Below are 144,179 nucleotides of genomic sequence, written 5' to 3' on the forward strand. Positions count from 1 at the left end.
GTGGCAATTAACTATGTATAAGGGAGGGAACTCGCACAACAACAACAAAAAACAACTACCAGTGATATGATATACACAACTCACTACACAAACCAAAAACATTTCCGTGTGTAGATATAGTGTTGATATGTGTAGTGTACTGCACAGTGGACACAGCCTTATTATCTCAGACACTGGGAAATATTTCGGTCATGTAGCTGTGTTGCCCCCTCCCTCAAAGCAGAAGCGGAGTGGGCTGGTTCAACATACGCAACTCCAGCGTAAGAGTATAAATATTTAGGCTACCCCTTGGGTGTGGTTCACTTGTGCGAATACAAAAGACTCTGCCACAGCGAAGTACCTCACCCTGCCACGTTGATGCCGCCATGAACACGTGCCTCCTCAATACAGGCCCATTGCGAACTCAGCACCACAGCACTGTAGACTTATGTCTGTATCGACTACTGTCTTCGATCTACACTGTGGACAGCAGGGTTCACAACTTGAATTCAGATTTGGATCTACACTACAGACAACATTGAATTAATCCTTTCTTTTTTAATGCAGAGACAATTGTACTATACGTCTTCAGATTTTGTTAAAGGATGTGACAAAAAGCATTCTTCAATGTCTGTACTGACTACTGCCTTCGATCTACATTCTGAGGGCTCACGATTCAGGTGGAATGGCGATTGCACATGATGCATTTCAGTAAGCAAGAGACAGTGTACCAGTGCGACCATCCTGAGCCACGAAACATCGCAGGGTACGCACACACTGAGTTTTTCAGGTACCACTAACTCACTGCACCACAAGTCATCTTCACTTGGCCTTATTAAGGCAGAATTCACAAGGCAAAAAACATTGCTACCAGTGCGGCCCCCCGGACCACGCTTCATCACAGGATACGTACAACCTCAGTGTCAAAGGTACTACTAACTCAGGGCACCTTAAGTCATCGCCACATGGCCATATTAAGGCAGAATTCAACAGAAAAAAGACATTGGTCCGAATGTGGCCCCCCTGGACCATGCATTATTGAAGGGTATGTGCAAGCTCTGCGCCAAAGATACTACTAAGTCAGTGCACCATAAATCATCGCAAAGAAGAGTGAACAATTTTATGTCAGCAATGAGGCATACTATCACTTTTAAATAAGTATGGGCGGAAAATTCGTTCAGCTCGCGGAATTTACAAATTTTTTGCAATTTCGCGATCCGTGAATCGCGTGAAATTGCCCAAAAATCCGCAATTTGGGAGTTGGTGGATTTTTTTTCTTGTTCGTTCTTCAAAAATACAATCTTGCGTGTGCGGCATTGACTTACCATAATTCTGCGTTCGCTGATAATTTTTCCTCCCTGTTCACATGCGCTGTGAGATTTTGGTAGTTGGCCGAGCGACGCCGCGATCGCAAACATGTCATTGCGACCCGAAACAGGAAATTGTGAACGCGAACGCGCCATTGCGACCCGAAACAGGAAATTGCGAGCATGAACACGTCATTGCGACCCGAAACAGGAAAAGGCATTGCAAGCAGGCTGGTTAAGTGGAAACAACATGTTTGCGACCGTTGCGACCGCATGCGCTTGTTCTCGTTCCCGAACTGGTAAAAAAAATCTCGCAAACTCGCAAAAAAAAATTTGCAAGCTCTCTGAATTTGGCGGATTTTTGCGAATCGCGATAACAAATTCTCGCAAATTCGCAAATTCCGCCTATGCTTACTTTTAAATCGAATTGATGCATAATTCAATATACAAAAGACATTAGTTCAATTACTGTGCCCCCCCCGACCATGCATCATCACAGGGTATGTACACGCTAAACGCCAAATGTACTACTAACTCAGTGCACCATAAATCATCACCACTTAGCCTTATTAAGGCAAAATTCAGTAGGCAAAAGACATTGCTAGCAGTGCGGCTTGGCCGAAGAACGCATCATTGCAGGCTCTAAAGAACATTGACGCTTCAGGTGCCACTAATTCAGTGCACCACTTATCATCACTGGTTGCCGACAAGCTAACTTACCAATATTAAGCAGCTCTACTCAACACCAGCTGGCCGTGGGCTCTTTCTAACCGCTGCATCCTGCCTACACTACGGTCATCAGAGCTCACAAATAAATAGACTCTTGATTCATTGTTAGCAGATTGCAGTACCAAGCTAAGTATAACCTCCCTCAACCCTACACAATATTCTTTAGTAGCCTTCCTTCAAGAACTTCTTTTATATCAGTTCTAGGTTTAGGTAAATAACAAAATTCACCCTGCAAGTGCAGAGGAACACTGAATGGCAGTCTACACTGCGGACAGCACTGGTCTCAATTTGAACTATAATGTCCCTGAAACCTACATATTTCAACAACATATTCCATATCTGTTTCGTGTTTTATTTGAATCATGATTACAAATGATACAGTCCAGTAGGCAACAGACAATGCCTCCAGTGCAGCCGGTTCGGACCACGCATCATTGCAGGGTGAGCACACACTGAGCACCAGACGTATCACTAACTTAGTAAACCATAAGGGGCCTTATTAGGACAAAATTCAGTAGTCATAAGACATTCTTACCAGGGCCATCTGCCTGGACCACGCATCATCACAGGCTCCACACAAACCGCCCCTACCTCAGTGCACCACAACTCATGAACCCTTTAGAATCTTCTGTGTATTATTTCACATGTAGTTCTCATACCTTTGTAAAGTAGAAGTCATAAACCATTTGTGATGGTATATCTGTGTATGAGATGATGATTACTATTGTACTTGTTACCAACAGCAACGTAATAAAATGTAGTCGAGCACATGGGCCCGTACCCACTTCAACTATCTATCTGTGTCTGTGTATTCATTATGTTTGTAAAATGCTGCCCCTGGGCCCTACCACAATATATTGTGCTGTATACAGTGTATGCAACCATCTTACCTCTGGCAGTAACAAAAACTTTGGTTATATAACTCTTTCTTTCTCATTCTACAAATACGAACGTAGAAACTGGATCATTACAATACTGCAAGCAAAGTGTATAGTAAATTTATAAGTGTGTGCAATTGCTCGAGTTTTTTTTATTGTAGCATATTTATATAGCGCAATGTCAACCCAAAACTATGTCAGCGATTTCCATGAGCACAGTATTTACAATACATTTTCAAGCACGCCTAGATTATGTGATTTGTCTACAATAACAGGATGTGGACGCGACTCAGAGGCTCGAACACTGATTTCCAGCACCAAGTTCAACAGTATACCCGAATGACCACATATGTATATATATTCGCTTCGCTTCATGTGCCAAAAACTGCAACCTAAAACTTTCATAGCCCTGTATCACTAAAGCTACAACACTCCACTGAATGTACAACACAAATTCATATTCGCAGAACTGCGTCATGTCCACCATCTTTTATGTGTGGAACCATGAATGAATGTAGGTTCAGTGATTCCCCGTACCTTCCATGGTGGCCTTGTTGTGGGACTTCATAGACATAATGACACATTTGCGTTCAAGACCCAGGTGACAGCAGCACTACAACACAGACACCTGAATCAGTTGATTTCTGATATAGCTCACGACGGAGCCACACCCATAGCTCCGGAGTGATTGTTCACAGCCTCGCACAGCACTGGCATATGTAAAGCCATCCCACTCCGCTTACGCTTACAGGTAAACATAACAAAGTTACATGTCCCAGATTTTAATTGTAGTGATTTGCTAGTTCCAGGTCTAGTTGTCAGAACAGCACACACACACTCCCTTATGGCTGGTATACACCCACACCACACCCATCCAGCATAGGCATCACAACAAAAGTGACCCTACCAATAAAAAAGACTGGTGCACGTGCTTTACGCCATTTTAGAATTGCTCCCATCGCAACCGCTGTGATGGCCCTTCCTGGTGGTTCAGACGCAAAAAATGTGAGACTTCTTGGTGGCAGAGCACGACTGCATGATGTAGAAGGTGCTCTGTATGCAAAAAGGTGAGCAGGGAGGCCTGGGTGCGCACCGGAGGAAGTAGATGCTATACAGCGGACTGGAAGGAAAAGAAGCAACGCAGCGATTTAGGCTTATGCAGTCCTACATACCCTATCTTATTGCATTTGTGTATTTTTTTTCCAATAGCAGGAACGTTTTTATAGTTGGTCAAATGTCCGTGGCTCCCACATGCGTAGCGAAGTAGATGAGTATTTATTTTTTTATACCATGTACAGTTAAACTTACCATCTTATTTTGACAACTTTTCCTTTCTCAATTCATTTAGCACTCGCACCTCAATTGCTGTGCGCAATACAGCTTGTGCCTTCGTTGGAGTGCACTACAAAAGGGGGTGGTGATGGACGGAGCATCTGAATCAATCAAACACTCACACCCAGTCAAAAGATCTGGGTTTAATCCATCACCGTTCTTTAGCCCACTCTGCCACCCCAGTTCATTCAGGGCTATATGCAAATCAGTCTGACCCTGTGCCTCATGGGAACAGTCCAAGTCGAACTGCCAAGCCATGTCTTCCCTAGACCAAGCTTCCGAGGACCGGTTTCTGGCATTCCAGCCGTCTTCAGCCCGGCTTGCTTGAATCCAGTGGCAAAGTGAGCAAAGCACTCACGTTTGAGCATACCCTGCCACACTTATGGCTGCCAAAAGCAGTACAAAAGGGGGTGGTGATCGACAGAGCATCTGAATCAATCCAACACTCACACCCAGTCAAAAAATCTGGTTTCGTTGGAGTGCACGGCACTTCTCACGCAGCACAAGACATTTTCTTTCTGAAAAATTGGGGATATGAACCTAACCTACGAATCGCACAAGCTTGTGCGTGTTTGTTTCCTTCCGTGCTTAACCATTGCCTGCGTCTTATTTTAAAATACTGCACGCAATTGGTCAGAGGCGTGCGCATTGCTCAGTCCATGGCCTATTGATATCTATTACGCGCTTGCTGCGTGTAATAGACTCTTATAGCACATGAGGTTTCAATTATCGTACCCAAAAACAGGCGTGACGATTGAAACCATGTGTATGGCTGCGCACCACTTGTTTTCTATAACCGGATGGAAAACATTACTACTCTACTAATTGTTCATAAATCAAAGCCCAATAAACAAGTTAGAACTGTACAAATCGTTGTATTTTTAATGGGGGAGGGCAGGTGTGTGAAAGGGCGATGTTATTCTACTCCACATTAAGATAGTGACATTTACCAATCATAACATCTTTCTTTTTCTATCTTTTAGATGTGGAGCTTCAGGGTGGACTATGACCCGGCACATGGTGAAAGACACACTGGTGACAGAAAGGTGAGCTGCGAATATTCTTTTCAGAGTCACTCTCTCACTTCCTCTCTCCTTTGTTGAACAAATGACGCACAATCTTATCATCCTTTTTATCTAATAGTTGTGTTTCACAAATTGGCGTCCCCCTAACACCTCCAAAGCTCAACGTTTGAAGAATCTGTGATGATGCGTGGCCATCAAAAAAACGAGTTAGAAGGTTGCTTCGACACGTGGTGGAGCTTTTTTGAAACACGCCAATGGCACAAGGTGAGCAGAGAAACTTGTTTCAGAAGCAACAAGAAGTCACCTGTAGGTGGAGAGACTGGATAGTGTGCAGCAACTTGAGTGCATAGGCAGTGGAAGTGGATAGGTTGCAACTTTCTGGGTGCACAGGAAAGGGCACTCACCTCCGGACACTGGGAGTGGATGGGGTGCAGCAGTCTGGGTGCGCAGTAATGAGAACTCACTGCTATGCAGTGGGAATGCATGGGGTATAGCACCCTGGGAGGAAAAGAGCGCACAGACACCTCCTTGCAGTGGGAGTTGATGTAATACAGTAGCCTGGGTGTGCAAAGGCGTAACACAGAAATATACATGTGCAGTTGTATGTACTCTGCAATTACTAATTGTGTACTATCTTTCAGATCACTAAACTTGAGGGTGCACTATAACCCGGCACGCGGTTGGACACACACCGGTGGCAAAAAGGTGAGCTGTGAAGATTTTCTCCAGTATCAACATTACCTCTCCTGCTTCATCTATCACTTTCTCTCTCTCACACTTTCAATGTCTTTCTTTCTCTCTCTCTTTCTCTCTCTCTCTCTCCCTCTCTCTCACACTGTTTCTCTTTCTCTTATCAAGTTATGAACCCTGCTGCCGCACTGCAGATAAATAAATCAAGGCTGAAATTAACACTGTCGGCAGTATAGATCCAAACCATAATTCAAGTCGTAACCTCTGCTAGATGTAGTGTTTGCAAAAGGAAAGCAGAGCGACCTAGGTGCACAAGGCCTCCAATTAAATGCGGTGCGAACAAACAATATTGTCCTGCATAATGACGTGATCTCTCACCTCATTCTGTCTCATCTCTGAATCATTTTAAAGATCTACTCGACCATACTGTACATCTGAGCCAGCAGACACTTGTCTGTCTCATTTAAATACCATCTATACCATAAGATAGGCCTAAGCCTACGACCAGCGCTGCCCTACAGTCTCCTGTTGAGGGTGATTCTGCGGTAGGGGTGGGGTGCACTACCCTGAGTGTGCATGTGAGACAAAACGATCATGCCTTCTGTCATGATGTAATCTCTCACCTCATTCATTGATCTAATTTTAAGGACTTATGTTTCATTTTTGTTTTACAGGTGACCTCCGCTGCTACCACTGGAGTCCATCTCACGCTTAGTTTATTATACCATTATGTTAAAGTTACGTTTCTATTTCTTTATTTCTGTTTTAATAAAGCATAATTTAAAAAATAATAATACCTGAGTGTATATGTCTTCTTTTTTTGACAACATTTGACTAATATTTAGTGTGATAATCATCTGCTTAGAGAAGATTGTAAAATCAAAACTATTTAACATTACAGTGCACCTAAAAAAAAAAATGTAAGTAACTCTTAGGCACATAAATCCTGAGTAATTATACAACTTCAAGGGTTCTATGAGTGTATCACTTTATAACAGCATAAGTACTGTCTGTCTGATTACAAAACAAATAATGCACTGCCTAGCACAACCGAGGCTTCTGAGACTGCCGAGGCACACCCTGCATATTAAAATAAAGATCCGCGTTGGGCAAGCTGGATTACCGGACTTGCCCTGCCTATTTGGAATCATGTGCCTCAGAGGTTGGTGCAGTCAGGGGATCCAAGGAGGCACCAGAGCTCGGGTGACACGCAAAATACTGGTGTGGGGAGCAACGTGGTGTCCATCAGCCCGCACAAACAACGAGTTTCCCCGCTCTACTCACCGTTATCCAACAGCATTCTGGGACCTGTAGTTTCTACGCATCAGGTGTTCATCAGCAGGTGAGCCAAGGTATTGGCTTTGGGGGCGGAGATAATGACAACCTATCGGTGTGCGGCAGGAAATGTATTTAAACTACGAGCGTGCCCACACCTCCTGAAACACACCAGGCGCTGAAGAAGGCTAAAAAGCTATAGTGTTCCCCATCAAGAAAAAACCTAACCTGAGCCAGGATATATTGGAGAATCTACGTCCAAATTCTCTACTCCCTTACCTCGCTAAATTAGCTGAGAAAGTAGCTAATGCCCAACTTATGATCCATCTTGAAACCCAAAAAACCTTTCACCCCTCACAATCGGGCTTCAGATCAGGCTTCTCCACAGAGACAGCACTTCTAAGAGCAACTGAAACTCTGCGGGAGGGAGCCGACAAAGGCAAAACCATGGCCTTGATCATGCTGGACCTCAGTGCCGCGTTTGACACTGTAGCTCACTCCATACTGCTACAGTGTCTAAACAGAGCGGAAGTCACAAAAGAGGCTCTAGGTTGGCTGAAAGCTTTCTTAACCAACAGAAGCTTTCAGGTCCAAAGAGGGACCTATCTCTCGGACAGCTTGACCTTAGAACAGGGGGTACCTCAGGGCTCTGCCCTGAGCCCCACCCTGTTCAACTTATATATGACACCTTTGGCAGAGGTGGTCCAATCGTTCGGCGTAGAGCTTGTCTCTTACGCCGACGATACTCAACTCCTGATCTCCCTGTCTCAATCCCCCTCCTCTGAGGCCGATAATTTTAAATCCTGTATGTGCAAGCTGGCTATATGGATGAATGAGCACTGCCTCAAATTAAACGGAACAAAAACAGAGGTGCTCATTATAGGGGGGAACAACACCAAATGGACCAAAGATTGGTGGCCCACATGTCTGGGACCAATACCTACCCCTAGTCAGGAGGCCAAGAATCTGGGTGTCTGGATTGACAACAAACTCTCCTATGACAGTCATGTCAAAAAAACAGTTGGAAAGTGCTTTGGAGTGATGAAGACGCTTAGCCGCACCTTGGATCTACTTCCATTGAGTTCCAGGCGCACCATGACGCAGGCTCTTATCACTTCCCGTATTGACTATGGGAATGTGCTACTGCTGGGCACCTCTGAAAAAAACATTAGAAAATTACAAGTCCTGCAAAATTCAGCGGCACGCCTCGTGCTAAGACTCCCGCGCAGAGCTCCATCTAAACCTTCTTTGGATACTCTGCATTGGCTGCCCATTAGAAAGAGGATAGTATTCAAGGCACTTCTCTGGTGCCATAGGATCATTCATCAAAGAGCCCCCTCCTATTTGACTGACTTAGCCTCACTCTATGAACCCTTCAGATCCCTACGCTCTAAGGGAACAGGTTTGCTTAAAACAACGCGCCCAAAAAAAGCCAGACTTGGAGGCAGGTCCTTTCGCACTCTCGCAGCCAAGGAGTGGAACACCCTCCCCATGAATATCAGACAGGAAAAAAGCGAAACATCCTTTAGGAAACATCTAAAAACATATCTTTTTACTATCTAATTACTGTCTGATGCCTCTCCACCCAAGCAACACTCTCTCCTTAGCGCGGGGACACGCCGGGAGGCGTCACCAGGCGCTTTATAAACTCCTATAATATAATATAATAATAATAAACTCATGGTGAAATTCATTCGCCAAAAGTGTATTTTGCTGAATAAAGATGCCTCCCTGATATCCCCTAATTAGGCCTCTGCTCTTTCTTTGGAGGAGTGTGGTGATATATATATATATATATATATATATATATATATATATATATATATATATATACAGCCAAAACACGTAGAGTGTTTGCCTAAAAACTGTCAGATTAAAGGCTGTTGGGAGATCCAAGTGTTCGTGTGGCTTTTTTCGGAAAATGCATTGAAAAAGCATCTGACCGTATATATATATATCGCCAGTAGGTATATATAGTTAGGATTTTTTTGAATAGGGATTTCTGCAAATTCTATGTTGAATAACTTTGGCGTTGATGGACGGAATTGGCTGAAATTTTCAGGAAAATGGCACATTTTGTTTCTGAGCGTCCCCTGAAAGTTTGGGGGGTTTCGTCAAACGGGGGCCGAGAAAAAAGGGGGTCCCAAAATGTGTTTTTAACATTGAGTTTTCCATAGGGCGGTTGGACTCACTATTAGCTCGAACGGCTGAATGGATTTACATGAAACTTGGCAAAATTGTAGATTTGGTTTGCCCGACGTGCCTTTGCTATGTCTCAATATATGTGCTCCAGTGGATTTTGAGAAATTAACGTTTTAAAAAACAGATATATCTGTGACAGCGTCCGGTTAGCGCCCCGGTTCGGGTACCTGACGCGGAACTTCGCGAGGAGAAGCGGATTGGCTTCCGGTGACTGTCAACATTCTAAACAGTCCGGAGCGGCCGCCATCTTGTGTCTCGGTAGGATCGAGATACAAGAGGTAGAAAAAACAAAGTGGGAAATGAGCATAAGGGGCAGAGTACATCCTCCCTGACCCCCTAGGTTTGATGAGGGGGCTTTAAAAGGGTCCCGCGGGTCAAAAAAATAAAAAATATTATCGTTTTTTTTCGGGGGGAGCGCTCGGTATGCGCACCGGGAAGCGGTCCGGGAAGCGTAATATTGGGAAAATGGGATGAAAGAATGTTCAAATATTGCATGTTTATTGACTGTTCTTTTTTTTATTTTTTATTTTTCTATTTAAGTACCAAGATGTAGGTACCAATGCAGAGTCTAAAAATAAAAATACACTGTTTTCTTTGTAAATATGTTGCATGTTGTTTCTGAAGCTATTGTGGTATATGGAATTCATACCATAGTCTGTCAGGAAAGCAGAAACACCATGGAGGCAGGAGATGATAAAGAGATGTTAAATACACTTTGGAGATAATATAGTGGAAGAAAGTAAATATGAGCAAAGTTACTATGTAACACAAAAAAGTAGCACAGTATATTTAAAGTATGATTTTACATTATAATCAATTTGCTACTAGTTTACAAAATACATATAAAAATGAATAATGTCTCAAACAATTTTTGAATTAAATAAAAATTTATTTTTCTGATTCTTTTTCAAAATTAAAAAGAACTTCTAATAATTCATTGTCAGTTTTTTTTTTTTCATTTTCAAGTAGGAAATCTACAGATTCCACACATTGCAGAAGTTCAAAGTCCCGTGAATCATCATAGAATTCAGAGTCAATTTGTGTATCTGTGTTGCTTCCTGCAACAATTTCCAAGTTAGTTTTGTTCTCTCCTTCCATTTTTGTGCTGTAAAACGAATTTTTTTAAAATATATCAGTACAGGTAGGGCACTGTTGGGTTTAAGTACAGACAGGTAGTTTGTTTTTTAAACAGTGATTTTATCTTTGGGCAGTGTATGGTATCAGACTGGAAGTAGAAATATAAAAAAAATGAATGTGATAAAGCCTAAGTTAATTCTTTACAAGACAAGCCTAAGTCCATCCATAACTAAAACAGAGAAGTCTATCTATTCTATAACTATTACAGAGGGATAGTATATAACTATCAGAAAATGTTTTACTAATTAACTTAAAGTGCAGAACATACTTCAGTTTTTAAAATATCATCTTACCAATCAAAAAGAAGTTTAAGTTCTCAGTTGAAATGCACTTGATATGTACTTCAGGAAGTAGTAGTCAAAATGGCTGTGTTTCTCTCTCTTTCTTTAGATATATTCAGGTACATAACCAATCAAATGTCATGAAATAATAGAAGATATTGAAAGTAGCATTTTGATTGGTTGTCAATTCTAACACTTCATAAGTGTTTTTGTTAGGTAATTTACCTCAGGATATTTAGTCAGGCTTACAGCATAATTTTCTCAATGGAATTCCATCAAATTTGGGTAAATGGTAGGGACTGCTATGTAGTAGGCCCTTTTCTCTATTTGATGAAAGTGTCTGTAGTAGTTTTTCTGTAAATTACTTTCCCACCTTTTTTTACCGAGCGCTCACCGGTGCGCTCCCCGGTACGCGAACCGGCAGCGTTACGGGAGTCCTCCATTTTGTGTATCAGTAGAATTGATATGTAAGATGGAGGACAAACAATGTACGGAATGGGTAGAAGAGGGCACGGTAGACACTTTGTGACCCTCTAGGTTTTTTGAGGGGGGATTAGGACGCTGATATATGGAAAAATACAAAAATTACATTTTTGAAAATTTTGCGGGGGGAGCCCATTACGCACACTGGTAAGCGAACCGGGGAGCGTACTTTGGTGAAGAAAAAAAAATTAGAAAAAGATAAACGTTTTGAATGATCGGAGGTAGGGTAGCTCTGAAAAGAGCTATTGGGTTCTGTGGCTAATTTAGGTACCTACAAGTAGGTTCCAATGCACACTTTTAAATAAAGGACGAATATTCTATTCCCTTCATCGGAGAAGTGCACACCATCTCTTCTGTAGATGTGTTGAATGATGGAACGGAAGTTATTGTTGTATATTAAACCCATTCCATAGTCTCTCATGTAAGCAGAAACAGATTTATTCACATGTTTCTGTGCTTTCTCAAATTGTGGAAAAAATTGATTGGACCACTTACATTTTTGTCTTTGACATATATTGGAATATACCAAGGCGGCTGGGGTGGCGGAACCGCTGCTGGCAGGGGGGCGGAGCCAAGATGGCGGGCTGAGCACCGCCGAGTGAAGACGTGCATGTGTTGGTCTGCTTTGGTAATGCACTACGCTTGCCTTGATGAATAGAAATTTACACTTTTTGCCTAAAGTATGAAGGAAAGGAAAGTTTAAGGCACCCGTGCACTCGTGCGCTGACTGTGAAATCGGCAGGCGGCTGGCTGGAGTTTGGTGCTTTTCGGCGGGGGCTGAGGCGCTCGGCGCTTGGGAAAGGGAGAAATTGAAAGAAAACGAAGCGCCTGCATACCCGAACTTACCTAACGAGAGGAATGGCTGGAGTCCGGCGGAAGACCGGGTCTTGACGGGGGCCGATGCTCTGGAGACTGCTGCAGCAGGGAGGCAGGAAATTGCTTCGCTCCTGGACTAACGTAGCGAGCTTCACTCGCTTGCCACTGCTCTCTTTCCTCACAGTCGGCTGGGCGTTCCCAGCCTCGATACAGCAAAGAGCACACCTGAGGTCTTCCCTGGTCACACGGCCAAAGCAGCTGAAACGGATAGAAACAGTGGAAACGACTACGGCATATGAACTAATCTCGATGCGCCAGACCAGATCCAGGAAGACTGCTTCGACAGTAAAGAAAGCACTCCCAGGTACTATGACTGCAGTGACTGCAGGGGTAACGGTGGTGGGGGATAAAAATGAGATTAATAACACTGCTAAATTCAAACAACATTCAGAACATTTAAAACCTGCGGATATAAAGGGAGGTGCCAGTGCCAGTAGTGAAATAAATGTGGATTCAGACATAACAGAAATACAATTAACAGACAACCAAAAGAGGTGTGGCAACGACAAAGGGGAAAAAAACGGGGATAATTCCAATGGGATATTGGTAGATAAAGAACTCGCTGTACCTTTTGTGCCCACAGTGCCATGTAAAAACGGAGAGACGCTGCCAGGAAAAACTATTCCACAGGCAATTAAAGATAATGGGCTTGCTACAGAGACACGTGGAGGCAAGAAAGGGTCAGATAAACTTCCCATGGATAAAGTGCCTGCATGTTCAACATTGAAAGAAGTCAGTGAGATAAAATTGGTTAAGACAAACGAAATTGGTAAAAAAGTGGAGGCTGCAGCAGAGAGAGACTTGATAAATAGCCCACTGCACACAGTACAAGATCAAGCAGGAGGTTCGGTACACCTTAAGGTTAATAACACGGCTAATAACACGGTATCTGCACTGACTGATAAGATCAATTCAAAGGAGAAAGAGACTAAATCAGATGAGGATTCAAATGCTGACTACGAGGAGTTATCGGAACCTGATGAAGAGGGGCTTAATGAAGCCTCCAAAGCAATAGTTAACAAAAAACTGCTATCGAAGAAAGTTAAGAAAAAGGTTAAGACTAAGCAAAAAATCCTTCTACTAAAAACAACAGGGAAGGAAATGGCCGAAAGCAAAAAAACTCGGTTAATAGACGACAGCCCTCTGAGAAGATGGATAGAGGCTAAAGGTGGGGTTAAGAACATGGCCCTAAGACTTTCAGGGGCAAGCCCTGATGAGCTGCAAGGTCAACTTAGTAAAATACAAGAAGATAACCTAAGTAATGACTTAAGTTTAAAACTGAACAAGCCTATGGATCTATTAACCGACCCTAGCTCGAGCGCACTTCCCCTGAACCAAGAGGTAATTGGCAACATGGTTATGATCTCGGAGGAAGGAAATGGGGACTTAAGTACTGAGATCTTCTCAGGGATGTCTAGAGCTTCACCTAACGCTATTTCAGATACCTCGCTGTCTCATACCATACTAAGCGATGCTGAGAAACCCAGCGAGGAGCAAGATCTTGAACTCTCAACTCTTAACTCTGAAGCGATTAATGAAACTATAGTATCCAGCTTGAGGAAAACTCCAACGCAGTTAGAACATAACTTTAGTGCTAAATCAAGAGAAAATGTGGAACACGATTCTTTGGATGTTGTGTCCGATGCGTCAAATTTTGGAGAAACAGTACCTGATCCATCTACTACACAAATTAGTGAATCTGCGCTACAGAGCGCTTCTGACACCTCAGATCCTATACCTCCGAAAGATATTTCAATGGAGGCAATTATGCAGATTCTGATAGAACAGAGAGTAGAGATACAACAACAATACTCTCAACTAAGAGAAGACAATACAAAAATACAAGGAACTATGATGGAGATATGTCAGAATCTAGGAGGAGTAACAAAAGAAATAGAAGACATCAAATCACGAATAGTAGATGTGGAGGAAGATGTGAGCCAAACCGCATCAACTGTCAGACAAAATACTTCAAGAGTGTCCCTTCTGGAAGCCAAAGTGGAAGATTTGGAAAATAGGGCCCGGAGACAAAACCTTAGACTTTTCGGAATACCTGAAGGAATTGAGGGGTCAGATCCGAGAGCCTTTATGGTTAAACTTTTTCAAAGGGCCTTTCTGGACCTCGCGGACTGGGACTGGGACTCCCAACTCCAGAGAGTACATAGACTTCCACTAGTCCAAAGAAACACTAATAGTAAATTTCCGAGACCCTTTTTGATTTATTTTGGTAACTTTCTTTTGAGACAAGCAGTAGCATTAAAAGCAAAACCTAATAACCCTGTTACTGTTGATAACTTCACCTTTTTTGTGAAGTCAGACCTAACTAAGGCTACTATGGATAAACGGTGGGAACTTCGGAAGCTGATAGATGCCTTTAAAAATTTAGGATGTTTGGCCTATCTTCAAGAGCCTGCTCGCCTCAAGGTTATTCGTGATGGGCAAGTGGTCTTTTTCACTGACCCTCTATCTGCGGAACAATGTTTGGAAAAATTTTCACGGGACAATGACAAAAGAAACCAAAAAGAAAAAGAAAATTAGGGTTGTATTTTCTTGTAAAAATTCTAAAAGGGACAGGCTTATATACATTGATATGCTTATATATGTCTATTCTTTTTTTTTTCTTTTTCTCTTTTTCTTCTTGTTTTAGGCGGATTTTTCTTTTTGGGTTTGAATTGAATATAGACACAATAAGACACAATTAGGCATGAATTAAATATGGTTAGTGCAGCCACTCATGCATGTTTCTTCACTGCGCTGCCACGCTAGCGGCAGCTACGCTAGAGGGGAGCTCCCCCCCAAGAAACAGGGAGCTGCAAGGGAGGGGGTGGGGTTGCCACAAGGGCAGGGGTGGCAACGGGTGCCGTGGGTGGGGGGTGGTGAAAAATGTAAAAAATATGATTGCAAGATTTGTTGATATATTTTTGCTTAGTAAACGCAGAAACGAAAAGGTAACGAAGGTAAAACATATCGAGGAAAAGGAGTACAACATATTTATGATCTATATCAAATAAATGCTTAAGTTAAGAATCCTATGTTGGAATGTAGACGGCCTAAACAGTAAAAGCAAAAGAAAATTAGTACAGGAAGAGATTAAATTGTATAACCCTAATATAGTGCTGCTGACGGAAACTCATATAAAATATCAAGACAGAAAGGTGTTAACCCAACTAGGCTATGAATTGGTTATTTGTACCTCTTTAAATGAGACTATAAGGGGGGTTGCTATTTTAAAACAAAAAATGCTCCCATTAGAGATAATTAAAACGGCCTCTGATAATAGAGGTAGATGGGTAATAGCACAGATGCAAGGAGTGAAGGTTAAGCTGGTACTTTGTGTGGTATATGGCCCAAATATTGATAAGCCTAAAATCTATGAAGATCTAAGCTTAGAACTATTAGAGTGGGAAGGGGAAACTATGATTGCTGGAGATTTTAACTGTGTTATGAACTATAAAATAGATTCTACGGGGCCAATGAACTTTAAAAGAATGTATAAAGTAAGAGCTGCAATTTTAGAGCTTGCAAGATTAAACAACATTAGAGATTTATGGCGGTTCAAACATCCTAGGGTGCCCGGCTTTACTTACTATGCTGCCCCACACAGGTCATGCTCTAGGATTGACATGGTATGGGCCTCGCAACAAATCTTGGAAAATTGTGTGATTGAAATCTGTCCCAAAGTCACATCGGATCATAACCCTCTCCTTTTGGATGTTAATATTGAAAATCAGAATGTAAAACCACGAAAGTTCACTTTTCCTAGACATTTGCTAGTTGACCAAACATTCATTTCACTAATTAAAAAACACATACAAGAGTTTATTGAGTTAAATGTTGATACAGCTAGTATCAATACGGTATGGGATGCTTGTAAGTGTAGCATTAGAGGGTGTGTCCAGCAATATGTATACAGGCTCAATGCAGAAAATTATAATAAAAATAAAGATATGACATCTAAATTGTTGGACCTGGAAACACAATTGGCTGAAGCGACTCTGCAATCAAAAAGTGATATTGAGGGGCTTAGAGCACAATTGGTGGAACTGCAAGCAGGACTCAGAAAAGAGCTGAGAGAAAGATATGCAGTTAAACTACATAAATACAAGTTAGATCAATATGAAGGTGGTGACTGTATAGGAAAAGTATTGGCTTTTAAAACGGCAGATAGAAAAGCAAAAACTAGAATAAAGGAAATAATTGGATCAGATTTAGTGATTTATGGACAAGAGGATCAAATATTAAATCAATTTGTTAAATTTTATCAACATTTATATACCCCAGAGGAGCCATCGAACGAAGCAGAAGTTGTAAAATATCTAGATCAATACCTAAGACCATCGCGAGCATTAAATCACGAAGTAATTCAACAATTAAATTCTGATATTACTACTGAGGAGATTAAATTGGCTATCGACCATTTACCATTAGGTAAGGCGGTAGGGGAAGATTGCATACCAGGGGAACTTTATAAATTGTGCTATCAAGAGCTGGCTCCACTACTACAAAAAGTTATTAATTCAATGATTGTCTCTAAACAATCACCATCTTCATGGAAACTTGCTAAAATCATATTTTTTCTGAAGAAGGGAAAACCGGAAAAAGAGTGCGGCTCATATCGGCCCATATCTCTACTCAACTCTGATGTGAAAATTTTTTCAAAAATTTTAGCTAATCGGCTAGCACCCCATATGCCGGATATTGTTAATCCCCAACAACATGGTTTTGTGATTGGTAGAGATACTACATTGCATGTTAATACTTCCATAACTGCTTTGGATGTAGCTGAAACTACTAACACCCCACTCGGTATGATAATGTTAGATGCCGAAAAAGCATTTGACCGAGTGGGGTGGGAATATCTGTGGACAGTACTAATTAAAATGGGCATAAATGGTTCTTATTTAGATTGGGTTAAATCTCTCTATGATGATCCACGGGCCGTGATCAGCTATGGAGGTATAGATTCTGACAACTTTAAGATTGCAAGAGGTACAAGACAGGGATGCCCTCTGTCCCCATTATAATTTGCTTTGTCTCTAGAACCTTTTTTAAATGCTTTAAATGATCAAATCAATATAACTCCAGCTCAACATGGGGATATAACTCTTAAATTAACTGCCTTTGCGGATGATATCGCAATATATACATCGGATGTTTGTAAAGCTATGCCCGCAATTATAGAAGAAGCACATAAGTATGGGAAAATCTCCGGGTATAAATTAAATGTTAACAAAACACAAATTATACTTAACTATACTCCGGTTACATGTAGCTACAAAACCTGTAATGAAGCTGTATACTTAGGTATTAAGCTTACTGCTAAAGTGGAGAAAATTGTAGAAATAAACTATGGGTCATTCCTTAAAGATACGGCTGCGAGTCTTAAAAAATGGCACAAGATACCTTTGAGTTTGTTAGGGAGATTAAACCTGATAAAGATGAAAATTCTACCTAAGTTCCTGTATCTGAGCAGAGCCATACCGCTTCAACCAAACAAGCTTTTTTTTAGAAAATTGGATGGCATCTGCAGTAGCTTTATCTGGGGGTATAAAAAAGCACGAAGGGCGGTAACATTTTTGACACTTCCAATCTCTAAAGGGGGTCTAACCTTACCGGATTTTAATCGTTATTTTTTAGCTACTTTTCTTTTACGCACCAGGAGCCTATTAAAAAATACTCCCTCTTTATTTTTTCATCAATACATGTTGGGGGCAGATGCTAATCAATTTCTACTACGGGTCCATGATCCAAATTATTTCAAAAGAGTAAAGTTTAAGACTGCAAAACATGCCATACGAATTTGGGATAAAATTCTGTACACTAGTAATAGTTCATTTTACAACACTGAACTTAGATTATGGAACAATCCGGGCCTTCCTGACATATTTTCGGACGGTTTGGGTAATCGATGGATTAGACAGGATATAACCACATTAGGAGATCTTTATTGTACAACTGGGTTGAGGGACTTCGAGAATCTAAAAATTACTAATGGGCTTACGGATGACATGCATTTTAAATATAGACAACTAAGAGATTTTTTCTGTAATAAACTGAAAATAACGCAAGTTAAACAATCTGATATTATTGAAGGTATTTACTCAGAAAAAACTAAATCAATAATCAGGTTGGGATATCAATGGCTTATTAAGGAGAAGGGCGAAAACACAACTCAAATCGCAGCCAAATGGTCTCGGAGATTAAATCAAAATATAAATTCTGCACAGATTGGCAATGCCCTAACTCATTTAAGTGAAATAGTCCACTCCTCTAAGTTGAAAATGCAGCTATATAGGACAATTACGGAATTGTATTATACGCCGCAAAGAATATCCAGTTGGGCACATGGTAACTCGCTGACAGAGAAATCTAGGTGTGCTAAATGTAACACTGATGCGGCTGGAATTGAACACATGTTATTCTCATGCCCTGTGCTCTCCAATTTCTGGAATCGCATATCCTACCATCTCCAATTCAACCAGATAAATTCATCGGAACTTACGGTACAAATGGTTTTATTAGACATCCAAGAAAAGAACTATCCCCATAAGGATCTCTTAACGATTTTGTTAGCATGCGCTAGATTAACAATAGCTAGGGTTTGGATTTCTAAAGAGCCCCCTAATGTTGCGGATTGGTTAGCTTTGGTTTACGAAATTAGAACTATGGAATTTGCTTTAGCTAAACTTAGGGGTCCTAAAGCTCTTCTGAGAAAAGAAAGGATATGGATGCACTTTTTTGAAGGCCAAGATGCATGATTTAGTTTGGTTTTGTCTATCTGCTCTAGTAGTTTATTACTGTAATAGTAGAGCTAATGTGAAATATTGGTTTAATAATTAATTATACGTTGTTGGCATTCCTCAGTTTTTGCTGTTGCTCATATTAATTGTATATGTATGTTAAGTATCGAATTGAATTGTTATGAATCATATCATTTCTTGCAATCAATAAAAATGTTTTAAAAAAAAAAAAAGGAATATACCAAGGCAGTTTTGGGAAAAAGTGTCATTTAAAAGAAGAATACATTTTACAGCTTTTGATATTTGCTATTAAAAAACCATTGAAATTCACAAAAAAAACCATAGGTTATAGACCATATATAGTTAGGAATTAGCATTTACAAAACCTTGAAAATTCACTGAAAAAACCATAGGTTATAGACCATATATAGTTAGGGATTAGCATTTACAAAACCTTATTTTACTCGCACAAAACCATTGAAATTCCCATATATAGTTAGTTGCACTAACTATATATCGCGCACCCGCAATCCACTGCTGATGAAGTCACATATTACATCATTCATGACATGGTCAGTGACATCACTGATGACATCTCAAATTACATCACTGATGACATCACTGATGACATCATCCAGTGACTGTATGTTTCTGTAAAGTTAAATTATGTCTTACATATTGAAGAATGAGTGGATGTATAAGTGTCTGGATGAAGGATTTAGTAGGTGCATGACTGACTGTATGAGAGAATGATTAAATGTGTCTCACTGAGTGCATGGGTTAGTGACTAAACTGTCTTAATTTGTGCATCATTATGTCTGTTGTTCTGTAAACTGCTGCATGTGTTAATCAGTAGCTATATGAGTAACTATATGGGTTATTAATTTGTTGCCCAAGTATTTGTATGGGAGACTGAGTATGTGTGTGGGTGGCTGGGAGGTGTATGACTCTGTGCATAGATGTGTGAGCAGTTGATTCACTAGATGTATGGGTTCAAAAGTGCAGGTGGAAACAGCTGTATGGGCAGTTGACTGTGTGCATGAGTGTTTTGGTGAGTGAATGGATATCTCAGTGCTACATGTCAAACTAAGTACATATGTAAACACAGTACATGTGAGAGTTGACATATATAAATAACTGTGCATAAGAGCCAGTGAATGTGTGAGTGGCTGTATGGATCATTGTAAACTTGTATCAGTGATTGTCTAAGAGAGTAAATATGTGTTAGAATATCTTTGAATAAGTAAGGTGTGTATAACTGTATAGTTGAGGAAATGGAGGTGTGATTGATTCTTTGCATGACTGACTAGGTGTGTGAGTAACTCCATGGATGAGTGACAGTCTGTGAGTGTCTGTTTACACTGAGTGTATGTAAGGTTATATTAGAGTCTGAAGAGGTTCAACGTATTATCACATGAATGATATAATCAGTGATGTAATCAGTAATGTCAAATGAGATGTCATCAGTGATGTCATCAGTGATGTCATTTGAGATGTCATCAGTGATGTCATCAGTGATGTCACTGACCATGTCATGAATGATGTAATATGTGACATCATCAGCAGTGGATTGCGGGTGCGCGATATATAGTTAGTGCAACTAACTATATAAGGGAATTTCAATGGTTTTGTGTGAGTAAAATAAGGTTTTGTAAATGCTAATCCCTAACTATATATGGTCTATAACCTATGGTTTTTTTCAGTGAATATATATATATATATATATATGAAACAGAAATCCTGACAGGAAGCAAGTTGCGCTTAATCAGATACAGACCACAACGTAGGTTCAAAGTGCAGAGTGCTTTATTCTTCCTTCATGGGAGCATGACGCGTTTCGACCAGGAAACCCGGTCTTGATCACATGACATGCTGAAAAAGACAGCGAGTGTAAATGCCCAATTGTTGGATAATGCTCCCCCCACAAATCGCAATGACATCGACAAAATACTTCCAGCTATTAACAACAGTAATCCAAGGAGTTCAACATATAATAGCTAATAATGAATACAAAATGCAAAGACATGACATAATATACAAGTATAAATATATAATTATAATAAATAACAAAGTATACGTAATGTGCAAAGGCGAGGGAAAAAAAAGTCAATCAAGGGCAAGTGCCCATAATAAACCTTATAACCCCCCAAACGGAACCGAAATTATAATGAAAGTGAGTTTGCCAGTCCATATTTCAACTAATGTGGATTCCCAACAATGGCATTACAAGGAGTGCAAAAAATGAAAAGTGAATCACCTATTCAAGTATAGGAAATTCATTCTAAATACATAAAAAGCGGAAGTATAAATAACGTTAAAGTGCAAATGCATAGTACTACCATACCATTAGAGTACAAATCATCTTGTAGTGCACTAAAAATACTGAATCAAAAAATATACGAGCTAGTCTAATTATGTTCCTAGAAAAGAAACATCAAAGTTTCTGTACAGCCAATAGAGTGATACACGTAAAGAGCAGTATATAAAAAAATCCTCAGAAGGGAAAAATTACATCAAATCAACCAAATATTCATAAACATCAAAGCCTGAAGTTTTCATTGAGTCAAAGAGTAATGAATGGTTAAATACTTAAAGTGCCAATGTTAAGTTCTGCCCAATAAACAGCCATCCAAACTCAGTGTCCCATCTCCACCAGATCAAAACCAGTAAAACTAGGAAACCTAGTAAAAACTAGTTAAAATCTTATAAAAACAGCTATAAATAGAATTTAGATAAAATTCACTAATACAAAACCACAAAAACACACTTTAAAAATCATGTTATGAATAGCAGCAGTAGAGGTATGCTAAAATGGAATACAAAACCTAACAAGATTATGATCTCATGATAGGGTGCTAGTCTGGGACAAGCCTGCCACCAACTAGATAAAAAACAGAAATTCATACAACCAATAAATGCTCATTAGAGATGTCCTAAAAGTTATAGAAAGTTGTATAAATCATCCCCAGTATTGAGACCATTTGGAATCTTGGTGTCCAAAAGTAAAATGTAATGGTTCTCCAACTGTCTTAATTTCCTCTCTCTATCCCCACCCCTGTTGAGATACGGTACTGCGTCAATGACAAAATAACTAAAATCCTTGAGATTGTTGTGGTGTACTAATTTGAAATGATGCGGCACGGTGTAGCTGGGATCGGAGTTAACAATAGCACAGAGACATATATATATTCACTAATAAACCATAGGTTTCAGGGACGTTATAGTTAGTTGGATATTTGAGTCATAAAACCAGAGAAATTTGCCCGTTATAGTATGGCTGAGATACCCGCCACCCCCTCTCAACACAATCCCCAAGAATTGGGAAACCGGAAACAGTTCTGAACTTTTGGAAGGCGGGAGGGAGTTACCCTCCCGGCCGTATTTATTAAAATATGAAACAAAATTAAAAACATTAAAATAACAGTTTCATATCATGTACAATTTCATATCCACATTACGATGTTTTGGCTAACCTTAACACATTTCTAATACAAAGGTTCTCCTAGCCGATACTAACATCTTTACAAATGCATTTCAAATTGAAATTGTACATCCTAACGTTAAGGGCCAACGGCAAGGTCGTAACCGGTGTCAGATCCCTAAACCAGAACTCCCCCCTCACTTGTGAGGGGCGGCCGCACAGAGGACTGCACCTCATGTGCCATACCAATTTCCCTTGTCTTGACGGGGGCCCCTGTTAACTCGACGCCATCTACGTGGTCGTCCGAGGGCTCGTGTGAGGTGTCTAGAAGGTAGCGTAGACCCCCCTCCCCACCCCACACAACTTACCACATCTGCCGTCGCAGATGTCCTGGCCCCGGGAAATTACCAGGAGGGGCCCGTAGCCCCTCCTATCCAGGGAGGGGCCTTGACCGCCTTCCCTTTCCTTTAGGCGTCCCGTCCTTTAGAAGGGACCTCCTCCCCGTTGAGGGGCCAATGGCCACCTCCCCCCGGGCGCTCCCATCCGTAATGGGTGACGCCCCCCCCTAGGGATCTTCCAATGACTGCTCACCGATCATGACCTTACCGCCCGACCAAACAATAAATACGACAAGATTAATTATTAAAGAAAGAAAGGACATTTATACCTTAAGCAGATCACGTATAAACTCTCTAAAAACATTACTGATCACTCTGATGCAAGTCTTTAATAAAGCATACTGCGAAGAATTATCCACTTTATTGCAACCGAATCACAAACTTTATTCAGAACAACCTGTAAGAAAACAACTACTACGTCAGATGACTTTATTCCAAAACAACTTGCTGTCTTCAGGGGCTGGTGGGTGGGACAAAATTGGATCTTCGTTCCGTCTCGAGCTCACGTGCAGCGAGGAGGTGCAGCTTCAGAGCACAGGAACAAGAGGATGCTTCCTTGGACTATCGCTCCTTTTATTCTTCTTTGGGCGGGCGTAAACCCGCCTCCTCCTGCCTCCGGGGGCGTGGCTGACGGCTTCAGTGTCTAGGACAACCCACTCTTGGGCGGGAAAAAGCGCGCCCCGGCTACGCCGCTTTGGGCATACCAGCCGAGACGCGCCTCCCGCCCAAAATGGCTTCCCGGGGGGATCGGGGTACTCCACCATACGTTCGGGGGGACCGAGTGGTCGCCCCTTTCCATATGGCTGAGATACCCGCCACCCCCTCTCAACACAATCCCCAAGAATTGGGAAACCGGAAACAGTTCTGAACTTTTGGAAGGCGGGAGGGAGTTACCCTCCCGGCCGTATTTATTAAAATATGAAACAAAATTAAAAACATTAAAATAACAGTTTCATATCATGTACAATTTCATATCCACATTACGATGTTTTGGCTAACCTCAACACATTTCTAATACAAAGGTTCTCCTAGCCGATACTAACATCTTTACAAATGCATTTCAAATTGAAATTGTACATCCTAACGTTAAGGGCCAACGGCAAGGTCGTAACCGGTGTCAGATCCCTAAACCAGAACTCCCCCCTCACTTGTGAGGGGCGGCCGCACAGAGGACTGCACCTCATGTGCCATACCAATTTCCCTTGTCTTGACGGGGGCCCCTGTTAACTCGACGCCATCTACGTGGTCGTCCGAGGACTCGTGTGAGGTGTCTAGAAGGTAGCGTAGACCCCCCTCCCCACCCCACACAACTTACCACATCTGCCGTCGCAGATGTCCTGGCCCCGGGAAATTCCCAGGAGGGGCCCGTAGCCCCTCCTATCCAGGGAGGGGCCTTGACTGCCTTCCCTTTCCTTTAGGCTTCCCGTCCTTTAGAAGGGACCGCCTCCCCGTTGAGGGGCCAATGGCCACCTCCCCCCGGGCGCTCCCATCCGTAATGGGTGACGCCCCCCCCTAGGGATCTTCCAGTGACTGCTCACCGATCATGACCTTACCGCCACAGGCCGGATAGTTGACCGGCTATCCGGACCCCCCCACAAAACTCCTACCTAAAGGTCATGCTGTAAACTCCTTAACCAGGCTACGAGGTCTCCTATGAGTAAAGAATTCCCCACCCGGGACAAATGGACCCCATCCTCTAGATACATATTGTCCCCCCTGATACAACCATGAGGAATCGAATGCAATGTACTGGTACGGAACAGTCTACCAAGCTTGTTATTCACCTTTTTCACAGTATGATTTATAGCAGACACTGAATTAGCCCCCGCCATACCTTTCGTGGAATCATATGGGACCATGCAATCGTGCACCCTGGAACCCTTCTCGCCAACCAACTTACTGTGGATAGTATCGCCTCGAGAAGTAGTCGTCTACCAGTGGTCACCAAATCATTGCCCCCAAGATGTACTATGATTATAGATGGCGGTGACCTTGTCCGCCCTAACAAACCCTCAAGAAAAGGTTGAAACTGGTCAATACAGAGCCCGCCCCTTCCGTAGAAGGTCACCCTGTACCCGTATTCCCCAGCCGTGTGAATCATGTCACCTGCCTTGAATACGTCCGCGGCACGCCTCACGTATGAGTGGCCCACGACCCACACCACTCTTTCATCAGCCGGTAATCTCTGACCGCTGGTTCCCAGGTGTCGGGTCGACTGCACAGTCCGCCCCGCCTCGTAGGTTTGCGAAACTGTAACCAAACAAAGACAAGAAGCGTGAGTACATGATATCAGCTTCACAACATGTGCAACCGCACATACCTTTTGTAACAATTCGAGGACCAACGCCCCAACTGTTTCACTTTTTCCACACTCAGACCCCTGGCTGTAGCCTCTGTAGCAGCCCCTATCCGGAAGGAATGGGTCCCAAACTCGCCCGGGTTCAAGCCCGCGGCCGAAATTGCCATTGCAAGCACCCGCTGGAACTGAAACCTCGTCAGTGGGGTGGCATCTGCGTGCCTCAGCAAGGTCCCCCCCATGATGCCGCCCTCTGCGCCAAATACTCCTCAACGCATGCAACCGGGCACATGGGAGATCCGGGAATCCGCTGGACTACTACACTGTCCCCGATCGCCCCCTGATCGGTCTTGGACCTGACAAACGAGACAATCATCGTCTCCCCCTTTACTTGAATGTGCTCTCGGCACAGTCCACCCCCCGTATCCTGCTTGTTTTTTGCCACCAGTTCGCTTACCCGCATAGCCCCATGGAATGCTAATGCAAAAGCGGCCCGGAATAACACTGTTTCCGACTGGGGTGAACATGTCGCAGGGAGTACGGACAGTAACAGGGCCAACCTATCCAGACCTATCGGGTGCCTTTCATCTACTCTGCGACCCTCAAGGCGTTGCCACCCACGCAGCGCTTTCTGTACTACGAAAGACGCTGTAGGGTCCTGGATACCATGAGCCCGCGCCATGAAGGAAATGGCGGCCCGATGCCTCTGGGCCGTGGCCACCGATTTGCCTGCCCTGCGTAATGACAGTAAAAACTTTATGACAAATTCTTCCTGGCCCCAAAGCTCCCCCCTAGCAGAACCCAAAAAGGACCAATAGGAACAGAACGCCCCTTCATATGCCTTCCTTGTCCTGGGTGCTAAACTCTCTCCCACGAGGTTTTGTAGTTCGGGGCACCGAGAGACCAGAGAGCTTCGGGAAATGGTGCCGCCACCGGGTCCGCTGTGGGCAGAAAACCCCAGAAGGCCTGCATACGGAAACGAGAAAGCGCATCAGCAGCCTGATTCAGCACCCCTGGCACATGCCTCGCCCTAAAGAGTACGTTCAATTGCATACATAGTACAACAATTTCTTTGAGCAACCTCAGAATCCATTTGCATCGTGCTGCCTGACTATTGATACACTCAACCACGGTCATGTTATCAGATCAGAACACCACAGAGTGATCCCTAAACCCCTCAGGCCATGTTTTCAAAGCCACCAGAATAGGGAACAGTTCGAGAAAAGCAATGTTACTTGTAAGTCCACACTCGTGCCACCATGACGGCCACGTTTGAGCCGACCAGTGATTGCCAAATATGGCGCCAAAGCCTATACTCCCCGCCGAATCTGTCCACAGCCCCAACTCCTCGGAAGACACCGCCGGCTTGGTCCAGACAACCCGACCATTGAAATCCGCCAGGAATGCCAACCAAATGCGCATGTCCTGGCGAATCTCTGCCGAGAGCCTCGTGCGGTGATGCCCCTCTTTAAGACCGACCATGGCTTGTGCAATCGAGCGGGAAAAAGGGCGGGCCATTGGCATTATTCTAAGGGCAAAATTCAACTGACCCACAGTCTGCTGCAATTGATGCAAGTTCACCTTAGTCTCCCTAATGCATGCCTCAAGCGAGGCCCTGAATTTCCGCACTTTTTCTTCGGGCAACCCGAAGCAACCTTCTTCGGAATCGAGCTCTATTCCAAGAAACTCAAGCGAAGTTGATGGCCCCACAGTCTTACCTGGCGCCAATGGCACACCAAACTGACTCATCAGACCACAAAATTCTTTTAAAGCCTGTGCACATTCTGTATCCCCGGCTGCCCCCAGGAACAGAAAATCGTCAAGATAATGCATAACATGCTGAAACCCCGTCACTCTCGTGAATGCCCATTGCAGGAAACAACTGAATTTCTCAAAATAAGCACAAGATATGGAACAGCCCATCGGCATACATTTATCCATGTAATAGCGCCCCTGAAACATAAAACCCAGGAGACGCTGATCGTCTGGGTGTACCGGGAGCAACCGGAACGCTGACTCGATGTCTGACTTGGCCATCAGCGCCTCGGGCCCCAGGCGATTCAACATGGCGACGGCATCATCGAATGATGCGTACCGCACCAAACACACCTCCGGGTCTATCGCATCATTCACTGACAGACCTCTCGGAGCTGACAAGTTATGTATCAGTCTAAACTCACCCGGGTCCTTCTTGGGGACCACTCCCAAGGGCGAACAAACAAAATTAGGAACTGGTGGCATGTCGAATGGTCCGGCAACCCGACCCCGGGTCACCTCTCTCCCAATCTTCGCTTGCACCACCGCCGTATTCTGCAGGACTGATAGTTGGTTCCTACAATGCGCTTTACCCTGAAAATTCCCCACCGGGATGCGGAAACCATGCGAAAAAACCGTCTCGCAACACCCCAGCGGAGACATGATCCGGGTAGTCACTGAGCCAAGGAATCATTGCCATGGTATCAACTGGTGTAGGTAAAGGCGCCCCTCGGACTATGTCAGACCTGTTTGGCACTTCCCCTACTTCCGTTATCACCTGTTTTGGCTCTGCACATGGTCTCGGGATGCGAGGACTGTCCACACCCCCCACAGTCGTGCCTAAACTTGCATGACCCCTGGGGCCTCGTACACTTTCCCTTGTTAAAATTCCAGCATACCCCTTTCTTACCTGTATTGCCATTCGACCTTGGGTGATGCTCATTACTTGCCCCCGCCCGAAAGGGCACCCCAGATGAATGGCGGGAAAACTCACCCCCGTTCCCCCCAACAATGGCGCCTTTAACATGCCTGAATTCTCCATTTTTTGCCAAGAAATGGAGTCGTAACAATCCCACGTCAGGCACGTGTCGAACTCCTTGGCCTTGCGAAAAATATTATCATAGCAAAACCACTCATTGCCCGCATATGTCTGAGAAAACTCCATAATACGTGTCTGGTACACGGGTAACTCGGCCAACAGTTCAGGCCTCCGTTCCCCCATAATTGAAGTGAATATGCCAAATGCTCTGCCCCAATTACCTATCGTCTCATCGACTCTAAAAGCGGCCATTTTGGCGCGCCAAACACTCGGGTGCATAAGCTCTTTCTGAACTTTCACATGCTCATTCTCGTAATGATCAGTTAGCAAGGAAAACATATTTACATATTTCTCAGCCCATATCCGTTCTTTGATTTCCATTGGGATATGCTGAGCCAATTTCTCCCTTCTCGAGGGTACAGACCCCTTCCCCGCAATCGGCATTAGCTGCTTACCTGAGCTAGAAGCTGTAACCGCAGTTGCTGCCGAACTCGTGCCCGCTGCAGGTTGACCTACTGGAGCCTGCGGGGAAACAAAAGGACAAGGTGGTTTTGCGGCCTCCCGTGACTGCCGCAGCTGCCTCATTAATTGTTTGGCCTCCTCGGCCGTGTCCCCCGGAGCCACGGAACCCCCGCTGCTATTACCCAACCATGCCGCCAACTGGGCGGCCAACTCCGTGGGCATGTCCCCCTCGTTCACTGGGGTAACCACCACGGGGATCCGCTGGCCCTCGACGGGAGCCGGCGCGGGAGTCTCCGCTGGTCTGGGAGGGCTCGCCGGGGAGCCTCCGGAACTGGGACCTCGTCCTCATTTGCCCAATTCCTGGCCCTCTTCCTTCTCACGGCCGGGACCTCCACCGGGCTGGATCTTTTTGGCCTTCCCGCACCGTCCCTGGCCGCCATTTTCCTCTTCATCTCTGCCATGTCTTTCATCAATATCCGGAGCATTTGGTCGGTGCTGACCTTCTTTGCGACTCTTTTGCCCGGCATTTTCCCCACGTAGGTGGAAGGTCCTGGACTAGATTTGTAGTGCTAGAAGAGAAAAAAGAGAAATTACAAATTTCAAAATTGGCTCTTCGTTCCGTCTCGAGCTCACGTGCAGCGAGGAGGTGCAGCTTCAGAGCACAGGAACAAGAGGATGCTTCCTTGGACTATCGCTCCTTTTATTCTTCTTTGGGCGGGCGTAAACCCGCCTCCTCCTGCCTCCGGGGGCGTGGCTGACGGCTTCAGTGTCTAGGACAACCCACTCTTGGGCGGGAAAAAGCGCGCCCCGGCTACGCCGCTTTGGGCATACCAGCCGAGACGCACCTCCCACCCAAAATGGCTTCCCGGGGGGATCGGGGTACTCCACCATACGTTCGGGGGGACCGAGTGGTCGCCCCTTTCCATTAGTTGAGCTAACCATAACTTGAGTGCCCGCAATGCACTGCTGATGACATCCCATATTACATCACTCATGGCATGGTCCGTGACATCACTGATGGCACCACTGATGACAGTGGTATACAGAGCACTCCACGGTGCTGGGCCTCAGGATGGGCGCTGTGTGCCTGTGTCGCGGTAGCCAGCGTTGATGTCAGGAGCCTTCCGTTTTCGCAGACCTCAGCACAGGAGCATCCGCAAGCACGTGGTGGGACCTCATTCACATACGGCAGTGTCGAAAGGTGAATTGTGCGGCAAATATGCATTGCAGCGACAATGATGGTTTCTGAGTACTAGCAGGCTGAGAGCATCATTCAGCATCATTCGCTCACGGCATCAACCTCGTGGCGGTCTAAGCTGCGCAGACCTGGCAGAGACGTTCGCCATTCCAGAATAGAATCACACCCAGAGAAACGTGTCTTTTATTCATACCCCTACACTAGCCTTGCAAACGCCGAGCCAGCCCACAAGCTAAACATTTATGGGGGAGGGGGGACCTACACGCTATGTTTTCGTAATCTTCCCTACTGACTGTACTATCATGGTTGTGTCCACTGTCCACTTCACTCAATAGACCATCAGTGTATGTTGGAAATTACCTGACTTAATTACCCCTAGGGGTATTTTTGTATTTAGTACGAAGGAATGTACTATTTTACGGGAAGTACAAATGCCATGTTTTTAATATGATCTTGTTCAAGTTTTAACAGTAATTTTATGTATAGGGTATACTTTTAAGGTTGTAATTAACCAAATAAAGTTTTCTTACTGACTGACTGACTGTATGTTGGCATCTCTACTCAAGTTTGTCTGGCACATCCCCTCATCACTTTGCATTGTGTACTTTTATAATCGAGAATCACTTGCCACCTTTGCACATACTTTGCTCCCATCTCTCCCCGCATTCTGCATTCTGCATTGTGTGATAGAGGTGCCATGCCATGTTTGGTTTGTGTACATGGCTAGCCATTGTTCCCACAGCAGTAGTGGCCTTGTGTCTGCTAGGTATATATGTTGTTTGTGATGTTGTATGTTATTATATATTATATATCCCCCACTTACATATCGCTGTCTTAAAGAGGATTCATTACTATGCAAGAAAGTCCAACTTCACGACTCTTCTAAGCGTACAGCCCCCATTATTGCGTGTTTTCTTAAAAGCGCGCCAACTCCCACAATCAGACCAACATGCACTCAGCTTTCTAACTGCAGTTATCTGCTTCTTAATAACATGCACTCTTACGGAATGTGAGCTGGCATACCGTATGTCCTTACTATTTCAAACGGAGTAATTGCCTGTGGCAATGTCAATTCCCACCCACACAAAGCAACTCCCAAACTTCAACTTGGCCTTCAATACCTACTTTGAAAACAGATTTCATTAAACTGAGCAAACTGAAAGCACTTTTGTTCAGAACAGAGTGTCCCTCACTTCTGCAAAAGAAATGTATCACCTGCACAAACTTCAAGTAAAATACAGTCCCTTTTAAATACGAACCTCCCATGACACTTTGTGAAATGTTACACAATTTTCAACTCATCTCACACTCAAGGCCTGGCACATTTTTTAACACAGTCTCCTCTGGCCTAGTCACAGGCTTTCAAACAGTTTTTGGTATAATACCAGACTTCAGTCATTCGATCATCTCTGGAATAACAGGAACAGTGCCCATAATTCTCGCTCTCTTTGCGGCCATCCTACTTCTATTTTTGCTTGTAAAAAATGGCTACGCTCCCTGTGGTAACAAGAATATCTGACAGAATATGCCTCTACACGATGCTACATCAATACAGCGAAAAAATGGAACAACTTTTGGCCTGCCTGCCTCTATCTATTGTCGGGTCCTGCTACGACATGATATTTATTTACTCATATGCAATCTGAGTGCAACCATATTTTTTATTGCAAAACTTGCCCATTCGACTGGCGAATGAATCTATACCTTGCCAACATCCCAACAATCGCTCCCGATATCCAGCAGGTAATGGAGTTTCTTGAAAACCATGAACTTGATTGTTTGGGCATTGGAGCAATGGTGAATGCAATGCAAAATGGTATCATGGCAGAATGGGATTTCTGCACAGCTGTGAAAGAGCTCCTGCCAAGCGCTCTCTGTGGTAACAAGCATGTCTGACAGCATACGCCTCTACACAAGGCTACATCAATACCGTGAAAAAATGGAAAAACTTTTGGGCTGCCTCCTCTATCTATTGTCGGAGCCAGCTACAACATGATATTTATTTACACATATGCAATCTGCGTGCAACCATATTTTTATTGCAAAACTTTCCCATTTGACTGGAGAATGGATCTATGCCTTGCCAACATCCCAACAATCGCTCCCGATATCCAGCAGGTAATGGAGTATCTTGAAAACCATGCACCTGATTGTTCGGGCACTGGAGAAATGACAGATGCAATGCAAAAAGGTATCATGGCAGAATGGGATTCATGAGCAGCCGCGAAAGATCTCCTGCCAAGTGCGACTTTTGACATCATCGCAGATTGCCTGCCAATTCAAATTGCCGCTCCAACATTCGAGGAACATTACTGTCCCTTCGAGGATATGAATTGGATCGCTTCGCTTTTCTCACAAGATGGCAACAATGACCTCTTGGAATATTATGCATTTCAATCTGCTGAAGAACTTCCGGACTGCAATCTCCAAGACTTGTAAGAAACTCACTTTATTCTTGGATTGATTTTTTCCAACTTTTTTTACTTTTTCCTAAACATTTTTTAATACACTTCTATTGAACTATTTTCATATAACAACTTTCTAAGTATGCTCGGGCATTTGAACTCTGTTTTCATTATTGCCCATAACGTCTCCAGCCTAAACAGGGATGGGTGATGTATGGCCTATGCAAATACGCTATTTACTTGATAAATTAGCCTAAACCCGACATCCATTTTGAAACCATGTCTATTCTTTGTGCACACGTCTCTCTGCCTGCCTGTTATCCACGAAGCCCTTTCATAATAATTAACTCATACTCGGACTATGCTCACAAGCTGGCGATCAAGATCAAAAAACATTACATTGTTTAGGAACTGGTTGGCACAGTGTGGTAATCGTATCCTACCTTTATTGTCAATATAGAATTTAGTCATTCATGTCTAATAGCTATTGTTTATGTCACATGGAACTGTAACATGTAATGTGGAATTTACTGATGCAGAAGCTTCGGTTTGAATACAGCAGACGCGTTTGGAGTTTGCCTCTGCTCAATGCCTTAGCTCTCTGCACAATTACGTTTTTTTGAAAGAGCTGAAGACAATAATGTATGGTTTGATGAGAAGGGTACTGAATGTGCGTCTGACAAGAACAATGTTTGTATTCCTCCTTAAAGTTCCGATGTGGGTAGAACTATTACCAATTCTAACATGCACCAGATTGAATCTACTGTTGAAGAGATTGCTGACTGTTCTACTGTTGATAATTTAGTGTTACCAAAAAGGAGTACCAGGGTACCTAAGAAGTTTGCTGATGTACATTTTGCAATATTCTTTTTTTGTTTTTTTTTATTTCTTAAAGGATACATGTGGTAATCGTATCCTACCTTTATTTTCATTATAGAATTTACAGTAATTCAAGTCTAATAGGTAATTGTTTATGTCACATGGAACTGTAACATGTAATGTGGAATTCACTGATGCAGGAGAATACATTTGAATACAGCAGAAGCAGCTGGAGTTTGCCTCAGCTGGATGCCTTAGCTCTTACACAAGTGGGTCCATTTATGGCACTTAAATAAAGACACCTTTTATATAACTTGCAGACTCCATCGCTTTATTACACACAGCCACTTTCTTAGACACACCTCATTTCACCATTTCTCTTCTGTGGGATTGCAACATTCTGCATTATATTCTTCATGATTGTTTCTTTATTCCTGCTTCCTAAAACACTGCATTTGAGTCTTCAGACCGGTAGGGGTGACCGGTAGGGGTGAGTAGTTCACTTCCCACTCCCTGTATAGTATAAACGCATACTAACACTACTTACACAGGTAAGCTACAGCGGCCAGTATCCTATAGCGCCCACAGCGCATCACTTTACAACAATCAGCTCACGGCTTAGGCTCACTGTTTCACCCCTGAGTCTTCAAACCGGTAGCAGTGAGTAGTTTGCTTCCCACTCCCGCTATAGTCTAAATGCATACTAACACCCCCTGCACAGCCATGCTACAGTGGCCTGTATGCTACAGCTCTCAGAGCACATCAGTTTACAGCATTCAGCTCACGGTTTAGGCGCACGATTTTATCCCCGAGTTTACCAGCACCTCCCCTCAGCACCATCTCACTCTGGGTAAAACAGCACTTTCACACTGGTAGGGGTAAATACTTTGGTTCACACTCCCTGTATAACCACCCCACAGAGCTCACAGTGCTCCTACCCTCCTCTTTCTACTTTCTTTGCCCTTTTTTCCCCTTACTCGCTTCAACGGAAACACAAAATGGCTGCCAACACTTCCTAGTTGCAACAGTTTGCAGCCAATAACCAGCAAGCTCGTGCTCATAACGCCTCAGCCAATCAGATGGCAGCATTCCCAAATATCGATAGCTGTAAATTTTGATATTTCCCCAAAACTACTGAATGGATTTACACCAAACAAACAAAAGCGTGCTTTCAAGACCAAGACACTTCTCCCTGCCAAATTTAGGGTAATTCAGTTGATCCGTTCGACCTATAGGGTTCATGAGTGCCTGTGTTAGGGGCTGTAAGGGTGAGTGAGTGTATGTATAGCTGTGATGGTGAGTTGAATGGATACCTCAGTGGTGTATTTGTAAGTAACTACATATGTGAAAGGCAGTATATGTGAGTGTTGGAGTATATAAGTGACTAAGTGTGATAGTGAGTGATTGTGACAGTGGCTGCATGGATAAGTGTGTGCTTATGTCATTGATTGTAGAAGAGAGAAAGTATATGGTACTATCTGTATGAATACGTGAGGTGGTGTGTTTGTATAACTGTATAGGTGAATAAATGGCAGTGTGATTGATTCTTATGGGTGACTGACTAGGTGTTTGAGTAACTCTTTGGTTGAGTGGCAGTGTGTGAGTGTCTGTATGGGTATATGAGTGGATATATCAGTGGCTGTATTGATGAATGACTGTGTGTACAAGAGACTATATAGGTTAGTGAGTGGATGTGTATGTAGACTTATGAATCAGCGAGCGGGTATATACTAACTGGTATTGGTCTGAGGAGGGTTTCGAGATTGTTAGTCTGTATTTTAGAGTGGGTGTATCAAAGGTTATATTAGGGTGTTAGGAGGTGCATCAGATGATCACATGAATTATGCCATCAGTAATGTCATTTGAGATGTCATTAGTGTTGTAAATGACCATGTCATGAGTGATGTAATATGTCTGTGACATCATCAGTAGTGAATTGCGGGGGCACGAATTATCGTTAGCTCAGCTAACTCTATTGGCCGAATTTCTCTGGTTTTGTACAAGTGAAATGTCTGACTAACTATAACATCCCTGAAATTTATGTTTTTTTCAAAGAATTTCTAAGGTTTTTAAAGTACTAATCCCTACCTATAACGTCCCTGAAGCCTGTGGATTTTTCTGAGAATTTCTAAATGCTAATCCCTAACTATAACGTCCCTGAAACCTGTGGTTTTTTAATTGAATTCCTAAGGTTTTTTGTCTACATAGGTAGGACATGTGCAGAAAAAGGCAGAAAGGTGGAGAAAGAAGCACGATAAGTGCAGAAAGAGGCAAGAGAGGGGCAGAAAGAGGAAGAAAGATACAAAAATAAGCAAGAGAAATGCAGAAAGAGGCAACAGAAGTCCAGAAAGAGGAAGGAAGGTGCATAAAGAAGCAAGATATGTACAGAAAGAACCAACATAGGGCTACTTTGACTGTACCCTCCAACAAACTCATACAAGGTACCCTAATCGCTAATCCTTCTCCGAAGATGTCTTAAACCTCACTTTTCTCTTGAAGGTTCACTATTGATCGCATGCTCAGAATGTTAGGCCTGCGAAATGTAAAACATCAATCCTAAGCATATCACTGTTGTAAGTATGACCATGTCTGTGAAGGTATGCGTGCATGTCTATGCTTTTACCTAGTGACTTTTTTTTGTTTGAATATATTTATTGAAAAAAAAGAAATGTTCCCTTTTTTTGCAGGGCACAGTATACAATATACAAGAAAAAACAATTGAACAACTTGCAATATATACAAAGGGTGACACTGAATCACTATAAACCTGTGTGGGCACAGGAGTTAATGTTCCAGAAATAATATATCTACCTAGAATATGACCATAAAGAAAAAAGGAGAAATGAGGGAGCTGTAAAAGCATGAAGTAACCTACATAAATACTTGTTTCCTACCTTTCCTTCCAGTTATTAAAGGGTTCCCATATTCAAAGCCCTAATCCTCTTCCCCTTTTACCCTTCCTTGCATATATCCCCTTCTCAAAGTTATAGGGAGAAAGAAATCTAGCCTGCCACCTAGTGACATTTTAAATGAAAATAAACATACAAACACTTGAATACCTGTGTTTCAAACAGCATCCTTTGTATATGTGTGTAAGAAAGGTGAATGCATTTATTTCTGCTCAAAATACAGGGCACAAGGGTATTCAAGAGTATATTTGAGGGGCTCTATAACACATATATAAAAAAGAAGCGTCTGCCTAAGCAACAGAATGACAGAGCAGAACTGAGAAGATTTGGCCACCTAGAGCAGAAGTTACCCGCTTTTGAAGCTACCATCTTCAGATGCATAATACATCTAAGAATACGTATACAAGTAGGCATAATTCTCAGTCACAAGAGCATGCAGACCTTTACATTTGATGGCTTGCACTTCCCATTTGAGTATAGAAAGAGGAGAGAGGAGTTCAGAAAGAAGCAAGAGAATTGCAGAAAGAGGTACAGACAGAGGGAACAGGGGTGCAGGCAGAGGCAAGAGAGGTACAGAAATAAGGAAGAAGGATGCAGAAAGAGGCAAGAGGTGTGCAGAAATTTGCAAGAGGTGAAGAAAGAAGCAAGAGCAGTACAGAAAGAACCGACAGAGGTAGATAAGAAGGCATGAAAGATATATAAATAGGCAAGAAAAGTACAGAAATAAACAACAGAGGTGTAGAAGGAGACAAGAGAACTACAGAGAGAGGCAAGAGAGTTGTAGAAACAGTCATGAGAGGTACAGAAAGAGGGAACAGGGGTGCAGAAAGAGGAAAGAGAGGCGCAGAAAGAGGGATAAGGGTACAGAAAGAGGCAAGAGGAGTACAGAAAAAAGCAACAGAAGTGCAGAAAGAAGCAACAGAGGCACAGAAAGAGGCACGAAGGGTGCAGAAAGTGGCAAGAGAAGTGCAGAAAGAAGCAAGATAAGTGCAGAAAGAGGGAAGAGCGTTTCAGAAAGTTGGAAGAGGGGTACAGAAAGAAGCAAGAGAGGTATAGAAAGAAGCAAGAAAAGTGCAGCAAAAAGCAACAGAGGTAAGGAAAGAGGCAAGAGGGGTGCAGAGAAAGGCAAGAGACGTGCAGAAAGAAGAAACAGAGGTGAAGAAGGAGGCAAGAGAAGTACAGAAAGAGGCAAGAGAAGTGCAGAAAGGGGCAAGAGACATGCAGAAACAAGCAAGAGAGGTACAGAAAGAAGCAAAGCAGAGTTTGCTATGACAGGATCCCCCCCTGTCATGGCAAAGTACAATGTCCAGGGGGTAGGCACCCTGGGACATTGCTGGACCCAGCCCTAGGGGTGGTGATCCCCAGGGCCAAGAAGGGCTCCCGGAAGGGGCCCACATGGCTCCTCCCAACCTATGCAAAGCCTTGGGGAGGTGGTGGTCCCATGGGCTGGAGTTCCATAAAGGACCCCCTCGCTTAATTAAACTTTCCCTGGGAAGATGGTGGTCCCCGGGGCAGTGTGGGGAGCACAAGCCCCTACTCTAAAAAAATCTAATCTTAGCCCCAGGGAGGGTACTGAGGCATGGAGGGGCCCACGAGACCTCCAGCACATTATCATAAATGCCCTGGGGAGGTGGCATTCCCCGAGGCAGCATGGGGGGCAGAAGACCCCACTCAATTATTTCAAAGAAACCCCGGGGAGGTGGCTGTCCACAGGGCTGTGGGGGGAGGTGTGCACCCCCGCATATTGTTTCAAAATCCTGAGGGAGGTCGTGGTCCCCAGGGCTGCGGGGCTCACACTGCCCGCATACATTATCATCCTTGCCCCAAAAAACCTGGCCCACCCACAAGCTCATTAAAACTAAGCACGGGACAATGCACATCACTTAAAAAAAATATTCTCCGTTGGATGCACGCACCCAACAAGACTCCCGCCAAAAATATTTTTAAAAAACTTTTTGGGGCCGGCGCCCTGACCAGGCCTAGGTTTCAGGGTGTTTTTACCCTGTCCCCTTTTCTTTTTTTTTACCATTTTCAACCCTTTTTTCTTGTGACCCGGTTTTACTGAGTCACAAGATGGCTACCAACATTTCTCGGTTTGGAGTGTTGACATCCAATCAAAATGAAGCTTGTGATCGGAAGGATTCACGGATCGACCATTGTCACCAGATATCGATATTTTTTATTTGTGAATTTCCTAGGAACTACTGAACAGATTTACGCCATTTTAAAAAAAGAAAGCTTTCTGAACCAAGACATGCCTTTTTGCCAAATGTGGTGTGTGTGTGTATATATTTATCACTGTTATGAGACCCTCTATCTCAATTATCATGGTAGTCTTGGTGATACCCTGGTGATCCCTTTCACCTGAATTCTGAATGGAGTCTTAGTAATGTCCTAAGGATTGTTTACCCATTTACTTATCCCATATCTACCCTCCAACTTTATTTGTGGATGCTTATCCATGGTACACCAGATGGCAGCCTACCTGAGACACCAAATGTTAGCCACTAAATGTTGTCCTGCTGCATTTGCCTGTGCCCTTACCAGTGGTAGACATTGCTGGGTGCTTTTAAAATGTGCTGCCAATAACAATGCGAAAAAGCATCTATCAGCAATGATAAAAGTTTAGAATACATTAATTTTCTATGCTTTAAAAATGACTGCCTCATTGGATGATGCAACATTCTTCATGTTGTCACATTGCATCGTGCTTTAAGGCTGTATAGAAAACCATGATTTCCATGGTTTTTAAGAATTAAGGTATCTAGGTGAACTGCTAAGAGTTGATGAAGAATGCAGGAAGAATAATAGAGCTACATCATTTTTTATCAACTTTGTTTTTTTAGGTCAACATAAATTGAGATTAGGACGGATTCTGTCCCCCTTCCTGGCTGTAATCCTGTTTACAAGTCGGAGACTAGTTGGTTTTCTTCGATGAATTCTGAGATCTGGGAAAAACGCCAAAATGTTGCTCTCTCTACACATTTGCCAAGGGAAGGTTAGTTCATGATTGGCTATCAGCATTTAGTGGGTCCACGTTGTTATTCCTTTTCAACAGTTGTGTATGTTTTCTTCTATACCTCTGGGAAAGAGCCTGTGTGTAAGGAGTTATTGCCAATATTTCTGACTGGAATAGCTTTAACTGCTGAGAAGAATCTTTTTTTTATTTATCGTGTAAGAATCTGGTGGGAAGCCTTCTGGGCTGCTGGCTTTTACCAGTTCATATTCTGGGGATGTAATTTCTTGAAAAGGTTATATAGCTAGAGAATGTTTTTCTGCTATGATTGCTTTTAGTTGTATGTTAGAATCCAGTATGTTTCTTTGGCTAAATATTGTGTTGTTGGTTTATTGCAGAAGTCCTGAGAAGGTGGAGTGAAGATTTGGCAATGATGGAAGCTGCCAGCAGGATGAGTGCAGCCCATTCTAGGGATGGGGACAGATCAAACTAGAGTAAAGTGCAGGCAGTGGCTAGTTGTTAAATGCAGGAAGTGGTTGTGAGAGTAACGTTCTGTTAATGAAGGGCTAAAGATATGAACTGCAGACTGCGATGGGGTAAAGTGCAATGATGGAGTGGGAGCACTTATAAAAGATACTAGTATGCTGCGAATTCCAGGCTGGAAAGGGTAGAGTGCTGATAATGATCAGCGATGATGTTAACTTTCAGAAGTGGTAGACATTATTGATCAAGGTATTCTATTCAGCTCCTTATTATCATCAATCACTTGGAACTTAATGTCATATCAGAAATCCAGGTGTGTAATTTGTCTCCTTAAGGTGATACATATCTCTGTTGGAGAAGGGCCCAATACAAATAAAAATCCCTTGTCATCTGACACTGCAGGCAAGGTCCAAATGAGCACTAGGTCAGGTGCTGCTTGTAGGAAAACAGGCATTTTGTAGGTGTCCCCCCACTTTTTGCCCCATTTGGAATTTTAGATGTTGGTTTTGGCTCTCACAGCTCACTGAAGCCTGCTAACCAGGCCACATTTTCAGTAATCTCTCCCTAAAATTGATCCACATGAATTGGTAACCCATGTTGGCAAGGACCTTAACCCCTTAAAAGTCCCTGGCAAATGATACCTGGTGTATCCAGGGAATGGGAATTTTAAGTAATCACCAGGGCCTGAAGCAAATTTTGTGCTCCCCCCTGAGTGACCCAAGTAGCCAGATGACAGCAGGCCTGCCAATGTAGACTGTACGAGCAATGCAAAATTCTCAAAATCAACTTTGTCCTCACCATGTGTGGCAAGGTCACAGCACTGTTTTTCATATATGTCAGTCATCCCTAAGGAAGACCTCCTAAGCCCAGGAGGCAGGTTGCATTATATTAAAGGTATGGACATATAAGTGAAAGCGTATTGGTCCCTATAGTAGCCTCTTCCTCTTAAGAGCTACTATAAGTGGTCTGTAGCCTATAGGATAAAACCCCAGGATGCTTGTTTCCGGTCCAGAGAGGGCCTGGCCTGGCAGTTCAGGTTAGACTGTTCCCATGGGGAGCAGGGTCAAGAATGATTTGTATATGGATGGGTCCAAACTGGGGTGGCATGTTAAACAAAAAAACAATGGATTATACACACATCTGTGGCCAGGAGGTGAAAGCTTGATTTGTTCAGCATTCCGTCTATCATTCGTTTTTTTGCTTTTGTCACCCTGAGTGGGAAGAGCATGCTCAGATGATGGGTCCCTTGCTCAATGTGCCACTGGATACAAGCTAGTCTGGCTGATGTGTGGTCATACCCTAAAACCAGCTCCAGGACGCTTGTTTCCATTCCAGGGAGGACCAAGCCTGGCAGCTCGGGCTTGAGTATTCCCATGGCAAGCATGGCCAAGACACATTTGCATATGGCTGGGTCCAAACAGGGGTGGCATGGTGAGCCAAAAATATGATGGATTAAGCCCAGATCCGTGACTGGGGGTGAATGTTTGATGTGTTCAGCATTCTGTCCTTCACTTATTCTATTGATATAGGATAACATGGGCGGGCAAACAGGACCCCCCGGTGATGCCAGCTCCATTTTTGTACTTCTGAAATTTGTTACGTTTGGCACTAAAAAACTTGCCTTATCACCCCTGACATGATTCCTGTGTCAGAGTTAATGTGACATGAACCTATGTGGCTACCTTGGAGACTGCCCACCCGGATGCCTCGGCCTTTCCTGGGCCTTCGATGACAAACTACCTCTGCTGCAGCCAAGACTCGAATCTGGCCCCCTGCCAGGAGGTGTGAACTCTCCTAGGAGTCAGAAACAAAGTCCGGGCTTGGAATGAGGTGACACCTCCCTCCCTGACAGGATGGCTTTTGAGGTGGCATATCAAGGCGGTGAGCTGGAAAGGTTACACTGCCTCTAATGTGCAACCAGGCTGCCTCCCAAAGGAAGCAGCCACCCCCTTAGCCCCAGGTCATCAGTACCTGGGCAGGCGGGAAAATTATGTAGTCAAGAGGTGTACACCACCAGAAGTCCAGACACACCCCGATGGTGGGCTACCTGATCTTTACAGTCAAAGAAGGTTTCTGTCATTTTTTAAAGTAGCAGAACAGAGGGTTCTGGGAAGAAAAAGTTACACACAGCCTGGACACACGACCTGCAGTGGCATATTAGATGCTGGGGCTTGGTGCCCATTGCCTACTTGCACCCCTAACACCCCTAAATCTAGGATTTAAGGGTAAGCCATGGGACCAGACCCTCAGCTCTGACTTGAATTGCAAAAGAGGACAAAGAAGAGACCTAAGCCTGCGACAACGAGACCTGCACAAAAATGCATGATATTCTGCACCTGTGTCAAACATATTGCTACTGCATGACTACAACTTGTACTGGACCAATGACCATTTCCACCAGAGAGAGATACCCCTGTGAGAGGCAAAAGCAGCTCCTGACTCCCTTGAGCTAATGGCACAAATCCCCTGCAGTCCACAGGTAAAAACAAAGTCCTGCAACCAAAGAATCAGAGGCCATCTGGCCCTTAAAGGAACCACCCAAAATTACATGTTCCAGTGCATTGCAGGAAATGAAGTCCTGACCTCCAACAAATTTCAGGTAGCTACCAATTTCCCCCAGACCTCCGGATGTCAAGACAACATCTCACTGACCTTACCGCTGCCAAGGCTTGTTTTTGACAAGTCAGACAACCACTAACTTTACTCAATGCTGCAACCCAAGGGAACTCCACAGCACCTTCAACCGACTACCTAAATGGCCCCATTGATTACTTTTTGCATCTGTTTTATCACCAGCACTGTGTATGTGGTAAAACCATATACCCCATGGCTCACGCTTTAGCACCAGGGACAGCCAGAGCAACTCTAAATCCGGGCCATGTGGTAAAATTCAACTGAATATTGTGGCATGGTCCTGGGACCTGCATCCACATAACCCCCAATGGGTTCCAAGCAACTCGACCTGCAAGTGACCGATGGTGCTAGTGTTTTTTTCTATTGACTGCAATGCTAAAGAATGATCTGCAGTATTAAATTGCACAGATTTTTTTTCGTTCTAAAATCCATAACTCCGGTCATACTTATCCAATTATTTTCTTTTTGGTGTGTAATTTTATATACAAATCTGCCTTATTTGGACCTGGTCTAGCAGTTTGGGCTGGACTATTCTAATGGGGAGGAGAGTCAAGACTGATTGTGATATGGCTGGGTCAAACTGGAGTGGCATTGTGATCAAAAGGTGATGGAATTAGCCCCAGATCTCTGACTGGTGATAAATGTTTGACATTGTTCAGCATTCCGCCCATCAAATTTTCTTTTTGCATTTTTCATTCCGAGTAGAATTGGTATGTCCAGATGTGAGTCCTGTGCTCCCAATGAATTCAAGCAATCCTGAATGATGACGGGTGATGCCTCGAAACCAGTCTTAGGATGGTTGTTTCTGGTTCAGAGAGGACCTTGCATGGCAGTTCAGGCTTGACTGTTTCAATGGGGAGCAGGGTCAAGATTGATTTGCAAATGGCTGGGTCCAAACTGGATTGGTGTGGTAAGTAACAAAACAATGGATTTAGCCCCATAAATCTGACTGGGGGTGAGCTTTTGACATTGTTTAGCATTGTATTGCGCAGAATTTCTTTCCTCCTTTACCTCTTGGATGGAACCTCTAGCCATTGAGGACTCTTTCATGGCACTAGGAGACATAAATTTCCATCTAGACAAAACTGATGCGGCTGATACACAAGCCCTACTAGCAGAATGTCACACACTGGGCCTAAAACAGCACATAAAAGCACCAACTCATAATGCTGGACACACCTTGGATGCCATTTTCTCCAACATTAGTGAGCTGGAGGTATCCAAAATACTACCTCTTACATGGACTGATCACCATGCTATTTTATGTCATCTAATGATTAAACGAACTAACCCCTCCAAACAGATTCCTAGTCAAAATAAATTCAGAGTATGGAAGGACATCGACTACGAAACCTTCAGGATGTCCTTGTCTAATTCTCGCCCGGATACCCTGTCAGACCCCACTGAAGCAGTGGGGCAGTTTCTTAATTGGATAGGGAATGCGGTGGAAACGCATGCTCCTCTAAAAACCATATCGAAAAACAGGAAAGTGCCTTCGGCGCCGTGGTACTCAGAGACCCTAAGAAAGCAAAAACAGATCTGCAGGAACCAGGAAAGAACCTGGCGCAAGACATATGACAACTCAAGCAAAGCCAAGTATAAAGATGAACTAACCATCTACAAAAAAATGATTCAGGAGGAAAAAAAAAACTACTTTGAGCAACAAATTAACAAATCAAAAAACTCTAGTCGACAATTGTTTGAAGTAGTTAAGACTCTGGCAGGGAAAGCAGTAGACTTGAGCCCCCCCCACTCTGAGGAATTCTGCAACAATCTAGCAGGTTTCTTTTTCTCAAAAGTAAATGACATATATTCAGAATTTTCGGCCACATCACCGAATACTAACATACAACCTAAACAACCTAGAAATAAGCCGAACTGCTCGTTTACTAGATTCAGGGATGTGACGAATCAGGAAATAAAAGATCTCATGAGACAGGTAAAAACAGGCTCACCCCTAGATCCTTGCCCCCTAAAATTCTCTCTCCAGTAATTGATGTGGTCAGTGAAGCTATCACTCATATTTGCAACGCCATGTTCCAATCTGGGATCTTTCCAGATAAGTTAAAAAACACTCTACTGAAACCACTCCTTAAAAAACCTGGTCTAGACAAAACTATCCTTAAAAACTACAGACCAATTGCCAGTTTGCCCTTCCTGGCCAAATTAGTAGAGAAGGCTATGAACAGCCAACTAGCTGAATACATTGAACATAATAATCTCCTGGACGAGTCACAGTTTGGGTTCCGCAAACTTCACGGAACAGAGACTGCTCTCATAAAGGCTGCCGATGACATCAGAGCCATCAGGGACCAAGGAGGAACAGCGATACTGGTCCTGCTGGATCTCTCAGCGGCCTTCGACACGGTCAATCACGCTGTCCTGATTGACCGTGTCGAAGAAATGGGCATTTGCGCAAGGGCAAAAGAGCTTTTGGCTTCATTTCTGTCCAACAGAACGCAAGCAGTGACCCTGGGCGCCTTTCAATCTCCTGAGCTCGCCCTCCCATGTGGCGTCCCGCAAGGCTCATCCCTAAGTCCGACACTTTTTAACATCTATGTGTCGGACTTAGCGAGGGTAATTAAGAACTACCGGATGAGCCTTACCTCATACGCCGACGACACCCAATTGGTGATCGCAATTAAGAAAGACGGTGAGGAGGTAGCAGTCAGATTCCAAGAAGGCATGATGGCCATCAAGGAATGGATGTCTGAGAACTGTTTACGCCTCAACTCAGACAAGACTGAGGTAATGATTTTTGGAAAACTTTCACCACAGTGGTCTACCTCCTGGTGGCCGATACCACTCGGAGCCCCTCCAGAACCCGTGCAAAAGGTTAGGAATTTAGGAATCCTGTTCGACGACAACCTCAATTTTTCCAGCCATGCCAATCAGGTTGCGTCGTCCGCTTTTTATAAGCTTAAGATCATCAGGAAAATACTGCCCTACCTTCCGGAGAGTACCAGAAAAACAGTGGTGAGTTCCTTAGTGCTCTCATCACTTGATTATTGTAACGGACTGTTCGTAAATGCTCAGACACGGGTGGTGACCAAACTGCAGCTAATTCAAAACGCTGCAGCAAGGCTACTAGCTGGCATTCCCAAGTTTCAGTCCACCAAACATGCGATAAGGAACTACCACTGGCTAACGGTGAAAAATCGTATTAAATTCAAGACTTTGTGCCTCACATTTAAAGCTCTGAAAGGTCTTGGACCAGCATTTCTCAAACAGAAACTCCTCCACTACCAACCGAAAAGATCCCTACGATCAGAACAGAGACATCTACTGGTAGTGCCACGCACCAGTACGGTCACATGGGGCGACAGATGTTTTACCAACTCTGCAGCCAGACTCTGGAACACGCTTCCAAACGAAATAAAATTGGCACCCTCCCTTCTCCAATTCAGAAAATTGATAAAAACTTGGTTATTTGACCAATAATTTGTTCAGGCCAACTCTTCCTAAATAAGACACATGCTTAATCTGAGACCGCTAGCTAAGTCATAGCGCCAAGACACCCACGGGTATACGCTGCGCTCTATAAATTTTTAAAATAAATAAATAAATAAATTTCTCACCCTGAGTGGGTCGGCTATGTCCAGACTTGGGTCCCATGCTCACCCTGCCAATGTATTAATGCTGTTCTGACTGATGAGGGGTGATACCCCAAAACCGATTCTAGGCTTTAGGCCCAGATCTCCGACTGGGGGTGAGTGTTTGACATTGTTCAGCATTCCATCCATAAATTTTTCTTTTTTCAGTGTAAGAGAAAGGACCATGGAAATCCTGAACCAAGTGCCAAGTCAAGCATCCTGTAATGTGCAAACATCTTTAAAGTATATAAAATTATGTTTTCTGTTCTTTAAATGTGGACTCTGCTTTGCCAATGTGGGTGCATTTGACAAAACTACAGCACTGGCAAAGCCAATTACCTCTGCACACAGCACTTGCAGAGTGAGACTAATTGGATTTGTCAATGCTTATTTAGGTGAGCGGCGATGGTTGCTTGGCTTATTAATTTAGAGATGGTTTAAGCAGAGAAGGGTCATTATAGATTCACTTGGTAGTGATCCTCACCGTTCATACACATATTCCTCCATTTGTTGCAATACATCATTAACTCTCAAGGACAAACTTCATTCCTGCAGACTGTTTGCAAAGTAATCTGTTGAATATATTTTTATGTACAAAACATTCATGAGGCAATTTTAATCTAAATGGACAGAATAATTAACTTCATATAAATTTTTTATGTTGATACGTTTAAGACGAGTTAAAGCTGATGAATATAAAATCTTTTTTTAGTCAACTGAATATTGCATGAGAATTTTCATTTTTCACTGATGCTCTAAGAAGGGGCGATGACAAGACATGTCAGCTTAGATCAATGCTATGCTAGCAGATGTCACCAAGTGTCATTAGGGAGAAGGCACAAACATCCTCTCAAACACCGTCGCAAGCATAAAGCATGTTGTAAACAGGTGCACCTGTAATTTGAAATCATGCATGTTACAAGATGTTCTGTATTGTCCTAACCCTCCTTGAAAGAATAGTTATTAGTTGTTTATGAAAAAATGGAGTCGGATTTATGAATTTTTTTAAGAATATAGAATCTAGAAGCCATATTTATGACCCAGTAACATCGCACTTGCACCACGCAATATGGTGCGAGTGCGAGGCAAACCTAGAGTAATATTTGTGTAGCCATGCAAAGCCACATTGCATGGCTTTGAATTGCTTCAAAGAAAGGGAGAAGTGCAAAGAAATGCAAATCGCTGTGGTGCTTTACTCTGCAGTAGGGAAGCCTTACCTGGTTGTTGTGTGGGTGTTGCCTCTCCCATGGATTTAGGACCCATTCTCATATTTACCAAACCCAGTAAAGCTAAGAATGTGCAAAAAGATACACCTCCCAAGGTGATCCAGAATGAGGAGAAATATTTTTATTTATCCTTGTTTTTTCCTCTTTCTATGTGTAATGTATTCTGTTGCATTTATAGAAAGGAAAGCCTCTAAGGATTGTATTTGTGCAGGAAGGTGCCCCTCCTGCACAAAAACAATCCTACCTACAACAGAGACTAGGGTCCCTAGGTTGGCGCTAGGCTGCCAAAATTTCACCAGTACAAGGGTAAAGAACAGGAATGCGCTATATTGGATAAATATGGTGCATTCCTGCCCTTTTTCTGTGACACAGCAAGGTGACTTGCTGTGCTACCTTGAGCCACAAGGGAAATAAATTACGCACACATTTTCAGTACAGCAATGCATAGGGACAAGAACAGGGCAGAGCCATATTGTGTGCTAAGATGACTGCCTTACATAACCCATAGCTTCACACTATGGTACAGAGGTGATGTGGCATGATGTACCATAGATTATGGGCCTGATCATGGTAATATTACCGCCATCCTACCACAGTGGTGATGCCTAGAACAGTCAGTCTGGGCAAACAGGTTCAGTGACTTTCCCAGCTCCCATACCACCCCAGCTATAACATCTCAGCAAAATGAAGGTTCCACTTCCTGTGTCCCTCCCACTGTGACACTGATCATGTGCCTGCCAATATCGAGTAATGGTGAGACCACGCCACCTCCAGCTCACCCAGGACCCAGTCATATGGGCACACTGCGCCAAGGGCACATATTAGTGGGGTTAGGGATCATAGGAGGGTGTTTGTGTGCCAGCATACTGACTACACATGGGTCATTGACACCCAGATCACCATTGGCCAAGTCTTGGGAGCCTTCCACCACCCCCATGACATGATAGGGCAGGTAGTCACCGAGCTCCAGGAGATGAAGCAGCTGCAGATGGAGCACAACCCCCAGCTGGAGGCCCACAATTCTAATATGGGCTCCCTGATTAGGGTGCTGCAGGACATTTACACCCACACGTGCAAGGCTTTTCCATCACAATCTACCCCTTACAGTGGTTCAACAACATTCAAGTCATCTACATTGGACACAGGAAGACCCTTCTACTGGAAGAACCACATGAAGCCCCCACAGCCCAACAGCCCCTCAGCTGTGGATCACTGCCCACCCCGCACCAGGGAACATCAATACAGGTCACTAGGAGGTGAGGATGACAAGACCTCTTTCACCACCAACAAGAATCCTCAAAGATAATTTCCTCTAGTGTGTGCCTACCATTTACTCTATGGAGTGTTGCTGGACACATTTGCCTTTCTGATGTCAGTAGTATTTTGGAAAATGGACTTTAAACAAATTTGGATATACAACTAGGGTTTCATTCACCATGAATGACTTCTTCACTTTTTGCTTTGCTTTTGTTATGCTCACCCTCTTTATTTTCATCACATTTGATACAATACATTTGCAAGTCGAAAATTCATAGACTGGTGTTGTATATCTCAACTCTATCAATGCATTTGTTTATTTCAATCATAACTTGATAATGACAGAACATCAAAAGATTGTGTCAGTGTAGATGATTTGCAAGTAGGTATTGTTTATTTCAAGTTCCCAGCCACAAATACAAAATATGGCATACGATTCAATCATGATCTATTATGTTCATCCAGTTTGACCAATACTTGTCTTTCAACAATGCACTAACGTAACAATTCATGCATTAGACTAATACTCAATGCCAGTTTTCATATTTCCAGTTCCAGACCTTGCCAACATGGAAGAAGGGGATATGTCTAAAACAATAAGATAGAATACATAAATTTACACTGATTCATGTCATCAGCTGGAGCCAGATCGGCTAGCTTACATAAGGAATCCCACATCAATAACACCAAGAGACAACCATGGAAGCACTACATTTTGTAGACACAGGATCATTAAAAAACATGGGTCCAGTATCTGGTAGAATGTCACAAAACAAGTTTCAGTGGTGTGCTACAAGAAGTATGTCCTACAATGATGTGACACATCAATAACTACATACACTTTACACAAAATTAGGATCTTGCCAATGTGAAGGGAGATTAGCATTGTTTGGCTACATTATCACATGTGTTTTGAGCAAATGATTCCACACATATAGCTTTAGTGACAATACACAACAGGGAACAAGTCCAGTGTAATCTTCAAAGCTCCCATACAATCACAGTGCAAGTTGCCTTGGTCCAGGATTTGTACATTCAAAGTCTGTGTCTGTATTTTGCAGGATCCATCCAGGTACCCTTTGGACTCAGAAACCATTTAGCTGCAAATGTCACAACGTTGAAATGTCCAAATGAAGATAATATGGTAGATGAACCATAAACAGATCCAAACAAATACCATTACCACTCACACAGAACATTATGGCCCCATTACAAAGTCAACTTTTGAAGGACACAGTTTCACAATACGATAAAGAACCACCAATGTAATTCTACATAGTAGTCAATGTGTTCACACTTTGATCTACAAACACTTTTGGCCTGATTGTCCCAGAACTTGGCCTTTCCAACAAAGTACCACCACATACTCCTCTCATCACCACCTCAATAGCTGGTGTAAAGGTGAAAGACAGGCATTTAAATGTATACTTACACTCATGAGAAGAAGTCATCAATGACATCTAGACATAAGTCAGCTCCTTCCTCTTCACTACTATCAACTTCATTTGGCATATCGGGATCCTCACCCAGAGTCTCTTCATGGTCTTCATCCTCTATGATGTAAGGGTTGTTCCGTCACAGGGTGATGTTATGGAGCATGCAGCAGGCCAAAGTGATTTGGCTCACCTTAGCAGGTGAATAGAGGAGGTCTCTACCAGTTTTGTCCAGACATTGAAATCTCGCCTTTAGGGGCCTAAAAGCCAACTCCACTGTCCGCCATGTTTGTCCAGGGGCCTCTTTAAATACCTTTGGCTCTGTTGGATTCCTCAGCAGTGCCAACAAGCATGGTCTGTTGGGATAAGCTAAGTGTCCTAGATGGAAGACAAAAAGGCCCAAAATTATGTAACACAACTCCGAATCATGCAATGAGCAATAGCCCAACCATTATTATGAATGGTTGGACTGACCAACAAGCCAAACCCTCACAGATTCAAGTTAAGACATTTGCAGGGGTGTACAGCTGTTCTGAACAAAATATTTATGGACGGAGCCGGGGAAACTTGCACAGATGCTTGATGTACCAATCTGGTAAACAGACAACTTGCACGTCAATTGAAAATTCTGATACACCAGTTCTCAGGCTTGTGGTGGCACTAAGGCAATATGTGTGCCATCAGTTGTCCCAACCACATGCGGTAGGCAACCAAACAGTAGACGTCACCCTTCACATTTGGCTAAATCCTGATGGTTAGGAAAAAGGATGAATACGCTCATGTGTCTCATCATTGAAGACAACATTTCTTGTATCACACCTCTGAAAGTTGGTTGTGGCATAACACCAGATACTGCCACTGTGTATTGGAAGGATCCTGTGTCCGCAAAATGAAGTACTTCCATGATTTTTACAATTGGTGTGATTGATGTGGGGTTTCTGCACTGAGATTGTAGATCTGGCTCCAGATGATGACGTAAATCCAGTATTGTTTGCCTATTCAAACTTAAATTCTTGATAATATCCCTTTCTTCCATGGTTGCAACGTCTAGCAATGGGTGGTACATCAGTGGCTGTTGTCTCATCTGTTTTCTAGGGTTCATATGTCTACATTGGAGAAACATATGAACATTTAATACATGATCCACAGCTACATATTTATGAGTGACACCAAAGTCTCTCATTTTAAAAAATGTATACGGTTCAATGCTTGTTTAGGGTTCACTGATTGAGTTATAAATATCGATATTAAAAATATCGACATCTTATATTTATATAATAAGTACCAAAATATCACACAAAAAATATTGATATAAAAAATATAGTTGTACAAAATATCGATTTCAATATATGCACAAAAAATAATATTAAATATATTTTAAATAATAAAATTAACTTTAAAAAAACATATTAGATTTAACATATATTTTAACAAATATAACAAATAAATGCACACTGACAGCTTCAGAACAGCCCCAAAGAAAGGTGCTTCCAAGAAAGGGGCCAGGAGATGAAGCAGATTTCCACCACTGGCGTGCCAACCGGAACCTTTTTTGGCAAACTGGTGCCTGCTGCACCAGCCTCAAGTGTCTAAGCTGAGAGCAGCACATCTGCATCAACAGCACCACCCCACCAAACTGAACCCAGGACCATGTCTGTCAGTGAGGTAGCCACTGCAATCATGTCAACGCTGACGAGTAGTGATCTTGAATTGGATTAGTCCATTTCACAAAGTAGTACACAATTGTTTCAGGAAACCGAGCAAAGTGGATAGCAGCCACAGCAATAATACATTTGCCTGATGTTGTAGCAGAACAGGAGGTTGAACTTACTTCCCAGCAAGAACTTCCTCTTTTGGAATCACTGGCTTCAAGGTCTTCAACAAGGAAAGGAAGGGTACTAATCCACCACTTTCTCCAAGCACCACTTCTGATGATGATGATAGGGACATGGAGTGAACCCCAGCAGAGTCCAGAACACAACAGGCGAGGTAAGAGAAAAGAATAGTTCCTGAAAGTCTTAGACTCTTGGAAGAGGATGATGAGGAGGATGACAATGACAAGGCAGTCATTGTGTAAGCTTACACAGAGGAGTCTGACATTGCTGTTCATCCAGCTCCGAGGGATTTGGCACAGGTAGCACCACCACCAGCTGCCATACATGCAAATCCCCAGCTGAGACCTGCACCAATCCCTACCTCAAGAGAAGCAGAGAGGCAATCAACGGCACGTCCACCTACCTCCAGTTCTTCTACAGGCATTGGCAGTGGCACTGTAAAATAGTACTCCATTCCAGTTTAGGGATTTTTACTGTTAGCAAAGAGGGGGAGCACATTGCAGTATGCAGCATTTTTTAGCACAAGTGTTTGTCGAGGTAAGCCTGTCACACATTATGGTACTGGAGGCCAAACGACCCATATAAAAAAAAACACAAATAAAAGGGAAGAAGCTCCTTAAAAAAATTGCTAAATGTGTCCAAGGTGATGAGGAGAGCTGCGGAACATCAGCTACAAGTCCAATCATGGTGGAAGGGGATGAGGAAGAAGAGAGTGAAATCTTCATGCAAAGCAGCCCTGTCCCCAGCAATGTGTAAGCTGATTCACCCACATCTGCGACTTCACAATGGCACAAGATTCTGAGTTAGATGGAAACACCAAGGCATACAGTGACTACCTCTCCTTGATGCACATTGAGTATGTCATCACCATCTACTTCTTGAAAGATGCCTGTGTATGAGGCCCAAGAGAAGAAGAAAATTCAGGCTTGTATTATGGGTATGTTTAGGCAGGAGCGGCCCTACAATTACAACCACCCAACCACTCATTTGTACATGGAAAACTGGCAAAAATGTTAGTGCTAGACCATCTACCTTTTTCTTTTGTAGTAGGAGTGGGCCATCTGCTCGAAATGGAAGGTACCAAGTCGGACCTATTTTGCCAGAGGTGCTGTTCCTGCACTGCATCACAGTGTGCTGCAGTTGGTTGAGCAAGCTTTGCTGCAAAGTGTGGTTCACATCATCTACCTGATTACAGACATGCGGACCAGTTGTCGGGCAACTAATTACAAGTGCATCATTGCACTCTGGGTCTCTTTTGTAGGGGTAAAGCAAAAGATATCTGCACATCTTGGCGCTGAAGAAAGTTTTAAGAACATTTGGTGGCATGCAAGAGTTGCCATGTTCGCCATGGAGGAATCACATACAGCTTTAAACATCTTGGAGGAATTTAACAGCAAGCTGTATGAATGGCTGCAACCCAGAAGTCTCAGAATTGGATTTGTTGGCATGGAGAATAGTAGTAACATAGTCAAGGGCATTTCCCGGCAGAGGCTGTTTCAGGATTTTAAGTTTGTTCCATTGCATCAACCTGGTGATGAGAGATTTCCTCAAAAAGAAGACATTGTCAGCAACATACTGACCACCTGCAAAAGAACATGCACTCATTTCAGCTATTCGTTTGAAGCCTGGAAGCAGTTGTGGATTATTCAGCATAATAATAGAGCACCAGTTAAAGCCCTGATACCGGAGGTGCCAACACTTTGGAATTCAACCTTTTACATGTTGCAATGTCTGTTTGAGAAGTACAAACAGATCAATGACTATGTCATTCAAAGAGGAAAGAATGCAGTTGGGAAATCTATGCCAATGGATGCTGACAAATGGGGCCTAGTCAAATGCCTGACACAGATGCTACTCCCGTTTGAGGTTTTCACATGGAAAGTTAGTAAGGGCGGCTGTATGATGAGCCAAGCTATGCTGTTTTTGCATCTCCTACAGGACCAAGTAAAGAAAGTGTCTGCAAAGTTCTCCCCCTTAGGTATGAATGAAAACACAGAATTGCATGCCTTGGTTGAGACCTTAATCCTTTGATTGGCTTGTAATACCAGGCTGCTACATGACATCAAACCATACAAAGAGTACATCTGTGTCACAATGGTTGATCCACAGTACAAAATAATTCTGCCCACTTCCATTCCTTTTTCTGAAGAGGATGTTCTCAAATACAAGAGGAGGATTGTAGAGCAAGCCCCACCCAGCAGTTTTGTGGTGCCGCCTTTTAGCTTCCAGAGAGGGCAGTTTTGCCTCAAATTAGCCAACAACACCATCAACCAGAACACTGACATCAACAGAAACAGAAGGACCGGACCCAACCTCTGCATATATTGGTTTCAATTGGCAGTACTCAAGTCATTTATAGAGGCAGTATAATACAGGTTGAGCAAGTGGTAGTACTAATGACTAAGGGTGGGCGTAGTTCGCGAAGTAGCGCTACGCGAAGCTACGCGAAGTGCACTTCGCGCTATGCGAACTTTACGTAGCACTACGCGAGCGGCGTAGTAGCATGTTCGTACTGTTCAAGATGTGTTTTCAATGATTGCACAGTGCGGACAAGCATCCGGCACTGTGCAATCATTGAAAACGGCATCTTGCACAGTGCGAGCTGTAGTTTTCTGCTGCTCGAGTAGATTATTACTCGAGCTGCAGCTTTCTCAATGCGAACTGGTAGTTTCTCATTGAGAGCGGTCGCGAGCATGCGCAACCACTCACAATGAGAAACCTTACCTCCCCGCGTTGAGAATCTCGCTGGAATGTCATTTTGCTTGCTCGCGGTCGCGAACATGACATTCAGGACCGCGAACAAGTAAAAAATGAGCGCTGCACTACGCTACGCTGCACTACGCGTGTTCGCACTGTGGTACGTGCAGCTCGCGTAGTGTGAAGTTTCGCAAACTTCGCAAACTCCGCAAGCGTAGCGTAGTGCTTCGCCCAGGGTTACTAATGACCATCACAGGATGTTTCAGGACTATCTGGATGATCGAAAATAGGTCTTTGTGGATCAAAATTCATTGATGTACTGATATGGGAAGATGTGCCAATGGCCAGAGCTCGGCAGGCTGGAAATTAATTATCTGGCTTGTCCTGTCGCCAGGGTATCTGCTGAGCATGTGTTCAGTGAAGCTGTTGTGGTTGTTACAGTGAGAAAGACCAGTCTCTTGCATCAAAACATGGGGAGATTGACTATGATCAAAATAAATCAACCTTTCATAACACACAATTACACCGTTACTGAAACAACAGCACAGGAGGAGGAAGATAGGTCAGAAATTGAATCAAATGTGTTAGCTGATCAACTTCTGGGTGAAAAACCTGAGTTTGAACTCTACCTCCTGTCCTAATTTTGCCAGTGCTCCTATAGAACCAATTCATTATTTCTTGGTGAACTTCTTTCTTCTCAACAAATAAAATAGCTAAAGACACATATTTATTTTTGTGTCAGATTTCTGCTGCCCTACCATTCTTTGGTCAAATATATTGCCAGATTGCCGTTGGACCAGTGTGCATTTAAGATGCTTCCACAATTCCTTCATGACATTGGGGACAATGCCTGCCCCCCTCGCATCTCTGTTGCATATCCCTTCTTGCATCATTTAACACTAGAAGGTCTGCCCCAGTAAGTTGTTGATTTGCAAGACTGCAAGCCAATACCAAATTCAATTGTGTTGCTTGCATCAAAGATGAATGTCTAATACCTAAACTACCCATGCTTGGATTGGAGGAGGTAACTACAACTATTGCAATGGTAAGTGAGTGACTGTGCGAGTGATGATGATGATTGATGATTCATGTGGTGGCAGACAAAGAGTGAGTGTGTTGAAATGTAATGTGGGTAGATGCTTGAGTTGCAATGGTCGGACCTGAGTGATGGGCGATAATTTTTTTCCCGGAGTTGATTTGCCTGCACAAACCTAATCAGCGAAAATGAATTAACCTGTATGGTCCATTTCTATGATCCTTCTGTTTTTTTCATGGATGGCTGCCCCAGACAATTGTTTGATTTCCAAGACTGCCAAATTACATTCTGGTGCTTGCAATAAAGAGAAGCTAGTGTACCTTATCTACCACTCTGCTTGGATTGGAACATGTAACCATTGCACCAAGAAGTGATTAGATTATCGTGTGACTGTGAGTGATGATTGATGTGGAGACTGACAGTGAGGGAGGGTGTGTTGAACTGTAATATGGGAAATTTCTTGAGATGATTATTATTTTGCAATGTTTGGGGCCTTATTGATGGGTAATCCTTTTTTTCATGGGGTGACCGTCTTTCTCACTCTTAGCCAGATTTATTTACAGGTTCCTGTCCTTTTTTCTGGCTCTTCAGAGACCAGAACAGTCACTTTAGTTAACAAACAAAAACCTATGCAAAATATTGCTTGTTCTTCAACAGCAGTGCACTACACATCTATCTTGCGCAGGTCATGATGAATGGTCAGAATGGAGCTAATCGCAGTCAGGATTCAGGAGGAGGATGGAAGAACTCAGGTCGGAAGCTTCAGGACTACTTCATCAACAGTATAACAGTATAAGCAAGATGTTAACGACATCAGTTCAAAATGACACAGAGAGTCTGAGGTCTTGTACTCAGCTATGTGTGAAATGTTGCTTCGTGTGTGTGTTGGATTTGTGGCAAAAGTGAAACTCTGAGTCCCCCTCTTGTTTTTTTTGCTCTGCCTGGGTCTTCTTGATACACTCCTCCTGAAGCTTACCTTCCTTATGTCCTTCTCCTTGACTCTAAAATACAGTTTCTCTTTCACAATCCACAGGCCTTCTTCTAGTCTCCATCACAAAAGAAAGATGAAAGCATGAAAGCTGAGCTCAACACTTCTGCTTACCTACTGGAACAGTCCAGACTGGCCCCCAAAGAGTGAATGTTCCCGAGGAGAAGGCAGATGCACCACCCAAATTTTAAATACAGTATAGGTTTTCATTTAACAATCATATTTGAGGAACTGGGTGGATGGGTTCACTCCCCAACCTAGAAGAACAGGGTTGCCCCCCCTTGCCACCCTCCATCCTTGCCCTGATGAAGACTCACAAGGCCGAGGCTCAATATACCCTCAAGGCCATAAGTCGCATCGAAACATTGATGCACCCAAATGTGCCCGGACCTACATATACCCCCAGCGTGCCACACGTGAATGCTATTCTCTATACATTGAAATTGTTATAAATTGAGCTTGTTTACTATGTATGTGGGCAGGCCCAAATAGGATGGTGATTCACAACCAGTCCCCCTTTTTTGAAATGTACAAAGTGTTTTACCTCTGTGTCACAAACTAGATCTCCTTTTCACCACCTTACACTTAAGCACTACTCCTCTATGCACGTTCATTCTGGAGCAACCCCTTCTGAAAATTCAATACAGTCGAGTCATCTTTACTTTCTCTCACCAGTTGATATGAAAATAAAATGCATGGTGAATGAGACTACTGATTTGTTGCGCTTTGTTATATTTGTTTGAATAACGTATTACGTACTGGGACCTTATTAATCATTTCTCTTCATGAAGCTCTGGAATCTATTTACTAAATGAACTAAATAGGAATCTCTGATTTATATTGTGCATGATTAAGGTCCAGGACCATTGTTTTTTGTATTGCAGCTGGTAATGCTGGCAGGGGGTTCAGGGTCACGTGTTGAGTTGACGATGCCCTGGTACTAGCTAGTGAGTATAGTAATTGCAAGAATTTATGTGACTTAACAGTGCCCTTTCATGCTGCTGCTTCTCCTCCTCCAACTGATTCATCTGCATCTCCTCTAGCAGCGTTACTGGAGTGGAGATCACTGATGTTCTGTGTGGCTAGAATGAAACATTATACAATTTTTAGATGTCAGATATGCCACCCCAAATCCAACTGCAGTACAGCACTACAGTTCAGTTAGCACTGCAGTATCTTCTAAACAAAATATCATTCTGGGCATTTAATTTGTTCACAAAGTTAATCAAGCCAGGGGGGGAATAATAGTCAATGAAAGACATATGGTGATAGCTGGCAAATGAAATGGGAGTGGGAGCTCATATTTGTTTTCCAGCCATGCTGCACTGTCATAGGAAACTGCTGGTATACTGTATAAATGAACGAGACTGCAGAACACTACATTGGGGGAAATATATAAGAATTTACAACATATACTATTACAACAAATACTTTTACATTGCAGTTTTTACAACACAATTACCATTACATCACATGTTTTTACAACCATACCATTACAACGCATGTTCATTGAAATATATTAAAACTACTGTTGCAACGCATACGATTATAATGCATATGAATACAACACATACCATTCCAACACATAATATATTTTCACAGTTTTTACGAAAAGTTCAGTAACTTAATAATTTTGCATCCATCCCCTGGGACAGGATGCAATGGGAAATAGGGGTTTTGGGTGGGAGAGGTTATTAATTTGAATACTTAGGCATTTTGTAGTACCTATCCACTAAAATTCCTGGTTATTAAAAATAACATCTAAAAATATGTTTGAAAAAACTGTGAAAAGTACAGATATTATTAAAGCATTTTTCATAAAATGCACACTAAAGTCAAAGGCAAAAAAAAGATTATACATAAAATAATTTGGAAGCACATATAATGACAGTCCTTCAACTATTTTTATTACAGACCCAGAGCCAGCATCTACTTAAAATAGCTGAGATTCCAAGATAATACATATAAACAAAATTTTTTACACAAGACAAAATAAAGATCCATTACGTCATGGTATGAATCACTTGAAAAAACTGTTTCCAAAACATATTTTCTTTTACATTTTCATTTACCATCAAAAAACATATAAAAGAACCCGTCCACCATTTTGTTCGCAGTGATAAACTGACTTCCATAGTTAGTACGTCTGGAACCGGAGCTGACCATGAAACAGCATGTCAATGTCACTGTGGGATCTTCTTTCCATGTGATAGGTCTCCTCCGCAGGATATTTCCTTTCCTTCCTGACTCTCACAGAAGAACTCTAGTCCAGGCTTTGGTGATCAGCCGTCTAGATTATTGCAATGGTCTTTTAGCAGGAGTTAATGAAGAGGTTTTATATCGTCTGCAGGTAGTACAGAACACAGCAGCCAGGCTGGTCCTTAGTGCACCCCCCACATCTCCATCTAAACCTCTATTACGTAAACTTCACTGGCTGCCCATACGTTTACGAGTAAAGTTCAAGACCTGTTGTACCATTCATAAAAGTCTTCATGAATTAGGACCTGAATATTTGTTGAATAAATTTGTTCCGTATATCCCTGCCCGTACCCTTAGATCCAGTGAACAGCTGCTATTAAATGTACCTAAGATCAGCAAAACCAGGCTTGGCGGTAGGGCCTTGTCTGTGGTGGGTCCCACTTATTGGAACATGCTCCCACTGTCATTGAGACAATATTTTAAACATCTTTGTTTCAGAAAGAACTTGAAAACGTTTTTGTTTAGCTTATTTTAGCTAGTTTCCCTTCTTCGGGTTTTGTCCTGAATAAACACATTTTAAATATCTTTGCTACCTCTATAGCTTCTCAGGCCGGCTGTCATAAGCGCGGAGATACTCCTCCGGGAGTCTATTCATAGCGCTATAAAAACCAGCAAATAAATAAAATAAATAAATAAATAGCAGACACAGCAGGAGTAGCTGGAGAATTTTACTGATTTACCAGTTGAACACTGCCATCTACTGACCGAAGTATATGTATGTTTAAAAAAAAAACAGCTTCCAAATAATTACAGTGAATAAAAGCGTAAAATGATTTTTGAAGTAAAAAAAGCCATTAACAAAAAAAAGGAATATTAAAATGTTCCTTTTGATATTAACAGAGATAGGACATACAGCAACACCAAATACTTACCAAGAACAAGCAAACCTTTACAGAATCAAATATACGTGAACAGTACAAAATGATCTTAACAAAAAAAAATCGTTATTAATGTCAGAAATAATATACTAGCATGCACTGATGAGTGATATGTTTTAAAAATGCTATTTTTTCACCTTCATAACTTTGCCTCATGAAACATGCTCATGTAAAGTACTGGACGGTGGTGTGTTCGCACTGTGGTACGTGCAGCTCGCGTAGTGTGAAGTTTCGCAAACTTCGCAAACTCCGCAAGCGTAGCGTAGTGCTTCGCCCAGGGTTACTAATGACCATCACAGGATGTTTCAGGACTATCTGGATGATCGAAAATAGGTCTTTGTGGATCAAAATTCATTGATGTACTGATATGGGAAGATGTGCCAATGGCCAGAGCTCGGCAGGCTGGAAATTAATTATCTGGCTTGTCCTGTCGTTAGGGTATCTGCTGAGCATGTGTTCAGTGAAGCTGTTGTGGTTGTTACAGTGAGAAAGACCAGTCTCTTGCATCAAAACATGGGGAGATTGACTATGATCAAAATAAATCAACCTTTCATAACACACAATTACACCGTTACTGAAACAACAGCACAGGAGGAGGAAGATAGGTCAGAAATTGAATCAAATGTGTTAGCTGATCAACTTCTGGGTGAAAAACCTGAGTTTGAACTCTACCTCCTGTCCTAATTTTGCCAGTGCTCCTATAGAACCAATTCATTATTTCTTGGTGAACTTCTTTCTTCTCAACAAATAAAATAGCTAAAGACACATATTTATTTTTGTGTCAGATTTCTGCTGCCCTACCATTCTTTGGTCAAATATATTGCCAGATTGCCGTTGGACCAGTGTGCATTTAAGATGCTTCCACAATTCCTTCATGACATTGGGGACAATGCCTGCCCCCCTCGCATCTCTGTTGCATATCCCTTCTTGCATCATTTAACACTAGAAGGTCTGCCCCAGTAAGTTGTTGATTTGCAAGACTGCAAGCCAATACCAAATTCAATTGTGTTGCTTGCATCAAAGATGAATGTCTAATACCTAAACTACCCATGCTTGGATTGGAGGAGGTAACTACAACTATTGCAATGGTAAGTGAGTGACTGTGCGAGTGATGATGATGATTGATGATTCATGTGGTGGCAGACAAAGAGTGAGTGTGTTGAAATGTAATGTGGGTAGATGCTTGAGTTGCAATGGTCGGACCTGAGTGATGGGCGATAATTTTTTTCCCGGAGTTGATTTGCCTGCACAAACCTAATCAGCGAAAATGAATTAACCTGTATGGTCCATTTCTATGATCCTTCTGTTTTTTTCATGGATGGCTGCCCCAGACAATTGTTTGATTTCCAAGACTGCCAAATTACATTCTGGTGCTTGCAATAAAGAGAAGCTAGTGTACCTTACCTACCACTCTGCTTGGATTGGAACATGTAACCATTGCACCAAGAAGTGATTAGATTATCGTGTGACTGTGAGTGATGATTGATGTGGAGACTGACAGTGAGGGAGGGTGTGTTGAACTGTAATATGGGAAATTTCTTGAGATGATTATTATTTTGCAATGTTTGGGGCCTTATTGGTGGGTAATCCTTTTTTTCATGGGGTGATCGTCTTTCCCACTCTTAGCCAGATTTATTTACAGGTTCCTGTCCTTTTTTCTGGCTCTTCAGAGACCAGAACAGTCACTTTAGTTAACAAACAAAAACCTATGCAAAATATTGCAAATCTGTTTCTCTACTTGTTCTTCAACAGCAGTGCACTACACATCTATCTTGCGCAGGTCATGATGAATGGTCAGAATGGAGCTAATCGCAGTCAGGATTCAGGAGGAGGATGGAAGAACTCAGGTCGGAAGCTTCAGGACTACCTCATCAACAGTATAACAGTATAAGCAAGATGTTAACGACATCAGTTCAAAATGACACAGAGAGTCTGAGGTCTTGTACTCAGCTATGTGTGAAATGTTGCTTCGTGTGTGTGTTGGATTTGTGGCAAAAGTGAAACTCTGAGTCCCCCTCTTGTTTTTTTTGCTCTGCCTGGGTCTTCTTGATACACTCCTCATGAAGCTTACCTTCCTTATGTCCTTCTCCTTGACTCTAAAATACAGTTTCTCTTTCACAATCCACAGGCCTTCTTCTAGTCTCCATCACAAAAGAAAGATGAAAGCATGAAAGCTGAGCTCAACACTTCTGCTTACCTACTGGAACAGTCCAGACTGGCCCCCAAAGAGTGAATGTTCCCGAGGAGAAGGCAGATGCACCACCCAAATTTTAAATACAGTATAGGTTTTCATTTAACAATCATATTTGAGGAACTGGGTGGATGGGTTCACTCCCCAACCTAGAAGAACAGGGTTGCCCCCCCTTGCCACCCTCCATCCTTGGCCAGATGAAGACTCACAAGGCCGAGGCTCAATAAACCCTCAAGGCCATAAGTCGCATCGAAACATTGAGGCACCCAAATGTGCCCGGACCTACATATACCCCCAGCGTGCCACACGTGAATGCTATTCTCTATACATTGAAATTGTTATAAATTGAGCTTGTTTACTATGTATGTGGGCAGGCCCAAATAGGATGGTGATTCACAACCAGTCCCCCTTTTTTGAAATGTACAAAGTGTTTTACCTCTGTGTCACAAACTAGATCTCCTTTTCACCACCTTACACTTAAGCACTACTCCTCTATGCACGTTCCCTCTGGAGCAACCCCTTCTGAAAATTCAATACAGTCGAGTCATCTTTACTTTCTCTCACCAGTTGATATGAAAATAAAATGCATGGTGAATGAAACTACTGATTTGTTGCGCTTTGTTATATTTGTTTGAATAACGTATTACGTACTGGGACCTTATTAATCATTTCTCTTCATGAAGCTCTGGAATCTATTTACTAAATGAACTAAATAGGAATCTCTGATTTATATTGTGCATGATTAAGGTCCAGGACCATTGTTTTTTGTATTGCAACTGGTAATGCTGGCAGGGGGTTCAGGGTCACGTGTTGAGTTGACGATGCCCTGGTACTAGCTAGTGAGTATAGTAATTGCAAGAATTTATGTGACTTAACAGTGCCCTTTCATGCTGCTGCTTCTCCTCCTCCAACTGATTCATCTGCATCTCCTCTAGCAGCGTTACTGGAGTGGAGATCACTGATGTTCTGTGTGGCTAGAATGAAACATTATACAATTTTTAGATGTCAGATATGCCACCCCAAATCCAACTGCAGTACAGCACTACAGTTCAGTTAGCACTGCAGTATCTTCTAAACAAAATATCATTCTGGGCATTTAATTTGTTCACAAAGTTAATCAAGCCAGGGGGGGAATAATAGTCAATGAAAGACATATGGTGATAGCTGGCAAATGAAATGGGAGTGGGAGCTCATATTTGTTTTCCAGCCATGCTGCACTGTCATAGGAAACTGCTGGTATACTGTATAAATGAACGAGACTGCAGAACACCACATTGGGGGAAATATATAAGAATTTACAACATATACTATTACAACAAATACTTTTACATTGCAGTTTTTACAACACAATTACCATTACATCACATGTTTTTACAACCATACCATTACAACGCATGTTCATTGAAATATATTAAAACTACTGTTGCAACGCATACGATTATAATGCATATGAATACAACACATACCATTCCAACACATAATATATTTTCACAGTTTTTACGAAAAGTTCAGTAACTTAATATTTTTGCATCCATCCCCTGGGACAGGATGCAAGGGAAATAGGGGTTTTGGGTGGGAGAGGTTATTAATTTGAATACTTGGGCATTTTGTAGTACCTATCCACTAAAATTCCTGGTTATTAAAAATAACATCTAAAAATATGTTTGAAAAAACTGTGAAAAGTACAGATATTATTAAAGCATTTTTCATAAAATGCACACTAAAGTCAGAGGCAAAAAAAAGATTATACATAAAATAATTTGGAAGCACATATAATGACAGTCCTTCAACTATTTTTATTACAGACCCAGAGCCAGTATCTACTTAAAATAGCTGAGATTCCAAGATAATACATATAAACAAAATTTTTTACACAAGACAAAATAAAGATCCATTACGTCATGGTATGAATCACTTGAAAAAACTGTTTCCAAAACATATTTTCTTTTACATTTTCATTTACCATCAAAAAACATATAAAAGAACCCGTCCACCATTTTGTTCGCAGTGATAAACTGACTTCCATAGTTAGTACGTCTGGAACCGGAGCTGACCATGAAACAGCATGTCAATGTCACTGTGGGATCTTCTTTCCATGTGATAGGTCTCCTCTGCAGGATATTTCCTTTCCTTCCTGACTCTCACAGAAGAACTCTAGTCCAGGCTTTGGTGATCAGCCGTCTAGATTATTGCAATGGTCTTTTAGCAGGAGTTAATGAAGAGGTTTTATATCGTCTGCAGGTAGTACAGAACACAGCAGCCAGGCTGGTCCTTAGTGCACCCCCCACATCTCCATCTAAACCTCTATTACGTAAACTTCACTGGCTGCCCATACGTTTACGAGTAAAGTTCAAGACCTGCTGTACCATTCATAAAAGTCTTCATGAATTAGGACCTGAATATTTGTCGAATAAATTTGTTCCGTATATCCCTGCCCGTACCCTTAGATCCAGTGAACAGCTGCTATTAAATGTACCTAAGATCAGCAAAACCAGGCTTGGCGGTAGGGCCTTGTCTGTGGTGGGTCCCACTTATTGGAACATGCTCCCACTGTCATTGAGACAATATTTTAAACATCTTTGTTTCAGAAAGAACTTGAAAACGTTTTTGTTTAGCTTATTTTAGCTAGTTTCCCTTCTTCAGGTTTTGTCCTGAATAAACACATTTTAAATATCTTTGCTACCTCTATAGCTTCTCAGGCCGGCTGTCATAAGCGCGGAGATACTCCTCCGGGAGTCTATTCATAGCGCTATAAAAACCAGCAAATAAATAAAATAAATAAATAAATAGCAGACACAGCAGGAGTAGCTGGAGAATTTTACTGATTTACCAGTTGAACACTGCCATCTACAGACCGAAGTATATGTATGTTTAAAAAAAAAAACAGCTTCCAAATAATTACAGTGAATAAAAGCGTAAAATGATTTTTGAAGTAAAAAAAGCCATTAACAAAAAAAAGGAATATTAAAATGTTCCTTTTGATATTAACAGAGATAGGACATACAGCAACACCAAATACTTACCAAGAACAAGCAAACCTTTACAGAATCAAATGTACGTGAACAGTACAAAATGATCTTAACAAAAAAAAATCGTTAATAATGTCAGAAATAATATACTAGCATGCACTGATGAGTGATATGTTTTAAAAATGCTATTTTTTCACCTTCATTACTTTGCCTCATGAAACATGCTCATGTAAAGTACTGGACGGTGGTGGGGGCAAATTTACTATTCCTACTCCGACCTGTGCTGACCTCAGGGAACGTGCTGGATGGTAGTGGGGGCAGATTTACTATTCCTACTCTGACTTGTGCTTGCCTCATGTAAAGTACTGGATGGTGGTGGGGAAAATGTACTATTCCTACTCTGACATTTGCTTGCCTCAGGGAAAGTGATGGATGCTACATTACTTCCCCAATACCCAATGAAGTTCTAAAAGCTTTTAATTGTACTTACCGCCATCAAGGCTTGCTGGCTAATAGTCCAGTAACCAACCCCCAACACTCGACACTGCAGATACAGTGAACACTGTGCAACCCTCATCTGACATTACCAGCTGTGTACCAGTTCTGTTTTTGCATTTTGTTTCTTGTAGTAAAAACAGCACCACCCACAAGCTGCAGTTCTGCACCAAAGACTACCAAAATAATTCTGCACCCAGACTCCACAGGCTAGGTAAAAGTCATCTAATTGTTGTGGCCTGGTCCTGGGGCCCCCATGACTTTACCCCTATAAGGGCTCCAATAACAAGGCCAGCCCCTACACTGACTTTAGTGTGTGTAAGGCAACCTTGTTTTACTCTGCTGCAAAAACTCTGTGCTCAAGAATGCACCTAGACAGGCTCCTCCAATTGATGGCCTATTTAAGTCATCTTAGAGCACGTACGCACAGCTTGTGACCGGGTTTGAGCAATTGGATTTTATTTTCCTTGTAAGCACCTCAGTGCTGCTTAAAAGTTGCTTACCTTTGTCTGACTCAGGAGCCATCTTAGAGAGAGTCAACCCTTTTAAATTCATTTTATGATTTCTCCTTCCACCCCTTTAAGTTGTGTAGTTTAATTTACCAGTAATTCACTACATGTGATTTGCAAAGGGGGTTGCTGGGCCCCATTTTCCCCCCACTTGTTTTACTCATTCTACACTGCAAAAGCACTGTACTTAAGTACACCCCAGGGCATGCCCCTCTCTATGACAGGCTATTTAGGTCATGTTAAAACACTTTCGCGTATAGCGGGCACAATGTGGCATGCTAAAGACACACCTGTGGCATGCTAAAGGCACACCTTGTATTCCTGTGTGCAATACGAGGGTCCTCTCTTGGAATGCAGAAAGGGTAGGACCACCATAGGTGACCAGGATGGTCGAATCACCTAATATAACCATCTCCTCAGACTCGAGGGACAGCTGTGTGCTGATCAGTGCTCGGTCATTGGTCAAACACCATTTCCAATTTTCTACATTTCTATATGTGCATCAAGCCGATTTGGCTCTCATTACTGAAACCTGCACTGACGAGATTTCAGACCCAGAGCTGACAATTTCGGTTCCCACTGGATGTATACTTTTTCAGACTGCACAGACCCCAAAAGAAGGGTAGCTGTTATTTATTGCAACTCCTTCTCTGCGATCTTTTCACCAGCTTCAACTTCCAAGTATGAAGACCTCCTGCCAATGTCGAATTAACCCCCTCATTTGTGCAATTGAGTCACTTATTGAATCATCTCTGACTAAGTCAGACTTTACCTTATTAGGTGACTTAAATTTCCATCTAGAGAATCGGCCTGACCCTCAGGTAATAGATGGTCCTACGCAGAAGGTAGGCCATGCACTAGATGGTATATTCACTAACAATCCTACCTTCACTACTCCCACTACACTTCCCACAACCTTGTCAGAACACTTGCCAGTAGGCTGAAATATCAAACTTTCCAGTAAAATGTCATTCACTGTCACCACTGGAAAATCTTTTCTCCCTCATGCCTGGCATAGGGTTCAAGCCTCGGAGCGTGGAGCTCTTCAAGCTGGTGTTCAGCGAGAAGAAACCAGAGAAAATAATCGAATGTCAGTAAGTCTCCGAGTCTGGGTGAAAGCTGCAGTTGATGAATTAGCTCATATGAACACCAAAATATCTAGGAGAAGCAAGCCCTCAGCACCATAGTTTAATGACACTTTGAGGCCTGCTAAACAAGGGTACGGCAGACAGGAGAGAAAGTGAAGGAGAGACTATGACCCAATGGAAAAAGAAAATATTAGCAAAGTTTTGCGCAGTACAAACATTTTTGATTGATTGAAAAAAACACCTTTTTCTGCGACTAATTCCTCTAAGACACTGAAACTGTCTCTAAACATTCTATGCCAGCCACCAGGAAGTCAGCAGGTAGTAGTCAGGATTTCTGCAATGAGTTAGCAAATTGTTTTGAACAGAAAGTGGAGGCAATCCTTAATAGATTTTTCTCTAGTATTGCTAAAGACCAAAACAGCATTTTTTGACTGGGTTGAATGTGTGACATTGATCCACATTCTGTCCATCACCTGTTTTGTTTGCAATTGCCGCCCTGGGTATGCTCAGACGTGGGTCCCAGGCACTCCACACCACTGGAGTCAAGCTAGCCGGGCTGATGAGAGGTGTTACCTCGAAACCGGTTCGGTCCTCGGATGCTTGATTCCGTTCTGGGAAGGACATGGCTTTTGTAGTTCGGACTGGACTGTTCCCATGGGGCACAGGGTCAGAGCTGATTTGCATATCGCCATTGTCTAACCCAGGGTGGTGTGGAGTGCAAAAAAACGATGGATTTGGGCCCAGATCTTTGGACTGGGATGAATGTGTGACATTGATCCACATTCGGTCCATCACCTGTTTTGTTAGAAATAATATTCTAGCATGCACTGATGAGTGATATGTTTTAAAAATGCTATTTTTTCACCTTCATTACTTTGCCTCATGAAACATGCTCATGTAAAGTACTGGACGGTGGTGGGGGCAAATTTACTATTCCTACTCCGACCTGTGCTGACCTCAGGGAACGTGCTGGATGGTAGTGGGGGCAGATTTACTATTCCTACTCCGACTTGTGCTTGCCTCATGTAAAGTACTGGATGGTGGTGGGGCAAATGTACTATTCCTACTCTGACATTTGCTTGCCTCAGGGAAAGTGATGGATGGTGGTAGGGCAAATTTACTACTCCTACTCTGACAGGTGCTTCCCTCATGGAAAGTGCTGGATGGTGGTTGGGGAAAGTGCACTATTCCTACTTCAACAGGTGCTTGCCTCAGGAAAAGTGCTGGATGGTGGTGGGGCAAATTTAATATTGGGGGCAAAAAAAACAGCTTCCGAATAATTACACCTTATTCACAAATACTTATAATATATTTTAACATATTTATTCCATTGAAAAGTAAGGGAATAAAAGCGCAACATGTTTTTCGAAGTAAAAAAAGCCATCAACAAAAAAAAGGAATATTAAAATGTTCCTTTTGATATTAACAGAAATTGGACATACAGCAACGCCAAATACCTACCAAGAACAAGCAAACCTTTAGAGAATCAAATGTAAGTGGACAGCACAAAATGATCCAAACAAAAAATAACTTTATTAATGTCAGAAATATTAGATTACCAGTCACTGATAAGTGATATGTTTTAAAAGTACTATTTTTTCACCTTCATGACATTGCCTTATGTACTATTCCTGCTCTGACAGGGGCTTGCCTCAGTGATAGTTTTGGATTGTGGCGGGGCAAATTTACTATTCCTACTCCGACCAGTGCTGACCTCAGGGAAAGTGTTGGATGGTGGTGGGCCAAATTTTCTATTCCTACTCTGACAGGGGCTTTCCTTAGGGAAAGTGTTGGATGGTTGTGGGGGAAAACCTACTATACCTATTCCGACCTGTGCTTACCTCAGGGAGAGTGTCGGATGGTGGTGGGCCACATTTATTATTCCACCTCTGACAGGTGCTTGCCTAACGGAAAGTGCTGGATGGTGGTGGGGCAAATTTACTATTCTAACTCAGACATTTGCTTACCTCAGGGAAAGTGCTGGATGGTGGGGGGGGAATGTACTTTTCCTACTCTGACCTGTGCTTGCCTGAGGGAAAGTGCTGGATGGTGGTAGGGCAAACTTACTATTCCTACTCCAACAGGGACTTGCCTCAGGGAAAGTGCTGGATGGTGGTGGGGCAAATTTACTATTCCTACTCCGATAGGTGCTTGCCTCAGGGAAAGTGCTGGATGGTGGCGGGGCAAATTTACTATTCCTACTCTGACCTTTGCTTGCCTCTGGGAAAGTGCTGGATGGCGGTGGGGCAAATTTACTAGTCCTACTCTGACCTATGCTTGCCTCAGGGAAAGTGCTGGATGGTGATGGGGGCACATTTACTCTTGCTACCCCGACAGGTGCATGCCTCAGGGAAAGTGCTGGATGGTGGTGGGGCAAATTTACTATTGGGGGCAAAAAAAACAGCTTCCAAATAATTGCACCTTATTCATAAGTACTTCTATTATATTTTAACTTATTTATTCCATTGAAAAGGGAATAAACGCGCAACATGTTTTTCAAAGTAAAAAAAGCCATCAACAAAAAAATAGGAATATTAAAATGTTCTTTTTGATATTAACAGAAATTGGACATACAGCAACCCCAAATACCTACCAAGAACAAGCAAACCTTTACAGAATCAAATGTAAGTGAAGAGTACAAAATGATCTTAACAAAAAAACAACTTTATTAATGTCAGAAATAATATATTAGCAGTAACTGAAAAGTGATATGTTTTAAAAGTACTATTTTTTCACCTTTATAACTTTGCCTCATAGAACATGCTCTTGTAAAGTACTGGATAGTGATAGGGCAAATTTACTATTCCTGCTCTGACAGGGGCTTGCCTCAGTGAAAGTTTTGGATGATGGTGGGGGCAAATTTACTATTGCTACTCCAACCTGTGCTGACCTCAGGGAAAGTGTTGGATGGTGGTGAGCCACATTTACTATTCCTACTCTGACAGGTGCTTGCCTCACGGAAAGTGCTGGATGGTGGTGGGCAAATTTACAATTTCTACTCTGACATTTGCTTACCTCAGGGAAAGTGCTGGATGCTGATGGGGGCAAATTTACTATTTCTACTCTGACATTTGCTTACCTCAGGGAAAGTGCTGGATGGCAGTGCGGGCAAATTTACTACTCCTACTCCAACCTGTGCTTGCCTCATGTACTGGACGGTGGTGTGGGAAATTTACTATTCCTACTCTGACAGGGTCTATCCTCAGGGAAAGTGTTGGATGGTTGTGGGGGCAAACCAACTATACCTACTCCGACCTGTGCTTACCTCAGGGAGAGTGTCGGATGGTGGTGGGCCACATTTATAATTCCTACTCTGACAGGTGCTAGCCTCACTGAAAGTGCTGGATGGTGGTGGGCAAATTTACAATTTCTACTCTGACATTTGCTTACCTCAGGGAAAGTGCTGGATGGCGAGGGGGGTAAATTTACATTTCCTACCCCAACAGGTGCATGCCTCAGGGAAAGGGCTGGATGCTGGTGGGAGCAAATTTACTATTCCTACTCAGACAGGTGCTTGCCTCAGGAAAAGTGCTGGATGGTGGGGGGGCGAATTTACTTTTTCTATTCCGACAGGTGCTTGCCTCAGGGAAAGTGGTGGATGGTGGTGAGGGCAAATTTACTATTTCTACTCTGACAGGTACATACCTCAGGGAAAGTGTTGGATGATGGTGGGGCAAATTGGTTGTTTCTAAATTAAATATTTCGACATATTTGTCATAAAGCCATAAAAACATTTTTAAAATACATTCACTTACAAAAAAGTAGAAGAAGGCATAATTACCAAAAAGTACAATAACTACATCTGTGATGCACCAAAAACAACATCATCAAGGGATATATACAATTTGTGTAAAAAATACATTACTATTTCATTATAAGTGTTTGCATACACAATACAATTTGCTACAATTTAATAGTCAGTTACAGAACCGAATTTAAAAGCCTATCTGCATTATATAAATAATTAAAATGCCAGAAATTAAAAGCATATTTTTACTTGATTGTAAATTTAAGAAATTCCTTATAGAGATCAGGGCTATGGGGTATCAAGCCCTATGTTTTAGCCCCAAGTTTCTTCCTAATCAAGCAGACACTGAGGAGATACCTACTGACTCCAAAAGCTACCAACTGAGAGGTTGTAGATTTAAGTATCCTCTCTGCCTCTTTGTAAGATCTTATGCCCAAATTTTTACAAAGTGGTTTGATCCATTTCATACGTGGGTGTTTGTACACCGGACAAAAGAAGAGAATATGGGCCTCATCTTCTTTATGTTTGAGTTCACACAATTTGCAATTATACAACTCGTTTCCCGTGCTTTTTCCCCATCTGCAGGTATTTACATTTATTTGTAAAACGCCATACCTCTATTGTAAGTATACAGTTTTGGCCAAAGGTGGCTCAATTTCATCCATTTCATCCATAAACTGCTCAAACATGGGTGTATCCTTAAATTGCAGAAACCTCAGAGTTAGGGAGCCGGTACCACATTCATGTAAGTATGCATTGTTGACATAGGACCAAAAAGCAGCTTTTGCATGTTCTTTACAATTAGTTGACAGTACGAGGGGGTTATTCCAAAAGTGTGAAAGACCTATTTTTGTGAACCAAGTGGATATATGTCTCAGCCATTTGATTGAATTAAATATATCCAGTTCCATAATTTCTAGTAATCCGCTTCTATAATCAACGAGTTCCGGGGTGGACCATAATCTTACCCAATAAAGGAGTGGCCTTAAACAACATAATAAGTCTGTACGTTTTACATTAATGTCCAGGTAAACAGGCATTAAGGGCGTTCTTGAGGGTAATCTCAATAAGCGCCTAAAGAACGCATTCTCATCTATCTCAAAGGTCTTATTTGAGTGTGGCCCCCAAATCTCTGCCCCGTATAGGGCTGCGGATTGAGCTTTGGCTTTGAATACTTCCATCGCCGGGATTATGGCTTTGGAAGCACTCCCTTCATGAATCTTTAGGATAGGAAGTGAACTATGTTTGAATGTCAGCCTGCTTTTTTCCAATTGATTTTTCCAGGACATTTTACTATCTAGCCTAATGCCCAGGTAGTCAAAAAACTCCACGTACTCTAATTTTATGTTTTTTAGGGCTAAATTCTTCTTTAAAGTTATTGGAGGATTAATGGCCATGTACTTAGTTTTTGATGAGTTAATTTCTAGCCCCTTTACTTCACAATAACTATAGAATTGATTTACTAAGTTTTGTAATCCTTTTGGAGTTTGGGATATTAGGATGGTGTCATCGGCAAATAACAATGCTGTAATTGCCTCATTACCCAATTTCGGGGAATCGTGGTTACATTGTGCCAAGTAGGGAGGGATATCATTCACAAATAAAGAAAAAAGGGTAGGGGCCAGCACGCACCCTTGTCGTACCCCCCTTTTTACTGGTATGGCCTGGGTAAGTTCACCATTTCTTCCCCATCTTACTTTGGCAAAATTGTCTGTATGTAGCTTTTATAAGGTTTGTTAGCAATTCACCCGGAACACCCATTTTCCTCAAAGTATCCCAAAGAAGGGAGCGTGGAACAAGATCAAACGCTGCACGTAGATCCATAAATGCTACGTAAAGGCTACCCTTCTTTATTTGTACATATTTCCAACAGATGCACATAAACATGTACACCTGGTCCACAGTACTTGTCTTAACTCTAAACCCCGCTTGATATTTAGAGAGGATTTTAGATTCCTCCATCCAGTCTAAAAGTCGATTTAAAATGTGCCTGGCAAAGATTTTCTGTAAAATATCGATTAAACTAATCGGTCTGTAAATTAAATATTAAAAATTAAAACTGTCAATTTCACATTTTCATTTCTGTTCCTTTTCAAGCATGTAATCAAACAGTTTTTTTCTTTAGAATTCTCCACAAATAAAATCATATAATCCAACAAGAGTGGAGGAAAACATCCACAACCATCCACAGCCACGATAATCCCAATAAGCCCTTCAACACTGAAGAAACCAAATTATGCAAGGTAAAAATGATCCAAAACCACAATTTTTACAGGTTTCAAGCAAAGAAACATTTCATTTTAAATGTCTCATTGTATTAAAAAAAATGAGCCTCACAAACAAAAGCAGAATTACTTTTATTCAAGTGGATAAGTACTAATCTATTTCTTTGCAGGCTATTTGCAAACTTATAACCTTTCTAAATTTTTTTTAGGAACTAAAGAATCAAAATCTCCAAACACAACATAAAGAACAAGTGATAGAAAATTCAAAACCAGCATCTACCCAAGAACTTTCCAACCTCACAACAGAAAAAAACAAAAAAAGGTAACCTTTTTCATTCTGTTAAGTCTATCCAAAATTAATCTTTTTTTCAATCAAAGGTATCAAAGCAGCAAACAATTCCAAACCAACATTATCAAGCCAATTCAATGAAAACCTGGTATTTTGTACACTTAGGAGTTGATTAGAATGGCGGGCAGATCGCCACACGGTGGCGGTGGCGATCTGCAGGCCATCGAAACCCGATTTACCCCCACCATATTATAATAGCGGTGGTATTACGGCAGGCGCAAAGTGCGTCCAATGCTTTTCTGCCGGTTGACAATCATTCCGATTGCCGGCCGGCCGGGGGGAATTGGGCCTCAATTAGGCCTGGGCAGAATTTGCGTGGTCCCGCTACGCAAGCCTCAGCGAAACCACAAAGCATGAGCACATGGGAATTCCGAGAACAAGCTGAATTGCTTGCCCCGCCCATTAGCAATGTGTTTTTGTTTGCTTGCGGGGAAATATGTCGCTAACTTGCCCATACTGTTGCTAATGGGCGCGGCCATCTTTTTTTTCACTTGTCCCACCCGTTCGCGATGAGTATTTCCTGTTCGGGAACAGGTATCACATGTTTTCGATGTTTTTTGCGTGTTCGGGTGAAATATCAAGCAAACTTGCCCACGCGGTCGCAACGTGCGCGGCCTTCTTGTTTTTCACTCTATTGCTGTGGTTCTAGGCCTGGTTTTCTATCCTCCCTCTATCTTTGCAATCCTTTGTTTCTGTAGTTATTATCTATCTCTCTATTTTCCTGATTCTATATTTTGAGTGTTTTCAACTTTTTGTTACTTTTTCTACTACTTTTTTACACTTTTGCTATAACTTGCGTTTACAATTTCTCCCTTTTCTTTTCCACCCCCCCCTCCCCCTCCCCCCCCAGAGTCCCGGAACCATGGCCAAGGGAGAGGACAAGACCAAGGGAAAGGGCAAGGCTTCCCGTAGCCACAGCCGTGACTGCCTTCCCTGCACCAAGATGGGGTGCAGGCACGGGCCTTATTTGGTGAGGCGGAGGTGTCCAGCGCCACCTCCCCTTAACCGTGGCAGCAGGCAGCAGGCCTGGGCCCGGGTACAGGCTACTGGAGCATTGCCAGCAGTAGGGTAAGGTGCACCGGGTAGTGTTTCACTGCTCTGGTGTCTGGCACACCGATAGCCAGCAGACGCACTGGTGGCCCGATATCCTGGACTGGGAGCAGGACCTGCTAGGAGTGGAGGTCCCGGGGCATGATGATTAGCTATTTAATATTACTACTTTGTGTTCTTCTGCTCTGTGTTATATATTGTGAATACAGTTTTTCCTCAAACAGCAAGAAATGCTACTGCTTACATTGCAGGTAAAGTAGGTTCAAAAATCTTCTGTGATTGTTATGACACAGGTGGTTGGCGCTACTAATCTTACTTGTTTGCAACTTTGCGCTCGCTTGGCCTGATTATGTAAGATTTTTTACTTACGTTAGGTAATGCTAGAGAAACTATAGTCCTTCCTTTACCCTCCTGCCACTAAGAAGAGATAGCGGTGGATTGATAGGTTTAGTTACTTGTTATTAGTATGTAATATTTTAGTGGTCTGCATGATGCAACCTCTGTCATGTCATGTGTTGCTGATTGCTGCTTACACCAGTCTTTAGAAGAACCTTTTGTGGTTTGTTTATTGAGTGGTAATATAGGCTTATTATCACTAGCAGAACATCAGCAGGAACCAACCAAATCTACAATTTGGTGTATGCAAAAATGTATGCATGTGTCCTCCATTGCATTTTTGAGGCTTAAAATAAATGGAAATGCAGGCTTAGTGAATAATTGGCCCATCTGGAATAGGTGGGCTAAGTCAGGTGGTACGTAGGCTTAGTTAGTATTTTGGAATCAGAATTGAACACTGGAATAGTGTTCATAAATATATTAAATAATAAGGCGAATCCCGCAATACTAGTCGACCAGATTTAGATAGGTCAATTTTATTGCAATTGTTGTTTCCAAAAATGTTTTTTTGAGCATTTTTTAGGATATTTTATTTGTTTCACACCAACCCTCCATTATTGCCTCTTTCTTTCTTACATCTTTAATGATCAGCACCCAGGGGCAGGAAGACGGGGTTTAAGTCGGCGGGAGCTGGGGAAGATGCCTCCCAGGACAGGAACTCTCCTCTACTGAGGGCTCTGCTGCTGGCCACAGTAAGTCCTCCTGTTGTTAATATTGATAGTTATACTTCCCTAACTTTTACTGCAACAGCACCCTATATTTTCCAAAATATAATTTTGATTTCCTAATGCAATTTTTTGCAAAATCTTCTTCAATGTTCAATCTAGACAATCAGTTTCTAAATTCTTGTTATCCCTGCCTCTAACTGCCTCTGCTATTACTCTACTACTACTACTATTAATCTGTCTCTAGCTAAACTTGCCCAGGAGGACACTCTTTATTTAAAAGGCTTTAAATAAAACTCTGATTTGCAAATCGCTCTAGAGTCCAGCCCTTTGGGTTGTCCTCTTCTAGTCCTCTTAATCTCGAGGCTTTTCGAAAATTCCCACCAAAAAAATGCCCAACCAGATATTTAACTATTTTTGATAGAATACTAGTACATACTACTAGTGTTGTGGAGATTCTGCACATATAGAACTATGCACAGGACATTGTTGATAGGAGGTTGGACCTTCCTCAAACCTCACACACAATCCCCTGACCGACTAGCTAAAGTATCTCATTAGCTCCCCGTACCCCCAAAGAAACCCAATGATTAGACAACCCAGAACCTAACACTACACTCCCAACCTCTCAGAGTTGTGGAAGCAATGCACACCCTTTCGCCCACTCACTCATTTAAGTCCACACCAAATACCACAGAGTCTATGTAAGTTCAAAAGCAATATGTTCAAATAACAAGCTTTGCATGTTGTTCTATAATGCAGTATACGAATACAAGCCGGCATCAACAGCAAAATGCATAAGATTAAAAAAATAAACATTGTTACAGCTACAAGTCCAGAGAAGACAAAAGGGGAAATCATGCTTACTGAACAGTGGTTGAAGAACCAGCCTCCCCGTGGCAGGAATATATTTTATATAAAATTATAAATGAAGATCTCTGAGCGAATTCTGGGTGGCCCCTCGCCTCAGACGAGCCTAGAGTACTGGTTACATCATAAGCTCTGCAAAGCTCTGTTTTGTAGAAGGGAATCTTCCATCTGTAATGAAAAAAATGTTGCACATTAGTATATTGCATGCATTTCTCAGTCACGCCAAAAGTGTAGCATGTTATGGCTAATCAATACGGACTGACCACCAGAACTCCATGACAAAGTTGCTTGTTTTTCGAACTTGTACACAGTGCTCAGACAGTAGCAGTATGAGCTCATGTGGGCTCAAAGGCTTCTTAGTTCTTACACAACAAGCTGTGAGGTAACATGCACAAAAATAAAAGACATAAAGCTAAAACGGTTGCGCTGCTCAGGCTAACTTGGCAAAGAGACTAGCATGACTCTATAGACCATAACACTACTAGTTTCTACTCTACTCTAGAAGTGCCAGATTTGTACTTGTATGTCTGTTGTATATGTATGAGTGCAAAAAAACGATGGATTTAGGCCCAGATCGCTGTACTGGGGTGAATGTATGACATTGTTCTGCATTCTGTCCATCACCTGTGGTTTTTGCATTTGTTACCCCGAGTGGGATGGGTATGCTCAGACGTGTGTCTTATGCACTCCACATAACTGGATTCAAGCAAGCCGGGCTGAAGACGGCTGGAATGCCAGAAACCGGTCCTCGGAAGCTTGTTTCTGGTCCAGGGAAGGCATGGCTTGGCAGTTCGGGCTGGACTGTTCCCATGAGGCATAGGGTCAGACTGATTTGCATATAGCCATGTCTGAACTGGGGTGGTGTGGAGTCCAAAAAAACGATGAATTTAGGCCCAGATCTCTGTACTGGGGTGAATGTATGACATTGTTCTGCATTCTGTCCATTACCTGTGGTTTTTGCATTTGTCACCCCGAGTGGGAGGGGTATGCTCAGACGTGAGTCCCATGCACTCCACACCACTGGATTCAAGCAAGCTGGGCTGAAGACGGCTAGAATGCCAGAAACAAGTCCTCAGTAGCTTGTTTCCGGTTCAGGGAAGGCATGGCTTGGCAGTTCGGGCTGGACTGTTCCCATGAGGCACAGAGTCAGACTGATTTACATATAGCCATGTCTGAACTGGGGTGGTGTGGAGTGCAAAAAAATGATGGATTTAGGCCCAGGTCTCTGTACTAGGGTGAATGTATGACATTGTTCTGCATTCTGTCCATCACCTGTGGTTTTTGTATATGTATGTATTAACTATTGTTTGAATCTTGCGAGTGAAAAAGAATAAATAGGGGGAGGTGTATATGACATCTAAAAATGTGTAATATTTTTTTCGAGGCGTACTACCAACCACCAGTGCCGAATCCAGCAGCGTTGGTGATGCGGCCGTTCCAGAGGGGGCAGGAGATGTGGCACCTGCAGGGGCTGCAGGTAGTGAGATAGCAGCAGTGGCGGGTGGTGGTAAGGAAGAAGAAACCACCCTTTACTTAGCATTAGTAATAGCATTAGCGGTGGGAGTTGAGTAACCAATGGCCTCTTCTATCTAACTTCAACTTAGCTGTGGAAGTTTTATGGAGAAGACTGAAAGTCAGATCAAATAACCTTGATGGGTGTGTTGAACGAAAAGGGAAAGAAGGGTGAAAGAAGGAAGGATGGGCGAGATGTAATGTTTATGACTGGCAGAGAAGGATATGTGGGATGCGAGCATAGGTGACTGATAGGAATTGGATGCATGGGTGGTTGAAGGATGGGTTGGCCTGCCTGGGTGGGTGAAACTGTATGGGTGGAGGATAGCAGGAATCCTCCGAGGTGTTTGAGTCAAACTCTAAGCCAAGGCAAGCAAGAAAGGAAAAGAGGCATGGGTGGTAGGATAAAAAAATAAGTATTTGTTGGTGAAACAAACTAAGGTTTGTTGAGAGATTAAGAAGAATGATAGACATTTACCTTGAATTGATGGATGCCTGGATGGTATCAACATAGATAGCATAGGTGACGACTGTCACTTGATGAAGATTCTTAGTTTGAAGAGAATGTGAAAGAAACCATGCAGAGGAAAATATAAGTTGATTTTTCAGAATACTCCCATGACTCACAGTATTTTGCAAGCACATTATATATATAGTGTATGTATGTAGTAGTTATCATCAAGCGCCTTCCTCCGACTCAGAGGACAACTCCCTACCCATGTAATTTTTTTTTACTGCATCAGGCAGCCTGCCATGGGTGGCCTATCGGCTGGTTACACAACCAATCAAAACAAAGTACTTCATGTCGTCCCATACATAAGCAATGATCATTGGATCAGATATCATTTTCCTTTTTCTAGGGGCAGGGTGAAAGTGAAATTAAGCAGTTGCCCTTGATGTAACAGAGTATGGCCAGTGCCAACCGTAATAGAAAAATATGAGCTTCCCCACCTGCAGACAGTAGTAAATAAAACTAACGTGAGTCTGCGTCATGACTCTAGTTCGTCTTGGGCGCAGGCTAACTGAGCTGGCATGCCGGCTACAACAAAGTTACGTTAATTTGACAAAACAAGATAGAAGAAGACTGGTGTACTGTGTGCTCGAATCCATACATAGTGCTAGTATAATACCTGAAACGCCCACAAATGTTAGAGACAGAGGAAGTGGGTGGATAGATATATACCACAAATGTTATGTACTGTGCTTGCTAGTGCTACTGTGCCACTATGTGTTGAATTCATTTGTGTTACTATTTTGCTAATAGGTTCTCTTTCTTTCTTGATATAGCTACTCCTTCTCAAGCAAAACCATCCAGGAAGGAGTTGGCAGCCATAACCCAGCGCTGGAAGCTGGAGGCCATCTGCCAAGAATATCGGCAGCTGGTTGTTAATGTATTGTGGGGGGGGTTAGTGTTTTACTTCACAAACATGGTTTGTTGGAAAGTCCTCGCCCAAACTACACCATTTTGCCGTTTTTGTGAACTTAGGATTGAGTCAGTGCCCCAACTTCTGTTTGAGTGTCCTGCCTATAAAGCCCCATGATCTAGGTGGTTAAAACCCCTGTGTAAGGAGCTGGGTACTAGATATTACACTGTGGCTTTGCGAATCTTGAAGACCGACACCCGGCCCTTGTTTGTTTGTGGCTTGGCAAAGTTTTTAGGCTGGGCATGGGTTATCAGGTCAAAAAGGCTCAATGAAATTGTTTAATTTTGGTCATTATGTTAGACCCTCTTAGCTAATTTATTGACGCGAAACGTATTACACTAATTCATGATTGTTTTAATATGCTTGGGCCTTTTATCTTTTTTATCTTGTTGTATGTACTGCTTTTAAAGATATGTTTTTATCAAAATAAAGCCTATTTGACTTGAGTTGACTTACTTCACAAATATGGTTTCCTTGCTGCTGCACACAGTGTTGGATTTAATAATTTACCGATTTTGTAACACATAAACAGATAGATGAGGTACCCCTCACTGAGTGACTTGTCCTACTAGTACTGTCAGTCTCTCCTTCTAGACCATTATTATACCTCCCCCAAACCTCTTCTCTTACCTGTGATTGATGTTTAAGTTAGGCACTGCAACGGCTGCATGCCGACGATGCTTTGGTTTTCCAAGACAATGGAGATGCCATGGTTTTTGGTGGTAGACACGGGCTGTAGCATTTGCAATAAAGAAATGAGACAGTCAGTTGCCTGAGATTCTGGGAGGAGTAGTAGAACAAAGTAAATAAAACATAATGGTGGCGGGTATAGCTTAGTATAACAAGTTACAAACTGTAGTTGTCGTGAGTCACTCGACTAGGCCTACACTCGACACAACCGTAACTTTTAGTGCTTGACAAATCCAATCGATGCCAGCAATTAATGATGATAGATTATGTTCTTTTGATAAAAAAGTTACCTCGCAAATATACTGATCATAGGTGGACAAGCAGAAGAAGATCCTCACCCTGCCTTGAAAATGAATTAGTGTTGCTTTCGCCACATCCGCACCTGCAAGCGTGTGATCAATTATTGGTGTACATTTAATTTAGTCACACCTCAATAAATCATGCAGCCCGGGTGAATAGGGCTAGGGTTTGATGAATGGTTGGGAAGGGGGGTGTGGGGAAAGGTTTGACAAAGAAAAACAGCATGGATGAAAAAACAACAAAACACAATGGGGCAGATTTATGAGGCCGTTGCGCCTCTTTGCGCCGCAATTGCGTCACTTTATTTGACGCAACGCCGGCGCAAACAATGCGCCCTATTTACAACATGACGCATCTAGGAGATGTGTCACGTTGTAAAGCACTGCGCCATAAGGAGGAGTTCCTGCGCAGGGGGGGGCGTTCCTGCGCAGGAACGCCTCCTGAAAGTGGCTGAGTGAAATCTATGAGATTTCACTCAATCACTTTCAGGGCAATGCTGCGTCAAAACCCTGCGCCTGCTTGAAGCAGGCATAGGTCTTGACGCAGCATTGTGCACATGGTGTACCCCTGAGCATTGCTGGAGCTGCATCACGCTTGCGACACAACTCCAGCAATGCGCCACATTTCCGGCACAGATGCGTCACACATCTGTGCCGTTTTTGCACCATGGTGCGCCGCATTATAAATGCGGCGCACCATGGGTGGCGGAGCTGTGGCGCACTGTGGCGCATGTTAACTGGCGCATCCCTGGGGATGCGCCAGTTAACATAAATCTGCCCCTATGTTTGTAGACAACCATATCATAAATCTGTTAAGGGTGAAAAAGGAAATGCATGCTTGATGATGTTAACTTGATGGTGAATGATAAGTAGTACTTACAGGGCAGCAGCATATTAATATTATGCAATTTGCCATGCCTGTCTGCCCTCAGAGAGACTGGAATACATACAGTTTGTGTTCTGTTGTACCAGGCTTACTTTAAAAGGTATCAAAGAAAATTAAAAAATAGCTGTAGGGATGAATTATAAGCAGAGAGCAAACATAATAATAACAACAACACACAGTAGTAATGGTTGAAGACAAAAAATGTATCAATTTATTTAAAAGATGATGAGAGTTGATACTGTTACTGTATGTTATCCTGGTCCAATGGGGAGTTGCATCTCAGCATTCCTCTTGGTCCTCCCTTCCATGGAAGCTCCATCTATCCATCAATCTTGGGTGATGCCACTACCTGCCTGGTAGATGTAGATTAATTGGTAAGGTAAGTGTGAGATGTTTTTCCCAGTATAGCACAGGGTAAGGGCCGGCCTGTAATTGTAGACGGAAAAAAAGGGATATTGAAAAATCAAGTAGAAAAAAATTCATAAATTAGTGGAGTGCAACAAGAAACTTTGAGATGTGGCATGATGGATACATCATGTCTACTCTAGTCTGTTTCCAGCATTAACCTACAACAACAGGACAGAGCAGGCCCACGGCACCCTTGACCCATCCTCCATTTTGCATACCTTTTTTAACAGAGTCAGACAAAGCACATATACAGCAACATATCATTTTACAAATTAGGTGACTTAATCAATGCACCGGTGTCAGTCATACCACCACACTCGACTCCACCACTACACAGACATGTAGATCTGCTGTGATTGTTGTTGACTTGTTTACCTTTTATGTCACTCATGAAACGCCCTGACTTATTCCATCACTCATCTCTGATCCTACTGAGTGAGTGCGAAGAAATTATGTCACTGTGGTCATCATGGTGTTGTCCAACTCAGTGAGCAGTGTACAGATTGAGTCCCCTTTCCATATTCAAAATGTAATGGATCGGTCTGCAGTGAAGTATACATTTGTTATTAAAAAACAAGAAGGGAAAATGTGTCTTGAGTTACTTTTAGTGTGTAGATTAGATAATAGTACACAATGAATTACCTTTATGCACAACAAACAACAACACAAATCACTCAGTCAGCAACAGCGTTCAATGCATGGCATCATTCATTACCTTTTCCTTCTCATATTCAGTTAATGGGCAGTCTCTCTTGTCTCAGAAAGCAGGATAGCTATAGTATGAAATGAAATCCAGGATTTGTAAAGTGCACAATTACCCGACGGTGTCAAGGCGCTGGGGACCGTGGGGAAGATTAAGTGAGCTGTTGCCTGGAGTCATGCTGTGCAGGACAAACCTGCTGCCAGCACCGGGGATTTTACAGTGAAACCTGTGGGCCAGAGTCAGGGACCATGGCTGCTGCGCCACACCTCTTCCACCACAGTAGTCATCCTCATGTGTTCCACTTCTTTTGGAGGGACTCAACAAGGCAAGGTTTTATTTTTTCTTCTACTCTGCTACATCCAATCATCATCTGGCTTGAGGGCAATGGATTTAGGCTGAATCAGGATGATGAAGGAGCAGGACTCGGAGGAGAAGACGGTGGTGTTGGAATTGTTGTGATTCGAAGTTTCAATCCAGAAAGACAGACACACAAATAAAAGTAAATAAGGAAGGAAGGCAGTAAGAAGTGCAAGCCTAATTGTCATGGAAGTATAGCTTTTTCTTAAACTCTGGGGGGTTCAACCAGAAGTAGGTACTCATGGTCTAACACACTACGCCCGTCACCTGAGCTGCTATCTTCATCTTCCTGCATTGATTAATGTATTGTGTAATCCGGGGGTGTAAAGTGCTGATTCATTTTGATCATGGTTAACCTCTCCACGTTTTTGGGTGATAGACTGGTCCTTCTCACTGTTCACAATGGAACCAGCAGCAATGAAAACATTTTCACAACTATCATGATCAGAGAGTTTATCGCCAGCCTGCTGAGCACTGGCCATTAAGACCTTTCCCCATACCAGTTCCGCAATGGGTTTTGCTCAATGTAGACCGCTGTTGCGTCATCCAGATAGGCCTGGACCATCGGCTCAATGTTCAAGGGTGCTAAACTTTGTTCGGCCACTTTTGTCTTTGCATCAGCATTGGATCTAGCAAATCCTTGCTGTAAATACCAATGCTTTGCCATTTTTACTGGGGTTGGAGATGATGATCTAGTTCTTGCTGTTGTCAATAGTGTTGATGACAGCTGTGAGCCAAATGCACTGCCCTCAGGCTCTAAAGTTGAACTTCACGCCGGGTGCCCTGCTGCAGTACTTGTTGTGGGTTTGAGTAGCGGGCCTTTAATCACCAGCTGTTGATTTTCCAATTTACTGGCTGCATCAGCTATCTAAGTTTTGCACCAGGCAACATCCACTTCTGAAAAAGCAAGTAATGTCTTACTGTTCAGTGCTGATTTGTACCGTGGATGCAATTGTGGCACAAATGTAATGTTCTTGTGACAAAATCTTAATTTGCACCATTGTATTTTCAGTTAAGTGAAGGGATAAGCTTTCCACCAACTCGTATCCTTCAGCTGTTGCTCTAGTATGTGCAACAATGGGATAGCTTGGCCCATAGTAAAGTCCTCCTTGCTGACTTCACGTGTGAAGACCTCGAAAGGAAGAAGCATCTCTGTCAGGGATTTAACTAGGCACCATTGGTCCATCTGAAGGGTCTTGCCTTTCACAGTAGCATCCCCTCTTCGCATGACATTGGTCTGTACTGCTCAAACAGATGGTCAAGCATGTAATAAGTTGAATTCCAACATAGTGCCACCTCCTGAATGAGTGCTTTGACTGGCATTCTATATTCACGTTGAATGATCCTCTGCTGCTACCGGGCTTTAAATGAATGGCTGAAAGGAGTACATATTCTTCTGCAGGTGGTCATTAAGTTGCTGACTTTGGCTTCTTTTTTCAGAAAGTTTTGAACTATAATGTTAATGCAGTGCATCAAACATAGGACCCTGAAAATAGCAACCAACCTCCTTGGCCTGAAGTACATTAGTGCCATTATCCATGGCAACAAAACCAGTGCTAAGCCCTCTTGGGCGCAGCCATTCAATGACCTTGCTGTTAAACTCTTACAAATGTTTGCAGCAGTATGAGATTTCTCCACGGGGAACATGGCTACAGTTGCATGTTTCCGAGGAACATTAAAAATCTCAGCTGTGTCAACAGCACCTACTTTAACTAGCTTTTCTCTAACCCCCACAAAAGAGACCCAGTGTGCACTGATGCACATGTAATAAGTGGATTGGCAACTGGTCAACATGCCTGTTGTCAGATGGATATTGTGAACAGCAATCTGCTGCTAAGCTTGTCCAACCAATTCCAGCACTTTGTGATGTAGTGCTGGAACAGCAACTCTGGCGAAATAGGACCAGCTGGGAACCCTCCATTTACGGCAGATGGCTAACACAATTTGAGGAAACCCACCCCTTCCACAAATAAAAAAGGGAAAAGGTTGAGCGCTAACATTTTAGCCAGCTTCGCATTGTACAACCGTGCTGTTTGGTGGTTGCGTTAATACTGCCGCTCCGACCTAAGCATGCTGTCAATGGTAGGTTGGAATTTTTTCCTTTTTGGTGCAGTAGTCTTCTTAAACCCAGTTAGGCTCAACAACGACATACTTTTTCTCATTGCAGTACTCGGTAGCCTTGATGTCTCAGCCTGACTCTTACTACGGTGCCAATGAGCTGCTGTTGAGGATGCGGGCGGTACCACTACACTGCTGGGGACAGGGCTGGAAATGTCTCCCTAATGTTCACCTTCCACCGCAATCATATCTTACCCTACTTCTTCATCCCCAACAACTGCAATGGGTTCAGTTTTACTTTTTTTCTAAGTGAAGTAGAGGAGCCTCCCAATGGATAATGTGTTTTTTTTGGATATGACTTGTTTGGCCTCCAGTACCATAGTTTGTACCAAGCTTACCCCGCCTAACAGCCTGCTGTCAAATTGAGCATATAGCAATGTTCTCCTCCTTACTGCTAACGGAAAAGAAGCCCCAAACTGGAGAGGAGAACTAGCTGGCGCTGCTGGAAGTGCCACTTTCAATAACAGATGAACTGGAGGGTGTGCCTGAAATTTGACTCTGTGCAGTTAAACTACCACTACCTACTGAGGTGGTGGTTGAGCTGGATGAAGGTCCCAGCCGTGCCTTTGCAAATGCAAATATGGAAGCTGGAGATGTCACCTGTGTTGGTGGTATCCGTGCTACATTCCTCGCAGCGATTTTGGATAGGGTAATAATGCTGGCCTCCATCTCCTCTGGGCCAGGAATAATTTCAAGATTAAACAAAAATCAAAATGGGGAGTGAAGAGGTAGTGCTAGAAAGCACTTAGGTGGACGCATCATCCTCCAGTCAATGGCATAATTAAACAACAAGATCCACCTCTAAGAGGTTTGCTGTGAGCCAAGGTGTGACAGCTATACACAGTCTGTGTTATAATACCCCTCACACACCAAAAGGGCCCTTGGATTCATGCTTCATCATCGGGGTCTTCCCGCCCCGCTGCGGGACGGGGTGTGCTACGACTAGCGACTACGCTGGAGCACTTAGATATTGTAAGTGCTATGTGAGGTGTATTTGAGTGAGTGAAAGTAGGGTCAGGAGTGATAGGAAAAGTGAGATTAAAAGGATACCTGGCCTTATGAAAACACAAATTCTTTATTGGTCATAGGCTGGTATTATTAAAAATTAGTGTGGCAGAGAAAACGAAGCTTAACAATGAGCTAGTTTTCCTGGTGATGTCAACATGTTTCGAGGCTGACTGCCTCTTTGTCAGGACGGGGTCAGATCCCTCTGTCACTCACTAACGTTGCCATCTATGTGTGCTATATGTATACACAAGTGAAACAATGAAAATTCAATACCTATGTGGTATGGGATTCATTGTCAGTTATAGCGCCTAACAGTACTACTGATTCGTAGAACTGCAAGATAAAATGAGAGCACGTAAATATTTTGGTGCGCTTCCCAATGCGCGTTCATAAGTCACCTGTGGAAGGAAAAGTATGGTGACATAAACAGTGACTTTTCGAAATTAGCGAGTCTCAAAATTCAAGATACACTAAGGTGCTGTGACCTGTTCGAAGAAAAAGACAGTACATGACAGTACAAACACATAACATAAAACACACACTCTATGTTGTGAAGATCTGCACAGAACAGTGGTGAGCTGTGAATAAAATGCAAAAGAACTGTTCAGGGAAATATTTCAAATACATACTGGAATATGTGGGAGTCAATGCCCCATGAGCCGATTGGCTTCAGACAACCTAAATAATACTGCACATATCCTACATTTCTAATCTACACTCACTCCTTAACCACCTTACTTGCCTATTCTGACAATAAATTTCCCTAATTCAATTGACATTTTTCTAAAAAAATGTAAATTATAAATTAAAAGTCGAGTTGCTTACCTTCAGTTGTCTTCTTTTTTCAACTCTTGGACTTGCGTACAATCCCACATTTCACCAAGAGTCTTGAGCAGTCCTTTAATCCATAGTAAATAATTCATAATCCGTGATATAAGCCATGACCCGAGTTAAAGTAACCAAAATGGACACAGTTTGTCAAAGCCATTTTATTACAGCAAAAATTGTGCTGAAAACTGTACTGTGCTCACCTACAAAAAATGCTTTCTCCCAAAAAATCCTGATATAGAATACTTGATTAGCAAAAAAAAGCAACAAGAAATCCATTGTTGCAATCCTCTCTCGATCGAATTCAAGTTAAAAGAACTTTGAAAAAGTAAACAAGTTTTGAATATATCCATGTTTTAAAAATGTCCCAAAAAGTATTTTTGCACTCCATGAAGTCTTTGTCCATGTTCTATTTGTCTGATCCAGGAAAACCGCGACAACGCAATAACTTAATTTCTAAAAACCGTCCCATAAAAAAATCACAAAATATTGCTTTCAAAACACTATTGTTTAGTAGAAAAAGTAATCATTCTATTAAAGTAATTCTGTTAAACAAAAAGTCCCCATGTGGGCCTACAACCACTACCGGGATAGGAAAACATTTTTAAGTTAAAACATAAACAAATATCAAAATACAACTTCCCTAGTTCTTACCACCTCCCTTCTCTTATCTTACAATAAATTACAACACCATTAATCTATTTTTAATCATTTAAATTTGGCTTACCTGGGCACAGGTCTTCCTTTGTTCTGATCTGGAGTGCGAGGATCCTCGCAATGACAAAACGTACCTAGAAGCGACAACTTCATCTCTTTCCGGAAAAAGGAAAAAAGGACAATTTCTCTCATTCACTTCAATGGGAAACCGTGGATAACCCTACAAAGAAAATAATAATTATATGTTACAATAAACTATTTGTATTTAAAAAAATAATACAACAAATAAAGGCTTTTAAAAATATTTTTTGATTTTTTTTTAACTGCATTATATTTACTACAAATGTAATAAAATTACCTACAATACTAATAATGTGTTAATTGATCTTTTTGTTAACTGTTACATTTTTTATTACTTACATTTATGTTTTAACACATTTTATATGTCTATGTATGCAAACTCATGTTGTACATATATGCTTAATTAATTTTTAAAACATATTATTATACTTTTAGAAGATTATTAATTTTATAAATTAAATTAAAAATGTCTATTAATTTATTAATGATGGGTTATAATTATATCTTGACATCAAATCAACCCCCTACCCAAAAACACCCTAGGTTTGTCTGCACATGTCTTTTATATATTGTAACAATAAAAATGTATTTAACAATTTAACAATAAAATAACGTATAAATCAAGTAATAAATAATACTCAAGTATTAAAAATAATACATGAGGTCCAAACTGGAATGGCATTGTGATCAAAACAAGCAGTGGATTTAGGCCCAGATCTCTGTACTGGGGTGAATGTATGACATTGCTCTGCATTCTGTCCATCAACAGTTCTTTTTGCATTTGTCACCCTGAGTGGGACGCATATGGTCCCGTGCGCTCCATGCCACTGGAGTCAAGCTATCCTGGCTGTTGAGGAATGAAACCCTGAAACCAGTCCTAGGATGCTTGTTTCCAATCCAGGGAGGATCTGGCCTGGCAGTTCAGGCTGTACTGTTCCCATTGGGCGCAGAGTCAAGACAAATTTGCATATGGCTGGGTTCAAACTGGAATGGCAAGGTGAGAAAAAAAACGATTGATTAGGCCAAGATCTCTGTACTGGGGTGAATGTATGACATTGTTCTGTGTTCAGTCCATCAATTGTTCTTTTTGCATTTATCACACCGAGTGGGACAGGTATGCCCAGACATGGGTCCCTTGCTCTCCATGCCACTGGAGTCAAGCTATCCTGGCTAAAGAGAGGTGAAACCTCAAAACCGGTCCTAGGATGCTTGTTTCTAGTCGAGGAAGGACCTGGCCTGGCAGTTGGGGCTGGACTGTTTCCCTTGGGCCCAGGGTCAAGACTGATTTGCATATGGCTTGGTTCAAACTGAAATGTCATGGTGAGCAAAATAACGCTGGATTTAGGCCCTGTACTGGGGTGAATGTATGACATTGTTTGGCATTTTGTCCCTCAATTGTTCTTTTTTAATACACTATGCCACCCAAAATCCCTGTTTCCCATGCATCCCATCCGAGAGGAAAGGTGCCAAAGCCTTTTTTGATCATTTAAAATAAAATATATTTTGAGATATTTTATTACAAAAAATAAATATAAATTATTTTTGAAGTATTTTAATTAGTACATGAGTATTAATACACTCCCCACCCAAAACCCCAGTTTCCCATGCATCCTGTCCTCGAGGATAGGTGCAAAAGCCTTTTTATTAATTTAAATATACATTATTTTTTAAATTATCTAACAGTAAAACCACATTTCTATGGATTCTTGAGTATTAAAATTAATACCCGAGTATGAATACACTCACCCACCCAAAACCCCTGTTTCCTGTGCATCCCATCCCAGAGGATAGGTGAATAAGTGTTTTTTATTAATTTAAATATACATTATTTTTAAAATGATCTAACAGTAATATATATATATATATATATTTATATATATTGACACCAGTTATAGTTAGCTAGAAATTTTACTGACATAAAACCATTGAAATTCCCACATTATAGTTAGTTGGACTCACTATAACTTGCGCGCCTGCAATGCACTGCTGATGACGTACATATTCCATCACTCATGACATGGTCAGTGATCTCACTCATCTCGGCTGACTGGAGGCAGGGAGGTAAATATACAGGACGTAAACATAAGGTATTTCGGGCATTAGGCTCCCTACTACAGTCGCATGGATTAGCTGATGTATGGGGGGATAAAGTGCCTGGGGATCCGGGTTTTACTTATTTCTCACACCCAGCTCAGAAATATTCTAAGCTGGATTATTTCTTTGTTTCGTCAAGGGAGCTATGCAATGTCAGAATTGCCAAGCTTCACAGAATAGTCTCGGATCACAACCCTCTGATATTAACATACAAGGTGCACAATATCCAGAGGAAAACAACAAGGTGGACATTCGAAAGGAAACTACTAAATGATGATAGGTTTGTAAAGCACCTTAAACAGTGGATGAAAGAGTTTTTTGATACCAACAGATATAGTTCATCCCGTAATGGAGTTTGGGAAGCCTTCAAGGCATCCTTAAGGGGGGAGACGATTAGCTGTTCCGCCAGGCTAAGGAAGGAGGATAGAAATAAAGTGGAGAACTCATCTCAGAGCTGGCGATGACAGAGAAACGGCATATAGAGGAAATAGGGCTAGGCAAGGATGGTAGTGAAATGGCTAGAACTTTGGCTCTGACCAAGGGAGACGTTCTAAAAGTGGTTACGAAAAAGGAGATTAGAGAATAACAGGCGTCAAGAGCAAGGCGTTATGAGACAGGTGAACAAGCCGGTAGAGCACTAGCGCTGCGCATTAGGCAAGAAACCAATAAAAATAACATCCCCAGAATTGAAGATAATGGGATAGAATATACAGACCCGAAAGATATAATGGGTGTGTTCCAGAAATGTTACCAAAAACTATATGATCAGGAGGCGGGTGGGTCACCATACAGTCAAGGGCTCGGGCCTGCACGTCCGGTTTTAGATGATAATAACAGGGAGCAGCTGGGAAAGGATATAACCCTAGAGGAGTTAAGGACTGTGTAAGAAATGGGGGTTACCCAAATCTCCAAGGGGGTAGCATGGCATCAAGCGGGCAGGCCAAACTTCGAGGACATGTGAAGCATTCACGCAGTACCCACAGTCAACACACCAGGCACACCACAAAAGAGGCAGGACACCAGTTTGAGTTGGAAAAAGATACGTAGTTTAGTAGGGTTTCCAACCTGCAAGGCAAAAGAATGCAAAACAGTAGTGTCACACAAGACGCCAAATGGCGCCAGAGCCAAGTGGATAAAGGGGGGAAATTATTTATGTAGGAAGTAGTCCATGCTGAAAGAGAAAAAGGATGGAATCAAAATGTCATAAGATCTGGGGCCAATCTGGTGGGGCCAACTCAGACTCTCATCCTAAAGGGAAGGCTGTAATTGCAAAAGTTCTACATTAACATAGTTATACATCATGCACATTAACACCAACCCAACCCCTGTTAGGGAAAGAAAACATTAGGGCATCGCGGCATAACATGGACAGGAACACCTGTAATAAATCAGCCTGTCTGGCCCATCAATCTGGTACATAAACAAGGGCCTGGAATAACACCTCAGGCCAACCCATTGACCAACCTAGGCGGAACATACATCGCGAAGCATAGATATCGGGTAGGGGCCCTCCTCATAGATCAGGAACACCTGTAAGGAAATAGCTAGGCTCCCTCTACCAACAACCTTGAGGTATCAACAACAGGGTGTACACAACAGCCCACCCTTATTACTTCTAGACTCCCTTAGACATTTCCTTGCCCAGACTTCCTCTCTAACTGGGGACCTCAGGACAACCCATAAGGTAGGTACCTAAATTTGCAATGAGGGGGAATAAGACTCTCTACCCCAGATTATGCAATAAGGGTAACCGGCTTGCTCCTGAGTTGTCTGTTAGGGCAGTTAGTGGCAGGGAAGTTAGGGCAGTTCAACAAATCTGGAGTCCAAGTCACAGGTGCCCTCCGCAAAACGGGGCGCCTGTCAAGGCAACACAGTCCCAGGGGGCGGGCACAGGCAATGTACCCCGTTGCCCCCCCTCCACCAACTTAAGACAGGCCCCACTCACCAGGCTTTCCTCAAAGGCTCCTGCGGGGCTCAGTAGGTCCTGCGGGGTGTCCTTTGGGGTCTCCTCTGCAGGGGGGGACCAGGCACCGACAATGTGCCTTGAGTCACAGGGTTCCCCGGTGATCTACGCCGGTCACTTGGCCAACAAGGCCTCACTCAGGCCTCAGTATCGCAACCGGGGCTCCCTCTTCACTATGGGGGGGCCCCGCTACACAACTCCTGCTGGCTTCACTCCTCTCTCAGGGACCCAGGCTCTCCTCATCAGGACGCAGGGCTCCTTTCCAGAGGAGGGGGCAGGCACCGGCAATGTGCCTCGAGGCCCCTCCCTCCCTGCGGCATCACTCGGGCCCCTTCTCCTCTCGGGGGCCGGGGGGGCCACTATACTTCTGGGCAGCCACACTCGCCTCACCGGGCCTCCTTTCCTCACAGGGGCCCGGGGTTTCAATACAACCTCAGAGAGGCCTCAGGGGACACACGCCGTGTCTCGGCACACGTGGGGGGAAGCCTGCCTGGCTTTCCTCCTACCTCGCACGGCTCCCTTCTTTGGTCGCCTCTGGTGAGGGAGGCGGGGCTGGCACCGGCCCTGCCTTCTTCTCCGGCCCCTCGCGTGGGGCACAGACCGGCGGGGTGGCCTCCCGCTCCGGTCGCTTCTCTCGGGGCTCCCTCCTTGGCATGGGGGCCCCGCAACGGAGCTTCACCCGGGTCCCCCTCCTACCTCACGGGGACCCGGGGCTTAGACTCGGCTTCTCCCTCCAGCGCAAGGGCACAGACCGGCGGGGTGGCCTCCCGCTCCGGTCGCTCGATCCTCGGGGCTCCCCCTTCGTCCAAGGGGGCCCCACACCAGCGCTTCACCCGGGTCCCCCTCCTACCTCATGGGGACCCGGGGCTTCGATTCCCCTTCTCCTGGCCTTCCCGGCCAACAGCCAATCCCTGCACGGCCTTCAGAGGTCACGGCCGCGCAGGCCAATCCGTGCGCGGCGGGGGTGGGCCGATGACGCGGCCTGGCCCCCCGTCACGTGATGCGGGAGTCGGCGGCCTCAGGGCCGAGTGCGGCCCTCTCCTGGTCCCGGGGGCCGCCGCGACGATGCCCACAGCGGTGGGGGTCCCCTCGGCAGCGCCGGGCCGCGGCGGTGAGTTCGCCTATGTACAGCCAGCGCAAGGCAGCGCCAACACTCCTCGGGCTGCGGCGGTGATATCGTCGGCAATAAGGGGTAGGCTCCCTTCTTAATTAATTAATTATATGACGGACAGCGCGCCTCCACAGACGGCGCTATTCACAGGCTGCCAGTCTCCTCAGGAAAACAGTGAAAACAGCGCTATTTACAGCGCACTGCTCCTCCCTCGGCCCATACCACTTCCAGGGCCAACAGCACTCCGGGGGCCACACCAGCCCCAGCGATTCTCTCCCCACAGCGCTTGGTAGGCAGTCCAGGGGCAGATTAAGGGACACAGTTCCTCGGGGGCATCAACCTCCCCAGAATAGCACTTGCCAGGCAGTACCTCATAAGGGGCAACAGTTCCTCCAGGCAGCTCCTCACGACCCAGCACTTCCACAGGGTCACAGCTTCACCAGAGGGGGTAGACAGTCCTACTCCTCACCTCCTGGGCGCTTCTTCATCGCAGCGCTGGTGTAATTCCCAGTCCCCTCAGTGTCAGGGACCTGGGTAGGGGCCCTCCCTAGTCAGGGGCCCATGGGGACAGCAGAGGGGGGGGGTTATAGGGGTGCAGGGCCCAGCTCACAGGTCCATGTGGCGGTAGCACCTCCCAGCAGGTCCCCTCTCTTCTTTGTCCCAGCGCTGACTGACTTTCTGGTGGCACTTCTCCCTATTTATACCCTCCTCCCAGGCAGTGCCAGGACCTTCTAGAATGTTGGCAAATCTAGCCTAAACTGGTTCTAGGGGAGGGGGTGAGCACCCTGGGTGCCGGGCTTTCCCTCTAAAAGCTAGGGGTAGCTGGGTAATATTATCTAGACCGCTGACCTATGGCAGTCCAGTGGCAAAACCCATGGCCATGGCATCCATTTTAAGAACACAGTACATTTTAGTCAGGTACATTTTTAAAATGGGGTTTGTTTTCTGCACACCATTTAATAACATTTAATCTCACAACAGGGCAACTCTTACCACACATGGTCCATACATATTTAATACCATGGGGGAGTCATTCAAATTAGGGGGCAAAAAGCGAAAAATTATGGGGGAAAAAGGCCAAGTCCAACAGACTGCAATACAGGATCTAGCAGCAGGTAAAGCTGCAGGCCCAGATGGGATACCAATGGAAGTTTATAAGATCTTAGGGGAGGAAATTCTTCCACTGCTGTTAGACATATTTTACGGTATAATCTGCTCCGGGAAGATTCCTGATTCTTGGAAAGAGACCAATATAGTAGTATTCCACAAAAAGGGTAAACCGGTGGAAAATCCGGGCTCTTATCGGCCAATATCGCTGATAAATGCGGACACCAAATTATATTCTAAGGTGTGGGCAAAGAGGTTAGGGGGGATCATTGGCCAACTTGTCTCTCCGTGGCAGCATGGGTTTGTTCCAGGGAGAGGCACCACGGATCACACTTCGCGTGCGATCTCACTATTTGATGCTATGGCTGTCACGGGGGGAGAAATGGCCATGATCCTCCTAGATGCCGAAAAAGCCTTCGACCGTGTGGTCTGGGAATTTGTGTGGGATGTTCTGGTCAGAAGAGGCTTCGGAGAGAAGTGTAGGAAAGCAATAAAGGCAATGTACTTGGATCCGGTAGCTTGAATTACAACTATGGGCCTTCAGTCGAAAGAGGTGGTAATTAGAAGCGGTACCCGTCAGGGATGCCTTTGCTCTCCTATACTCTTTTCACTTTATATAGATCCCCTAATTAGGGAAATTCTAGCTTCAGATAAAATCTCCCCTGTTATAGTAAATGGGCATACCACCAAACTATTGGCATATGCGGACGATCAAGCAATTGTCACCACTAACCCGCAGACGGCAATGGTGGAATTGAGTCAACTGGCTAACGCCTTTAGAACCCGCTCTGGGTCTAAGCTGAATGAAGAAAAAACAATAATAATTAGCACAAATAATATCTATAAAGTCGACCAGAGGTATGTGGAGTCTGCAGTATATCTCGGGGTGAGGATTAATGCAAATGTGGAGAAAATCATACAAGAGAATTATGTACCCCTGATTGCTACAATAGACAAGGAACTAAGAAGAATAGATGTTTTACACCTATCCCTGATTGGTAGAGTGAATGTTTTGAAGATGTCAATGTTCCCGAAACTACTGTACTTATTTCGTGCCATACCTCTGCTAGTAGAAGAGGGTCTGTTGAAGAAAATGGAAGCTGTCTTCTCCCAATTTGTGTGGCAATATGGGAAAGTACGCAGATCTCTGGCTCGACTATCTGCACCACTGGAGGGGGGGGACTGTCTGCACCAAATTTGAGGCTGTATCACTGGGTTTGTTTAATGATGCAAATGAATGTCCTATTTAAATATGATGAAAAAGTCGTGCCGACTGGTATGTACAGAACCCCCACAATATATGAATTGCTAGTAGGAGGAAGAGCATTGGAGCTCCTAACACGAGAAATAAACTTTAGGTATTTTAAAAGGAGTAAAAGTAAAGTGATGCTTAGTGCTCGGGGTACTTGGAAGTCAATAATGAGATTCTTGAAGATTCCGAAAATCAATAGCACATTAGATCTGTGGCGGTCAAACCCATTTGTTCATCTTGGACAGAATAGTAATAGTAGGTTATGGAAGGAGCTGGGTATTAGTTGTTTGGGGGATGTCATGGTTGACGATGAATTACTGGGATTTGATATACTTCAGCAAAAGTTCGGTATACCTGCTAGCCAATGGCTCTTATATAGACAATTGGAGCAAACATTTAAGTCAATCAGACCCAGGATTTCAAATCAGGAGCCTAATCCGGGTATAGTTATCTTTTGCAGGGTTTGGGAGATGACATTGGACAAATTAAATCTGCTTGGGCCCAAAGAATTGGGGATCCAGATATAGACATTGATTACGCTTTAGCAATGAATAAGAAAATACTAAGAGCTTCAAATCTGAAAGCACAGCACTATAAGAGTATTTTTAACTTGTACTACACGCCTGCCAAGCTGTTCATGAGGGGTAAGAGAGAAAACGATAGGTGTCCCAGGTGTGACCAAGGCCCTGCAGATCTATCCCATATGTTCTATAATTGTCAGAATCTCACTCCAGTTTTTAAATAAATTGGAAGGTTCTTAATGGGGCTGCTAGAGCAACAGATCACTCTATCCCCTACTATTGTTTTGATTGTCAGAGATGAAAACCTAAAACTAGAGCAAGATGCCGAAGCATTTATTTTTCTATCTATGGCTGTTTTTAGGATTTTAATTTCGGCTGGATGGAAAGACTCTGCAGCTCCCACTTTTCAGATGTGGATAACTAGGCTTCTGGGAGCTCATAATATAGAGGAATGTTTGTATGATTTCAAAGGAAAGAGGCCAAGAGAATATGGTAAGAAGATGTGGGCTCCCCTTAGAAATTGGAGAGAAGTCAGATAAATAAGAGTGAGTAGATATAGTGGCGACGTTGATTGACTCCCTTATGTATTACTGTCTGACCCTTCTTTTTTTTTTTTTTTTTTAAAAAGGAAACAAATATGGTTTTATGTCTTCTACTATTGCAACTATAAGATGTATATAGCAATTTCAATGTCTGATTTTATCCTGTTGATTAATGTATTTTTTTGATAACCAGAACTATCTCAAAAAAAAAAAAAAAAAAAAGGAGATCCGTTACTTTGTAAAACCCTGCACCACATTATACCTACGTCAGGTGTAATGTATGCAAAAGGGGCGTATTGACGCAAGAAAGGGTCGTAGAGGTGACGCAGTGAATGAACTGAGTTTTCCCCATGCTGCACTCCCCAGTACGTTCTCCGGTGCGCGTACCGGGCGCTCCCCCCAGGTGTAATGTATGCAAAAGGGACGTATTGACGCAAGAAAGGGTCGTAGAGGTGACGCAGTGAAATCTATGAGATATCACTGCCTCACTTTTATGATGCTGTTGCGTACATATCTTGCGCCTGTTTCACAGCAGGCGTAAGACTGATGCAGGCCCTTTCACATGGGCCTGGCCCCTTGTGAAAGGATGCATTGCTGGAGTTGCATCATTTTTGTGACACACTCCAGCAATGCATCACTTTTGCGCTTACAGATACGTCTGAAATACTGACGTTCCTGTAAGTTCTTGCGACATAATACGTCATATATTTAATATGACGCATGAGTAGAAGACTGAAGGCCTCATTTATGAGGCCATGCGTCACTTTTACGCCACCGGTACGTCACTTTTTGTGACGCACCAGGGCTGTTAAAAATGCACCTTATTGAGTCAAATTTACAAAGTGACGCATCTAGGTAGATGCGTTACTTTGTAAACCCCTGCGCCACATTATACCTACGTCAGGTGTAATGTATGCAAAAGGGGTGTATTGACGCAAGAAAGGGTTGTAGAGGTGACGCAGTGAATGAACTGGGTTTTCCCCATGCTACGCTCCCCCGTACGTTCTCCGGTGCGCATACCAGGCGCTCCCGCCGCGAAAATCAGAAAAAAATGGCCCCCACATCAAACCTAGGGGGTAAGGGGGGGTCTACCCTGCCCCCTTTTGCTCATTTCTCCCTTTGTTTTTGCCACCTCGTGTGTCTCGATCCTACCGTCACACAATATGGCGGCCTCTCCGGACTGTTTGGAATGTTGACAGACACCCGAGAGCCAATCAGCTCTCCGCTCGCGAACTCGCGTAGCGCGCCCGGTGCGCTTACCGGGGCGCGCTTATAGATATATATATATATTTTTTAACCTAAATTACTCAAAATCCACTGGAGCACATATCTTGAGACATAGCAAAGGCACATCGGGTTACCAGTCCCTACAATTTTGCCAAGTTTGGTGGAAATCCAATCAGCCGTTAGGGCTAAAAGTGAGTCCAACCGCCCTATGGAAATTAACATGGGGAAAACATGTTTTGGGACCCCCCTTTTATCTCGGCCCCTGCTTCACGAATCCCCCCCAAACTTTCAGGGAAGGAGCGGTAAATTTCAGGCAGATTCCTCAACCGGCGCCAAAGTTATTCCCAATAGAATGTTGCGAAATCCCTATACAAAATAATCCTAACTATAACCGCCAGTAGGTAATATATATATATATATATTAGCAGCCCGCCCCAGCGTTGCCTGGGGCAGACTCACTCGCGCCCCCCTCCCGGACTCACTCGTGCTCCGACATTTTCATTTACTGCTGCCTCCTTCTTGCCTCCCCCTGCATCACACTGTCTCACTTTCCCTTTCCTCACTGTGCCGCCGCTCCTCACTGCACAGCTGCTCGTCACTGCACCGCCCTCCTCCTTCATCGTCATCACGCACGTCGCGTCGCGGCCAGCGCTAGGTCCTGGCAGGCGCTACTTTCAGGGGACTACTTTGTTTACAAACTTAATTTTTTTAATTTACTTTTTTTTATTTATATAGCCTATGTCCATCTAAACACCCTGACACCCCCGCGCCGCACGGCCACCAGCTGCTGCGTGTGTTCCCCTCTGCCTGCCTTCTGCCTCGCCGCCGGCCTCGCTGACGCCGTGGTCGCTCCCCTCTGGTTTCCCAGTTGTTTTGCCCTAAATTTGTGCTTGTCTGTTTCTGCCGTCTGCTCGCGTATTTTGCTGTTTTTCCTCGTTTTGCCCGTAATTTGTGCTTGTCTGTTTCTGCCGTCTGCTCGCGTATTTTGCTGTTTTTATTTGTTTTGCCCTAAATTTGTGCTTGTCTGTTTCTGCCGTCTGCTCGCGTATTTTGCCGTTTTTATTTGTTTTGCCCTAAATTTGTGCCTGTTAATTTCTTTGTATCCCCTGTGCCGTGTCCAGTTTCCTTCCTGATTGGCCGCCTACCTCGCCGCCCTCCGCTCTCGCTTCCCGCCACCGACATTGGCCCCGCCCCTTTTTCTCTTCTGTTCCCTCCCCGCTCCCGCCTCCCAGCTGCTCCGCCCACCCGCGCACTTCGCCTTAAATGGCGACCGTGCGGACGCGCAGCGGTCACGCGCAGCGGGCGCGCCGATTGTGCGCCGAAGGCGCGCCAAAGGTAAGCCCGTCTACGCCCGTCCGCGACCGGATCGCGACCAGCGCCAGGACCCCTGGCCCACGAAGACCCCGACCGACCCGCCTGACGTACTCCGCCGCCACCCTCACCGCTCTCAACACCGGCCGACTCCCAGAATGCCATCAAGCCTCTCCACGACGTACCCACGGACCCTTCAGCTGCCACGCCTGCAAGTTCACCTGCATCCGGACCTGCCTCGCACCAGCACCCACCAAGCCGAACACCAGCAGCACCCACCTCAAGTGCATCCTGCTCAACACCCGCTCCATCCACAGACATGCCATCGAACTCTGGAACCTCCTCGACACCACAGCTCCAGACGTTGCCTTCCTCACGGAGACCTGGATGAACGCCTCTTCAGCTCCCGACATCGCCATCGCCATCCCAGAGGGCTACAAGATCGTCCGGAGGGACCGAAACGCCAACCAGATGGGAGGAGGCATCGCCATCATCCACAGGAGCACCATCCGTCTCACGACCAGCACCGACAACTCCCTGACCACCGCCGAACACCTGCATTTCCAGATCCACACCAACCCGAACACCACCCTCAGAGGCACCCTGATCTACCGACCCCCTGGACCACGCACACAATTCAGCGAGGACATCGCCGACTTCGTCAGCCCACATGCCCTCCCCTCCGCTGACTACATCCTCCTGGGAGACCTCAACTTCCATCTGGAGAACAACAACGACCGCAACACCAGCACCCTGCTCGACAACCTCACCAACCTGGGACTCAAGCAACTGGTGTCCACCCCCACCCACCTCGCCGGACACACACTCGACGCTGTCTTCTCATCCAGCAAGGACATCAACTTCAGCCACACCACAGAGCTTCAATGGACGGACCACAGCTGCGTCCACTTCACCTTCAAGAAAACAACGACCCACCACCACCAGCAACAGACCGCCCGCAGAAGCTGGAACAAGATCACAGCAGACCAGCTCGCCACCTCCCTGAGCCAGCACCCTCCTGCCAGCTCAGCGAACCCCAGCCAGGCCGCCGACAACCTCACGAAGTGGATCAGCAACTGCGCGGACGAACTCGCCCCACTGAGGACCCCGCCCAGCAGACCCGGCAGCAAGAAAGCCCCATGGTTCACCGACGAACTCAAGAGCTCCAAGAAGAACTGCCGAGCCCTCGAGAAAGTCTGGAGAAGGGAACCGACACCGGACAACAGGACCTCCTTCAAACTTGCCACCCGGAAACACCACCAGCTGATCCGCGCCGCCAAGAAAACAGCATTCAAGGACCGGTTGGACAACAACGCACACAACTGCAAGGAACTCTTCAACATCGTCAAAGAGCTTTCCAACCCCAGCGCAGGAAACAACGACATCACCCCATCGCAAGACCTCTGCAACTCCCTGGCTTCATACTTCCACAACAAGATCGCGGACATACACAACAGCTTCAACAACCAACCAACGCACACCATGACCGAACAACCACCCTCCACCACCACCCTCCACGCCTGGACCCCGATCAGCACCGAAGACACCATCCGCACGATGAACTCCATCCACTCCGGATCACCGACCGACCCCTGCCCTCACCACGTCTTCAACAAAGCCGACGCTGTCATCGCACCCCACCTGCGAGACATCATCAACACATCCCTCGACACCACCATCTTCCCCGAGAGCTGGAAACACGCCGAACTCAGCGCCCTACTCAAGAAACCAACAGCGGACCCCACCGACCTCAAGAATTACCGCCCCATCTCGCTCCTCCCGTTTCCAGCCAAAGTCATCGAGAAGACCGTCAACAAGCAGATGGCCGCTTTCCTCGAGACTAACGGATCCCTCGACCCCTCACAGTCCGGCTTCCGAGCCAACCACAGCACCGAGACCGCCCTCATCGCCGCCACCGACGACATCCGAGCCCTGATGGACAATGGAGAAACAGCGGCCCTCATCCTCCTAGACCTCTCCGCGGCATTCGACACGGTCTGCCACCGCACCCTAGTACGGCGCCTCAGCAACGTCGGAATCCAGGACAAGGCGCTGGAGTGGATCACCTCCTTCCTCGACGGGAGAACACAGAGAGTCCGCCTACCACCGTACAAGTCAGAGGCCACCGAAGTCATCTGCGGCGTCCCCCAAGGATCATCTCTGAGCCCCACCCTCTTCAACGTCTACATGAGCCCCCTCGCGGCCATCGTACGCAAACACAACCTCAGCATAATCTCCTACGCCGACGACACCCAGCTGATCCTCTCCCTGACCAACGACCCCGCCGCCGCCAGAGCCAACCTGCACGAAGGGATGAAAGAGGTAGCCGAGTGGATGACGACCAGCCGCCTGAAACTGAACTCGGACAAGACGGAGGTCCTCATCCTGGGCTCCTCTCCCTCCGCCTGGGACGACTCCTGGTGGCCTCCCGCCCTGGGCACCGCACCCAAACCGACAGACCATGCACGCAACCTGGGCTTCATCCTGGACTCCTCCCTCTCCATGACCAGGCAAGTCAACAACGTCTCCTCGGCATGCTTCAACATCCTACGCATGCTACGGAAGATCTTCTGGTGGATCCCCACCGAGACCAGGAAGACCGTCACCCAGGCCCTCGTCACCAGCCGACTGGACTACGGCAACGCCCTCTACGCCGGGACCACCGCCAAGCTCCAGAAGAGACTCCAGCGGATCCAGAACGCCTCAGCCAGACTCATCCTCGACATCCCACGAACCAGCCACATCTCCGGACATCTGCGAGACCTTCACTGGCTCCCCGTCAACAAAAGAATCACCTTCCGCCTCCTCACCCACGCACACAAAGCCCTACACGACCAAGGCCCGAGCTACCTCAACAGCCGAGTCAACTTCTACGCTCCCAAACGCCACCTCCGATCAGCCAACCACGCCCTCGCCGCCGTCCCCCGCATCCGAAGAGCGACTACAGGAGGAAGGTCCTTCTCCCACCTGGCCGCCAAGACCTGGAACTCCCTCCCGACCGACCTGCGCCTGACCCAAGACCACCTCTCCTTCAGGAAGAAGCTGAAGACCTGGCTGTTCGAGCAGTAGCGGCTCCCCCCCCCCCCCAGCGCCTTGAGACCCCACGGGTATGTAGCGCGCTTTATAAGTGTCACTGATTGATTGATTGATTGTAGATTTGGCGCTGTGGTTCCCGAGTTTACCTGGCCAAAAGGTGCTAGTTATAATAGTAGTATAGATATATATATTTATATATATATAAATTCCAAAACAGAATCCGGTCAGGGTAGGGGACATCGGCAGGGTGGTCCGTGCTCAGGGTACCAGATTCCTGGCACACATTGGCTAAGATCCATGGCCAATATATTATTTTAGCCAGGATTTCTTTGATAAATGAATTCGTTATTGCAATCTTTAATGCGCAACTTTCGTTTTTTGACCCTTATCTAGGAGTGCAATTTTTGACATAATGTGATTGCCTGACGTTTTTTACCTATACATTTATTTGAACAAATAATGCGTTCAATGGATATTTTTGTATATGAACCAGGACAATATTTGTTAGCAAAACTCATGAATACCAAATGTAAATAGCACTGCTAAGATGGCCGCTATCCTTTTCACAATACCACTGTGGTGTGATTGTCTGTGGTTTACGTTTACTCATTGCAGTTACTTAAATGTGTGCAAAGAAACACCTGTCATCAAGCGTGAACAAGGCGAGAGCTGAAACGCGTTGCTTGGCAGCCGCATTAAATATCTGCTGCATTACAAACCACAGTGTCCGTGATACTTTCTTGAGTGGATAGTATTGAAGCGTCATATATATATATATAAGTGACTGTTTTTATTAAATAAATTCACTCTGGTGTCCTGTAATACACACCAGCAGCCATATCATAATAAGCCTCTGCAGATGTACATGAGAGGGTGCAGGCAGAAGAGAGAGGAATAGTGCAGACAAAAAAAATTTCCAATTTACAGCACTATTTCTTTACCCGCATTTAATAAAACCATGAGACATGAAATCAAAACAGACAGGGGAGAATATAGAAAAAGGTGTGATCCTGGACAAAAAGTTTAAAACCAAACATTTTACCAAAACACATTTACCACACAAAGATGTTGAAGAAACAGAACACAGCCTATCTATTTCAGCACTACAATACAGTGCAGAGTCATTTTCAAAATATATTTCCAATTTGCAGCATTACTTTTTTCCCAGCATTACATCCAAACATGAGACACAATATCAGAAGAAAGAAGACCTTATAAGCAGAGAGAGGTAGACTGTGAGGAGAGACAGAGGAGATTATAGAAAAAGGTGCAAATATAGGTCCAGATTTAGGTAATCTCGATTTACCTACTCTTAAATACCGAATCATACCGATTCGGAAATCAGGAGTAGGTAAATGGGATGTAGGTAATTCCTCTTTTGAAATTACCGAATCGGTAAGAATCGTTAATTACCGAATCGGTATTTACCGATTCGGTAATTGCCATTCATTACTATGGGCCTGGAGGCCCATACGAATGAAAGTCAATTACCGGATCGGTAAATACTGATTCGGTAATTGGGGGAAACATTGAAGGGTGGCAGGGTGTCACTTTGACACCCTGTTGCACCCCTCAATCGTGTATGGGTGCACATGTTGCAGATATACATGCCCTAAGGGCATTTATGTCTGCAACATGGCAGTGTTTGAAAAGCAAAAAAATGCTTTTTCAAGGCTTATCATTATTTACCACCAACTTCAAGTTGATGGTAAATAACAAATTCTTAAAGCCCTGTAGCACTGATTACAGTGCTACCTACATCTAAAAATACAGATTCGGTAATTTTACAGATTCGGTAATTTTACAGAATCGGTAACATTACTGATTCGGTAAAATTACCGAATCTGTATTTTAGGTGGCCCTACATCTCAGTATCCAAATACAGGTCAGTAATGGCTGAAAATCAGTATTTTCGGCTGTTACCAACCGGTAATTGAATACCTACATCTGGCCCATAATTCTTTAATTTACAAAGGCACTCAGTGTGATCCTAGACAAAAATTTTACCAAAACACATTTACCACACTAAAGCGTTTAGGAGACTACATTACAGTGCAGAAACCTGAGTCATTTTCAAAATACATTTCCAATTTACAGCATTACTTTTTTGCCAGCATTACATCCAAACATGACACTCACACTGTGACCTTAGACACATAACAGAAATACTTCAATTCAGTCAAATGATTACTACAGTCAAAGGGGGGAGGAGGAGGTCTTGCTAGTAGTGTTGTATAAAGGGAGCAAGGGTGAGGGAGAGAGAAAGAGAGAGACAATGAGATGGAAAAAATAAACAAAAGGAAGTAAATCAAATGGAGAGAGGGAGAAAGAAAACAGGAGTAAAGGAAAGGGATTATGACAGTGAGGAAAAAGATGTGAGAGTAAGGAAAGGAGAGTGATAAAGAAGCATATTAAGAAAAAGGAAAAAGGAGTAAGTGAAACAGAAGGATTTATAGAAAAAGAGAGGAAGGAAAAAGCACAGTGGTGGAGAGAAAGGAAGACAGTGATACAGAGTGAAAGAGAGAGAAAGTTAGTTACTTCCACATTAGAACACATTTATATTATTAACTTACACTGCACAACATGTATCCCTTTACAAATTAATAACTCACCTTTAAAAATGCTTTTGGACCGGGTAAGAATGGTCTGCTTAATTCAGACACTCTGTTCATCACCACCCCCTTTTCTGAATCATTTTTGTCCACCATAAGCGTGGAAGGGTATACTCAGATGTGAGTCCCTTGCTCATTGCACCATCAGGATTCAAGCAAGCCGGGCCGAAGACAGCTGAAATGCCAGAAACCGGTCCCCGGAAGCTTGTTTCCTTCCCAGTATAAGAATTGGCTTGGTAGTTTGGTCTGCCCTGTTCCCATGATGCACTGGGCCAGGGTCAGACTAATTTGCATATAGCCAAGTTCTGAGCTGGGATGGTGCAGTGAGCTAAAAAATGGTGATGGATCAAGCCCTGATCTTTGGACTGGGTAAGAGTGGTCTGCTTAATTCAGACACTCTGTTCATCACCACCCCCTTTTCTGAATCATTTTTGTCCACCATAAGCATGGAAGGGTATACTCAGATGTGAGTCCCTTGCTCATTGCACCATCAGGATTCAAGCAAGCCGGGCTGAAGACGGCTGAAATGCCAGAAACCGGTCCCCGGAAGCTTGTTTCCTTCCCAGTATAAGAATTGGCCTGGTAGTTTGGTCTGCCCTGTTCCCATGATGCACTGGGCCAGGGTCTGACTAATTTGCATATAGCCAAGTTCTGAGCTGGGATAGTGCAGTGAGCTAAAAAATGGTGATGGATCAAGCCCTGATCTTTGGACTGGGTAAGAGTGGTCTGCTTATTTCAGACACTCTGTTCATCACCACCCCCTTTTCTGAATCATTTTTGTCCACCATAAGCGTGGAAGGGTATACTCAGATGTGAGTCCCTTGCTCATTGCACCATCTGGATTCAAGCAAGCCGGGCCAAAGATGGCTGAAACCGGTCCCCTGAAGCTTGTTTCCTTCCCAGTATAAGAATTGGCTTGGTAGTTTGGTCTGCCCTGTTCCCATGATGCACTGGGCCAGGGTCAGACTAATTTGCATATAGCCAAGTTCTGAGCTGGGATGGTGCAGTGAGCTAAAAAATGGTGATGGATCAAGCCCTGATATTTGGACTGGGTAAGAGTGGTCTGCTTAATTCAGACACTCTGTTCATCACCATCCCCTTTTCAGAATCATTTTTGTCCACCATAAGCATGGAAGGGTATACTCAGATGTGAGTCCCTTGCTCATTGCACCATCAGGATTCAAGCAAGCCGGGCTGAAGACGGCTGAAATGCCAGAAACCGGTCCCCGGAAGCTTGTTTTCTTCCCAGTATAAGAATTGGCCTGGTAGTTTGGTCTGCCCTGTTCCCATGATGCACTGGGCCAGGGTCAGACTAATTTGCATATAGCCAAGTTCTGAGCTGGGATGGTGCAGTGAGCTAAAAAATGGTGATGGATCAAGCCCTGATCTTTGGACTGGGTAAGAGTGGTCTGCTTAATTCAGACACTCTGTTCATCACCACCCCCTTTTCTGAATCATTTTTGTCCACCATAAGCGTGGAAGGGTATACTCAGATGTGAGTCCCTTGCTCATTGCACCATCTGGATTCAAGCAAGCCGGGCCAAAGACGGCTGAAACCGGTCCCCTGAAGCTTGTTTCCTTCCCAGTATAAGAATTGGCTTGGTAGTTTGGTCTGCCCTGTTCCCATGATGCACTGGGCCAGGGTCAGACTAATTTGCATATAGCCAAGTTCTGAGCTGGGATGGTGCAGTGAGCTAAAAAACGGTGATGGATCAAGCCCTGATATTTGGACTGGGTAAGAGTGGTCTGCTTAATTCAGACACTCTGTTCATCACCACCCCCTTTTCTGAATCATACACAAAATGGCGGCTAAAGGGTGCGAGCACCGTGTGCGCACCTCGCGATTTTTTTAAAAACAAAATAGATGTTTTTTTTGCCCTTCATGGACTTTTAGGAACCCCCTGAGAAGGCCTAGCGGGTCAGGAAGACTCTTCCCCGCCCCCTTTTCACGTTCACGACTTTTGTTTTTCACTCTCTTCTGCCTCATACACGAAATGGCGGCTAAAGGTGCGAGCACTGTGCCCGCGCCTCGTGATTTTTTTAAAACAAAATAAATGTTTTTATTGCCCTTCGTGGTCCTTTAGGGACCCCCTGAGCAGGCCTTGAGGGTCGGGAAGACTCTACACTACCCCCTTTTCACGTTCTCCACTTTTAATTTGCACTCTGTTTTGCCTCGGGAGGTGCGAGCACCGTGCGCGCACCTCGCGATAAAAAAAATAATAATAATAATGTAGGGGCCTTCGGGGTCCTACAGGGACCCCCTGAGAAAGCCTAGGGGGTCAGGGACTCTCTACCCTGCCCCCTTTACAAGTCCTTCACCTTTATTTTACCCTCTTTGCTGCCTCACACTGACAAAATGGTGTCCAACATTTCCTGGTTTCCACCGATTCGAATGTTGACAGACATCTAACAGCAAATCAGAATTCCGCTCGCGCACAATGGTGCGGACACGGGTCCGTGCACGGTGCGCGTGCTTATAGATATATAAATGTTCGATTTTCTAAACAACTACTGGAGGGATTTACACCATTTAAACAAAAGGGCGATCTGTGAATCAGACTTTACCATTTTGCCAAATTTCCTGTAATTCCGTTCAGCCGTTCAGGCTGTAGCCGTGTCTAATCGTCCTATGGAAAATTGCATGGGGGAAAACACGTTTTGGGCCCCCCTTTTTTTCTCAGCCCCCACTTCACGAATCACCCCCAAACTTTCAGGGAAGGAGCGGGCCATCTTCTTTGAGAAATTCGCGAAGATTCATCCGCCGGCGCCAAAGTTATTCCCAATAGAATATATACTCTGAAAAAAACATAAGTTTCACACCAGTTATAGTTAGCTGGACATTTTACTCATACAAACCATAGAAATTCCCCCGTTATAGTTAGTTCAGCTAACTATAACTCGCGCGCCTGCAATGCACTACTGATTACGTCACCTATTACATCACTCATGGCATGGTCAGTGGCATCACTCATGACATCACTGATGACATCTCAAATAACTGGTGTGAAACCTATGGTCTTTTAGTGAATTTTAAAGGTTTTTAAAATACTAATTTCTAACTATAACATGTGTGAAACCTATGGTTTTCATCACAGCAATGCACTAGAAAATAAATAAAGAAATTTACCAGCGGCTGCTGACTGAAAGAAAGCGCCCGTTTCTCTCATTTGTGACGAGCGCCGGAGATGTGGCGTGGAGAGTGGATTTCTGATTCACATCAGTGAGGCACGACTTGGCCTCCCATCAACGGACCCCTTCCCAGGAAGTGGCTTGGAAGTTTTGAACAAGTCAAAGTGGACGCGTAGCTCGGGAGAGCTTTTTCCGCTTCCAGCCCCCTGCTTGGTGTAAAGGAAACTGTGGAAAGCGGCGCAAGGATTTGGTCGACCAACACAGCCCGACGAGTCGGAGGATGAGACGAGGAGGTGCTGGCTACACCAAACAGTGAGTTGCTATATCCGCAAACCTAATAAAGACACTATTTAGGGCAGGAGGGAAGGTATCGAGCAAACAGTGGTATCCCGCAAGGCCATTGCGGGGGAATTTTCAACTAATCAAAGTGCTAATTATATTGCTGTTTGAGAATGGAATTTTCGGATGGAGACAGGGAAAAAGTGGCAGACGATTTGTTTGGTAATTTACCTACAGTGGAAACAAACCAAGGGGCAATATCGGAGAAAGAAGACCAAAATCTGAACCTTAGAAATTTGCTAAAACAACTAGAAAAACACCATAGAAGCGAGGTCACCAAATGGTGGGAGGCCAAATCGTTAGAAAAATATCATGAAGCAGGCCGTATACCCCGTGGACTTCGCATAATGCTAGCACCCAGCTTCGAACAGCCTAACCCAATTCTATTGAAAGAATGGGCAGAATCAAATCTGGATGCGTCGATGTGCCTAGTATGTCTTTTAATAAAATATGCATGGGTAGACAGAGAAGCTGATCTTAAGGAAATTAGAAGACTGCAAGAGGAAGTTAATGCCCTTACTGACACCAACAATAAAGACACTGTAGATAAACTTTTAAAGGAAATGCACGGAAGGAAAATGAAAAAAGTGTGGAAATTTGCCAGGGACAAGAACGATTATGACAGGGATCAGGTGTGCACATTTTCGAGAAAGTACGATCAGGTGAAACAGCAAAAATTGAATAAAATGGCCCCAGCTGCACAAGGTGGTGGTGAAAAGACAAATCAGGCAACTACATCAACAGCCTTACCAGAGAGTTCCAATTCTGAAGGAAGTCTGATCTCCAGCGATGAAGATTCAGACAGAGGAAGTACAGGACAAGCAAGTGAATTGTTGGGCCCTTTATCCTACGCGGAGGAACTGGAATACATCAGAGAACAAAGAATCCAGTCCCTAAGACCGCGTTACCAACAAAAACCAAACCCACAAACACCGAAAGGAACGGGAGCCGCTGCCAACGCAGGAAATGCAACAAGAGGACGCGGAAATTGGCAGCAGAGAAGACGCAATTGAAAGAAATAAAGAAGAACACCAATGTAGACCGGACAATTGTCAATCTCACGGACATAGAACTCAATGAAGCTGAAAAACAACTATTAGCATTGGGTTTAAGTTATTGCCCCGAAAGCAATTTTAACTTCATTAAAACAAGGTTAGACGTCTACAAATTAATAAGAAGACTAAAACTGAGTAAATATTTTGCTATCAAAAACCCTGGCGTGGTAGAATCAAGGGGGTTAGCGCAAAAATCAAGCGTAGCAACAACTATTGCAGTTAAAGAAATCCCCCTATTATGGACATTGCATAATTTGAGAACGGAGGAATCGGAAGACAGTATCCCCAGTACACAAGAGTTATTGGAAGAAGAAAATATCCAAATGAGGAGGGGAGGACATAGCCCGTTTAAAGCACCATCCACCTTTGTCCTAGTAATGCCAAGGGACACAATAGACGTTTTCCACGAAAGGGTCATTGATGAATTAAAAATACTCCACAAAGAAACGTGCACTACCAAATCAAAAATTAAGGATAAAGACAAAAGATACTTTCAACTTATGGACAAATTGAAGAACAATGACTCTGTAGTCATTAACAAAGCGGACAAAGGAGGAAATATTGTCCTTTGAGATAAAAAGGTATATAGAGATTAAGCATTTAGGCATCTAAATGATGAAGAATGCTATGAAATCTCAAATGGAGCAGCCGTCCATAAAGTGAATGAGGAGTACAAAAAGGAATTGAATAAATGGGTAAGAGAGGGGTTAATCACGAAGGATGAGAACAAGTTCTTATTGAATGCTCACCCCACACTACCCACATTTTATCTCATCCCAAAAGGACATAAGGGGATTGACCCTCTACAAGGACGACCAATAATTTCTGCCATTAATAGTACCTTTGAAAAGACATCAAAATATGTAGACTTTTTCCTACAAGACTTTGTCATAGGTCTACCCTCATATATACAGGACTCCCGTGACTTTTTAGCTAAACTAAAGGAAGTGCACTGGGAAAATGATTACCTGTTGTTAACATTGGATATCAAATCTCTTTATACAAGTATCAAACACAATGGTGGCCTAGCGGCAGTAGACCACTACTTGAAACTGTGCAATGTTGAATGTTATAGCCATAACAAAATGTTATTGAAAATGATTCAGTGGTGCCTCCACAATAACAGGTTCCTTATTGACAGAAAAGTATATAGACAAAAACAGGGTGTGGCTATGGGGGCATGCTTCTCCCCCAGCTTTGCATGTTTACATGTAGGCTGGTGGGAGGAGCATGTCATGAAGGGGGAACATAAAGCAATGTATGATAAACATGTTATACAAATGTGGAGATATATAGACGATATTTTTATCGTCTGGAGGGGTAGAGAATTGGAAGCAGAGACATTTGTTGACACTATTAATGTGAACACACTTAATCTGGAATTCACACACCATATAGATTCCACTTCCATCAGCTTTCTTTACATTTTGGTTTCTATCAGGGCGAATGTCATTGAAACCAGCCTTTTCCAAAAACCTACAGCAGGCAATAACCTGCTCCACGCAAGTAGCTTTCACCCGCACCACGCCATAGCAAGTTTACCTTATGGTGAATTTCTTAGAATTAAGAGAGCCGGCTGCACAGAAGCTGCTTATGAGGAGGCAATATCAATAGCAAAACAGAGGCTATTAGAGAGAGGCTACAGTGAGAAAATCTGAAAAAAGCCCTATACAAGGCCAACATGGTGGATAGAAGCACATTACTAGAGAAAAAACAAGACGCTATCACCCAAGCAGATACTTTTCCGTCTAACAAAATTATTGATAAGGAAAGTTCAGGTAAATCCTGTAGATTTATATCCACTTACAGCAGCCAATCACAAAGTATTAGAAAAATAATGAACAGAGAGTGGCCTATAGTGATGACAGACAGTGTTCTCAATGAAATCTATGTGCATAAACCCAACTTTACCTTTCGAAAAGCTCATTCTATGAGATCGGATTTAGTCAAAACTTGCCCAGAAGTATTCAACAAAGTAAACTGGTTTCCCTCCTGGAATGGCTTTTTCAAATGCAGCTCATGTCGGGTTTGCAAATTTGGCATTAATACCGCAGAGTACACCAATGCATTTTCAGAACGTCCAATTAAGATAAAAGGACAATTTACGTGTAAAACTGAATATGCGGTGTACGTTTTAACCAGTACATGCGGATTAAAATATTTTGGGAGTACGAAGCTACCAGTACAAGCAAGAATATTACAACATCTAAGGGCTACAGTAAATTCTGACACTACGTACCCTGTAGCTAGACATGTTAAAACAGAACATGGGAACAACTTGAACGTGCTCAGATACTTTGTCATTGATAGCGTTCTAAGTACTAAAAGGGGAGGTGACAGAGAAAAACAACTTTGTCGCCTAGAAACCAGTTATATAGTGAACTTGGATACTAAGAGCCCGCGGGGCCTTAATATTTGTGAAGACCTGTACCATTTCTTGTAAGGGGCGAACAAATAATATATCTCTTTATAACAAGTCGCTACACAACAAAATTCACATTCAAATAGGATAGTGAAGTAAAGAAAACATAGCCTGATATGTCAATTTTAAGCATTATAGATTTTTAATAAGACTTTTATTCTGGATTTTATACTTAGTGAATGTTTTTGTATCTATTTATTTTTTTATGCAAAGTACCAGGTTGCTGGAAACGGTGTAAAGAATGGATGGGTTAAACACAACACTGTAATATATTGCAAAGTATAGACAGATAAATGTAAGTCCCTATGCAACTTAAGTTTTGACTAAGATTTCTATCCCATGAAATGTAGGAAGCAAAAATTTAACTAAATCATGACATAAGAGAAATCATAAGTTGAGGTTTACTAGAGGAACACAGAGTTACGAAATGGTAGTTCAGATGCCACAAGTTGAATGAAGTATTTGTACAGATATTAACCAAGGTAATGGAACAAATCGTCTGCCTAATATCCCTGATTCCCTCCCTTTTATGTTCAAGTTCAAGTTCAGAAATTTGTATAGCGCACTACTCACCCAGAGGGTCTCAAGGCGCTTGAGGGAGGGTGTGTATTATTTATCGAATAGCCAGGTTTTAAGTTCCTTTCTGAAGGAAATGTGATTCTGTGTAAGGCGGAGGTGAGTGGGTAGGGAATTCCAGGTTTTGGCCGCTAAGTGGGAGTAGGATCTTCCTCCCATGGTGGATCTGTGGATGCGCGGAACCGCGGCGAGGGCTTGATTGGAGGATCTTAGTTGGCGGGTGGGTGAGTAGAAGGACAGTCGTGTGTTGAGGCATTCGGGTCCTAGTTTGTAGAGGGCCTTGTGTGCGTGGGTGAGGAGACGGAACGCTCTTCTCTTGTTGACGGGGAGCCAGTGGAGGTCTTTCAGGTGGCCGGTAATGTGCGCTTGGCGAGGGATGTCCAATATGAGTCTGGCTGAAGCGTTTTGGATGTGTTGGAGTTTTTTCTGTAATTTGGCTGTGGTTCCGGCGTAGAGGGTGTTTCCATAGTCCAATCGGGTAGTGACCAGTACGTGGGTGACAGTTTTTCTTGTTTCGGTGGGGATCCAACAGAAGATTTTTTTGAGCATACGAAGTACGTTGAAGCAAGAAGATGAGACGGTGTTGACTTGTCTGGTCATCGAGCGGGAGGAGTCTAGAATGAAGCATAGGTTGCGTGCGTGGTCTGTGGGTCTGGGTGCTGAGCCCAGGGCCGATGGCCACCATGAGTCGTCCCAGGCAGAGGGGGATGATCCTAGGATGAGGACTTCCGTTTTGTCTGAGTTAAGTTTTAGGCGGCTGTTTTTCATCCAATCGGCTACTTCTTTCATGCCTTCGCGAAGATTGGTTTTAGCGGTGTTAGGGTCTTTGGTGAGGGAAAGGATCAGCTGGGTGTCGTCAGCGTAAGAGATGATGTTAAGGTTGTGTTGTCGCGCGATGGATGCGAGGGGACTCATGTAAACGTTGAAGAGGGTGGGGCTGAGTGATGAGCCTTGTGGTACTCCGCAGATGACTTTGGTGGCCTGTGATTTGAATGGGGGGAGTTGGACTCTCTGGGTTCTTCCGGCGAGGAACGAGATGATCCAGTCCAAGGCTTTCCCTTGTATGCCGATGTTGCAGAGGCGTTGTATGAGGATGCTATGACAGACTGTGTCGAAGGCTGCGGAAAGGTCGAGTAGGATGAGGGCAACTGTTTCTCCGTTGTCCAGTAGTGTTCGGATGTCATCTGTCGCTGCAATGAGGGCAGTTTCGGTGCTGTGTTTGGCTCGAAAGCCGGACTGTGAGGTGTCGAGGGAGTTGTTGGATTCAAGGAAGGTGGCAAGCTGGCTATTGACGGCTTTCTCAATGTCTTTGGCAGGGAATGGGAGGTAGTTCTTAAGTTCTGAGGGGTCTGCTGTGGGTTTCTTCAGGAGGGCGTTGAGTTCGGCGTGTTTCCAGCTTTCTGGGAAGGTGGCGGAGTTGAAGGAGCAGTTGATGACATCACGGAGATGGGGTGCGATGATGGAGTCTGCTTTGTTGAAGATGTGGTGGGGACAGGGGTCGGTTGGATGGAGTACATTAGGCGGATGGTGTCTTCAGTGGTGATTGGGTTCCAGGCGCTAAGGTTGTTGGAGGGAGGTTTAGGTTCGGAGGTGGGAGGAGTGGACTCTTCTTTGGAAATGTTCTCAAAGCTGTTATGTATGTCGGCAATTTTGTTGTAGAAGAAAGAAGATAACGAATCGCAGAGGTCTTGGGAGGGAGTAATGTCGTTTGAGGCTGCGGTGGGGTTGGTGAATTCTTTGACGATGTTGAATAGTTCCTTGCTGTTATGGGCGTTGTTGTCGAGTCGGTCCTTTAATGCTGATTTTTTGGTGGCTCGGATCAATTGGTGGTGTTTACGGGTGGCTGTTTTGAAGGTGGTCAAGTTGTCCGTGGTTGGGTTTTTTCTCCATGTTTTCTTGAGAGTACGGCATAGTTTCTTGGATTTCTTAAGGTCTTCGTTGAACCAGGGGGCCTTTTTACTGTCCTGTTTGGTTTGGTGGTATTTCAAGGGTGCTAATTCGTTAACGCTGTGAGTGATCCATTGTGTGAGTTTGGTGGCGGCTTGGTTTGGGTCCGATGAGAGGGTGGGAGGGTTTTGGTTGAGCGATGTGAGGAGTTGGTCGGTGGTGATTTTGTTCCAGTTTCTTCGCGGAATAAGTTGTGGGGGGTTGTGGGTCGAGGTAGTTCTGTAGCTGAAGTGAACACAGCTGTGGTCCGTCCAATGGAGAGCTGTGGTGTGATCGAAGCAGATGTGCTTGCTGGAGGTGAAGATTGGATCTAGTGTATTTCCGGCTACATGTGTGGGGGTGTCAACAAGTTATTTGAGTCCGAGATTGGCTAGGTTGTCCAGAAGGGTGGTGGCATTGCTGTTGTTTCTCTTTTCCAGGTGGAAGTTGAGGTCTCCCAGTAGAATGTAGTTCTCGGAGGTGAGGGCATGTGGGCTGATGAAGTCAGTGATGTCTTCGCTGAATTGTTTTTGGGTTCCTGGTGGCCTGTAGATGAGGGTGCCTCTGAGTGTGGTCCTGGGGTCGGTGTGGATCTGGAAGTGGAGGTGCTCGGCGGTTGCAAGGTTATCGTCGAAGCTGGTCGTGATTCTGATGGTGTTCTTATGGACGATGGCGATGCCTCCTCCTGTTTGGTTGGTGCGATCTTTTCGGATGATCTTGTAGGTGTCTGGGATGGCTATGGCGATGTCGGGTGATGATGATGCGTTCATCCAGGTTTCTGTAAGGAAGGCGAGGTCCGGTGAAGCAGTGTCGAGTAGATCCCAGAGTTCAGTGGCATGTCTGTGGACCGAGCGGGTGTTCAGTAGAATGCATTTCAGGTGGTTGGGGTCGGAGCTGTGTTTGGAGGTACTGGATTTGGTGTGGGTCTTGATGCAGGCGAACTTGCAGGAGTGGCAGGCGAAGGGACCGTGGGGGTGTCCTGGGGCAGCCTCGTAGCATTGAGATTTTCGACCGGGGTTAAGGGCTAGGAGGGTGGCGGTGTCATACGTTCTGCGGGAGGAATGCGGTTAGTGGGGGCCATGGGGTCTGGTGCTGGGCGTGGTCCAGGCGCGGATGGGCGTAGACAGGCTTACCTTTGGCGCACCTTCGGCGCGACTGGGGCGCGACCGCTGCGCGTGAACGCTGCGCGCAAATGCATCTGTCATAGGTGGAAGGAGGGAGGGGAGGGGCGAGGGTGGGTCAGCTGGGAGGCGGGAGCGGGGCGGAGATCGGGTCAGGGAGGCACAATAACAACACCAAAATGGCTGCAGGCCGTGAAACGAAACCCAATTGGGGTATCAACAATGCGATGTCTAAGCAAGTGGCAGTGGTACAGTCGAGCACAATGGTAACAACAGGCAGCACAGCGCAATACAAACAATTATAAAAGCGCACTTTGGAACACTAGCGCTGCGATGTACTTATGCTCAGCAAGGCAGGCAATCTAGCGATGATTACAACCTGGGCCAGCAGAGAGCAGTCTAGCTTTGAAGCGCTACGATACCGGATGGCCAATAGCAGTGTAGCGTAGAAGCGCTAAGGAACCAGGCGTGCTGTAGGGCAGGGAGCTGTGTGAGGAGCGGCCGCCATTGATGGAATCATCAATTACATCATTACATCATAAATACATCAATTTTGACTCAGTGTAGGATTGTTGTAAAACTCCCTGCTGGGAGATCAACCTTTTGCACTATGTGAAAGAGTATTTACTGGTAGCACTTTATAAATTGCACTTTGCACATGGTAGGGCAAGCGCCATTTGTTTGATTTTAACATAATAATGAAATAGTAAAAGGATAATAATGCATCTTTGGTTTAACAAGAAGGAAATCACACATGTGTGTATTTACACAGGAAATGAAATGGCTAATTTTATTGTAAGCTTTATATTTATATAAGTTGATATATATAAATGTATTTATCGTGTGACTTGTTTACAAATTAATGTAAAGACTGAAGTATTGCAACAGTATTTTTTATATGGAAGTCTGTTTTCTACAAAGATACATTTTCAAATATGATGTAAAATGTGTAGTATTTTGTTTTTGTTTACTATATGGTTGCGGCCAATCACTGGGGAGTTTATAATTTAAATATGTGGAGGGTTTACAACACAGATTACCAGCAAGCAAGGCGACCGGGATCACCGAAACGCGTTTGGTTTTCATCACAGCAATGCACTAGAAAATAAATAAAAGAAATTTACCAGCGGCTGCTGACTGAAACAAAGCGTCCGCTTCTCTCATTTGTGACGAGCGCCGGAGATGTGGCGTGGAGAGTGGATTTCTGATATATATATATATATTTTTTTATATATTTATATATATATATATATATATAAATATATATAGAGATAAATATATTCACTTTTTTTTTCTTCAAACGTGCGCGCACCGTGCTCGCACCTCGCAATTTTTTGAAAATAAAATAATGGGTTTTTTAGCCCTTTGGGGTCCTTCAGGGACCCCCTGACAAGGCCTAGGGGGTCAGGGAGTCTCTTCCTTGCCTCCTTTTCACGTTTTTAAACTTTTATGAAAAATATGAAAATCAGGTAAAACAGCATTTTTATGCAACGGTCGCATTTCCTGAGGGGCAAAAAAAAAGTGAATGCTCCAAAGGTGAAATGTACAATCTGTGGGAGTGTCTTATCAAGGGGAGATCCTAAGAAGAAGTGCTCCTTCAGTATCTATACAATGATACGACGCGTGAGGAACGTGCACCCATATAATTTTGCATGAGCATCTACTAAAGCCCTGGCCAGCGATCTTCCACCTGCTGCGGCCAGCACCTCTTCGGCAACACCATTGCAACACCATTGCCGTCATCAACAGTGCTGGATATTCGGCCAATTTTTTCAAGGGTGCATATTTTATGCAATCAATTCAAAGAGATGTTGCTACGGCGAACAGATTGTGAACTTAATTGATCCTAGGATCTCTCAGCACATATGCCGCCACAGTTAATTTTTTTCATTTATTCTTTTTGTTCCAGTTAAACAATTTTTTGTTGCCTGTTTACTTTTTTTTTAAAAATACAAAAAAAATATAAAACTGTTAAAAAACTACAAAAAAATACAAAAGAAAAAAGACTAAAAAACAGTTCTTTTCAGAACTCATTTCACTTCTCCAAGAAGAGCTCTTATATACTGTGTCGTACTTTTTATGAATGAATGTGTAGAGTATAAATGAATGACTGACATGACTGAGTGTAGGGGAGGAAGGGACTGATGAAATGAGTGAGGAAAGGGTAGTATGGTGAGTGAGGGAAGGGGAGTCAAAGAGTGACTGAAACAAGGGGACTAAGGGTAGGGGAGTGAGGTAAGTGGAGAAAAAGAGTAAGGGAGGGGAAGTGAGAAAAGGGGAGCAGGTGACGGAGACAGGGAAGGAAAGTAAAAGATGGAGAGGGAGAAGTAGAGCAGGGAAAAGGGAGTGAAAGTAAGAGAACTAGAGTGATGGTGAGAGCAGGGGTATGAGGTTGAGAAAAGGGGGGTTAGAGAAAGTGAGAGATGTGGGGTGAGGGAGAGAGAAGTGGAGTGAGGGGATGGAGGGAGTTAGAAAATCGGAGTGAGAGAAAGAGAAGGAGAGCGAGGGGGAGTGAAAGGGTGAGAAATACAGACAGAAGGAAGTGGAGTGGGAGAAGGGGAGTGATGGTGAATGAAGGGCAGTGACAGACACAATGAGAGAAAGGGAAAGCAAGCAACTGAGAATGAGTGAGGCAGTTAGAATGAGTGAGAGAAAGGGAGACAGGGAGAAAAACATGGAAGAAAAAAGTGAGGGAAGGAATAAACAAAGGGGAGTACATGAGATTGAGTGAGGGAGTGAGGAAAGAGGAGTGAAGGAAGGGGAGTGAGGGAAAAGTACTGAGGGTGAGTGAAAGGCACTAACAGTGAGAGAATGGGTATAAGAGTGACGAAAGGGGAATGAGAGAGAAGGAAGGAGATTAAGAGAGAGGAAAGGGGACTGAGGGATAAAGTAGGAGTGAAGAAAACAGAAAGACAGGAAGGGTAAAGGAGAGACAGAGAGAAAGAGTGAGAGAGGAAGAGAGGGAGAGCAAGTGATTGACAGGGAGTGAGGTGGTTAGACTGAGTGAGACAGAGGGGGAGAGGGAGAGAGAAATGGAGTGAAGGGGAGTGTGAGACTAAAGGAATGGGAGTTAGCAAAAGTGAATGCGTAAAGGGAAGTAAGGGAAGGGGACTGACGGATAGAGTGAGAGAAAGAGAGTGAGGGGAAGTGAAGCAAGTGGACTGAGTGAAAGAGAATGAGATATGATGTGAAGGAAAGAGAGTAAGGGGAGAGTGAGAAGAAACTGCACGATACAGCAAGACAAGGGTAGTGATGGAGGAAGATAGGAAAGAGAAGTGAGGGACAGAGAAGGGAAAGAGGAAGTTGGACAAGGTGAGTGAGGGTGAAGGAAGACTACTGATGGTAAGAAAAGGAATGTAAGGTGAATGAAGTGGAGTAAGGAGAATGAGGGAAGGGGAGTAACATGAAGAAAAGGAAGGTGAATAAGAGAGAGAGTGAAGAAAGAGAATGAGAGAAAGAGAAATATTAGAGTGATGAAAAGGTATTTATTGTGTGTCATACTTACCTTATAAATAATGACAAGTTTGTAATACTTTTTTTATTGTCTTTATCATAAACATAGCATCTGTGGAAGACAAGAACAAAATGATTTATAATATATAGTTCACAATACAAAAGAAAGTAGATGTGAAAGAAACAGAAAGAGAAAGACAGAAAGGGTGAGGAAAAGACAGAGAGAGAGAGTGAGAGAGGAAGAGAGGGAGAGCAAGTGACTGACAGGGAGTGAGGTGGTTAGACTGAGTGAGATTGAGGGATAGAGGGAGAGAGAAATGGAGTGAAGGGGAGTGTGGGACTAAAGCAATGGGAGTGAAAGAGAGTGAGGGATGATGTGAAAGAAAGAGAGTAAGGTGAGAGTGAGAAGAGACTGCGCGATACAGCAAGACAAGGGTAGTGATGGAGGAAGATAGGAAAGACAAGTGACGGACAGAAAGGGGAAGGAGGGAGTTGGACAAGATGAGCGAGGATGAAGGAAGAGTACTGATGATGAGAGAAGGAGTGTAAAGGTGAATGAAGAGGAGTAAGTAGAATGAGGGAAGAGGAGTAAGATGAGGAAATGTAAAGGAGTAAGAGAGAGAGTGAGGTAAGTATAGAAAGAAAGAGAATTAAGAAAGTGATGAAAAAGTATTTTTTATTTGTCGTACTTCCCTTATAAATATAATATCTGTGGAAGAGAAAAAACAATTGAGGTATAATATAAATTCACAATACAAAATACAAAATATTTGTACAATATGTTAAAAGTTTTATTTTGCTGTTCTCAGAATATATTGAATTTAACTAAAACAGTGAGTTCAATACTACTCACCATATGACAGTGGGTAACAAAAAACACAATCAATAAGATTGTGTTTAAAAAAAACATTCAATTTTCATTAATAATGTAAAAATTAGCACATGTCCAACAATCGCAAAATATTAAAACATTATTACTCCTTCTGTATACTCTCTAAATAAAGTTATGTACCAACATATATTAACATTTTCTAGAAATACTCCTTTTTTGATTCACATACTTTTCCTCATGGCCAAATAGTATGTGTAAAGTCCTTTATTTGGAAGTTACTTAATAGTACTCTTATATTTCCTTTTCCCAACCTTCTGAATCAAAAGCTCCAACATCTGTTCTATCATGTAACACTTACACTACCTCTATTACAAGTACAAGTTTTTTTTTATCTTGATGACCTTCACTCACAAAGTAATTCTCAACAGCTGACTAACCTTTTTTAACAGCACTAATCTTCCTAGGCCAATTATTTTCCCTAACATTTGGGTTGTAAAAACAGTAGGTAAGAATTTGGTAAGTCAGAAGGCAAAGGTTGTTTAAAAGTCAATTGAGTATCATTACAATGAGTCCAGCCTTTTGGACATTTTAAATAAGCTGTGTAATATCCTGATGTTGTAAAAGGACTATCATGGAAAATAATTGCTACAGTTAGAAAAGTTCTTCCTGAAATTGATAAATGAGAAGCGACAAAGTTTTTCATTAAAGTTTTCAATTTTGTTCCATCAGGTCTGCATCATTGGAGCATTACAATTACATACTGTCCATATATTTGTATAAATAATGTGGATAACATTTGAGAGTTACATTGGGTACAGACCTTGTTTTGATTTGCTTCTCTAACTAGATTATTAAAATACACTGATTTGCAGTCTAGTAATGTCAAATATATCAATCTTTCACTGTTTAATACAGTACTACTTGAAAACGAACAATTGTCACAGTGATGTTGCCATTTATAAGAAAGGCCAAAAAGATTTTCAATATCTATACCTTCATCTTGCAATACAACAAGCATATACAGTAGAAATTCCTGACAATCTTGCTGAATATTCTGTGAAAATTGATTTAGACCAGAACATTTGTCTAAAACATTTCGAATATCAGAAACACTTTCTATTTTTGTTTTATCACTGCTACATTTCTCAAAGACAGAATTCAACAAACAACAAAATCTTTGATCCCGATTTTCAACAATCTGTTGTAAAGTTTTAAGAAAAAAAACAACATTAACCACTACATTAGCATAACAGTTCACACCAGAACTGTTTTCAAACTGAAATCCAACAACCTCTTCAATACTATCCTTTTTCTTTTTGCTTACAATTACTGGTTCATCTACTTTTTTTCTTTTCTCTACAACCTCGCTGCAATTTTTCTCATATCTTCTTTTTCAAGCTACCACACGCTTTTCAAATAAAGGATATTGAGGTAAATTTGGAGCATATTCTCTTCTTAACCTATTATACTCTTTCACACAATTTAGATCTGCACTAATCTTTGTCTCATCAAAATCAATCAAGTATAATCCAGATAAAGTTCTGACTCGAGATAAAGCAACATATGCCATACCCTCCTTCAACACAGTACTTCCAATATTCACCAAAGCACTATCTACACATAAACCTTGAGATTTATGAATTGTCACTGCATATGCCAAACAAAAAGGAAACTGTTTTAGGCAGACATATAAATCTTTCACAAGCAAAAATCGAGTTGAACAATGACTCAATTGTTGTACTTCTTCAATTTCATCAAATTTGATTTTCAAAAATTCAATGTCATCTCTATTTGGATAATTTACAAAATCAACAACATGACCCATTGCTCCATTTACTAAACCTCTTTCCACATGTAAATGACGTCTTAAAATTATCCGTCAATTTAAACATGCATATAGATTCTTTTCTAAACCAGCTGTTTTAGATATTGATTTGTCTAAAGAATCCAATTTTGACTTCAACTTTTCTGACAAAATAATAGTAGCTCCTTCATGCTCTATTCTATTGATAGCTTCCAGTTTTAGAATTTCTTGATTTTCTAACTTTAACATTTTTTCATTGAATATTGAACATTCTTTCAGAGTTGGCATCAAACACATCACTGATTTCTTTTCAGCAATTTTTCGAAATATATTCTCTGGAACAATATTTTCATTTGGAAACAAATTTTAAAGTAATTGTGCCAGTAAAGCTTCTTTGCCATGTTCACTCACTTTTCCAATTCTTATATCTTGAAGAATACTTTTATAATCAGCATCCTTTGCTTGTCGCATATTTTGAATGAGTTTTGAATATTCGAAATATGACTAAATATTAACATTTCAAATGCTTCCCAGGCACTTTCTTGTATCTTCATGTGCACTGATTTTAAACACTAGTTGTACTTTCACAGGAGTTAGCAGTAGTAGATCCCAAAAAACAAGGACGTGTTTGCCTCCAAATACCACATTATACTCTGTTTTAAGAATTTGTTGCATTCTTAAATGCACAAAGGCAAGCATTAAATTTGAAACCATGCTTACCTCATCAATATTGAGAAGTTTCATTTTTTTCAGGACTCTAGAAAATTCACAAAAAGCTTCTCCAGATAGCTTGTGGTATTCTAATTTATTTCCGTGCTCTACTGGCAGTATCAATAAACGATGTAAAGTCATCCCTTTAATGTTATGTGCTGCCAATCCAGTTGGAGAGGTAACAACAAAAGAGAGTGCTGACTCTGTTCTTTTCCGTAGATAAGTTGCAATTGCTTTAATTAGAAAACTTTTTCCAGTTCCTGCTTCTCCACTCACGTACAGTCGGACAGGTTTAAATGATGTACATGAGCACTCTCTTTTCTCATGACATAAACCATGCTCAATCTGCTCTGTCACTTCATTGTATATTTCTTTTTGCTCAACATTTAGCTGTTTTTCGAATTCTTCCAAGTTTATTACATCCTCCTGAGCTTGTTCCATTGCTCTTTCCACCTCATCCATGGCAGTGGCTGCTTCATTTTGAATAATTGGTCCTCCTAGTGGATCCTGACTCAACGAAGCAGAACTTTGACTATCTTGAGAACTGTCTCGATCAATCTTTGCTGCAATTGTAGCTTCTTGCTGTATTGCCTCGTTCAACATTTTCAGATAATTAGTAAAAACACGACATTCTATAGTATATTTGGTTGTGTTGAATGAATCTTCATAACTGAGAAAATCTCCAAGTAGTTCCTCTTCTGTACGCCGCGGCTTAAAGAGTTACAAAAGAGCTAAATAGTAATATTCCCTTTTGTCAAGAGTTTCTCAACTCAATTTTTGATGATTAATCAAATGTCCTTTTCTTTGTTTCACCAGACATTCTTCTGATCCAATCACAGCATATACTCCTTCATTGATATCTTCTGTAATATTCCTCTTAAAAGTGTAGCTTTGCAGTACCTCATAGAGACAAACATTCTCAAGATGATTACTTCTATTTGGATAGTATGCATCCAACATATTTGTCTTCAAAATATCTGTACTGTCTGGTTCTTTCCCTGCTAAATACTCAAATTCTTGTACAGATTTGAAAAATCGGTTTCGTGTTCTTGCAAGACCTAAACTCACCCAAATGATTGTTCTAGATTTGGAGTATAGACTTGTAGATGATAAGCTATCTGAACATTCATATGCTCTGATTTCTCGATGAGACAACATCTTCAAACTGTAGCTGTACAATTTCTTGCTTAGGCTCTTTTCATGATAAATTTCTTCCCACATTTCCTTTAGTTCCGTCTTTTCAGATTTCGTAATGTAAGAAAATACATATCGAGCCATAGCAATGGAGTTGTCTGCAACATATTGAATATATGAGAAAGTGGAGCCAGAAGGAGAGGGTTGATGCAGTCAGAAAATTAGATAGCGGAGGCAGAGAGTAAACTAGTGCAATCAGACGACAGATGGTGCAGGGCTGCATGCAGAGAGAGAGATGGTGCAGTCAGAGAAAAGATGGTGCAGAGAGAGGGTGAGATGTCCCAAACAGAGACACAGATAGTGCAAGCAGACACAGACATGGTACACTCAGACGATAAAATGGTAGAACACAGACGAAATGCTGGATATAGTGAGACAAATGCTACATGCAGAAGTAAATTGGAGCACACAGAGCGGGGGATAGTGAAAACAGAGATAAAACAGTATGAGCAGAAGGAACAAGACTACAGGCAGAGAAGGAAAATATTTAACATAGTACAGCTGTCTAAAACACACCAGCAGCCATATAATAATAGGCCTCTGCAGATGCACATGAGAGGGTGCAGGCAGAGGGTGCAGACAGAGGGAGAGGGTTGGTGCAGACAAAAAATACATTTCCAAATTACAGCACCATCTGTATACCAGCATTTAATCAAAACATGAGACACAATATCAAAATAAAGACTACTTTATAAGCAGAGAGATGCAAACTGTGAGAAGGCACATGTGGCATTATAGAAAAAGGTGCAAAAATAATTCTTTAATTTACACAGACACTCAGTGAGATCCTATTTAAAAATGTTAAAACTATACATTTTACTAAAACACATATTGTGGTGTTTATATCTAGGACCCTAATTCAATATTCCCGATTTATGCCCTTGTGAGGTTATACTCAATAATATCCTGATAAAGGCATAAGAATCAGATCCATATTCAGTAATAGCCCATGCAGTCCAAAGCACAGCACGGCTAAACCCATCGACTCCTAGAAAGTACAACGAGTTCTTTAAACAAACCAAGCCTCCAGCAACCCGGGAAATCCCCCCTGCTTTTGTTTTGATTTGAACAAGAACTCCTGAAGTCCAGAAAGAACTGTTAGTTCTTAGTGACGTCTTATGTCCAACCGTACGTCAAACCCGGCACTTTCCAGGTATAAAATACCAACAGTTGCCTTAAGCAAAGACAAGGTGGTTTGGAGCAGAGCGGCCATCTACTTCCCCAAGAGCCCAGCTGAAGCGAGAAGCCCACGGAAGCCGCCCCTCCCGTTTTACGCACTGAGAGAGACGCTGTCTTTTTCTCCAGCCGAGAAAATCCAGCTCCGGTGTTTCCAGCCTACCCTCGCGGGTTGCTGGAATATCAAGCCCTGAGGAAAGAGATGCCAGACCTCCCACATTCTATTACCAAGATACGGAGCTGACTAAACCCTTGAGAGAATTCTTGATGCAGATTCTTGGCAAATCTATCTTAACCAACTTAACTTAACCTGCTACTTACTCATCCCCTCCCATGTGTTAGGCTTAGTCAGATACACCGGGGTAGGCTTAGTTAGAAGCACCAGTTGAGTATGTTAGTCAATGTATTTATGTATGTCTATATTTTATCCATTTTAAAGTATCATATGGCTTAGAAACCATATCAATGTTTTTACAGTATTATTTCATAATACTACTTTTACTGTACGCGCTTTACTTTACTTTAAGTATTGCAGTTGTGGCAATTAATTTCTCTTGCATGAGGAAGAAGACTGCTCAATAAATAACACCTTTTATTGAAAACGCCCGTCTCTCTATTTCTCTGCACTCTGGTGAAACTAAGTATGCACTACTGACTGAGTGAAATAGCTGTCTATTGTTTTCACACGACTCTAGAAATACACTCTTATTCTGAGGGAGCAAAGTTGTCATGTTTATGCGGTTGTCGGAAACTGAATCCCTTCTGGTCTGAGCCAGGGAAGCTAATCCCTCCCTATTCATTCAAGAAAGTTTCCAGTGACCTCTGAGCTAGCTGGCGCAAACCTAAATTAAGTTTAACATAGTCAGTAGAGACCTAGATGACCTCAGTCCTACGTCTACACTGCTGTTTTTGTTATTCCAATGCGCTGAGCCTATTGGGGAAATAGGAACTACACTACAATATATCACAGTAAATCGTTTAAGAGACAGAACACAGCCCATGTAAATGACCACTACATTACAGTACAGAAACCTGACTCATTTCTAAAATACATTTCCAATATGCACCATTAGTTTTTTGCCAGCATTACATCCAAACATGAGACACAATGCAAGAAGAAAGAGGTCCAATATGCTTGTTAATCTGCCCAAGAGTGTATACATTACTCTTTAATTAATTGGAGCATTGCTAAGAGGAGGTCTAATAAAACAGAGAGTATTATGAAGAAAGCACATGAGAGGGTGCAGGCAGAGGTTACATGCAGAGGTAGATGGATGGTGCAGACAGAAAATGAGAATGTAGGCAGAGATTAAACTAGTACAGGCAGAGGATAGATGGTACAGGGCTGTATGTAGAGAAACATATAGTGCAGTCAGAGAAAATATGGTGCAGATAGAGGGTAAGATGGTTGAAGCTGAAACCCAGATAGTGGAAGCAGATACAGATATGGTACACAAATAGGATAAAATGGTACAACAGAGAAGAAATGCTGGAAAAATTGAGTCAAATGCTACATGCAGAGGCAAATTGGAGCACACAAAGATGAAGATAGTGCAGAAGAGATAAAATAATACATGCAGAAGGTGCGAGACTTCAGCAAGAGAAGGAAAAGATTTAACATGATACTGCTGTGTAATACACACCAGCAGCCATATCATAATAGGCCTCTGCAGATGCACATGAGAGGGTGCAGGCAGATGGTGCAGACAGAGGGAGAGGGTTGGTGCAGATGAAAAATACATTTCCAAATTACAGCACTATCTGTATACCAGCATTTAATCAAAACATGAGACACAATATCAAAATAAAGACTACTTTATAAGCAGAGAGATGCAAACTGTGAGGAGGCACATGTGGCATTATAGAAAAAGGTGCAAATATAATTCTTTAATTTACACAGACACTCAGTGAGATCCTAGTCAAAAATGTTAAAACCATACTTTTTACCAAAACAGATATACCACAGTAAATCGTTTAAGAGACAGAACACAGTCCATGTAAATGACCACTACATTACAGTGCAGAAACCTGACTCATTTCTAAAATACATTTCCAATATGCACCATTAGTTTTTTGCCAGCATTACATCCAAACATGAGACACAATGCAAGAAGAAAGAGGCCCAATATGCTTGTTAATCTGCCCAAGAGTGTATACAGTACTCTCTCTATATTCATTGGATCATTGCTAAGAGGAGGTCTAAAAAAACAGAGAGTATTATGAAGAAAGCACATGAGAGGGTGCAGGCAGAGGTAGAGGGATGGTGCAGACAGAAAATGAGATAATGTAAGCAGAGATTAAACTAGTACAGGCAGAGGATAGATTGTACAGGGCTGTATGGAGAGAAACACATAGTGCAGTCAGAGAAAAGATGGTGCAGACAGGGGTAAGATGGTTGAAGCAGAAACACAGATAGTGAAAGCAGACACAGACATGGTACACACTGAGGATAAAATGGTACAACAGAGAAGAAATGCTGGAAAAAGTGAGACAAATGCTACATGCAGAGGCAAACTGGAGCACACAAAGGTGGAGATAGTGAAGACAGAGATAACATAATACATGCCGAAGGTGCGAGACTTCAGGCAGAGAAGGAAAAGATTTAACATAATATTGTTGTGTAATACACACCAGCAGCCATATCATAATAGGCCTCTGCAGATGCACATGGGAGGGTGCAGGCAGAGGGTGCAGACAGAGGGAGAGGGATAGTTTAGACAGAAAATACATATCCAAATTACAGCACTATCTCTATACCAGCATTTAATAAAAACATGAGACACAATATCAAAATAAAGAGTACCCTATAAGCAGAGAGATGCAAACTGTGAGGAGACACAGGTGACATTATAGAATGTCATGGGCATTTTGATAATATGTTGGCGTAGGGCAGCACAACAAGCCTTCTATCTGGGCTGACCTATGTCAAAAGAAAAGGGCAGGAATGCTGCTTATTTACAAGATACAGCACACTCCTGTCCTTTCAGCCAGCACAGGCGCACAAACAGCAGGTTTCTGCCAAAGCAGGCACTCTTGCACCATGGTATGAGGGTACCTGCATTGGTGCTAGACAGCTGAATGTGCACCAGCATATAGGGAAACACAGGGATGTTTTGTATTTTTTTAAACACAAGGAACCCAGCACTTTCCTAATAACACAGTTTGGTGCAGAAAGATGGTTTGTGGTGCTCCGCTTCACGACATGTCTATGAAAGATGCCCCTGTCTTACCTGGGCCCATGCACACTAACCTAACCTCCCTAGCATAGAATTGGTATCCCACAGGAAAACAACACACCTGCGGGTTGGGGGATATGTGAGCCATATGGTTGAGATACCCGCCACCCCCTCTCAACACAATCCCCAAGAATTGGGAAACCGGAAACAGTTCTTGAACTTTTGGAAGGCGGGAAGGGAGTTACCCTTCCCGGCCGTATTTATTAAAATATGAAACAAAATCAAAACATTAAAATAACAGTTTCATATTATGTACAATTTCATTTCCACATTACGATGTTTGGCTAACCTTAACAGATCTCTAATACAAAGGTTCTCGTAGCCGAACTAACATCCTAAAAAACATTTGACTTGAAATTGTACATCCTAACGTTAAGGGCCAACGGCAAGGTCGTAACCGGTGTCAGATCCCTAAACCAGAAATACCACCCTCACTTGTGAGGGGAGCGACCGCACAGAGGCGTACCTCAAGTGCATCTACCAATTTCCCTTGGACTTGACGGGGGCCCCAATGAACTCGACGCCATTTAACGGTCGTCCGAGGACTCGTGTGAGGTGTCTAAAAGGTAGCGTAAACCCCCTCCCGCACCCCACACAACTTACCCATCTGCCGTCGCAGATGTCCTGGCCCCGGGAAATTCCCCAGGAGGGCCCGTAGCCCCTCCTATCCAGGAAGGGGCCTTGACCACCTTTCCTTTCCTTCCGGCGGCCTATCCTTAGAGGGGAACGCCTCCCCGTTGAGGGGCCAATGGCCACCTCCCCCGAGCACTCCCATCCGTAATGGGTGACGCCCCCCCATAGGGATCTTCCAATTACTGCTCACCGATCATGACCTTACCGCCACAGGCCGGATAGTTGACCGGCTATCCGGACCCCCCACTCCTGCCTAAAGGTCATGTTTTAAACCCTTCAACCAAGCTATGAGGTCTCCTATGAGTAACTCATTCCCCACCCGGGACAAATGAACCCCGTCCCCCAAATACATACTGTCCCCTTTGATACAACCATGCGAAACAGAATGCAGTGTACTTGAACGAAACAATCTACTCACTTTGTTATTTATTTTTCTTACTGAATGATTCAGAGCAGAAACCGAAATAGCCCCCCGCCACACTTTCCGTGGGATCATATGGGACCATGCAATTGTGCACCCTGGAACTCTTCTTGCCAACCAACTTACTGTGGAAAGCATTGCCTCAAGAAGAAGTCGTCTACCAGTGGCCACCAAATCGTTGCCCCCAAGATGGACTATGATTATAGACGGCGGTGACCTTGTCCGCCCTAATAAACCCTCGAAAAAGGATTGAAACTGGTCAATACAGAGCCCGCCCTTTCCGTAGAAGGACACCCTGTACCCGTATTCCCCAGCCACGTGAATCATATCACCTGCATTGAATACGTCCGCGGCACGCCTCACGTATGAGTGGCCCACGACCCACACCTCCTTTTTCGCAGTCGGTGATTTCTGACCGCTGGTCCCCAGGTGTCGGGTCGACTGCACAGTCCGCCCCGCTTCGTAAGCTTGCGCAACTAAAAAACCAAACAAAAACAAGAATCATGAGTATATCATTACAGCTTCACAACATGTGCAACCGCACATACCTTTTATAACAGTTTGAGGACCAACGCCCCACACGTTTTACTTCCTCTACACTCAGACCCTTGGCTGTAGCCTCAGTAGCAGCCCCTATCCGAAAGGAATGGGTCCCGAACTCGCCGGGATTCAAGCCTGCGGCCGAAATCGACATCGCAAGCACCCTCTGGAACTGAAACCTCGTCAGTGGGGTGGCGTCAGTGTGTCGCAACAAGGTCCCCCCCATGCTGCCACCCTCTGCGCTAAATATTGCTCTACGCACACCACAGGGCACATGGAAGAACCGGGGATCCTCTGAATGATTACGCAGTCCCCGATTGCACCCTGATCGGTTTTGGACCTAACAAACGAGACCGTCATCGTCTCCCCCCTGACCTGAATGTGCTCCCGGCACAGTCCCCCCATCGTATCCCGCTTGTTCTTCGCCACTAATTCGCTTACCCGCATAGCCCCATGGAATGCTAGTGCAAATGCGGCTCGGAACAACACTGCTTCGTACTGGGATGAACACGTTGCCGGGAATACGGACCATAACAGGGTCAGCCTATCCAGACCTATCGGGTGCCTCTCATCTACTCTGCGACCCTCAAGGCGTTGCCACCCACGTAGCGCTTTCTGCACAACGAAAGACGCTGTCGGGTCCTGGATCCCATGAGCCTTTGCCATAAAGGAAATGGTGGCCCGATGCCTCTGGGCCGTAGCTACTGATTTGCCTGCCTGATGTAAAGAGAGCAGAAATCTCACTACAGACTCTTCCTGACCCCAAAGTTCCCCACTAGCAGTACCCAAAAAGGCCCAATAGGAACGGAACGCCCCTTCATATGCCTTCCTCGTCCTGGGTGCTAAACTCTCTCCCACGAGGTTTTGTAGTTCGGGGCACCGAGAGACCAGAGAGCTTCGGGAAAGGGTGCCGCCACCGGGTCCGCTGTGGGCAGAAAACCCCAGAAGGCCTGCATACGGAAACGAGAAAGTGCATCAGCCGCTTGGTTCATTACCCCCGGCACATGTCTTGCCCTAAACAGTACATTCAGTTGCATGCATAACAACACAATTTCCTTGAGCAGTCTCAGAATCAATTTGCATCGTGCTGCCTGACTATTGATACACTCAACCACGGTCATGTTATCAGACCAGAACACCACAGAGTGATCACGGAACCCCTCGGGCCAAGTTTTCAGTGCCACCAAAATAGGGAAAAGTTCGAGAAAAGCAATGTTACTTGTCAACCCGCACTCGTGCCACCATGACGGCCATTTTTGAGCCGACCATTGTGCACCAAATATGGCACCAAAACCTATACTCCCCGCCGAATCTGTCCACAGCCCCAGCTCTTCGGAGGACACTGCCGGCCTGTTCCAGACAACTCGACCATTGAAATCCGCCAGGAATGCCAACCAAATGCGCATGTCCTGGCGAACCTCTGCCGAGAGCCTCGTGCGATGATGGCCTTCCTTCAGGCCTACCATGGCTTGTGCAATCGAGCGGGAAAAGGGGCGCGCCATTGGCATCACTCTCAGGGCAAAATTCAACTGACCCACCACCTGTTGCAAATGATGCAGGTTTACTTTTGTTGCACGAATACATGTCTCAAGGGATAACCTGAATTTCAACAATTTTTCCTTGGGTAATCGAAAACAACCTTCTACCGAGTCGAGCTCGATCCCCAGAAACTCGAGCAAGGTCGAGGGACCCACAGTCTTACCTGGTGCCAATGGCACTCCGAATTGATTCATTAAGACACGAAATTCATGTAAAGCCTGTCCACACTCAGGATCCCCGGCTGCCCCCAAAAACAGAAAGTCATCGAGATAGTGCATAACATGTTGAAAACCTGTCTTCCTTGTGAATACCCATTGCAGAAAACAACTGAACTTCTCGAAATAGGCACAGGAAATCGAGCACCCCATTGGCATACATCTATCCATGTAATAGCGACCCTGAAACTGAAAACCCAGGAGACGCTGATCGTCTGGGTGTACCGGGAGCAACCGGAACGCTGACTCGATGTCCGATTTTGCCATCAGCGTCCCGGGCCCCAGGCGATTCAACATGGCAACGGCCTCATCGAAAGATGCGTACCGCACCGAACACACTTCCGGGTCTATCGCGTCATTCACGGAAAGACCTCGTGGGGCTGATAAGTTATGTATCAGCCGAAACTCACCCGGGTCCTTCTTGGGGACCACCCCTAGAGGGGAACAAACAAAGTTAGCAACCGGTGGCAAATCGAATGGGCCGGCGACGCAACCTCGAGTCACCTCCTTCCCAATCTTTACCTGTACCACCGCCGTGTGCTGCAAGACCGACAGTTGATTCTTACAATTTGCTACACCCTGAAAATCCCCCACTGGGATGCGGAAACCATATGAAAACCCGTTTCGTAACACCCCAGCGGAAGCATGATCCGGGTATTCGTTGAGCCAAGGAATCATTGCCATGGTATCAATCGGGGTAGGTAAAGGCGCCCCTCGGACTATATCAGACCTGTTTGGCGCCTCCCTTACCACCGTTATCACCCGTTTTGGCTCTGCACATGGACTCAGGATGGGATGGCTGCCCACACCCCCCACACTCATGTCTGAATTTGCATGACCCCTGGGGCCTCGTACATTTCCCTCTGTTAAAATTCCAACAGATCCCCCTTTTACCTGTGTTGCCACTTGGCTTCGAGTGGTACTCGTTACCTGCACCCGTCCGAAAGGGTGTCCCAGAGTTCTGGTGGGAAGATTCCCCCCCGTTACTCCCTAACAATGGTACCTTCAACATTCCTGTACTCTCCATTTTTTGCCATGACACAGAGTCGTAACAATCCCAAGTCAAAAATGGGTCGTGTTCCTTAGCTTTTCTAAAAAGATTGTCATAGCAAAACCACTGATTGCCCCCATATGCTACGGAATACTCCATGATACGTGATTGATAAATTGGCAACTCGGTCAACAACTCGGGCCTACGCTCGCCCATGATGGAGGTAAAAATGCCCCACGCTCTGCCCCAAGTACCAATGTTTTCGTCAACCTTAAAGGCGGCCATTTTTGCGCGCCAAACACTCGGATGCATGAGCTCCTTTTGGCTCTTCACATGCTCTATCTCGTAATGGTCAGTAAGCAAAGAAAACATGTTCACATACTTATCGGCCCAAATCTTTTCCTTAATTTCAAGTGGAACATGCTGGGCCACTTTCTCCCTTCGTGAGGGTACAGACCCCTCCCCCGCAATCGGCAGTAGCCGCTTACCTGAACTAGGTGCTGTACTTGCTGCCGAACTCGGGCCTGCTGCAATCTCAGCCACCGGAACCTGTGGGGGAACAGAAGATGGTGCCTTCGCAGCCTCTCTAGATTCCCGCAGTTGTCTCATTACTGCCCTGGCGTCGTCAGCCGTGGTGCCCTCACTATCTTTTCCCAACCACGCTGCCAGTTGTGCCGCCAACTCGGGAGGCATATCCTCTCCGTTCACGGGGGTGACTACCACGGGGATTGGATGCCCCTCCTTCGGAACCGGGGCAGGCTCCTCTATTGGTGTATCGGGAACCGGGGCCTCCCCCCCAGGTGCCCCCTTCTTGGACCTCTTGCCTCTCCCGCTAGGGACTACTCCCGGCAATGCTGGACCGACGATTCGCTTCGGTCCTCCCTCCCCATTCTTTACCGCCATCTGCTTTTTCAACTCGGCTACCTCCTTTATGAGCATGCGGAGCATCTGATCGGTCCCGACCCGCTTTCCGACCTTCTTGCCCGGCATTCTCGAACGAGATATCTGTAAAACAAAGACAAAAATTACAACGCTCAAAATTGGCTCTTCGTTCCGTCTCGAGCGGGGAGGTGCAGCTTCAGAGCACAGGAACAAGAGGATGCTTCCTTGGCTTCCTGCTCCTTTTATCCGTCTTCAGGGCGGGCGTAAACCCGCCCCCGCCTGCCTCCGAGGGCGTGGCCGGCCGCATCAGTGTCTAGGACAACCCACTCTAGGGCGGGAAAAAGGCGCGCCCTGGCTACGCCGCTTCGGGCATACCAGCCGAGACTCGCCTCCCGCTCAAGATGGCTTCCCGGGGGGATCGTGGTACTCCACCATACGTTCGGGGGGACCGAATGGTCGCCCCTTTCCATGAGTAGTACCTACACATAGGAACATTTCAAGAGTCACGTACATACTTGCCTCGATTAAACTGCATGGTACGCAGCTGTGCTGGCATGCAGGCTCAGACCATACAGGTGTCAGCTGCCATGGTAGGGACTACCTGACCTCCCCCCATCTACTAAATATGGCTGGAATGTGCTGGCGAAAGCAAATTATGTACTTCAGAGGACTAGGGGGCATATAAACAGTGAAGTGGCGCTGCACATGGATACAAACATATCTGCAGCGCCGAGCTGCATCATTACAAAAATGGATGGGTGGTCTGTATTTACAAGAATATGTGCCTTTCCAGTGCACACTCCTGTGCAGCTGCAAAAAGAACAGCCTTGGGCCAATGCAGGCACCCTTGCACCATCGCAGTAGGGTGTCTGTGTTGGGGCTCAGCGTTCTTTTTTTTTTAATGATTTTTATTAGTTTTTTGTAAAATCATAGGATACATAGATTTACACTGAAAGAATTCATCAAAGAAAAATATAAAAACCACATTATGCAGAGTTTTGCCCCGTAGAATAACTGTGTGCCATGTCCTGTTAATCAATCACACAACTGGCATTTGAAATAATAAACCAAAGTTACATCTAAATAAACACATAAATAATAATAGCACAGAAACAAAGATTTGAGTACGAATACAGAGGCCGTTGCAAATTCAAATTCAAATACGAAAGCAATCACCAATTCATCAGTCAAGTTTCTGCCTGGTTTAAGAGTTATACCTCATATAATCTTCACTAAGAGTGACACCAATATATCTGAGTTAGGTTTAAAGGAGTTACCTATTATTATTACCTTGTATGTCACACCATTCCTGTAGCGGAGCCCGGATTTTCAGGCCAGTAGTGCGTTTCCTTCTACCTTTCCCTTTATAAATTGCAATTTCCAATTTAAATGCGGCTAGTAATCTAGCGAGCCATTGCTGGAATGAGGGCGCAAATTCGTCTAAACAAGCCGATGCGATACACATCCTAAAAACAGCCATTGAGATAAAAATAAATTCCACCCCTTCTCCATTCCAGTTGGGGTCAGTCGCACCTAGAAGCATCATTTCAATGGTTAAAATGATGGGGTTTTTCACCACCGCTGAGATAAACCTCTCAATATCAAGTTTCAGTTGGGATAGGCCGTCGCAAGTTGCGAAGATATATACACAGTCTGCATTGGGAAAATGGCACCGGGACAATATGTTCCTTTACCGGAGCCCCATTTAGCAATTTTGCCAGGAGTATAATACAGATTAAAGAGAGTTTTATAAAATTGTGTCTGTAATTTGGTGGATAGCAGATAAGTTTGTTACATAGCCATTGTTCTTTCAAATTCTTCAGGAGGTATACCAATTTTGTTTTCCCATTTCAAGGCTATCTTTCCTATATCATCAGGTGCCAGATTACGTAATAGCATATATATTTCACTAATGGTGTTAGCTTTTAAGGACGACAGTGCCTCAAATATCTCACATTTATTGCAGATGATTTCACTAAGATTTCTTTTTTTTATATAGTCCCGGATTTGTAGGTATTTGAAGAAATCTCTGTTATTAATTTGATATTTCATTCTTAGTTCCTCAAATGTGTGAAGCCCCGTAGAAGAACAGAGATTGCCGAAATGTGTGATTCCGGCTGCTTTCCAATTCTTCATACAGCTATCCCTAAAGATTATGGGCATTATCTTTAAAAAGTGTATAGTATGAGACTCGCCCAATGTCCATAATTTTTCTTATTTTTTGCACTATTTTAAATGAGTGTAGAAGCGGCTTAAATTTTACTTTTTTGTGATAGCTGTTGTAAAGATGATGCCATAAGTATCCTAAGCTTTTTTCACCTAACATTAGGTTATAGATAGTTGCTTGTAGACCCCATAATACTTCACTTGCTAATTCAATATGTAGAAGCTCTTGACTGTTAATCAGGGTTGCAGCCCAATAATACAAACACAAATTTGGTAAGGCTAAACCCCACCCATTCCTTTGGTAAAGTGAGGAATTTTAATGCGGGTCTTGGTTGGGAATATGACCATATAAAGCTTGAAAAAGTGCGTTCCATAGATTTTAAACAGGAATCAGGGAATTCTAGGGGCTCAGCGTTTTTTATCCATATTTGTGCAAGGAAAAAACATTTGCGGTGCGTCATATCCTTGTGAATACTGTGCTTTCCTATGTTCAAGGAATGATGCAAAGTGGTGCCCTTAAAGTGCTTGCACCACAGTGGGGTATAATTTCAATGTGAATATGCCCCTTAGGAGGTATAGTTAACAATTTCCAGCACTACTACCATCTGGGTTGCTGCCTGACACATGTCAATCTATAACAGGTTGCCATGTCAGTCCATTGGATATGGTCACGCATAATGTAGGTGTCATAGGAAAATGATAGTAAATGTATGATCAGGGTGCCATCACTGTGTGGCAATAAGTTGGCTGCCAGGACCAAATTTGGAACAGCCAGAGGAGGAATGTACACATAAAAGTGCATTGGTCTGGTGATAATAATGTGTGACACCCTGCACTTAACCAATTCTGGTCCTGATGAAATGGGTTGAACGTCAGTGATCGTGATCAGACTAGTATGACAGTGCGCATCTGCTCAAATAAGGCACACAGTGGTAGTGAGAACTATGCTTAGATACATCTGAAAGGGAAATATAGTGCTACTTGCAATCCATACTCTTGTGTAACAGCTGTCCTATGCATCAATGCGGAACTGAAAGTGTAATTTATTGCACCTTGATTGTCAACTCTATTACTCATGCCAACATCTAAGAGAGCTCAACAGTAGCATTTTCCCGTCCCATTGGGACAAACCCTCACCTCCTGGCCAGCACAATGTCCAGGACTGCAGCAATGAAAGGGATGATGAAAACATGCCAACCAATGTCAAGGCCACCCTCCACAAAATCCTGAACTCCATTGGGACACCATTTCAAGACACGAGGAGGCTCAGCAGCTTTGTGGCATCTCCACATACCCCCTACTAATCATCAGGCATCACCTGCAACCCCGCCCAGACCCCTGGACTTCAAGGACCCGTAGATTACCTTCCTTCCTTCTCTTTTTTTATTAAACAATTTGTATTGTGAGATACAGACACATAAAAAATACAGTCATCTTTTTGTTGCTCCCACATTTTTTTTACTTTCTCCCCATGCACCACTCTCCCCCTCCCTACCCACATTGCTGCCTTATTTCTGATTGGGTTCTATTATTACAATTTTATATATACTTATTTCGTACCCTCAATATTTCCAAGGTCGTAATCAATTCTATTATCTAATACCACCTTATAAACAATTAGAATTTGTTACAGAAATCCATTTAGATAATAACTTTGCACCATCTTCGAGATATCCCATCATATCATCCTCAATGGGTATCCCTGAAGTACATGTGCAAGTCGAAGACTAAGATTACCCCGTCACACCATCAAGGTATCAAAGGATATACACAGTACGGATCACTGACATAATATCGAGGGACATAATATCGACTACCAGAAATATCGGCGAAAAAATATCGACAGACACAATATCGACTTTGTATCTACAAACAGGTAAGTACAAAAATATTGAGTAAAAAAATATTGTTTACAAAAATATAGTGTATAAAAATATCGACTTTATTAAAAACAATGTTAAATTAAATTAATATTAAAACGTATTTACTAAAATATACTTAAAAATACTTAAATTAACTTATAATAATTAAATAATTTTTACAATCATATTTGTTAAAACATATATATATAGTAACATAATATAATGAAAAAATATCAAATATTATTACCGTAGGATAGCGGAAGTGTAAAATTACTATTCCCACTCCAGAGAGTGCAACAGTAGGGAAAGCGTTGGATAGCGTAGGGGTAAAAATTACTATTCCCACTCCAGAGAGTGCAACAGTAGGGAAAGCGTTGGATAGCGTAGGGGTAAAAATTACTATTCTCACTCCAGAGAGTGCAACAGTAGGGAAAGGGTTGGATAGCGTAGAGATAAAACATACTATTCCCACTCCAGAGAGTGCAACAGTAGGGAAAGCGTTGGATAGCGTAGGGGTAAAAATTACTATCCCACTCTAGAGAGTCCAACAGTAAGGAAAGCGTTGGATAGCGTAGGGGTAAAAATTACTATTCCCACTCCAGAGAGTGCAACATTAGGGAAAGCTTTGGATAGCGTAGGAGTAAAAATTACTATTCCCACTCCAGAGAGTGAAACAGTAGGGAAAGCATTGGATGCGTAGGGGTAAACATTACTATTACCACTCCAAAGAGTGCAACAGAGGGGAAAGCGTTGGATAGTGTAAGGGTTAAAATTACTATTCACACTCCAGAAAGTGCAACAGTAGGTAAGGCGTTGGATAGTGTAGAGGTAAAAATTACTATTCCCACTCTAGAGAGTGCAACAGTAGGGAAAGGGTTGGATAGCGTAAGGGTAAAAATTACTATTCCCACTCCAGAGAGTGCAACAGTAGGGAAAGGGGTGGATAGCGTAGGGGTAAAAATTACTATTTCCACTCCACAGAGTGCAACAGTAGGGAAAATGTTGGATAGCGTATGGGTAAAAATTACCATTCCCACTCCAGAGAGGGCAACAGTAGGGAAAGCGTTGGATAGCGTAGTGGTAAAAATTACTATCCCTACTCAAGTGAGTGCAACAGTAGGGAAAGTAAATACTTCATATATTAAATAAAAATATATATATATATATTAATATCTATAAAAAATTATTAAAAGTAATTACCAATTTAATATAATATAAAAATTAATTAATTACAAATACTAATTTAATTTAATCATTACAATTAGTTATCTATTAATACTAATTAATTACAAATTAACAATTAAATAATTAATAATTAACTACTTACTTAACAATTAAAATCAAATGAATACCCCAAACAAATTAACTTATGTAATTAGTTATAATTAAATTACTTCCCACCCTATTCCCCTATAAACCCACAACCCACTCCAGAAAATAAATTAGTAAAATTAACATAATTATCAATTAATCAATTACATAAAATTAATTGGCAATTAAAATGTAATTAATTACAAAATAAAAATGAATTAACAATTAATTATAAACAAATACCAATAAATAAATTTACATATTTAATTAATTATAATTACATTACTTCCCACCCTACTCCCCAATAAACCCACAACCAGCTACAGAAATTAAATTAGTTGAATTAACATAATTATCAATTAATCAATTAAATAAAATTAATTGACAATTAAAATTAAACTAATTAATTAAATTACATTATAACATAAATAAACACTTTTAACACATAAAATACACTATAAAAAATTCGATATTATTAAATGTTCGATATTTTTATTAACCTATATTATGTACTTCGATATTTTTACTATCTATATTTTTAAATTCGATATTACATTACTTACCTTCAAAAAGATATTTTTGATGTCTATATTCATTCCATTCGATATTCTGTCCAGCCTAAATTTTATACTCGATATTATGTCCATTCGATATTTTCTAGTCGATATTTTGTCTGTTTACCATACAGTACATACATGGTCATTCTAAGCCACCAACAAATTGCAGGTGCATAAAATATTATAACATTCACATCCTGATAAAAAAGAAAAATGCATCATAACAAAGCCTACATAATATCCTAGCATATAGAATGATATACAATTCTCACCTCGACCAGTCCTGTATAAGGTGCCTGTGCAATTATGTAAACAAATATAGCAGCTTAGATATTATAGAGCAAAATTTCAGCCCAATATTTACAAAAAACTCTAAGAAATGCATTTGGCCTTCCCATTTAGAAGTACATGTGCAATTATCTAAGTATAACACTTTCATATCATAATGCGAAATTCCAACATAATACATACATTTTGAAAAATAAAAAAAACTGCTTTTGGTAGTTTTGCCCTTATTTCTAATCTTGTAAACAGGATTTATTCAGTTTTCAACTTACTAATATCCAAGTCCTCCCTGGTTTTTATAAAACCTATAAATTCTCACCCATCCACATGCTCCCTCCATTGAGCAAAGCACTGCCATATGTTTACTCCTTTCTTTCTTGACTAACGTCCACTTCGCAGATAGATATTTTTTCAAGGCTAGAAGTTCTCAGTAAATGTGCTAGCCATTGGTGGAATATGGATGGATTAGCGTCCGGCCATGCTGACGCTATGCATATTCTATATACTGCCATTGCTATATAGATAAAAGCTCTGCCTTCATGGTTGCCCAGGTCATTTAATCCAAACATGATTACCTGGGGGTGACTTTCACCTGCAACTGCATCTTCTTCTGTTAAAACCTCTCTATTTCTCCTATGAGCAGAACCAACTCACTACAAGTGACAAACATATGCATTAAATCTGCTTTAAATAACGCACACAGTGGACAAAACACTCCTCTTCCCTTCCCCGTTTAGCAATTTGCAAAGGGGTATAATATAATTCAAAACAAGTTTTATAAAATTGCGCTTGAAGATTGGCCGGCATTAAAAACTCCAACGAACTTAAAAATGCCTCTTGGAACTCTCCATCTGATATTCCAGCGTCTCTTGTCACTTTGAGGAGCATTTGTCCAAATTGTCCTTCATATAGCTATCTAATAATGCATATGATACTCCAATCCTTGGACTCTCAGAATGTCTTAATCTATCTACTAGTTCATATCTCTCAAATTTCTCTTCCCCTCCTCCCCTTTTTAGCACAAAATCCCTGACTTGTAAATATTTAAAGAATTCTCTATTGGTTAAAGCAAATTTGTGTCTCACCTCCTCAAATGACATTAAACCATCCACAGTGAATACAAATCCAACTTGGCTTATACCAGCTTTTATCCACTTCTCAAAATAATGATAATTAAAAATGTCAGAGAGGTTTTTATTCTGAGCTAAGGGCATGTAGTAGCTTAATTTACCTAGACCAATTAGACGCCGCACCAACAAGCATACCCTAAAAGCAGTGTATAGAGCCTTAAAACAAGCTCTTTTGTAATATCCAAAATAAAGTTGTCCCCATAAGCACCCTCTTACGTCAAGGCCATTCCCTTGATCATAAGGGTAACGATCTCTAGATTTCTCAGGCCCTAGGCTTGCATTTAAAAAAGCTGTAAAATATTTGATAAAGCTTGCCCACCAATATAATTTGAGGTTAGGTAAGGCCAGGCCACCTCGCTCTCTGGGTAAAGCAAGATATTTGATTGCTCTTCTCGGCCTAGAATACACCCAAATAAACCGTGAAAAAATACTTTCACATTTTTTGAACCACAAATTCATAAAAATCAGGGAAATTGCTTTTAACAAAGATAAAACCTTAGGGAAGCAGACCATCTTAATTATATTTACTCTACCAATCAAAGTACGGCACATGGCTCCATGTTTTCTTTAACTATCTCGTCAATTTCAGCCATTTTAGTCACTCCCAAATTTGTGGTCTTTTTGACAACTCTACTATCCATGCATAATGCAAACTCATTAGCTACTATTTGTGTTTTATCCCTATTTAGGGCGTAGCCATACACAACACCAAATCTTTGTGCTTCCTTTGTAATTGCTAACATCGCCAAGTCGGGCAGCAGTGTAATCAGTCCAACGTCATCAGCATAAGCCAACATTTTCTCAGAATACTCCGATTCAAACAGCGAGGGATGTCTGTTGACTTCTCTAGGTCGTACAAACACCAATAAATATAAATAGCAAATAATAATGGGGAACACGGACACCCCTGACGTGTGCCTCTTGTTATTTTATATGATGTCATCAGGCCCTGATTGACCCAAACTCTAGCCTCAGGATCTTTGTACAGGGCTTTAACTGCCCAAATAAATTGTGCCTCTATCCCTTTCCATTTCATAGGGGACCACAAAAACAGCAGGAGACCCTATAGAAGACCTTGTCAGCATCTAAAAATTGCATTCATAGGGTCTCCTAACACTTGCTTCGCATCGATCAGGGTGATGATTTTCCTTATACGCTCTATGGTGCCTCTCCCTGGGATAAAGCCATGTTGACTTTGTGAAAAATGTTTATGTATCGCTCAGGATAAGCGAGAGGCTAGAGTTTTTGAATACATCTTTACATTCACATTGATAAGAGTTGTTGGTGGATAAGACCCTACCTCATCGCTAGGCATATTTTTCTTTTGGAAAAATATCATTCTTGGCCATGGCCCATGATGCTGGCTGCTTCATTCCCTCTGCAATTTGTGCAAACATACTCGCCATCATTTTTTTTACCGGCTCTTGAAAAACTCTATAAAAATTCAGTGGCGATCAGATCAGGTCCCGACGCCTTTCCTCCCAGTAAGCAATCAAGGGCAGAGGTTATCTCATTCCTTACTAATGGTTGTTCTAGGAACTTCAGCAGGGAATTCCAGATACTTCTCTATCTGTTCTTCCTTCTGAGTTTCTCCCCCCTGATCTTCTGAATACAAATTCTGCCGCCTTGGTGCTATCTGGTGTAGGAGGCAGACAAAGGACTACATCCCGAGCCTATATTGGGCAATGACCTCCACCTCCCTGAGGTGAATGAGGGTAATCCTCTGGTGGTATGTCCGCTACTTTCTCCTGCATTGCCTCTGTGGTGGGGGTGTGTTAGAAATAGGTTTTCTGGTAGGCTAGGGTTTGCACCTAAGACAGGCAGAATGCACCACTCTAGTCAGAAGAAAGGGATCACACGTATAAAATAACCCATGCTCACCCGAATGTTAGCTTGGCACGAGCAGTCAGGTTTATCCCAGAGTCAGCGTGTAATCATTTGCACATAACAAACAGTAATTCGGTGAAAACACTCCAAAAGGACACTGCACTAGTTTTAGAAAAGTATCCAATATTTATCTGTGTAAAACAATCAATCAATCAATCAGGATACTCGTAAAGCGCACTACTTACCAGTGAGGGTTTCAATGCGCTGAAGGGGGAGGGGGTGCTGCTACTGCTCGAAGAGCCAGGTCTTGAGGAGTCTTCTGAAGATGAGCAGGTCTTGGGTCTGCCGTAGCTGGGTCGGGAGGGGGTTCCAGGTCTTGGCGGCGAGGAAGGAAAAGGATCTACCACCGTAGGTTGTTCGTTCGATGCTGGGGACGGCGGCGAGGGCGAGGCTGGCAGAGCGGAGCTGGCAGGTGGGGGTGTAGAAGCGGAGTCTGCTGTTCAGGCAGTGTGGTCCGGTGTTGTGGAGTGCTTTGTGTGCGTGGGTGAGGAGCTTGAAGGTGATCCTCTTGTCGACGGGGAGCCAGTGCAGGTTTCTTAGGTGGGGGTGATGGGGCTGTGACGAGGGATGTTGAGGATCAGGCGGGCGGAGGCGTTTTGGATGCGTTGCAATCATTGTAGGTGTTTTGTCGGGATTCCTGCATAGAGTGTGTTGCCGTAGTCCAGCCTGCTGCTGACGAGGGCTTGGATCACCGCTCTTCTAGTTTCAGTCGGGATCCACTTGTAGATCCTGCGGAGCATGCAGAGGGTGTTGTAGCAAGAGGAGGAGATGGCGTTGACCTGTTTCGACATGGAGAGGGAGGAGTTGAGGATGAATCCTATGTTGCGAGCGTGGTCCGTGGGTGTTCCTTGAAGTTGATAGCTCCATCCAGGGCAATCATGGCGTCATAAACAACAAATCCAACAGGGCCAGCTGAAGTGTCGGGGAGACCTGTAAAAACAGTACCTTTGGAGATGCAGGGTGTCGAACCTTGCAGTGAGTTCCCAGGAAAACACGTTAGCCAGTGTTTGTTCTGGGTGTCGATGCAACAGTCGTCAGTCCCTTGAAGTCAAATTTGTTGCAAGTCAAATTCCGTGAGTTTAAAGTCAGATGCGCTGTTGGGCATCGGGCTGTAGTGTGAAGCAGAGCAGTGTGATGTGCGGTGCTGGCAGAGGCTTGGTGATAGTCATTCAGCGGCATTGGTGAGACGAGTGCTGTGATGGAAAGCGGGGCGGTGCTCATTGTGGTGCTAACAAGTCATTGTGCAAGCAGCGTTGTCATCATAGCTGAAGCGTTGTCGTTGGTACAACCAAGGCTGCAGTACAAGACAGGACACTTCAGTGTGGGGCCAACAGGTCACGGTGCACTGGAGTTGATGGAGCAGGCGTCGGTGGGCCAAGGCTGCGGTGTGGGATGGGTTCGTGCATTGTGTCGTTTATTAGCAGTGCCTCCAAACCATGATAAAAGGCAGCGGCTTTGAGATCTGCTTGGAGCATTGTCATTGGTGAGGCCAGGACTGCTGTGCAAAGCAGGATGGTGCTCCGTATTCTTTATAAGTGGTGTCCACAGTCACAGTGCAGGCAGTGGCATCGGTGAAGGTGTTGCAACGTCATTGGGGATTCTAGGGTGGCAGTGTGAAACAAGGCAGTGTCCACAGGTCACGATCCAAGCTGCAGCTCAATGGCGGTGGCAGACAACGTTGACGGTGAGACTAGGGTTGCGGTGCGAAATGCACCTGTGCCCTCTGCTGTGCCTTCAGGTCATGGCAGCGGCATCATTGACTGAGTTGGGTTAACTTTTTTCTCTGTGGCAGCTAAAATATCCAGTTCCAGAATCCGGGTACCCAGAAGAAGTTGAAGTCTTTGATATCCCTGAGACTTCCAACAGGAGGCAACCTCTACATCATGTCCTTGGAGATACTTAGAATGCAGAAAGAACAGTCCAGTCCTTTCCCGGCCAAAGACAGAAGCAACAACTACAGGCCTACCCAGCAAAGCCCACAGCAAAATGGTAGTCTCTTCTCACAGCTCTTCTTCCTGGCAGGTCCCTTAGTTGAGCAGTTGTCTAAGGTACTGGGGTCAGGCCCCCATATTTATACCACATATCCTTTGAAGTTGGTACAAACAACATTCCTCTGCAAAACATAAATAAATTCAGCCTGGCTCATCTCAGGTTCACCACAGGTGAAGACAGCTTTGTGAAAGGCTGCCACAGTCCATTCAGGTAAAAGTGACAACTCCTCCCACTACTCTAAATACAGCCAGGCTTATTCAGCCAGGCCATGAGTCACCAAGGAATGGCAGGACACACCTCAACCCCTCCTGTGTGTGTCTAGTATGAATGCACATTCCCTGCCCCTGTCACTCTAAACCAAGACAGGGAATACTCAAAAAACAGCGCACACAGGATGGTTAGACAAGAAAATATCCACTTTCCAAAAGTGGTATTTTCAAACACACAATATAAAAATCATCTTTACTAAAAGATGTCTTTTTAAATCTTGAATTCAGGCATACTAAACTCCATTGTTTCTATCAGCTCCCGCAGGCAAGCTCGATTGTTAAAGTGTTACAAAACAGCTCTCAAGTTAACCTATGGGAGAGATAGCCTTTCAAAACTGAAAATGAAATACCAAGTATTTCACTATTAGGACATGCAAAAATAGATCACTACATATTATACCTTTTAAAAACATTGCACTCTTCCCATGGGGATACCTTGAGTCTACCTTAGGGGTGACTTATATGTAAGAAAAGGGAAGTGAAGGGTCTGGCAAGTGGGTGCACTTGCCAGGTCAAAATGGCAGTTAACTGTGCGCAGACACTGCATTAGCGCAGACACTGCATTGGCAGGTCTGAGGTAATTTGAAAGGCTACTAGTGTGGTGGCACAACCTGTGCTGCAGGCCCACAAGTCGCATTTGATTTACAGGGCCTGGGCACACACAGTGCACTGTACTGGGTACTTAGTAGTAAATCAAATAAGCCAGTGGTGGAAACACCAATACAAAAACATAATTTATATGGACAGCATATGCACTTTAGCACTGAATAACAGTGGAAATTGTGCAGAGTCCTAATATCTAATGAAAAATAGGGCAAAAAGTCTGGGGGTAAACCCGCTGAAAAAGCCAAATCTAAAATGATGGTGATGGTGGATGTTTTCTTGGTGCTCCGAGCTGCAATCGTAGTCGATCTGTGACATAGTTGAGCTTGCCAAAGTGAATTGGGTATGTTCTGCTTTTATACCAGCATGCATGCATCATTTGTAAGCATGCTTTTCCATAGTGGTAAAAAGCTGCAGTTGATGGAACTCTGCACCTGTTTTCAATAGTAGCAACATTTGCAAAAATCCTTGTAAATACAGCTGCGTCACTTTTGCAATGCTTTTTCTGGGAGAATGGCTATTTTGCATATCATTACTGAAAACGGCTGCTAGTGGATCTAGTACTAAGAAAAATAGGCTGCAGTAGCATCAAAAAGTGATGCTGCAACACCGTTAGCTCCTTATAAATATACCTCAGACACTTTCAGGCACAAAAAACAATCATTAATGGCATTTTGCGCTTTCAATGTGTGCTTCAGAATGCAGCACA

The sequence above is a fragment of the Lissotriton vulgaris genome, chromosome 5 (genome assembly GCF_964263255.1).
Source record: "Lissotriton vulgaris chromosome 5, aLisVul1.2, whole genome shotgun sequence".
NCBI classification, from domain to species: Eukaryota; Metazoa; Chordata; class Amphibia; order Caudata; family Salamandridae; genus Lissotriton; species Lissotriton vulgaris.